The sequence below is a fragment of the Trematomus bernacchii genome, unplaced genomic scaffold (assembly GCF_902827165.1).
Source record: "Trematomus bernacchii unplaced genomic scaffold, fTreBer1.1, whole genome shotgun sequence".
Classification (NCBI taxonomy): domain Eukaryota; kingdom Metazoa; phylum Chordata; class Actinopteri; order Perciformes; family Nototheniidae; genus Trematomus; species Trematomus bernacchii.
The window spans coordinates 6,858,086-7,002,264 of NW_022988097.1; the positions used below are offsets into that span (position 1 = coordinate 6,858,086).

The following is a 144,179-nucleotide window of genomic DNA, read 5'->3' on the forward strand; positions in this document are numbered from 1 at the left end:
CGGAGCATATACTGCGTTAGCTTAGCCAATCTCCATTTAGAAAACACGCATTTTAAAAGGTTTTTCGCCTGCCGTCTGTCTGCAGACTTGTCAAAGCATTAATTCATGGTTTTTACTAACCGGTATCAGTATGTTGTTACTTCGGCATCATTTTGAAACGTGTATTACAATTAAATCACGGTCAAATATGTCCATCTTGTTGTAGTTGTAGCCCCCTTGCCAGCGATTCTCTCTCTAGTTTAGCATACTCAGCCCGACTCAGCCTCGTTGTCTCTGGCCCTAGACCCACGATTTTATGAGGCCAGAAAAACTGTGAATTAGGACCCGCCGGCCGGTACTAGGCCAAGTGGAAACGCAACCAAAAACGGGCCGCTGACGTCACAGCCCTCTTAAACCGTGCTCCGCGCTGTAGTGGAAATGCGCCAAAAGTGTTTTTTTAAAGATGGTATCATTAATGTTCACAGTTACTGTTTATGTGTTTTTGCTGTTAAATAACCTTTATTCATTTCTCTCTTCATACAGTGAAGGTTACATTGCATTCTAACAATGAGTGCATAGCTTTTTTTGCCTTCAGTGTTTATGGCCGGGTCACCACCCCGGAGACTGATGCTGGGTTATATAGTTAAGTGTTGCTCTGCTGGAGGTACTTGCCTGTAGCAATAAAAGGTCAACATCAATGATTAATGAGAGGGAAATGTCATAAGGGAGAGGGGTGAGCAGAAAGTGGTGTAAGATAATGTGGAAAGACTCCTTTATCCTAAAAATGTCGTCTTCTTTTTTTCTTGAACTTTACATTCATGCAAACCTTATATCTTTGATGTACATTTTGAATGTAGGTCCTTTTTGGCGTGAAAATCTTCATTATTTACACTCAATGTTCAGCACAGCTGGGTTGCTTTTAAATCAGACAGACGAATCGATTGCAGATCAGCTTGGGCACAGTTTCCTCTTGATGATTATCCCTTTAATTGTGAGACATTTAGGTCAATACATTGAAATTTGTTATGAGCTTCCCACAGAGGCGGGTCCACTGACAACTTCAGAGTTCAGACGAAAGCTCTTTACCTCTAATGAGAACCCATGGCAATTCTAATGGATGCCCTTATAAAATAATATTTAATGACCTGGTGTCAGCGGGAGACCATCCGCTGATGTCTGATACATCTCATTAAGTCCTGAATGTACAAGTGTGCGTCTGTATGTGTCATTGATTGAACCAATAACAGGAGCATTCCTGATTGAACTTCACCTAAAAAATGAACTGTTGTGCTTCTAATTCTTCTCTAATATCTTCACCCCAGGACAATGTTATCACACAGAGGCAACCTTTTTAGAATTGTCTTTATTGTAAACACTATTCATTCTGATGCACAATGATTAGCGACATAAAGCTCTCTCTCACAAAAAGAGTACAGAAAACAAACACTTTCTCCACATACAAAAATCTGCTTTTTCCAAAGAGTATACTCATACAATGATTGCACATGAGTGCAAAATACATTTACGGATGTTAACATGTACTTCCAATATACCATGATAAAGATGTTTTGCAGCATACCAGTCGTTAAACATTTTACTACTCCCACAGTGGGTTGTTCAGTTAATTCAAGAAACCTGTAATTTACAATGTTTAATATACCAAAGAGTATACTGAAATATATATATAAATATACTGTGTATTGAATTCACATTATCATCATTAACAGAAGCGTTATTTACAGCCACCAAAGTCATTTCACCCTAATTATTCTTCCATTATATATTATATACTTTTTTTAAATTCCAAACACAGAAGAAAGACAATATTAATATTTATCATATATACTGAAGATACTGCTCCACTTGTACTCCACTCTTGTATTGCACGTCTTACCTTTGAATAATTACATTAACACTGTTGACAGAATACAATGAATTGATAGTGCAGTGAGCAGCAGTACTTAAACTGAGATCTGTAGATGAAGAAGCTGCTGTCTGAGGACCATATCGGTGTTATTTTTCCCCCTCTTTGTTTTGGTTCTCCCACGGCACTGGATCATTTTCCTCCGCATTAGATCCAGTCTCCCTCATGTGCCAGAACTGCTCCAGATCAGGCAAGACGATCCCATCTTTGAGACTCTCTGTGTCTACTTCTCTCTCTCCTCCTTGCTCTGGCTGGGGCTCAGCCTCTCTGCTGGGACCCTGGCTGGAGGTTGATCGATTGTTCTTCTCCCCCCGCAGCTGGAACGAAGTCTCCGGTCTGGGGCGAGGAGACTGGAGACAAGTAGGGTTGTGAGGTCCGGGTTTGTTCTTGGTAGGACGATGTTTGCGCAGGGTGAGGCGCCTCCAGAGCCCCCTGTAGCCCTCTCTGAACTCCTCGGAGAGGGAGAGGACGATTAGAGGGTTCACCAGGGACAGGGAGAAGGTGAGCAGCTGAGCAGAAAGGGTCAGAAGAGGGGGAAGAGAGGAGACGAGAGGCTTAGCTCCTGCAATTTCCTTTTCTGCTATATGACGCTCCCAAACCCACTCCACCCACTGTGGAAGCCAGAGAATAGCCATGGCCATGGTCAGGCTGAACAGCATCAAGGTAAGCTTCCTGGACCTTATCTGTGTGCGCAGGTTCTGAGACTTACTGGAGCGCCGCTGGCACTGGCTGTAAGCCCTCCAGAAATACATCAGGGCAAAGCTGAGGGGTGCACAGTAGACTCCCAGGGGGTAAGCTTTGACGTACACAGCCATGAAGTCCCGGGCTTCAGGAGGAACCACCATCACACACACCAGTCCACGAGCTTCTCTCTGGAGCGTGGCAAACAGCCAGTGAGGGATGGTGACGGAGCAAGCGGACAGCCAGATGAAGAAGAACACCACCAGGATGGAGCCCAGGTGGATGCTCACCTGCTTGTTGGGGTTGGAGACGTAGCGGTAGCAGGCTTTGGCCATGATGGCAACCGTGAAGCTCTTGGCTGCCATGCAGGACTGGAGGAACCAGTCGGCCGTCTTGCAGACAACCCAGCCCAGAGTCCAGGAGGCTTTGGAGTAGACCGCAGCCCTGAAAGGCACCGCGAACAGCAGCACCAGCCCGTCGGCAAACATCAAGTTGAAGACCAGGGAGTTGATGAGAGATAGTTTGCCCCTGTGAGCGCTGGAGAACAAGATGACCATCGCAGTGAGGTTACAAGCCGCACCCAAGAAACAGATGACTCCTAGAATGGCCGGCATCAGGACCCTCAGCTCCCCGGGGTCCAGGTGTGGGTACAAGCCACGCTCATTGAAGGACCACTTGTCTATAGAGCTGTTCACAAGTGTTGCATTGTTCCCACTCAACTTATCCATCTTTCCCAAAAAGATGGGGAGATGATGTAAGAAGAAACACTAGGAAAAGTTCAAGCCTGCCAGGAGAAGAAGAAAAAAGGTTCTGGGAAGAAGGAGAAAATGCTAAAAAGAATGATTTAATATGTTAAGCAATGGTACCACTCTAAATCTAAACCTGATTGAATAACTGCATCAGAGAGAACTATCGATTGCCGATCAATAATCACAGTGGAGCTCCTGTCTGTCCCAGGGTTTATCCTGAGACGCAATGATGCAGCTTCTGCCGCTGGTTATAAAGATGCAGTTTGATTGACAGCTGCTGTCCCCAGCTGACGAAATGTGCGTCGACTACTGCCTCACGGGGCCAATTAGAAAAACTCTGCATAATGTGCACAGTAGGACACAGGAATGTATGGGATAGCTAATTTACAGTTTTCTTATACTAATGCTTGACTGCTGATGTTTTTGATATAGCCCAATGGCCTTTAAAAATGTGTTCATGGTCTATAACATCTGAAGCATCCACCAGCAATCTAGATGGATTCGGTCAATTGTGTATGTTACATGTTGGATTTCTGCTCCTATAATGGTAAATGACATAATATGAATAATCTAAACATTTAAGAAAATTGTCAATTTGGCTCTTGATTTGAAATGAACCACCGACTGTGTCCAGTGGAGGAAAATCATGTTTCATCCAGACTGCTTTTATATGTCTAACTCCATCCACACGAGGGCCCTCTTGCACCACAAGCAGCAATGAATCATTTGAAGTACATTCAGCATTATAAACAGAGGAGGTCCAGGGCTTTCATCTTGCACATCTTCATTCTTTTTTTTATTCAAAGAAAGTCCATTAAGCATAAAGACTGCATGGTAATTAATTGCATTTCATTACATTCTGAGCTATAAAAGTTTTTTCAATTAGAAGTGTCACAAAGGAGGTTGTTTAGAAGACATTACTGTTTAAAGGAATCACACTTAATAATTCCCTGATTTCACAGAGTTCATTTAGACCTTTGACTGCTTTTCTTTATGGGAGTTGGCTCTTAAAAACTAATCTGAGACAAATGAAGATCTCCCGACTGATCAGAGCTTAGTGCTGAAAAACAAACCTGCTACTGTTCCACGTTACCAATCTTTAACAAGAGGAGGAACGTGGACAGACAAATATTTTACTTGCATTGTGCTTCAGATGATCTGTAGATGTTCAAAATATCTATGTGCAGGCTGTCGGGTCCATCAGATTAAGATCCAACGCATGCAAAAAGAGCTACGCTAGCATTATGTTACCCAATGAACTTTAATAAATCATCATAAAAAATGGACAGTTCTACAATCCACAGATCATTTTCAGTACAATCCAAATAAGTTAAAAACGGGGCGAGGTGGTTTTTTTCAAACAGGGCATTTGCAAAACAATTATTTGTTGTGTCTTTGTCATGTCTTTTGCAAACGGCTGACATCAGACTGACTGCAATGTGATAAGAGCAACAATAACTTTGTACATATCACAGCGTCCTCCCCTGAAGAACAAGCATGTAGCCGGTGCTATGATGTCATCGCTTCTAGCTCTTTTTTCCATTTGGAAAACTCCGAAGAGCTATTTTGTTTTGTTCTTGATGGAGAAAGACAGAAATAAAAATCCTAAATTAACATTTCATTTGAAACATTCACACTCCTGCCTTGTACTCAATCCCCACCACCCTCCCGCCCCTACTACATCAACCCCCCCACATACCAAAAGAAGGCACCACAGCTTCTAAACAGACTCATTGACCGAGCGAAGGACTCAATAAAACAACAGCATTAAATAAAACCATTGACACACCCTGGAAGGGCTTCATTCACATTACAGACTACAGCAGTCTCACCAGGGAGACACAGAATTGGTACTAGAAGGACTGACCATGTTGTGTCCAAAGCAGAGAGAACTCTCGGTATCTGGGGTCAGAGATTTACAACCTCGCTCTCTTTTGTAAGAATTGTGCAGCAGGTTGCACTGTCCGCCACAGTTAGAGGCCGCAGGGTTGTTCACATGCACTGCAGCATGAGCAGAATGAAAGAGAGGGGGCACTGTTGCTACATGACAATGAGCCACCATCATGTAAGCTAGGTTTCTGTCTGTGTGCTCTTCTTAAAGTTCAGTGTAACCCCTTCCTCCAGGGTTCCTCCGGAGGGCTGCTACATCACGTAATTCATGCAGCAATCCTCTTGTTGCACGGGATTCACTTCTCCAGGTGTCCGCATGGCTAAATAAATTAAATAAGAAGTCCATTTGAAGAATGAAAGTCCATTCTCAAATTCGACAAATCTTTTTTTTTTTTCTAACGCTGTATCCAGATTGTATCAAATTCCCAAAATAAAACAGCGTCCATATTTCAGTCCCTGGATACTGATCGCTGCACATCTTCAGCAAAATTCAAGACTGGCAGCAACAAGTCATAGGGAGAAGAGGGGAAGGATGCAGATTAGGGCTCCATCTTTCTCTTCCTCCAACCCTAGCTCTCCCTGCAGCCCCCTCATGTGAAGGGGTGAGGGGTCAGCAGAGGCAGATCGCCCCTTTAGTTGACCTTGTCTTGGAAGATGTACAGGTTGTTGGTGGCCGCTACAGCGATGATGTTCTCATGGGGGTGCCACGTAGTGTGGAGGATCTTCTTGCTGAAGTCAAGGCTGTCTACACTGATCTCATCCTTACGCCGCTTCCCACCCACACACACCTGGAGGACAACAGTAGAGATGAAGAGGCGTTAATATTCGATTGTGCATACATTAACATATTTCAGTGATGTTAAAGCTGCATTGTTAATATCACCTTATAGAGTAGATATAGTTATTTCATTAGCAGTTGTCTATTTGCACACCCTGGAGACATGTAGCAAAATAACCATTCATTTAGAGTCATGTGTCCAACCCAAAATGAACCACCATATTAACTTTTAGCTCTGTTATAGTCTCTAACCCCTGATGCTAAATGTTTTGTCTTTAGATGCTAAATTCTACACCAAGTTATTTAGCTATAGTTGCTAACTTTGTCTGTATGCTGTTTTTTGCTAGCAGAAACTACGTATATACAACACATATGGTAATCGTCATGAATCACAACACAATCACGACACTTTCTCCACTGTCTTCTACTTTAAAAAAAAGTTTTCCAGCTGCCTCTGGATATCAGTTAACCTGTATTCATGATTTGTGCTTTACCTTGCGAGGCTTGAGAATGGCTCTGGGTTTGCTGTTCTCCCTGGACGCCTCCAGTGTGACGTCACGTTTAGTGTTCCGGTCGAACATTCGGAAGAAGTTGTTGTAGGAGCCGGTCATAATGACACTGAAGAGGAGAAGAGAGATTGTGCATTTATTATTGAGATAAACTAATGGATGGATGGATGGATGGATAAGAAGTGAATCGTACCTGTCTGATCCATTCCAGACGCACTCAAACTTGTCGAAGATGCAGTCATTCTCATACAGAGAGCAAAGTTTGCCACGTAAGTAGTCGTGAACCTGAAAAATAAAAATAAAAACATGAACATCTGAAGATCTTAGATCCACCAACGACCTAAGTTCCTCACATCGCCATAAACGGCTCTACCATATGCTCTACTTTCAATAATCCCTTTCAGACCTGGTGACCCTTGCTAAGACCCTAGCTAGCAGGTGGAGGCGCTGCTGGAATTGAATGGGGAATCCCTTGAGCCCGGCTGATGGCGTTATCAATCATGACCTGCCCTAAGATGGCTTCCCATGATCAGACAGTGTGGATCTGACCCCAGTGACCACACAGTGGGAGGTTATGCCCTTCAGGTTGCATCAGCAGCGGCACTATCTGTCTTTTTACCGACAGTCAGCTCAATAAGCCCGCCTGGGGTAATCGCTGAAGATGACAGTTACAGATTGGCAGGGGGACAGTGAAACAGGATTATGTTGAGCGATTAGTCTGAAATCAATACGTTTTGATTTGATCTTGACATTATTTAGGATTTTTCTCGCCGCCTTCGAACTAACAGGCTCATAAAAGCAAGATGAAAGCTTACCTGGTACGTCTCTAGTGGTTTGTTCTCCATTTGAAGGTCCCACACTTTGACAGTGAGGTAGTCCCTTGTCATCAGGTAGCGGCCGTTATGGCTGAACTTCACGTCAGAAATGGACGAGATGATTTCAGAGAAAAAGGAGCGAGTGGAGGGATCCTCAGGCTCCTCAAAGTCTTGGAGAGAAAAACAAAAAGCAGTTATCTTCTGACGGAGAAAAACACATTTTACACCATGGGAGGTCGCTGCCTAAAAAGGATGTTCTTCCTCCTGCAGGTCTTTTAATCATTCGCATTGAGAGAAAAAAAACAAGGCAGATTTAGTTTGGGTGGTGGGGGCCGTCATTAGCAAACGATAACAGCCACAACAATGCTTTGGTGCGGGGTTTGCCGCAGCAGCTGCATCTCTTCATGGTATTATTTCTGTGTGTGTTTAGGGAGAGAGTGGTGGGTCAGCATGCTGGGTAAATATTGGTTATGATTCATATTGATTCTGGCAGCTGCTGATCTGTGTGCAGGCCAACACGCTGGGGATAAGAGCCAGGCATTCCATCGTTAGCTGTCAAGTTATTGTTCCTCCTCCTCCTTTCCTCCCACCCTTCCTCCCCTCTCTACTCTCCATCTCTCCAAAAAATGCCCCCTCTCCTCCTCCTCAGCTGAGGCCCGGAGAATAGCTCTGTGATGTGTCAATGGGGAGTCTAACAAGGGATGCGGCACGAGAGATGAAAAATGGGGGGGATGAGGAAGGGATAAGGAAAACAAATCAATGTCAAAGTGCTGGGCCCATTTTGGCCCCACTGGATTTGTGTGTGTGTCAGTGAAGGAGCTTAGGGTGTGTGCAATATGTGCATGTATATATGCATGTATATGTGCGTCCCTGCCCTTCCTCCCTTTCCCACTGCAGGGGTGTATAATAGGGTCCCTGGGGAGTGGGCATGGGGGCTGCTGGGTCTCCCTCTCTGTGTCCTGGGGCTCTGCGCTTTGGCAATCCTCCCCTATACATCTAACCATCCTCAATCTGACAGACACCAGCAGCAGGTATGGGAGGGGATACAGTATGATTGTGTTTTTTTATGTACAAGGTTAAGGAAGTATTGTGCATGTGAGTGTGTGTCAAGGGACAGAATGTGTGTGTGTGCATGCGTGGGAGGGAAATATCGCTCCGAGCCATACACTGTTCATGCAGGGAGACAGTATGACCTGTCCCAAGGCTAAAGAGAGCACCTGCCTGCTCTGTGAGTGTGTGTGTGTGTGTGAGCAATGCGTCTGTCAAGTGATCACACGTATATTTCAATATGAAACAGCACTAAATGCCACAACTTAAAATGTACACTTAAATGCAAACCTTTTGGGCATATATTATACCTATTCCGCCCCAAAATAAATGATCATGTTGAATTCTACAGGCCATGTTAGCGCATGAATGAACACATCAATATGTCTGAGGAAATGACTGGCATTATCGAACAACAAGGTGTGTCCATGAGGGACTAATGCGATTGCTCTTAAGCTATTGATTTTGCATCGAAAATGTCAATGTATTCATTATTCATTTGGCCCACGCGAATGCATGAGATGTTAGGCTTTAGAGAAGGCCGTTCATTGTTTGAAACACACAATGAGAATTATTGATGGGTTATCAACCCCTTCATATGAAGCAGAGGGAACACCACACAAAGGCAGAGCTGAAGCGAATACATTCAATGTGAATTTGTGAAAATGGTCTCTTGGTTTCCCACCTCTGTCTTTTGTGTTTTGATCATGTATTTAAAAACAACACACGTTCTTTTTCTGACCTTCCATTCTGCTTGAAGCTATAACATATTAATAATAATAAACACCATTTTCTTTGTGATATTGAGGTCCATTTCTTGTGTCGTTTATATGAATTTAAAGATTGTGATATCCAAGAAAAGGAAAATGACATTCTACAATAAACCTCAAATTACACAAACTGGGTTCCTAATGTCTTTAGACTGAATAATGACATTTGACTGTTTAAAGGGGGAAAGTCAGTTATAGTCATTAAAGGGAGTCATTGATTCAGTTTAATTCAATACAATACGACCAGTTATTCAAGCAAGGGGAATTGTATGCAGAAGGAGGAATAAAGAAATGATAAAGAACAAATAAAAGAATCACCCAATGCCTCTCGTTTTACGGCCTTCTTTTGGTGGCTAATGAGGCACCATGGAACATAAACAATGCATGATGCTTGGCATAAAAACTGGAATATTTTCACTTGAAAGAAAATCTATAAAGAGATGAGTTGGCTCTTTGTCGTTACCCTGCTTGTACTCACATTTGCAATGTTTGTCACAGAGCGCGGCCTCTCTCATGTCACAGAGGCGTATCGAGCCCTTGCTGCTGCTGTAGGCGAAGGTGTGACACTGCTGGGGATGAAACTCTGCAGAGGTGATCACCTCCGTCAGCTCCTCCATGTTGGCTGGCTTTATGTCAACAATGTCTGAGAGACAGGCGTTAAGGAACAACTAAAACATTCAGACAGCTTCCTCTAGCATTCAGACAAGACTGTGAAGGCTACACTCTGACTAATGCTATACTGTTTTGAATTCAAGCCCTGAAAAAATGACACATTTCCTGTACCAACAGAGTGAAATAACAGGGTCACCCCTTTTTTCTCCCACATTTTAGTCCCTAAGAAGACGTGAAGAAGAGGATACTGAAGCTGCGGTCGGTGATCTCCAGGTTCCACAGGTTCACCCTGAGGTCGTCGGTGGAGATGTACGTCTGATAGTCGGAGTTGACAGAGATGGAGTTGATGTGGTACATGTGAGCGTTGCTGAATACTCGCCTGGCCGTAGCTTCCACCATCAAGTCCATGGGCTGCAGCACCGGCACCTATGGGTGAAGACAGGTCAGTTTAAAACTGGAAAACTGGAAAAAATGACAGAAATTACTCGGAAATCTGTGATTGGTTTCATTCCTCAAAGCTGTTTTAGATAGGTATATATGGGGGGATGTAGATGCACTTGGTTGCTTGTGTGTGTGTGTGTGTGTGTGTGTGTGTGTGTGTGTGTGTGTGTGTGTGTGTGTGTGTGTGTGTGTGTGTGTGTGTGTGTGTGTGTGTGTGTGTGTGTGTGTGTGTGTGTGTGTGTGTACGATCCATAACTAGATGACTCCAGGGATTCATATGACATTTACTCCACAAATCTTAATGAAACAGAGACAGTGACTGAGGGGCTCAGGGGCTGTTTGATATCAGCTTTCTACACGGCTACTCTGAGATTACTCACGCACCCCCCCTCCCCCCCCTCCTCCTCTCCTCTCTCATGTTAGTGATGAAGAAATCACTTCTGTGTTGCTGTTTGTGCGTGAGGAAAGGCGAAAAAAGAGGGAAAGCGAAAGAGGTAAAAAGAGAGATGGCCCGAGGGCATCGCTAGACCCTGCTGAGGAATGATAACTGAACTCTGCAGAATTAAGACGAGATACACACACACACACACACACACACACACACACACACACACACACACACACACACACACACACACACACACACACACACACACACACACACACACACACACACACACACACACACACACACACACACACACACACACACACATACGCAGTGCTGCTCGGTCTTCAAAGACAGCCAGCACCGGTCTGCATGCAGCCCCCCGTTGGCCAGATAAAACCCAGACAAAGAGAGTAGGGAGGGGAGCAAGAGAGGAGAACAAATCGACTGCTTCTTCCCTTTTCCTCCCGTCTGTTTCTGGCACTGACAGAGAGACATGGCAGCCCAGCAGGCCGCTGTATCTCCATGGGTGTCACTTCATTTCCATGTCTTTCACCGGCCGTCCAGAGAGACACAGACCGTATTAACCCATAACCCCCAACACTGACAGTTACACGCTTCAGCTTGCTCTCGCACCTTCATAATGACCAAATACATTCTCTTCCTTATAGTATATAAAACAGAAGAATTAAAAATAAGATAATTCTGCTTTAAAAAGGCACAAATACTCTTAGAAGTCTATTTACAACATCATTTTTAGTCAGTTTCCTAGTTTAAAGCAGTTAAAATGTGTTTTACAAATACGGAAGCATAGACTTTGCATGATACAATAAAGAGCATTTATCCTCAGAATTAAGGCTACATTTCGGAATGATTTTTGGAAATTCATCATTTCCCCCACTTCTTTCTACCCCCCCCCCCCCCCCCCCCCCCAATGAGCAGATTTCACACCCTCTAAACAGGATTGCCACAGGCCCCGGCCTGTCCTCCAGGTTGCTATGATCCCCTGGCCAGCCAGACAAAGAAGGACAGACACGCTGAACACAGCACTAATCTACTATGGCAGACACACACACACACACACATTTCACGTACACGCACACTGTCCTATGTGCCTGCCTGCTTTGTGACGAAATGAAAGAGGTAGTGGAGTGATAAGAATGAGAGGGAGAGTGGAGTGAGGTGGAGACAGAGAGGATGATCCCTTCACGGTTTTCACCTCAGTGCTCATATCGATCACTCATTCTCACTTTCTACTACCACTCCAAGTTTAAAAAGGTCCAACGATTGTGTTTGCTGGTGGTATAAATCAGCCGAACGCTATCATGCTTTACTGGAAAAACTGTGTCAACTTTGACGAATAAAGTACAGACATAGTATGCATTTCTATCAAGTAGCATTAAAGGCTATCATAGCATAATGAGTGAAGGTTACGTTATCAGTTATTCTGTGCTGTACACATTCAGACTTTAGACGTGCAAACTGAGGATAGACTTTGGTCAGAGACAACATTTAAGCAGAAACAGACAGTTGTTTTGGAAACGGCTAGCCTGGCTTTCTCCAAATGTAACACCCCTACCAGCTCCTCCGTGGTTCACTAATTAGTACATTACATGCAAGTTGTCTTTCAAGCCTGTCACATGTTTATTTGTGAGCTTCAAAGGAGCTGTTAGGTTGAAGTTGTTACATTTATTGTAACAACAACCTAACCTAACCTAACCTTGGCTCTAGCTTTGTACTTAACTAAATTACTGTATAAACATTAAAGAGGTAACAATTTCTCATCAAGAAGGCATACAAGCACATTTTCCCAATGTTAAAAATCACCATATGATTGGTTTTGAGGATAGTACAATTACAAAGGTATGGCCTTGCTACATGTAGAAGACAAAAGATAGGTTAGATAATAATAAAATATTGTGGTGCAATATGATACGTTTATTTTCCTCTGCTTAGTAATATTCTTAAATTAAGCGTGTTGTCTGATCTGAGGTCGAAGTTGATATTGTGGTGCATTTTGGGGATTTAAATGGTCAACTTGCATTAGGTATTCAGAAAGTTGGCATATTTACTTAAAGGAAATGTAAATGCAGTCGTATGAGACTGTAGCTCGAAATGTTTTGTTTGGAATTCTCTGGAATTGTCCCTGTCTTAAGATCATATTTGACTCTGAGCCAAATTGAAAGTTTTACACACCAGCAAGACAAGACCCAGGGCTGTTAACCTGACTCCATGTGACATTCAGGTGTTTGGGGTGATAGTTTCCTGTGACACTCTTACCCGTAGCGAGGTGATGGTCGACGGGTCTCTGATCCGACCGTCGTCATCCTTCAGGTTGTAGCCCTCCGGACGCTTGTCTCTCTCGCTGATCTTCCACAGCTTCACCGTCTTGTCTGGGATGGATACATCACACAAACACCAACAGGGAGACACACAGAAACACAAAATACAGTCATATCACAGCTCACTACAGTGAATCTCAAATACAAGATGGATGCGGGGGGTGGGGCGTCCAATCTGGCGTGTAGCTGGGCAGCAGCCAGCGGGAATGATGAATTGCTCCTCCTGTTTACATTTTGATGTCACAGATATCAATCTACATGTGGACTACATTTCCCTTCAGCAGTGTACACTCCCCATGAAAAAGCCATCTGGGCACTTTTCATTTCAGTCTCACACAGACACCAGTTACATCCCATCTTCTCGGCTAGTGAGGGGGATGGTGGCAGCAGTCAGGTTGTTGCCACTTCTTTTTTTAATTTCCGCTGTGAGTATTGGTGTCGGAGCAGCGAGGCCATCGCCACAGGATCCTCCACCATCTGCTCCAGCCACCTCTAGCGCTTCTGTAGCAGCCATGCATGAAGCCCACAATCTGCAAGACGTCTCTCTGCTGATGTGTGTGAGCTAGCGTGCATGTATGGTGGAACATGCTTTGATATGTGTGTATGTGTGTGTGTGTGGGTGTGTTCCTGGTGTGGCAGCCATGCATGAAGTTCTCAATCTGAAACGCTTCTGCTGGTGGCACTTGCTCAGCCAAGCGGAAAACCAATACATTCGCACAGACAGTCAAAAAGACATTTTGATGTGATATTAATAACGTCTCCTCATAAATCAAGTGTATATCTGACCATTCAGCAGAGTGAGGAATGAATCATGGCTTTACTCGACACCATTATTGAGTAACAATAACACTCTGGCCACATTTAAACACACTCTCATCATGACTGATGAATGGTCTATTTAACCACTTTGCCATGCTGCTACAGTAGAGGGGCCGCCTCAGCTAACTGACTGACCGTTGGTGGAGAGCAGGAAGTAGGCGGCGTTCTGCTGTGGAAGCCATTTGATCTTGTTGATCTTCTCCTCAATCTCCAAGCTCTTCAGGTAGTCAAACTCCGGCTCGTGGCTCTGGAATGTGCTGTAAACATTGTACTCCCCTCGACGCTGGGGCTGGCTCTTACTCTGCAAGAAGAGAAACATAGTGAGAGGACGGTTCATTGGCTGTTAACTGCAGATGATTCAATATTGATATTGGTGTAAATGTTCATTGTATTCCATTAAATCTCCCCTAAAGTATCTTCAATGTGAGATGTTCTATTTTTAGCCATGCTAGTGGCTGTAAATTGGTCCTATGACTTCTCATCTTGAGCCATTATTTGGTCATATTTGGCTAATGATTACTTGTTTATGATCACATGACCTGCACAACTGATGACCTTTTTCTTAGCCTCTGTTTCAATTTGTGTTTAGTTTTAACTAGCACATTTTGGCATTGTCAACATTGTACATGCTAACCATCAGCCTGTTAGCTGTTAGCATTGTTTTACTATTAGTTATTTGTTTTAGCACTCCATAGCAGCTACACTGTGGATTACATCAGTCTATTTCAATATCTATATTTGTATGGCTTCTCCTTGACATGAAACTTGTAGAGGTACTTTGCACCATCTGCTATTTCTTTGTAATTCAGAATAAATGTAGTCGATATCATTGGTGACCTTGGCATCTTACCTCTGAATCAGAATTAATCTTAGTGGTTTTAAAAAATGTTTCTCCATTTAACATAAGTTTATAATAATGGCCCCACCTAAGCTTCTTAGCGATCACAGCCATTTTTGTTGTTCATGGTTTTAAGATATTCTGAACTTTCCAGCTAGCAATATTTTTTCAAATACACCTTTTTTTCCCCAGCTAGTTATTTAAAAGCTAACAATACAAGTTTAATATTCCAATGCTGTCAAATCCTCTCAGCGGAAGGGCGGGATAATTAGTGTTGCATTGTTGGCATTTCCTACCTCCTGCTCCCTCTGGAAGACAACCACTCTGCCTCCTTTATCCCCGGTGGCCAACAGCTCCCCCGATGAGTTAAACTCAACCGTTGAGATAATGTCAGCTGCAACACAGGAAGCAAAGCAGAGAGGGGGAGAAAATGTCAGTATGGACGGCATGCACAAAGCTGTCAAGGTATCAGTCGGACAGAAACAAAGAGCTTTCAGATAGATCTGGTAGAGTGACTTCTAGAAAAAAGGGAAATCTCTTGACAAACCCACAGAGGACTCTTCGGCACAGATACCCTGGTTTGGTGAAATATGGGTTAGGAGAAGCCATTGATTGAGTCACTGCATGATATCAACTAATTCAGCCCCTTGTCTGACTGAAGTGAGCCAATCTGTGTCATTTAATTGTACTCCTGCTTTTTTTAAGGGCACTAATAACGCCATTCACTCTCTCCTCCCGGTTGCAAGACCCCGTGCTGCTCAGGGACTCTCCTGCTCCTTCATTAAAAAACCTCAGTCATACACCTTTAAAACATGACCTTTTAGCACTTAATATATGTCCATGCATGTGTAGCACACTGTTTTAATGTTCAATCTATGCAGTGCATCAACAGGGTGACAAAAACACACAAGAGCAGTAAGATACATTTGCTTCATCGCCAACATCTCTCAGTGTCTCTTTGCATAGCTACAGTTCCAACACAAGTAAATAACAGACACCTACCCTTAAGGTAGCTCTCATATATCTGCCTTGATTTCGGAGAGGCTAATGGTGACTGTAATTATTATACAGCCCTGGGCTAAAAAGTAATATGCATAATATGTCTGTCACACACACACACAAAGACACACACCACAGCAGAGGCTAGTCCTCTGTTTAACAGTGACAATAATATTAGACAGAAAGAGAAAGAGAAAGAGAAGCTTGTTGTTTTGTGCCCCCCCCCCCCCCCTACGCCCTCTGTGGACCTGCTACTGGCGGAGCGCTGAACAGGAGAGGCGAACGTTGCTATGGAGACCGTTTCCATCTCTAGCGGCAGTCGGAGGGGTGTGTGTGTGTGTGTGTGTGTGTGTGTGTGTGTGTGTGTGTGTGTGTGTGTGTGTGTGTGTGTGTGTGTGTGTGTGTGTGTGTGTGTGCCAATAGCTCTCATACTTAGTTGCTGATGCTAGCTGTAATTCAGCAGACAGAGAGAGTGCTGCAATAGAGTGAAAAGCTGCTACTGCATCTGGGGGAGTGAGTGCCGTTTCAATGCAGCACACAACTTCAGACAATGGAGTCCCTGTAGACGGGCTCATCCCTGCACATAGAGCTGCTGTGCATTGTGGGAATGACTAAGCGCCATGTCTTCCACTGCATGTGTGCGTGTCCTCCTCTGGTTTCATTTAATTGTTGACGACACCGGAGGGATTCTTATGCCCATGTGTTGATAATGACATGAGGTGGGGGCACCGATCCTAATCATATTCGAATCAGAAAACTAATTAACGTTTCGCAGACAAGACCCACTCTGACCTAATTACAGCCTGGGAGTACCCCACCGACACGAAATATCGTCGAAGCATAGACCCTCGCAAGTGCAAAAAAACAGCCCTGTTTCTGAATCTGCATGCACAGAGATGTGAATTGCAACCCCCCAGCACTCACACACTCACACACTCCCACACACACAACTGTGTATTCCCAAACACCATCAGGCCAAGGCCGCCGGTGTGAATCGAATTGAATCGGCTTAGCAGTCAGCATTCTTGAATCAAAGCTTTTCTCTCTCCCTGGTTTTGTCCTCCCTGTACTTTTTCCACTCTTTCTCCTCTCTTCTCCCCTCATCATTAACCCATTAAGTCACTGAGGAGTAACAGTAATTGATGGGTGCCATTTTAACGAGTTTACACACGGATACATCCTTCAATCATCTCACTGAATGGAGAACCGTGGCGAGGCAGTGAAGCGGAAACTCCGAGTAACGTGATGGAATGCTTCCCGAAATGAGTTTTTCCTCATGCAAATGAATTCAAACACGAAACAACTGCAATTTATTCAACCTCAGCTACTGATGAAACCGTGTTACAACGGCAACATACAGTGTGTTCAAACAAACTTTCATTACAGAGAACAAACTGCTTTGCAGCGGAGTCGCAGGTGGGCGGGGTCTCTGTCACGATTTCCGCGTGCACCAGATCAACATCAGCAGGTTCAAGGTGGACTTGAATTAGCATTAGGCTGATCAAATGTGTACTTACACACACTGCCTCATACACACACAGCTTCATCAGCAGACCCTAACCAGATGAAGCCCATAAATCCTGTGGCCAGCCAGGTCTGACGCAGACAGGTCAGCGCTTCTTGATGCTTCGGAGGGATGCTCGAGATAACACACATCCATCACCGGTAATAACACAGACAAGCCTGCTGGCCTGCTGCTGTGATGTGTGAGTATAACTGTGTACGTAAGGCTGACAAAACACAGGCCGTTATCTGTTTCTATTCACCGATCTGAACCTCAATAACCTCCCTTCAGCATGCAATATAGAATTGGGACGTTCCAATTGGATGGAAACATAGATATGCATTGATTCTGGAATGAAAAGCGTGCACGAGGTACCAGAAACTCAGGGCGGGGAACGGGGATATTGGATGTATTTATAGACGCCTGGCAAGCACCATCCATCCCGCATAACAGAAAGGGCCGCTAAAAGAAAAAGAGGGGGGGAGTCTGGCAAGTAAGTAGGTCAATAAAAGATCGTACAGTGAGACTCGTCGGCGCAGACTACAGCAAAGACAAAAATAGGAGTACCCTGGCTAACATCTAGACAACATGTAATCTTTTCAGGAGTGGAAAAAAAGTAAAGCAAACAAACTGAGTTGATCCTGTGGTATTGGACGGCTGTGCAAGACAAACAGACCCAAAATGATACATTGGAAAGCTAGTTGCGTAAGTGACGTGCAATAATTCCAGGTAGAGGGAGGGACGTGAGCAACATGGTGTCGTGTAAATGCTTTGTTAGCCATTGATGTGGAGAGGAGAGGATTACAGCACTTGTGCTGAGCTGCTTGCGTCAATGGATCAGGACGGGGGATAATTCACGTCCCTTCTCGTACTCTCTTTCACACGACACTCTTGTTTTTTCAAATCAACAATACGTATCAATCTTCACTTTTCGATCCGGGAACCACATACCCGCATGTTTCATACATTTGAATAGGCAGCTGATAACGGCTTCACTTCACACAAGCAACAATGGAGATCAATCGAAATGTTGAATAAACCCTGCTACCTGCTGGTCCGGTGCCCAGCCGTTTAATTAAGGCTTTATTAGGCTTTATTAACAGCACACAAAGAGACAGAGCACAATGCAGCTCTCTTCATCTGAAGAGCATGATTCTTTGTAAGATCTGGAGTGAACAAGCTAATTAACCTGGTTTCTCCAGGATCAGCCTCTTGAGAATCAGACATAATGTGTGTGTGGGTGTGTGTGGGTGTGTTTTCTTTCTCCCTTTTGTACTTGTACGTATGCTATCTTTTCTGTATCCCCCTGTCCGGGTAGTAGAGGGTGAAATGGGCGAGACGTGTTACTGCTTCATTTTTCACACTTCATTAACACTTTGCCGTGACTACAGACACGACCCCGGACAGCGTGCAACGAGAAGAAGAAGTGGTGAAAAGCAGTGAAAACAGCGATCGATTCCTGCATGCTCCAACATGAACACCAAGAGGGATCATTTAAGATGCTTGTTATTTGGTATTCTCTCAGAAATTCAAGATGCAGGAGGGGGGGATGGTGGGGAAGCAGGGGTGCATGGAATTATAATCCACCAAAACAAAAGCTGCCTCTCTATCCGTCTGTGTTGCTCCAGTGCAATCCCTTTCATCTTCTTGTTTTCAACACATCAAACATTCGACGGTTGCTGTACACACTAAAATCCTGTGTATACAGTAACCTTATCACCGAAACATGAAATATTCTGAGGGACGATGCTTCCTGGACAGGACACAGGAATTAGCTATCAAAACTTACAAATGTATCCCATTATAAAGTCCAGAAAGGTCAAACACTGCTTACCCTTCAGGCTAGCAGTACTCTGGAAGACTCACCTACACTACATGTATCACCGTGACGCCTCAAATGAACTGGAAGCCAGTTGAGGAAAAAGGATATTTTTTGTAATCGTCTTACAGTAGCAACGCCATGGGTATTCTTTAATAAATTCTCATTAAATTTTCATGGAGCTGCAGACTTAATAAGAAGCTAATCAGGGGATGAAAGCAGCTGCTGAATAAGGAGTGTGACTCGCCCCAACTTCACAGCTTGCCATTAAGCGCCCGCCACCCCCACACCAGCCCCCATACACACACACGTAGACATTATCTTTCTTGCGCTCTACGTGGCGAGGCGGGGTTCTGCGTTTTGAGTGTTTCGTATTGAATAATGTATAGGACCTGGGGGTATGGTGGGCTAAGTCTTTTTTATGCCGGGGTCCTAAAGTGTGGCCCCAGGCCGTTTGCATTGGCACAGGCAACCATAGTCGGTGCTGCTCTCTCATCAGCAGCTGCAATAAAGGCTGTAAGCTGTGTGTTACAGGACTGCATCAGTATTCAGCGGGGCTAGAGGGGTCACATCACACACAAGCTTGTACTCGCATCAGACAGAGGCAAAGCAGAAAGAGAGAAAAATAGGAGACAGAGGGGGCAGGGGAGAGAAGGTGGAAGGGATTACATGTCCTACCAATAGATCTTTAGGTCATTGTTCCGGTAGCTAAATTGTAAAGGACCAGAAATCAATACCAAGGCAGACATTAGGTTAGGTCCTGCCTCACAGCAAGGAAGCTATTTAAATGTTCACACCCTGGGTGGTGTTGGGCTATTTGACAATTTCCTCCATTATAGGAACATCCAAGGTGCATATTATGAAAATTAACTCAGAACCATGTTGTAGGAGCGTCACAGTCCATTGACTCCACACACAGTGATATACACAGCTGCAGTGAGACATGCCATCCATTCTATCACCATTAGCAATGTGTCATCTGCAAGCGAACGGTGAATGCAAATCAGACAGTAATGTCATTTGTAATCTTTCACCTAGACAACAACGATGTCTTAGGGAACTTTGCAATGTATGCACAAAATGTGATTTAGGGTCTCTCCATCAAAACAAACACATCATTTAGTGCTGCTTTCAAGTGGCGCAACATTATCAGAGTTTGTTATTGTAGTCTACTCCTCCCGTTTGCATTAATTTATTGTTCACTCAGGTGTTTTTTACCTGGAGCAGAGTTATCCGAGGATCCGAGGTTGCCCTGTTGGCTTTCCTTTCTATTTAATATCTATTTAGCCTTTTATCTGCACTCTACCTTTGCTGCTGTAATGGCCTAAATGTGCGCGTTGGACGAATAAAGTATTTCAGATTTTTGTTTGTAAATCGGTATTTCTCCGTCACAGTTTGGCGGACATTGGATGGAGTGGTTGCAAGCTAACTGCTAGCCTTGACGTAGTTTATTTCACTGATAATCTAAGATACACACTTCCAATGAATACTTTATTTATGTCAATGTACGAATTCTGGCAGTCAACTTGCTGGTACATTTGGAAAAGCAACCGAATAAAAGAGATTGTTACCTCCTTAGGTTTGGATATTGTTACATTTGGTATAATGGAGGTACACAACTCAAAATTATATGTAACATGGTTCTGGTCTAGTGATTTTAGACATTTGAATGCGGAACTGTTATATTATATCTTTATGCTTGAGAATAATTTAAATGAACAAGTATGAACGACCAGTACAGCTTTACTCACAGCGTGTACACGTTATGTAGTCGACACAGCGGGTCAATGTATCCGCCCACAGACCCACTGAGGCGTGGGATTGGTGCAAACCAAAGGTCAGCGCGGGTGACATCATTAAAATGTGACATCATTTTAGTGTCCTGCTGCTGTGGGCAAGCGCGGCCTGAGGGGAATCCCTACCAGCTCGCCGACACTCATCAGAGACCTGCCTATGTATGTGTGAGTGTGTGTGTCCATCTGTGTGTGTGTGTGTGTGTGTGTGTGTGTGTGTGTGTGTGTGTGTGTGTGTGTGTGTGTGTGTGTGTGTGTGTGTGTGTGTGTGTGTGTGTGTGTGTGGTCTGAATGGGCCAAACCTGAAGGAACATGTGCAGTTTTGTGAATTTATGAGGACGGGCAATAGACCCAGACACCGGCCCTATGATCTTTGGCTTCAGACTGACTTCATACCACTTAGGAGACAAGAAACGAGCGAGTGAATGGGCACGCGCACACACACACACACACACACTCATTCATGGTATATGAGGTGTGACCATCAGTGATAAATTACACCAATAAAATATAACAAAAGTAGACGTTTGTTGTTTGAAAAGCGCAGATGGGCCACAGACCAGACAGTGCTTTGCTTTCAGAGACAGGTTTTACACCCTGGGTAACTCGTGCACGTTCCCCTGATCAAATGAATGAAACAGATCGAGACAGGAAGAAGCTGCAAGAGGAAGATCCCCTACTGTTTTTCATCTCAGCACACACATCAAACAAAGATATCCATCACACCCACACTCCCACCCCACTCCACTTCTTCTCGCTGTAAACCAGTGACTGTGTGTTTAGCATTGACAGGGAATCATCTGTAGGAGCAGGAGAGTAAATGATGATGATCAGCCATGTTGAAATGAAGGGGGGAAAAACACATTGAGGAAAGCAGCAGGAGAAACGGTGAGAAGGAGACTCTCTGCTTTATGGGCTTTGACTTTGTCTCTCCTCCAACCTGCAGTGGCATCTGTAACCTGACCTGGTGGCAAATGGAAGACGCTCTTGTGGCTCGGACCCTCCCTGCAGCTACACACACCCTCCACCATCCCATATACAGCCCCAATACCCCTTTATGACATTCTATCAAATTCTGAAGATAAGTTGTGCGATTTGCTATTTGGTTGTTAAATACCGGGATGCTCCTTTAAATAAATAAAAATATATATATTTTATAGAGGTTCTATTTTACACCTTGGTGTAAATGGGTATTGCAATGAATATAGTACTGCAGGCAGGGACTATCTTTGAACTGACTTCAACCTGAAATATAAATACCACTCAATGCACTAATATATAATATATTATAAATAATATAGAAATATCTATACAATGCCTTGTTATCAATTATTTGTTAAATAACTGCATTATTAAAGAGAATAAAATAGACATCCTCATGGAAGTAAATGTATACTTTGAGTTATTATGTGTTAAAAATAAGTATTGATGTGTAATGTGATACATTTAGAGTCAATGTACATTACAGCATTGCAGGATGACATTAAAGATGTTCAGTTTGCAATTAAAGCTTACTGATATTACCACAGCAGTTAACTTTCATAACCGATATGAATAATAAAATGAAGTGAATGTGGAACAAGGTGGTAATAAGATTAATGAAAGCGTTTCCACTTTAAATCAATGGTTAATGTTGATCAATGATCTAAGCAGATGGGGGAGAGGTGGAGCTGATTGGTGGAACATAAGGGAACTACTTCCCATCAATTAGATAACAGGCTGATCATTGAAGGGCTGATTGGTGGTCAATGAGAAGGAAACACACACACACGTGCAGAAGCAGCATTTAGGCTGAAGACTACAAAAGCTATTGTTTGCAGATCCAATTATGATCATGTACAGTAGAACTGCTTTGCATGTGTGTTTAAAAGAGACATCCACATTTCAATACACTGCCTCTAAAAATGAGGGCCCCTTCTCTGTGCAATTATTTCAATAAGTGAACATTGAATGAAAAAAAAACAACCATCAATTCAATCATTTTAAACTGCATTACATGTTTACTTCATACACTCCAGACTAAAGCTTTGCAGGAGGCTTTATCCCATTGCTTCCCATGGTCCAAACAGATTACAGCCCTGATTCCCCATGGTCAGGATGATCATCTTAAAATAGCAGGCATGATGGGAAGCCACCTCATCATCTCATGCTCAGCTACAAGCTCCATGTTTATGACAAATGACTGGAATATTCCTTTAATTCCCCTATAGTTTATAGGGTGTTGGGGTTATTAAATGCTCTTTAAATCGCATTTACACACGTTGTGGGCCAAACAGCATCACTATAGCCTGATATGATATATTTATTTGATCACTTAGGCTATTTATATTTTTTAACAGATATTTTTCGGATTTCTTTAAGATTCCCATGCAGTGACTTTGGTTTGATGTGATATTTGCACCCCTCTAGCAACAGCCTCAGGTTATTTCCTATGCAGGTAAAGCAGTTTAAATTAAATAATGTTTCCTTTCATCGGTTTAAATACCTTCGGTTGCATAGTTGTGCTCGCGAAGGAAGCTGTTGTTGATTTTCCGGGTGTCACTCTCTTCCTCCATTGATAAATCGGCTGTTTCGGGATCCTGAACGCGGCAGACCTGCTCCCATCATGCCCGGTACCGTCAGCAGGCGGGCTGTGGGACCAGCGGGGGGGCTGTCATGGCTCCAGATCTCCGGTGTAATCAACACAATCACGATCAAATCCCTGTGATGATGGTGGTGGTCGTGATGGTGGTGACGATGTACGGGCAGGTCCTGTCCACACCTCAGGGCGCATCCAACCGCGACGCAGTGACAGTGCCGATTCCAACACTGGATTAATTACCTTAATTATATTAGCTCGTTATCCTCCGCTTGAGACACGTAGGCCTATGTCTCTCCAGGAATACAATAAAATAGCCTATGATCAAATTCACCACAGATCGCCTGTGGAGCTGGTTAAAAAAAAGATATGAAATGTCTTGTTGAAGGTGCAGCAGCGCACTCCGTAAACCTCTTGTGGAGGATTTGAGTTTAGGCAGGCGAGATTTGCCCCCTCCCAGTGCCAGCGGGGCGGGCGGGATTATGCGTCAACAAGCTTGCTCCGATCACTTCTCCGTTTCCATGTCAGGCTCTCAGCTTCCAGAGTTGCACCTTTCGCCTTTCCGTATCCTAAAAATCCTGCAGGGTCTCCTCTCTCATTCATTCACCGGCCCCTCAGCTGACTCACTGTGCGGGATAGCACAGAGCACTGCCGTGCTGTATTACCCACCGAGGAGGGCCCCTCCCATCTTTAAAAACCACAAGCAGCAAATGTAACGCTCACAGGAAACACCAACAGAGGAAGAGATCATATTCTGATGACCACCTACAATGTGTGTGCATGTAAATCAGACAGTTTGATTATTGTTTCAACACCCTGCACTGCATCGCCATCTATCCCTCCATCTTCATCCTGCTTGCCTGCTGCAGAGGCATCTATCACAGCAGATTGAGCATACTTTATGTGCTTCCCTTAGTGCAGCTATTCACCAAGAGAGCACAACAGATGCTTTATGAGATGAGTTAAATGCTATAGGAAGTGCATGACAGGGCACATTTGGTCCGAACACTTGAGAAATGGGCGTGAAGTTCAGATTCAGAGAAATCGGTGCTGAGAAGGACACAAAAGGAGCGCGACGGAGAGAGAGGGATGAGTCGAGGAAGAGAGAAGACCGGAGAGCCACAGAGAGGGCAGAAGAAAATGAAAAATCCCAGACGCTGATTAATTAGATTAGTAGGGCCGCCGTCTGCGCCTCTTTCTGGAAAGCTCTCATTTCCATGCTGAGTTTTAATAACAGAACAAGACCTTCTACTGGTCAAACCGTAAGCTTTGATGAGTGTGTGTGTGTGTCTCAGATGTGTGGCTGCAGTGCATCGCTGCCCTTATCTACTCACTTTACCCTAAATCTCTCAAGCTCCACAAAGGGACTGGGTATCTCCCCGGCACGAGCCTCAACACACACACACACACACACACACACACACACACACACACACACACACACACACACACACACACACACACACACACACACACACACACACACACACACACACACACACACACACACACACACACACACACACACACACACACACTCACACACTCACAGCAGCGGCAATAAAGAGATTGTGGAGCCCCCTCTCCTAAATGCATTAACTCTCTAATCCATGGGACCATTTGCACATCCAATCCTCTGCTCCTGTACTAATGGGTATCTGGCTGTGAGGGTGGCAGGCTGCTCGTGGCAGGAAAACAGGGCCTTCCTACACATGCTATTTAACACCCCATCACCCTCCAACCTCCATCTCCCCATCAGAATACATTACAGGACGCTATCCATGCGGGGGGATAATGAAGGTTGCCGGAGCGTCTGCGAGGGCCCGTGGTTCACATGCTTTAGTATTTACAGTCCTCTGCTCCCTTAATGAAATCTGCAGAGGAACTCTGTCATCCTTGACCCTCTCAGATCTGACTGAGTGGTCAGCGATGCTTCCCATCTCTATCAATATTTAAACAGGCTCCACGAGCACAAAAGACACACACATTGTTCCTCTTCCACAAAAGACTAGGCTAAGTTACAGCCGAGCAGCAAGACGGGATGAAATTGAAATGCTATCGATGAAACAATGGGTTTAGCAGAATGAAGCCGCATGGATGAGAGGTTCAGGTTTGTCAGATTGTGTTGGGAGGCTAAGGTGGTGGGGGTGGGGGGTTATGAGGAGGAGAGACAGACAGATGAAGGGCAGGGTTGGCAGTTAAAGGCACCGAGATATTTGACTGTATAATGAGTGGTGAATGCTGCTCGGAGCCAGAGCCTGGGATCAATGCTGCCGCTCTAATAACATTCACCATCTCGCTCCTTGCCTCTCCCATTCCTGGTGCATATATGCCAATCTTCTCCCCCCTTAACCCCCCCCTATCAAGTCTGAATGTGACCACACTGGCTCCTGTGCAGATGGAAAGCAACAACCCTGACTGGAAACCAGTACGACTCTTAAATTGCTGCTGTCATGTAACCTTCAAGTGATCCCAGGATCGATTTTAGTCTGAGATCCTTTACTCGAAATGCCTCAAGTTTGTGCACCCAATGGCTCATGTATTGCTCCCTTCCTCTACCTCCAACTACTTGTTCTCCTCTGCTGGCGCACTTCTCTCGCTCATTACATCCCATCTCTCACTCCACTGGGTAGGAGACCGGTGACGGCGCGTCTACGGCCCAGCTGCTGCGTGTCAGACTTGCAGGAAATGCTCGGGGGGCCACCAGGATTGGAGAGCGTGTCCTCAATTCTCCTCTGTCGTATGGACAAAGTGGGTTAAATTAGGCTACAGCAGCCCGAACATAGGGACACGATCACATGGCAATGATATTTTAGTCAAGCCCGATTGCTTTCCTTGATGTGTGGTAATTGCTTGACCTGGGGATGCCGTTGTTGGTTGGGCTACAGGCGGCAACAACGCTGCCTGCATACCAAGCCGTATATACATTCACACAGTATAGATATTTGACCACACAGCAGAGTTATACTTCACCTGCAAATCCCTCAAAGCTCTCGATACTGTAGTCGATGGTATATTGACCACTGCATAAGGTCTGGTTTAAATAGGGTATAATATTGATTACTTTCATCCAGTTAATCCAACAAATATGAGATTAAGATAGATCAATACAAAATATATTAGAGAGCCATATTGTTAATAATATATAGGAAAAATATCTTAAAACGAGAGGTGGAAAATGTATCATTGTGCAGTTAATCTAATTGACCGGTAGACAGTGATTCAATTGTGTACTGATTTCCCTCAAAACAGTCAAATAATTACATCTGCAATGCCTTGAAGATAAATGAGTGAAATCTTGTGCAAATCAATCCAAAATCGGTATTAAATACTTTCAAACACAAGATATGCCACTAAGATTGCCCAAAGATATTTAAAAAACATGTTTCTTCGGTGTGTAACTGATGGGTTCCTCTGAATGCATGCTTGATTTTCAATAGCGGGTCACAAAGCCGTACAGTATGTCTTCTGCAGTACGTTTCACAGAGTCTTCAGAATGGAGTCGGGTTGCAATATCGATATAGGGTTTATTTAAGTATAACGTTTCATATTTTTGTTCCTGTTTATGGATGGATTATGGATTAAATAAGAACAGGAATATTTGGTTTTGGCTAATCCAGTTTAATCCAATGAAATGCCTGACATTTTCTTTTCCAACATCACATTGATGGAAAAATCATATTGCAAGACTATCTGCGAGTTACAGCCAGTCTAGCCGCTCTGTAGGCTGTACTGGCTACACTTTGACAAAGCCATGCTATGATAAAGATGCTGACGCTAGCACTGCAAAATGCTCAAAAAAGACAATGCTAGCATACTGATGTTCAGAAGGTAACCTGTTAACAGTTTTCACCATCTAAGCATGTTATAAAGCTAACATTTATTGATTTCGGATGGTTATTTGTTTAGCTGTTATTTGGTCGTAAAGTATTGGACAGACCAACAGTTTGACCTAACGATAGCTGTCAAGGGTTTAGCAAAGTTATTACCATTTATACAAAAGAGCAAATGGATGTGTTTACCAAATTATATGGGAATCCATTCAATAGTTGTCCAGACATTTAAAAAAAACATCAACCCAAAGAAAGTGCAAGAAAAAAAACTAAAGGGTAATTAAAGTTAAAAAGATGAACATCTTTATAAACAATTATATGCCAATGCATACAATAGTTGTCTAGATATTTCAGTCAGGACATTCTTTCCACCCAAAGAGCTGCTAGCATGGCTTAATAATCTATATTGCCATAAAGCATGGCTGCTAATTGATTTATATATGCAGCCCACAATGGTTAAATACAAATCTCTGAGAGTCAACACATCCATATTATTGCATGACATATACAGTCATAATGCATGATGCAATTGTGGATGAGTGTGAGTAAAGAACACAGGAACAGAAGGGTGAAAGTCAGTATTAAGATTCAACCTGAGGCTGACCTTTGCCCCATTTATTTACAGCTTTATTGTAGGGGCACTAAATGTCTCATTCAGACATGATACATTATTATCTCCAGGACAGGACAGGGTACTCTGTGATACTCACAAATATGAGTCCAGAAGGTTGGTAGCAGTGATGACACTTTTTAAAAGTCACTTTGCTGGACAAGGGTGGATGAAATCCCTGATGTGAAATATATACAGCAAAGCCTATTTAGTGGCTGAGCTGATTAATATGACATCGCTCAGTGAGACGAGCTGTGTCAGAGTGCACTAACTGAGCTACAAAGTCGACATGGTTATCATTTTCACTGCCGTTTCACTAGTTTTAGATCCCCTCAAAGTTATTAAACAAATAGGGATGATTCAGTAACATAAGATTTTTGTTTCCCTCCAAACATTCATTGGCTTCCATTAGCCATGCATCCCACCCTGGCATTAAGAGGAGCTAAACACATGGAGGGTAATAGGATTGCCCTGGCCGTCCATCTGTCAGGGGACTGAGCAGCAGAAACCCCCGGGACGCAGCACCCTGGCCTGATACACCTGCTTAGTCTGCCCTTTCTTTACGCTTTCTTCTCTGGAGATATTTATTCAGTAATAAAGCGCAACCTCTGTGAGAGTAAAACACAGCCATTCAAGTGTGTAAAGTAAAAGGCTGGAAACACACGCTCCGAGGGAGTTTATAACCGCCTGGGTTGAAATATTATAAAATGCAGCTACTGTTCTGTTTAATGGAGTACAGATGGAGATGCATGGCAGTAGCTGGTGAACGGAGAAAGCGCGAGACAGGGTGGGGGAGGAACACGGAGGAGAACGGAGGGCCTGGGAGAGGGAAGGAGAGAAAGATAAAAAGATGGATGTATAGTTTTGGTAGAGGGCATTAAATCAAGCCTAGAGGCTGTCCCTAAATCAGCGGGCTTTACTCTTGGTGTCATTCCAATTACATCAGGATGAGACTAATGCTCCATTGCTCCGAGACTTCAGACCAGCTCGATTGGATTTTCTGTTCCCCCCCCTGACTCTCCTTTCCCCTCCCCCCAGCCTTCCCCCCCCTCTCTGTAGCTCCCTTGATAATGAATTAATTGAAAAGAATGCATGTACAATGATTAGCTCAGGACGGTGCATTTTGGATGAACATTAATCAACTGAAATCATTTTGTTTGCAGCGACACAGCTTTTTCATATGCTGTGACACACCTCATGGGAATACGGATGCACACATGACCAATATGGATGTCCACATTAGCAGGTACCCTTACACAAAACACGAACGAACATTTAAATGTATTAAAATGGTATAAGCAGTAACGCAAAAGTGGCCTTAAGGTAAGGAAGCATTCACACATTGCGCATTTATATTTGTTTTGTGAACATACAGTGTAGTCTCGCTGAGAGGAAATGGTGCCACTTAACAGAAAATCATTGCATTGTACCATTCCGGTTGCTAGGAAACTGCAATTGAACTGGCATTGCAATGCAGCACAACAGCTGTCTACATAATTGGACAATTAAGATCTTAAAATGTCATTATTTTGGTCATATTCATCTCAATGAAGGTTCAAGCGCGTCCCAACACGTTTTCTACCAGTTGGGTTAATGGGCTGAACATGAGGAGTTCATGTTGGGAGCAACGCTGGTTTTCATTAGGGAAATGATCAGTGGTGCATTAAGGGTAAGGAACTAAGGATACAGAAATACAACAAAGCACGGAACCATCCGTGCTGCCCGGAAAAGCTTGGACGAACACTGTGTACGTTGTTAAGTATTCTATATATATCCTACAGCACTTTCCTCTCTGCGGGCAGATGAAAGACCGGCAAGTAGAAAGTAGGTTAAGCAGGTTAGTGAATGAGGCACCTCCCATACAGGACCAGGATGAGGATCCATGCAGAGATTATGTTTAGGACCGCAGACGGCTATTCAAAGAGCAGGCGCTGAGGCTAACAGAAATGGGTTGATGGGAAAATCCACATAAAATACTTAATTCATGTGTGATATTGTATCATATAGCACAGCTCGGGGGATACATGTTTTGATGACATCATCTAGGGACCAATACTGGAGCTGATTCATAGACGTACGAACGATTCAATAAAATAATGGAAAACTCCTATAATACTATAACAGCGCCCATTATAATTGTCCTGCGATTTAAGAGATTTTCCAATTAGCTGTAAGCACTACATTTAAATAAAACCAATTTAGTTGTGACATCTCAGACAGAAACTCATTAAATGTCACTTTCAGTGTCAATGGACCCATTCCACCAGTAACGATATCAATTCAAATTTGATGCCTGAAGAGACTTGACATTGTCTTTGATTGTAGATATTGGTTAGGACTGTCATCATAATGAATGATCATCATAAAATCAACATGAAATCATCATAATAGCAAAGCTGAAACGTTAAGATTGTATCCATTATTTTTTATATACCGTAGCCTATACTTCATTATCCGACATAGCATCAATTTAAAATAACTTAAAAAAGCAACAACCCGAAGAGTCGCCAGACATCCTCGTAGCTTTATAGGGATGTACTTAGACATAGAAGTGCTTTGAGCTAAATGCTAACGTTAACAAGCTAACATGCTCACAATCAAATGCTAACAAGCTGATATTTAACAGACATAATTTTCACAACTTTAATTTAATATGTTAGCATGCTAACATTTGGCAGCACAGCTGAGGCTGATGGGAATGCCATTAGTTCTGCTATTGTTTCGGTCATCAACCAAAGTATGATCAAATGTGTTTTGACCCTATGATAGCGCTAGAGGAAAAACGTGTATGAAGATACCAAATGTCATGGCATTCCAAAAATCACAAACTGGTCCCTTTTACCAAAATGTTAAGGTAATCCATCAAATGTATTTTTTAATATTTCAGTCTGGACTAAAATAGACCTTCTAAAAATCAACCTTTCCAGCGAGGCCAACAGAAGAGCAAATCTTTTTTTGTGATCCAGCCTCTTAAATGGGAATACTAGCTGGTTTGGTTTCTTAGTCTTCAATGATAATACGTTTAACTAATTTGATGACTGCTGACATTAAATAAACTGAGATATTTGAAGATGTTGCCCTGGTCTCAGGTAAAATGTAATGGGCCTTTCTCACTATTTTCACGTTTCAAAACGACTTTTAATTTATTCAAAAATGTACCAGCGATATGGGGGGGAGGAGTTTCATTAATAGGGATGAGAATACAATAGAGTGTTACCTACAACTGCCAAAAGACTGCTTAAAAGAGCATCTAGGTTCTAGGTGGTACGGGATGTGTCCCTGGATAAATGACAATGGCTGTGGTAATCTCAAACGTGAAAAGGACCTGTCACTTACAATTGACGAAAAAACAAGGGAGGAAATTATATCTAACTCTGAAAAATACATAAGGGAAGCTAGAGGCAAATTCATTCAAAGATATTATTATACTCCGTCAAGACTACACAGAATGGGCCTGATTAAGGATGATTTATGTTGGAAATGTGGGGAAGAACGTGGCACGTATATGCATGCATTTTGGGAATGTTCGAAGGTTTGTCCCTTGTGGAGGAGTGTTCTGGACTCTATGGGAAAATGGTTGAAATGTGATATTCCCACTTCGCCAAGACTGTGTCTCCTTGGAGACAGGACGGTGACCCTGCATCTGAATAAATGTGCATTTAGAGTGTTAAAGACTGGCCTAATAACGTGTGCGCGGATAATTTTAAGATGTTGGAAGGATCCCCAAACTCCTACACTGAATATGTGGAGGGTTCAAATGATGGAGACTGCTGCATGTGAAAAGATGCTGGGAAGGTTGAATGTTGAAGTGGCATGGCTAAACAATGGGATAGTTTCAGTAGATACATGTCTGGGGAAGGTGGAACCGTGTGAAGACACTAATAAGTGGATGTGGGACACTCACAATATCATGCACTAATGTGCGCTGCTATGACTGGATGTTTTAATTTGATGTATGGATACTTGTCAATGCCTGTTTTTACCTGCCTGTTTTTATAAAAAAAAATGTTTTAATTATTTCTTTGGTACGGTTTGTTTTTTCTCTGAGTCTGTATATTATGTTGGATGTTTGTGCTTAAAATCCAATACAATTTTGAATTATGAAAAAAAGAATGTACCAGCGGATTAATAATTGTTAGTTGCCAGGTAATAACGTCCACTGCACAAAGCAAACACAGCAATATTTTCCAATACAATCTGATACAAAACTTTGATACAAAAGTCAAATCATGCTCACTGTTTACAGCTTGCCAGAGAGAGTTCATGTGCCAACCAGTTTCATGGGACAACAGAACATGCTCTCTGTGCACCTTGTCTCCACACACACACACACACACACACACACACACACACACACACACACACACACACACACACACACCACACACACACACACACACACACACACACACACACACACACACACACACACACACACACACACACTTAAACACTCAAAGAAACACACAGCTTTATCACAATAGTCCTCACACGCACTCAGTCAACAACAAAGACAAACACATGCAAGCGTGTCGCACTTAAAGGCCGTAATCTCCAGGAAAATCCCATTTGGCAGAGCAGCTGCCAGCGTGGATCACAGAGAGACTGGAGTTGTGGTGCCCACAGGGTGGCAAGCTGTCCGTCCACGCTATTCAACGGCACACACACACACACACACACACACACACACACACACACACACACACACACACACACACACACACACACACACACACACACACACACACACACACACACACACACACACACACACACACACACACACACACACACACACACACTTGAAGAGGAGCTTAAGGTGGGATCAGGCTCCACCACCGCGATGATAAATTCATGCCACTTGTTTTAATGGAACATGTCGATTGGCTCACCCGGCCAGTTTCCCATTTGAAAAGGGCTTAATTTGTATTGCTCAATGTATTGATCTGGCATCTCTGGTGCAGAGTAGCCTCAGGAACTCGCCATTTCTGATATAGCCGAGCGTGGGGAGGCTTGCTGGCAAAAATGGTCTGTCCATCTGTCTGTTAATGGTGCTGGCTGTCTGTCAAAAGCACTTTGAGATGATACACAGGTAATAGGAAACAATAGAAGAATAAGCATTTTAAAGGCTTACTATTTAATGAGATTTAAAGACTTCTCATGCTTTTTAAGTTATTAAATTGTGTAGTATAAAGTAAATCTATTTATCTAGCTGTGCTTTATATAGTATTATGCAGCAACATGCATATATGAAATTGATCTTAGCAACCTCCCACCTGCATTAGTAGAGCTGATCCTAGAGCACCACCATCTGGCGAAAGCCGATATTACATGTTTTAACCTGAGTAATTCAATCAACCCACTATTTAAGATGCATGAAGCAAATGCATTAACCTGAGCCTTTGCATAATATCCAAGAGCTAGTTATCAGCCAGTCACATGACACACTGAGAAATGCAGCTACTTCGACAAGATTAGATTTACAATTAGATTTAACGGTAAACCGTGCATTGGTAAGAGTATACTCCAGGGAATAAATCAATCAAATCAAAGGCGATGCAAATCACTGGACTTCTGAGGTGGACCCCATTTCAGAGTGTAGAAGAGCTGATAGAAATACAGTATTATATGGCATTGTGGCACAAAACAAGGATCTCTTGTTGGGAATTTGATCAATAAACTGTGTTTTCAGAGATGACTGTACCTCGAGTGCCCTTGGGAAATAATAAAAGGTTCACATTTTCACATGGCCATTCACATGTACATAAAAGAGGTGTTTTCTCCTGTTCATGCTGGCTGTAAATAGATATCTAACTAATCCAATTGCAATTGTAAGTGATTAGGGACACAGTCCTCCCTCTGTATGCTTACCGCTGAAGGTAATATGAGGCATAAGCAGTCTGAGTTGGAAAATACATCTTACAAGTCACACTTTTTTAGGTGTTGTCACTCCTTATGTTGCCAAAGCCTGCTGAGCCTCTTCTGTAGCTGTTGAAGTACAAACAGGGACTTTTTTCAATTACTACTAATACTAACTTTTTAAAACTGTAAAATCATCATATTTGCTTTTGGAGTGCATTTTTGCACTAAATGGAATATTTTACACCATCACATACATTATATTTGCCTTAGGAATAGAAAATGTCCAATATGAACACCAGGAACAATAATTGCTTGTGCATGTTTTTCCCCTTTTCCTTCCCCGCCTTCATTTCCTGTCATCTCTCTTCTGTTGACTCACTAATATGGGCACAAAATGCCTCAAAGCCAATAAATAATTCACACACACAAATACATAGAAATACGTTTAGTTTAAATTAAGAAATGGGAGGGTTAATGTCAATAAAATAAATGCAGTCTATAAAACATTTAAATGATGCAATTCCTTTGTAAATATCCCCCAGACATGTACAAAAGTAAAACATGTATCTGTGATAAACTAACATCAACTGCAAGACTATGATCTGCTCTGCTTTTTCTACTTCTCCTTAGATAAACTATCCTTGGTTCTCCCTTTCAATCAATGCAGAACATGCATTGTTTTGCATCCCAGGACCATCTTCAGCCATGTTATTATACACAAAGGATCACCAGAGGATGCTGACAATGTTTTATGTATGAATGTGAGAACAAGTGTTGTTGCATGACATTATAGATGTTATTTCCTTGCATCAATACAGGATCCATATGTTGTACACCCATGGCCTAAGACACCTTACAGAACTAATTACCCTGGCAACACAGAGCTGCAACCTGCCGGCTCGTGGGCCTGCAGGAGGAGCTCAACAATCTGTGGGGGGTGGAGAAGGGGGAGCTGCTGCCCCGTGACTCAAACATTCAACACCTATGTTGAGGTCATAAATGCAGGCAACAGATAAACACTTATATGCGTTTCTGAGGGGAGTGGTGCTAAGGAGGCACCTATCTCCTCAGATGAGCCAGTGAAGCAGGCAGAAGAACGAGGAGGGAGTCGGGCTGGGAGTTGTGCTTTACTGACATGCTTCAGTAGTCATACAGCGAGCGAGCAGACAGAGGCGATGTTTCTTCATGAAACATCCATTTCCACCTTGCCAAGCCTCTCCCCTGGTGCAAATCCAGCTCCTGGAACCACATCACCAGAGCTTTTTCAACAGACAGTTCACAAATGACTGACTTTTGTATATATATATATGTTGCTACAACTCCTTGTTATCACTATCTTAATGTCAAACAGACACTGTTAGACAGACTGAATTGTGAAGTCAAACACACAGATGTCCCACATCGGATCATTTAAGTTTGGGGAAACCAGTAAACAGCCCCAGTGCCAGGACAGCTTGGCCTAGCTGCACACCGTCAATACTAATGACATCAGGATACAAAGTATCGCTATGGAAACCTGGAGGCTCCCCCACACCCCTCTGTACTACCGGAAGGCTGGGTGGAAAAAAAGAAAACAGGCCAGAGAAAAAGAGAGTGAAGGTAAGACAAATTGAGAAGAGCCAGAGGAAGGAGGTAGTGAACGAGAGTCAGAAAGATAAAGAGGGGGAAGAGAGGGGTGAGCCAAAACGTCAGGGGGAGAAAGAGAGTGTGCGGGTGGGTTTGTGTGCTCTTCAGAGGCATTGGTGAGTTGAGCCTGGTTAGGAGCCAGAGCCGAGTGTCGGTATGAAAACAGGCAGAGCAGTGTGCCGCATGCCAAGCCTGAGATTCAACTCAGCCGGAAAATAGCTTCTTTCCCCCCCAAATCTGCACTCTCATCTTCTCCCCTCCCCCTGCCTCCATTAGCCCATCCATCACCCTCTCTATTGCACCGGCTGACCGCCTCTCTAGACTCAGCAACACTTTCAAACAGGCCAGATGGGCTCAATGAAATACATCTAACAGCCGCTTAAATCTTCATAATGCTGCCGCCCTCCAGAGCTGCTTCATTTCCAAGTACAGTTTTGCCAAAGTGTGTACTACAAAAGCAGCCGAGCACAATGTCACAATGTGTAGGTCATTACAAACCACAGAAGAAAAAGAGCTCTTAGGATAGATGGCCTTGTTGTGTCGGGTCATGACCCTCAAAAAACATTTACTGTAAATCATTTCCAAGCGTTAAATTGGCTGCTTGTGAGAAACCTAATTTAGGCCCAATGTTGTACTTTGTCACACACACATACATTTTATGCTAGGTGGGTCACAGAGCCATTAGGTCAGATCAATGGGAGCTTATCACAGAGCGCCAGGGTTGAGAACAGGCTGAACAAAACTCATTTTGTATAACAGATTGGGAACAAATGTATCGACTGATTTGTAAATTAAAAAGAGACTGTGGCTGTTAAACAGGAATATAAGGTTTATTTAAAGTTTAATGCCGCTGAGTAACCATTCTTTATCAAACTTTATTATCCAATTCTAATTAAGCGTGATATAATCTGCCATCCTAAATTCCCTCTTATGCAGTGACTTTATTTTGTAATGTTTATGGATGTCGTGGATGTTAAATGTTGATGGACTATGATCTGGATTATATTTAAGATGTTTTAGAGGTTTGCAGTGAATTACTCGTGTCTCCGTATGTAGGCTGCTTTGACAAGATGTGCCCAGACTAAGATCTTCACAAATGTTGCCCTCAAGTTTTTATTAGATTTCATTTGTGATGGAAAGTGACACAAATCAGCTCTTTTTTTTCTTTGGGAGTCCTCCTCGGCCTCTGACTGAAATCAGCCCGGGGGTCCCGGTCTCTGGAGCCTGCTGTGAATATGTCGAGCAAATGAGATAACAAGTGCAGATCCCACAGAGTCCCCTTCAGTCACGTCTGCGTAATCCCACTGGAGGGTAGGGAGATGTGGATCCAGAGTACGGTGTCAGTGGGGGGATTTAAAACCTGGTTAAATTCCAGTGAGACAAAGCTGGTCAACAGGGCGCTTTGCCAAATCCATTTATGTGAGTAGCTGTCAGCTGCTATCTTAGAAGTCCTCTGTTATGTTATAGTTTACATTTACATTGACCCTGTGGTCATACTTAAGGGTTTAATATTTCATATGTGTGTGTGAGCCAGACATCTAATGTGTTTCACCTTCACAGCTTGTAAAATGCAATACACTGCGTATACAAATTAAGGCTAGAAGCATTAGCCTCAAATCTTAACTAATAGGAACACACATTGGATAATATGAAAAGAAAATATTAAGCTTCTAGATGTTTAGTATCTGAGCCAGTTATTAAAAAAACAATGTTCCCTTACAAAAGGAGTTAAATGGTTATGGTATAAAAATACAGTATATGTATCATTTCTAGAAAGTTACATTAGTAGTTTAAAATGGCATGATAAAGAAAAACAATAAAATAAACAATGCAAGACCAAGAGACTACTAGCATCTTGATGATGCTATACAGTGTTGCTTCGAGTTCATTGCTAACATCAGCATGCTAACATGCCCAATGTGATAATACTTACATGATGTTTTGAACCGGTATGTTAACTTAGTTCATCATCCTAGTTTAGCATGTTAGCATCTTAACAATATACTAATTAGCAACACGTGGTACAGCTAAAGATGATTGGAATATCATTAGCTTAATGGGCCTAAACATTAGTACGGGACCCAATGCAATTCTGATGTGAGGATAAATGACATAGAGGAAGTCAGTGGGCTCATCAAATGTATAACAATTCATCTTGAGGGCACCATGAATGTCTGTCTGAACCATATTTCAAGGTAATCCATCAGATAGTCGTTGAGAAATGTAAGCTGGTTGAATGATTTCTTATCTCTGTTTAAGAGACTGCACTACTCACGCATACAGTATGTAGGATATGCACGATTCAATGGACTTTGAGTATAGGAATTCATCATTAAAAAACACGATATTGAGAAGTTAATGGCAATTGAGCACAGAGAACATCCACGAAGGCTGTTTCCATTCGAAAAAAACTGTGTATCCGCCCCTTGATTTGTTCTTAGCAGGACCAGCTACACTCTTCAACTTAATTTAATGGAGGGTTAAGTTACTGGGAAATCGTCCCAGTAACAATGAACACACAAACAAAAAAGCAGGCTGAAGACATTACCTCTTTGACAGAGGTAATTCAACTCTAGTTCAAAGGTTACAGGCAGATACAACCGATTGGATAAAGAAAGATGTTGAGTAATGAGTATATGTGGTGTGGTGATATGACTAAAGTAACCACTTCCTGAATCTCACGGCTAGTTCGAGTACTATAATTTGTTGATGACTAATACGGTTCCCACAGGGGAGGAAACACCACCAGCTTCCTTGCACAACAATACACCAGCTATAAATAAGGTGTGGCTCGGAGTGAGAATCAGTGGAAATGTGCTGAATCTAGATGCTGCTCATCATCATTTGTGGCCATAAAAAGTCCAAAACAAGACATAAACAAAAATATAAAAAGACCGAGGCAGACGGAGACAGGGGGAGAATTGGTTTGCTGAAATATGACTCATCATGTGACTTCATGCACCATCCATTCAGAGTGTTTTGTACATTGTGTGTGTATGTGTGTGTAGTGGCTGTGGGGTGTTAGACACAGACTGGTACTTCATGTACTGCTGCTGTCGGCTGCCTCGTACAGTAGCATAGGATGCATTATTTATCCAGTGTCATGGCTTGCCATTGAGACAGAACAGTAAAAGCCTTCACTACCGTATGGCTGGAGGAGTATCTCTATCGTTTCACACTGTACTCTATCCATGGTGCTGACAGACACAACAAACGCCTTATGAACAGCCCTCTATCTATTTCTTCTATCTATAGCCATCTGCTGCAGGCTGTGTTTTGGTCTGATCCCTGCTCCATATCGACCGACTTTCTCAGGTTATTCTACTCAAACGGGGCTGTGATGACTCTGTCACAACAGACGGCTATTTTCAGAGGGATATTGAAAAACTATGCTGGGAAACTATAAAAAGGAACCTAAAGCCAGACCTAATTGGATCCCATCCATTCCCCCTGTGGGTATGGCTGGGTAAGAAAACCCCCAGAAAATCTGTTTCTCCACTCTCCTGAAAGCTGATGACATTGTTGTCGCTAATTTCTTCCTGCTACCAATGAGTTCCTGGAGCATTTTGGTTAGGTATGTGGATGTTAGTTGTATTATGCGTGTGCCCTTTGACTTTCCTATAGGGCCATAAAGGGGCACGACACCAGCAAAAACACATTTAATCCAGAACTTGAATCAGGACAGTCCTTGCTACTCGTCTCAGGGCTTCTGGAGAACCTGGACAATGACCCCCCTCCTCCCCAGGGAACAGTCATGTCAGCCAGATCAGAGAGCTGACATCTGGGGCCTCAAAGCCTTTTGCTTTTATCTTTGTAATCTTATTAAGTTACATTCAGCCAAAGAAAGTCAAATGAATGTTCTTGATCAGTAACATCCTGCATCATGTTAACAACAGCAGTTCTACATCTAGGACCAGAGCACAGTACAACCACAAGTTACTTATTCATACTCACATTCAAAACGTGTTATGGGACTATTTCCTCAATGCCACGTCTCCCTTTAGTTTTGACTCTCCATAGAATATTAACTTTTATTGTAAAGCATTGGGTCTTAACTTTTTTTTCGTTTGAGGAACCCCGGAATTAGATCCAGGATCTGGTTTATTGTCAAGGGGGTTTCACATGCAAGGGATCTGCGTTGGTGAATTGGAGCATAACAGTGACAATATTAGAAGTAAATAGAAATAAAACCCAGTTAAATTAAGTATAAGAAAAAAAAAAATACTTTATGAAAATGTACAAGCTATGTTCTAAAGTGAAAGAGTTCAACAGTTTCAGAAGTAGTTCAGTTGTCACTAACTTTGTCTGCCATTTATAGTAGGTCTTTGTAGTTGGCCATTCATAGCTATCTTATTGTTTATAAGTAATTAAGGATCATCTTAATGCAAACGTGGAATTCCGTTGTCTAATGTCTAATCACCAACAAAGGCCAAAGTTGTACTACTCCTGATAACAAATGTCAACTGCAGATGTACCCCTGGTTTAAAATCACTGCAATGTTGACCCTTGTTCTCCCAGTAAACCTGGAAATCTAAATACAGTTGCAATACACACAGTACATCTGCCTAAAGCTTAGAATCCGTTTTTCTTTCTTTCTATTGCATTATTTCAACTATGTATAGTTGCTGTAACACTTGTTTTATCTCCGGCACCATTTGTTCTTCGTATCCACTGTAAATCCTCTCCTCCGCTGCACAACCTCATTAAAGTTTCATCTAAGCTAGTCTATTCTTCAAAATGCACACAAGTTAAAAGGGAAATACAAACAAGGAAAGCTCTTTATCCGTGTGTGACACCTGGATGTGCTGAGCACGTGTTATTCCTACATCTGAGTTATGCGCTTAGGTTTCATAAGAAAGCAATAAGAACAGGGATTAACACAAAGGTGAAGAGAGAACATGAAACATTGTTGCCTCTAAGCTATTAACAATATATCTCATTAATATAATATTCTGTAAGTTGCTGTACATTTCCTTTTTACAGTACTTTTAAAAGGGGTTGAATACAAGATGCACTTCAGGATTTAATAAAAGGGTTTTATTGCAGCGGTGCAGACCTGTCTCAGTCAACCCATCAGGATGCTCTAAAACCACAGAGACAGATGGGTGGAGGGGGAGAGGGAGAAAGAGAGGAAGCCCATCCTGATGTTCTATATATATACACCCATCCCAATAGCAGTCTCTGTCTGAGCTGCAGCCTGCCAGCCGGAGCAAAGGCCCAGCGGTCCGGCTCAATAAGGAGCCTCTTTGTCTGGCTCTAAAGCTCCCAACAGGAGCACATTCGATTCCATATAACACAAAAGCCTGAAACACCAAGGCTTACCATCCAGTTACAGGCCACAGGTGAACCATTTGCACTACATATTGTGAAACAGTGATAAAGAAAAGACAGGGTAAGACCTGCGTCACTGTGTTTGCTGTAATGATACGCTGCCTCCTGCAAAGCTGGAGGAGCGAAGGGAGTCTCGGTGATACTTTAGCTGCTCGCCCCTCTCCTTGTTTTCATGTGGACTTGCCGTAGAGACCTAGCAGGAAGTGTTTGTGGTAAAGTGAGACTGCGGATGAGTGCTGTGTGAGAAAAGGGCTGGTATGTGATGGTGTTTTCGTCTCACTGTGTAAGAGAACACCATGTTTCTATCTGATTCGTACCATCCTGAGATCCAGGGAGGTTAAAAGGACGAATATTAGCTTACTAACTATTGTTTTGTTCATTTTCACATGGTAATGGAGCTGAATTATGGGGAGTAAATGTTTTTCTCCTATGTCATTAGTTTGGCATGAACCATAACAAACCCCAGTGTTGTGCAAGTTTACATTTCACGAGAGCAAGATCTAGTTACTTCATCTGCTGTTAAACCAATGCCACTTTGGTATCATTTTCTCCCTTTTGCTCCAATGTTGACTGGACACATCTCATGTCACTGCTAACTCCTGCTCTTAGCCTCAGGTGGATACACACTGTATTGCAAATGTTTGAAGCAACCGCTGCTTATCACATGGCAGTAAGGAGCTTCACCACAAGGTCCCATCACACAGACATTACTACAGCAATGAATACATTACAAGGCACAAAGAGTCATGTGTGCCTACCTGCATTTTAAGAAAACATCTATAATGTTGACATGATGTGTCAAATAGGTCTGTTAAATGTCGATTATTGGATTAGTGCATATTTTATTTTGATACAAACATAAATGGGTTACCGCCAAATCAATTTGGTTCATTACTCCTTACAAAAAACGGAATCAAAAGTCTTATTTTTAAAGTCCTTATCTTCTGAAGGGGATTTTTGTATTTTTCTTCCAGTTACACCACAAGTAACGCCGCACATGAGAACCTAAAGCAAGAAGGCATAAGAGTGTATTGCTCCTGGGCTTTTAAGCAGAGCAGATGTTTGTTGATGTGTTCTCCATTTTAGAGAGGCACTCCACCAATCTTACCATTGAGTTCCCTCTCTGTGAGTATGAGTGTTATTCAGTCTGTGAAAACATTTGCATGATGTCTTCTGTGGCTAGAAGATACATCAAGCAGTGATGGGATCTCAGTTTAGGCATCATACATGGTAACATATCCACTAAAAGTATACCTTTATTTAACTGAAATAATGTAAAGTAACATATAATAAACATTTTAAACATGTTAACCAAATATGTCACCAATGCTATAAAGGTAGCTGGTGAACAATTTACTTCAATAACAATACAACTTCTCAGTTTGTCACGGTCAGCCATGGCCTTTGTTAATTTCTACCGTAGAGTACCTGGAATACTAGGGGGTCAGAAGTTTTCTGAAACGTCCCATATTAAAAGTCGCTAACATTTAGAGTTTGGGAAATTGTAGGATTCAGTGTTTTTAGGAGCTTGAGCTATTCTAGATAGTAAATTCAGAGTTTCTGTGCCTCTTCTTATTGGTTTATCAATCGCTCTCCTCAACTTTGTGAGAGTGTAAAGTGTGTAAAGCTTTCTGGATATTCTCCTTTCTCAACATGCTTCTTAGCTTGTCAGGGTGGTAAAGCGACATCTCTTCTCCATCTTTATCTGGTATTCTTTTTAGCACCCTTTTGTTTCCTGTTCTCCCATCTTTCTACCCTCTGCAAAACAAAAAGGCTGACTAAACTGAAACAGAACAGCCACGTGTACGCGCTTTCGGATGCCTTATGTGTGTGTTTGTGTGTCTATGTAGGGTGTTTGTCCCCAGCGGCACGTAAGGACGGGGCGACTAAAGGAGTGTGTTCTGAGCTGTGAAGTGGGTGTCTGTCAGGATAACAACACAGCGGGTTGTATGATAAAGGCGCAAGCACACACGCTAGCATACGCTGTGTTCTTCACCCACAAAACTCAAGTCAATGTCATGCTTTGACAAAATGCCGACAGAAGTCCCCCTCAGGCGCTGCCATGACGAGCTCACTGCTCTTCCTATAAATAAAACAGCCTGTATGAATGCAAAATGCCCAAATATGAATACACACACCACAAGACAATTGCCAACTAGAGTTCTTAATAACAAAGACTTTCCCATCCCGGATCTAATCGTAAATATTCATCCAGCTTTTTTTTCTTTCACTCAAACCAATAATGTATGTTGCCCCAAAACACTACAGGAACAGGAAGGAGGAAGCTGAGGAAGCTGGCTGTGTTGATTGATGGCAGCGTGAGATGTGGTGAGGTGTCAGTTTGGGACGCTCATTTTTTTCCCCTGACAAGGCAGCACAAGGGAGACCCACATACAAACGCACACCCATCAGAAACCTTTAAGACTTAATCCATCACAGTAGAACTGACAGATTGATGTAAATGGGGGAAAAAAGAAAATACCAGGGGACAAAATACAGAAAAAACACACTGGGACTCTCACACAGAGGGCCTAAACACACACACACACATGTTTCAGAAGATATTGTATCTGGCTGTATATCCTTCAGAGACTGGACCCAGGTGAATTTGAGCGATGCTGTTCCCCACTATGGCCCAGAAAAACAAAGAGAAACCACACTTTTAATATGATCCAGTAAAGCTTATATAATGTATTTTCCACTAACATGGTAACCGCACACTCATCTTCCCTGGGGTGAACTCGGCTCAGCTGGGCTGGACATGAATCCTGGGAGATGTTTGAAGAGAGGAGGGGGGGGGGGGTGGCTTGAGAGGAAAACAAGGACTTTAGCAGTGCACCGCCAAGCCTCCTCAAGACCAGGAGGTCAATACAACATAACAAGGTCACAACAGGAAGTGCGAACAGAAGCGTAAACAAACACTGAGGGACTTCAATGAAAACATGTGTATGCAATGATTGGATTCTACTTTTTCTTATTTTTCATTTCAAATCTTTATTTATCCAGGTTGTATCCCATTGAGATCATTGATCTATTTTTCAAGGGAGACCTGCTCAAGTAGGTTCCACATGAAACATTAAAAACATAAACATAATGACTTATACACACAGTATGTAGCGTGCAGATGAGATGGCCTCAGTAATTTGTACACGTCACATTTCCAAGGTCGTCTGCTGTGTCATCAGAACCCCGCTGGCCTCAGCACATGACATTCAACGTCTTTCACTCGCTTTAGAAATGTTTCATATTTCTCCACAAAGAGAGCAACGCTGGATCATGTATCATATCACTGTGGCTGAGTGTTGCAGCTACCATGCGTACTGATCTATCACTTTCTCTATTATACCACTCCCTTATCTCAGGCATCAGAAAGATTAAGAGTCAGAGAGAGAGCCAAGAGAGGGGAGAGAAGGACTTTGTTGGCCCCATCGCTTTTAAGTTTAGGAGCTTAGTCGATCATATCTCTGCATTTCATATATAAAAATAAGCATAGAATGGTGTATAATTGTTGAAATTTCCCATTTTAAATAATGCAGAAGCAGCTGATAAATTGGAAAGAGCAGAGGTTTAAATATGATCATGTTTGAGCGATAAAGTTCTCGATCTTAGAAACTGTACTGTCCAACAAAAATCTTTAAATGTAGCTACTCTTACTCAAGCAATAGATCTTTCACCTACATCTAACTATTATTTTTCTCGCTGGACAGAGTTTGCTCAGTTGTAATATAATGCTAGTCTGCTTTTGTTATGATGATTACACCATGTCATAATGACACTTGGTCACATGTTACTGTAAGACAAAGACTAGTTTCTTTGAAATGTTCCACTTTTACGTCATAAAATGACAAAAGAATTATCATTTTGAGTTCATTGTCAATGTAAACACATTGTTAGCTACATTTCAAAAAGCCTTTGCCTTACCTTTCGGAAAGCCAATGTCTCTTGCCCTGTTTTTGCCAAATATCCACTGCAACAAGGCCTTATAATTGTCTAGATACACACAATTATATAGAAACCTCAATCAATTATTTATATTTAAAATTGATGGTGTTTTTAAGAATGTATTCTCTCTTTGTTTATTCATTATCTAGCTCCGGGTTTAGCATTGAACTCGTGATATATTTTGTATACTGTATTCAATATTTCAATAAATAAACCTTCTAATCAAACCATACCCTACAAATTCAGAGCAATGTCATATTTTAAATCAATAATCAATGTTGAATTACTCAGAACCATTGAGGGAGGGAGATAACTTGTGGTAAAACTTTGAAAAAGGGAATGGATCAGAAGAATACATGAGTAAGTGACTGAATGAATGAGTGAGTGCTTAAATGCTTTTCATGTCTTCATATATGCAGTATTTAGGTCAGCTCTACATGCTGTAAAGGGCCCTGGCTATGACCAGCACATACTCTACTGTAGCACACTATCTTCCTCCCCGGGCCAGAGGGCTGAGGGCAGAGTGTGCACAGGAAGGAGGGCAACCATGCAAAGCTAAATAATGCAGTGGCTCAGTCTCCACATTATGACCTAGTAAATGGCTGGTTATACAAACACTCAGACCCTCTTGGGCTGCCCAGTCTAACAGCACAATCATAAGCATGAATGGACCATGCTCTTTTCAACTAATGTAGGCCCATAGCTATTCACTCAAATCATCATGTATGGTCTGTTCATCTCTAGGACAATAACTTTGTACACCTTGTGTATTACATGGAAGAAGTTTCGGTATGTCCAGGAATTTCCACCATCAAAACTAAGCTAATTACAATTCAATCTGATATTCTAAGAAAAAGGCCTGCATTGGTTTAAGTGTCTTTAATTATGAGATAAAGGTCAATGGAATTACTTGTCATGCAACTCCACAAACTGAGTGTATCTTGGCATGCTGTAGGCCTGTGTGTTGACAGCTCTAAGGAAAGCAAAACGAGTGAAAAAAGGTGTGCTACTCTTTGCACCATACAGACATCATAAACAATCTCTCTCTTTTTTTCTCATACATACATTTGAGTATCTCTAACAACTTCAGGCACTGTGACATATCTGCAGTGGGTTAGTAACCATACAACTATCTAACTTCTGACATCACACATGTTTAGCCTACTGTATGTGTCACACAGACATTCATATCACACGCTCAAAGTAAGCAACTCGCAGCCTGTGACAGCCCCCCCGGCGTCCCACCCTACCTTCGGTGTGGCAAGTGGAGGACAGGATGGTGCTCGGAGGGCGGAAGAGGTACGGGAGATAACGGGAAAAACATTTCATCTTCTTCTTCTCCGATGCTTGCTGACGGGTGAAGAGCGCTGCGTTGCGGGCTCCACATCCGCACTGCCGCCGCGACAGCAGCCAGAGAGGAACCTGGGGGAGCGGGAGGGGAAGAGGCTCTCCGTCCGCGGCGCAGGGGGCTATGACAGCATCACTTTTCGCAGGCAGACAGCGCAGGCAGGCAGGCAGCAGGCTCCGGTAAAACTGCGCGCCGCCCGGGGAACAAACAGCCGCACAATGTCAGCGCACCTCCGCTTCCGTGTTGGTAGTTCAGTCCGAGTTGTTTGAGTGATAGCCGGACAGGGGATCGTGTCTGTCCTCACAGCTGGGAGGTCAATGTAGCCTATGTGTGGTCTGCCGGTGTAAACATCCCCACCCCCTCGTGTTAGTCAGCTTATTGGAGGAACACAAGTAATTACAGGGATGGTCCGGATGGTCATGTTGTTCCCACGATGTTACTATATGATTCATGGAGGCTACTAAGTTAAATCTAAGCCCCCAAACATTTATGGTGTCACTATGATAGACGTTATATTTGTGTTGTATCCCAGTATCAGGGTTGATTTTAAGTAGTGGGGGATTAAAACAGCACAGTGTGTGATAATGACCATTGGCTCAAACTTGATGAATCATGTGCAAAACTTCCAACTGCTGACCAGGTTATTGATCAATTGGGTTTGGCGCCATCTTGTGGCACTATTTAATATTGACAGCAAATGAGAGTTACAGTCGTGTTACAGTCTTTATACAGTCTATGGTTACAGTACAATAATGAACATATAATAAAACCAGTAAAGGGGATTTGGAATTTATTTTGCCAAAATAATATTAATAAACAGTAGCTCCTTTATTGTCCAATAATGCAGGATTATGAAAATCCTAAAAGTCTAATAAAAATACAGCTTTAATTTTAAAGCTGTAAGAACTACACATAACAGTTATAATAATATTATAATGTTCTGTCGATTTATAATTTGATAACTGTGGCAGTTTTTCACATGTTTTTTCCCCATATCTATGAACTCTCGCGAGACTTGAGTGTGAACTAATGCCAGCGGAAGTACTGTGCGAGTCTCTTTTCCGCCGGCCATAGAGGAGCAAACGGCAGGGTAAGATTTCCTTGCAGATACTTTCAATAGTAATCACTATCCATCCTGCCTTTATTCTCCTTGTGTGTCCCTATAAACGTCTAAACACAATTTTAACATTGTCCAAATCAAAATAATGCCAATATTGAACCCAGATTGATTATTTATTGTTAGTAAAAAACCTCTCAGGTTTTGGTGTCCCTGCTAGGTCCCTCAGTATCCGCATGTCGGCTACAGCTAGTGAAGGTGGTTGATTTCTGGTACTTGCGATGACTATTCCGCCTCCTTTACAGTTAACCGCTTTTCATTTAGTCTGTAAAACACTCGGTAATATAACTTTGTTACTGTTGGCACAGAAATACGCTTGCTCCACTCTGTTTAATGTTATGCTAACCTAGTAGCTTTATAGCTTAGCATACGGCTCTGAAGGCAGATTGTAGCCTAGCCTGCTATCTAGCTGTTTTAAAACCGTAAAGGTATTACGTGTTTCTGCTAACCTTTTTTGTAACGTTAATTTTATTGTTAAATGGTCGATGTTGTCTAGAGAAAATAGCTTCTCGTAGTACTCGAGTTGGAAACAAGCAATTATATCAGTACATGCTTACAGGAGTCATGCTTTCATCAGTTCTGACATTTTAAACTGGATAATAACCTTTTTCATGTCGTTTGCTTACAGCATCATGAAGCTCAATCCATTTGTAACCTCCTCCCGCCGCAAGAACCGCAAGAGGCATTTCAATGCCCCCTCACACATCAGGAGGAAGATTATGTCTTCCCCACTGTCCAAGGAGCTCCGCCAGAAGTACAACGTGAGGTCCATGCCCATCCGCAAAGATGATGAAGTCCAGGTATTGTAGTTACAATTGCTTAATGTTTTCATCATTGCCATAGAAAGTGTAAGGCTTTTGCTTGACAGTTGTTATGTTTACAGGTTGTCCGTGGACACTACAAAGGCCAGCAGATTGGCAAAGTAGTGCAGGTCTACAGGAAAAAGTATGTAATCTACATCGAGCGTGTGCAGAGAGAGAAGGCCAACGGAACCACAGTCCATGTCGGTATCCACCCGAGCAAGGTGAGAAAGTCCACCATATCCTCAAATTGTTTTGCTGCCTTCAGTTGCAAAAAAGAAAGTGTAATTGGCATTGTTCAAAGTTGTAACCTACACCTGTAGTTAGTGAGACTAAAACTGTTCATTAGCTGGGTGTTGACACTGAATTTGTGTTCCTTTCCCCCTTTTTTGTGTGAAATTAAGTGCCACACAAACTGTTCAAGAACATTTCCTTGTTGAGAAAAACTTTTGTTGTGTTCCCGAAGTACAAGACAAATGTCCTTTTTATCAGTAATTGTACGAGTATCCTGGCAAGCACTCTAAAAAATAGGTAGATCTACAGAGAAGCACTTGACTGTGTTTGATGACACACTGTTGTGTTCTATGTTAGAATGAAAGGGCTGGACAACAGTTGATTTGATTGTTTTACTCAAAAAAGGTAAACCGGCTTAAAACTGTCAAAGAAACGTTGATCCGATTAAATTCTGTAATCATTGACAATGTAGGAAGTGGCGTGGCTGGATTGGATGACATTTTATTATTTCTGTTTATCAACCACAGTTTACATTTATCACTGTTATTTCGGGGCTTTAAAGTTCAAAGTTAAGCTTGAAAGAAAATACATCATAGAGGGCTATACTTCAAAGTTACATTTCTTTTATTGTAACTGGAAAGAATATTGTTCCTAATATTTAGATAGGTTTCATACATCTTAACAAGATGACAATGACATTTGACCGTGTTGGAAAGTAGGCAATATGAAACAAACACTTTTCTACCAACATTCAAATTCACTGTAGTTTCAGTGACTGAAAAGTTGCACAACATCTTGCATTGTATTGAAAAAAAATGTTAGTGCTACAAAGATGATACTGCCGCTGTATGGTACATTAAAGCAATAGTAATGTTGTATGCCTCGCTCCTTAGCTTTTAAGGCTTTTCTGAATAGTTTTGCTCATTTATTCAAATGCAATTATCACAGCAGTTTTAGGGTCCTGGTATTTTACATGTTGGCTCACTGTCAAACAGCTATGGCTTACACAGACCCTTAAACAGGCATCAGACCTGCCATTGCTCATTTGTCCTTTTCTTTTTTACTGGGCTACAGTTGCCTTTTCGTTTTCACGAATGTATTAGTTCATCCCCATACTGGCAAAATGCTGTGTTGGCCATATAGATGTGATGGATAAACTCTACACAGCAATTTGTTGTGCTCTCACAGGTACATGTGAGCTGGCCAAAGCAAGCTGCAGTTCCAATACATCTAGTGTAGCAAATTCTTAAACATGTTGACATGTCTATAGCAAAAAAAAGGACAAATTCAAGGAATGACAACAGAGGATTTCAGTTAAAATAAAAGTCATCTAGTAAGCCATACTGTTTAACAAGCATGCAAAACTTATAGAGTGCTTGAATTCAAAAGAAGTTAAATGCACTCATAATTACACTTAAACTGTTATCTTGTGCTCGCTTACAATAGAGAAAAATGTATCTGGGTGTAAGAGATCTTCACAGTGGGCCTTTACTTTGAAGCACTATGTACTGTGACTTATAAATACAGACATATGCTATTTGATGCACATCATGTTTGGCTTTATAAGAAATGTGGTGCCGGTCATGTTTTATCCATGTGTCTGTTGTACACTAGTAAATAGTATTTTCATTAAAACGGTTTTGGACATGCTTTAATTCCGTAAGTAGTTGTGACACCAGATTATTTTCAGACATGCCCTCCTATGATTGGTATCACTCGCTTATTCCATGATTGTTTACCAACCCGTTTTTATTTTTCCTTTACAGGTGGTCATCACCAGGCTAAAGCTGGACAAGGACCGCAAGAAGATCCTGGAGCGCAAGGCCAAGTCTCGCGCCGATGGAAAGGAGAAGGGCAAATACAAGGAGGAGACCATTGAGAAAATGCAGGAGTAAAAAATACTTTTTGCTTTCAATAAAAAAATGTATAAATGGACCATATTTTGTCTGTCGTGTGTTGTTTGATTATGTAGGCGAGTTGTTTTTGTCTTTTCAAGGCATTAAATGTATTGTCTACATTAGGGAATCTTTGTCACATATGAGCTGCCTTATTTGAGGTACACAATTGTTGTGCATCACTTTTCAGAAGATAATTTGGTAATTGTCATGTCTGTACAGATCCCACCAAACTCTTGAATATTCATTTTGTATCCACTAAAAGTGAGTCTTTCAGCATCTAGAAATCCAATGTCATTAAGAATTAGTGCTGACAGATGTTTGCTATCTGGAATTTTCATTTTGAATACAGATCAATTTTTTTCTTTTGAGTAATGCACATAAGAATAAAATAGATATTTATGGGCTCTGTCTTATTTTGATTTATTATCCTTGACGGATATAAAGACGTCTACCCATTTGATTGGATTTGTTTTAATTGGATTAAGTATTTTAGAACCTGGCAATTATGCAAATTATAAGTGGAATGTTGCTGGAAGTTTCATAAATTGTCTTGTGGAGATTACATTTCTCAATGTTTAGGGTCAGACTCTAAAATGAACATTACATGAGTAACCTGAAAAGTATTTATTTAGCCTAAGCACCACACATGTATCTCTGGGTAGCAATAAATGTAGAACATTCTCTTTTCCAAAAGATTCAAACATGAATTGAACAGTTTAAAAAAAAAAAGAACTGTCTTGATTTTATAAATTAATTTACCAATCTCTAAACTGCAATAATTAAAGGAGTGAACTGATTTTTAAAAAAAATGCCAAATTGGTCATCGTTTCTCCAGATGTAAAGATATATATTTGTACTCATTGTTTCATACAAGGCGAAGACTCACGTACTTCTCTGGTCAGTGGTCATGCTCTTTATTTTAAAACATGTCATACCAATAGCACACATTAAATACAAATAATCAAGGGCCAGTTAACTATCATTTATATAATATGAATTGCTGATCAGTCTAGATAACACTTCACAGAAATCAGTTTTGAAAATAGTACTATGAAGGCTGACCTAAATACGGTGCTTTTCTACAGATTACCTTACCACTGCACTGGTAAAACTAGGCCGATTAATAAAATGTGAAGTGCTTTGTAACTTTGACCCGCTTGACTGAATACACAAAAAACAATGAAGAAAGACTTATCTCTGGGCCGCTTCGCTGCCCGCTGCTCCCCACTGGACTCGAAAGTGGCGTAGCCTACAGGCTACAGTAAAGGTACGTCTTCAACATCAATGCATACGAATGGGCTCGATATATGCTGTATTGAACCAATAAACACAAACTAACTGTATCACTATAACATGATGATGATGGTGATAAAGAATGCATCTAACGTTCCGCTGTTCATTATAATACAAAAACATCATGCTCTTACTTTGAAAACCATGCGGAAATGTCGTCATCAGCCGGCCATCACCTGTTTTCCGAAAATAACCGAGTGACACGAGTAGATTTTAGCCGAGACCGGCGGAAAGTTTGTCTCAAAACTCCGTGTGTGTAAAAAGACGATCCACAAGCAGAGATTTGAGATCCACAAGCAGAAATGTGAGATCCACAAGCGCATTTTTGGTCGACAAATACAAAATGGATTCACAAATGCCTGATCGAAAGTTGTAAATGTTAAAGAGATATTCAAAGATCTTTTTTTTATTTGTAAACATATTTTGCGTATTTGCAGATCCGTTTTACATTTGCAAATTTATTTGTGAGTTTGCAAATCTTTTAAATGCATTTGTGGATGGTGTTTTACATTTACAAATCACATATTTACACACAAATAATTGTTATGTTCACACAAATAATTATGAGACATATCTATTGCCTCATCTTCTCAGGAGGTTCAGACGTGCACATTTAATTATGTACACATTAATGTTTCATACACTAAATGGTAGACTGTTCCCTCCCTCTTGTTGGTGGTCATGTGATACGTGCTGCCTGTGGATCCTGTCTGCCAGCTGCACAGCACTGAAGTTGTCAAAAGTTTGTACAACTGAGATATCCTTGGTTTTTCAAGGAACCCCACCATGGCAGAAATGGGTTTTGTGATCGCCATGTCCGTGATGACTCTGTTTTGGGGCATTATCGGAGGAGTAGTGCCATGGTTCATCCCCAAAGGACCAAACAGAGGGTGAGTTTGTTAGCTTACCTTTAGCTTCCTACTGGCTACACAGAGCTAGCTAAGGGAAGTGTTACTTTATGTTATCCCGTGACTCTCATTTGTTACAAGTGCACTGTATAATATGTAGCGACACTTTAAAAAAGTTTCTCAAAGTTACTTGAACAGCTAAAAAATGTAAACCCTGTGGGGAAACTTTGTTTGCCAAAGTAAAAGTTAGTGTTAGCTAACTTAAGCTCTTCCTGTGTTAGTCAGTGCTTTCCACTTTTTTTTTTAATATTGGTGTTATTGACATATCGCTGGAATACATTTCAATTGTGTATTTTTATATATTTAAAGAACGAACTCGAGGGTAATGTACTTCATCTCTGGAAAATATGCCTGATTGAACTTCCTCTATTTGCCTGTTTGTCACTCGCATCACGAGATCACGCTATGTTAAAAGTATGTGATGTTTATTAAAACATTAATGCAGTATTAGATGCTAACCTCTTACATATTTTCTCAAATTTCCACAGAGTGATAGTCACAATGCTGGTGTTAACTGCTGTTTGCTGCTACCTGTTGTAAGTATTATCATCATTAAAGAAATGTACAAATACATTAAAATGTTGTTTTCTGTGCTTTAAAACCAGTCTATGTTAAGACCATGTCATGCATTCATGAACCAATAGCACAAATTGAATCAAAAAGTAAACGGTCAGTAATAATCACGTATAAAGCAAACATATTGTTATTATCAGTTGACTTGAATAATTCATGTAATTTTTTGATTAAAATAGCTTATTCAATATATTCCTCATACTCCTTAAATGTAATAATATGCACCTTTTCGTTGTCTGATGTCTTATTGAATTGCTATGGATTTTGGACTGTTGAAGATTTTTCCTTTGCCTCTATGTGTAATAAGCAGTTTCATTATTTGTTCACGTCACTATTTTGTGGGTTTTAAAAATGTACATTATAAATAATAGATCAGAGTGCCACTGTTCTACCAGTGGATGTTTATTTGTATAGTATAGTATTACTATCTTGTGATATATTATTTATATTCACAATGAGTTGAAGTGTGCTCATGTTACATGTAAAATATGCAAAACAACTCCTTAGAGACAGGTGAAGTTAATTTATGAAAGCCCTCAATTTGATAATCCTTAAAACTGAATCTTTTGTAGTGAAAATTATTGGCCTGAATTCAGAATTACCTTTTGTAACACAATAGGAAACACAATAACTGAGCTTTCAAGAATGTGTTTTTTTTTTATTTGTCTTTAAGTAGTTTTGTATTGACACATTTGATTTTAATACCCTTTTTTTCTCATCAGCTGGTTGATAGCAATTCTGGCCCAGCTGAACCCACTTTTTGGGCCGTCTCTGTCCACTGACGTCATCTGGTACCTGAACTATCACTGGGCTTAATTTATTCTTAAAGGATTCCCGAATCATGCAGGTACACTTCCTCCTCTGAAAAAAGTAAATTATTGAACCTACATTTTATTGTGTACCTTTTTATGCAGCTCATACTGTATTTATATAGTAGCCTATAACTCATTTATATTATTGCCATGCTTGTTTTTTTAACTGTTCTTTTTCATTTTGCCAGCAGGGGAGGACCTGATACTGCTGCATACCAATGGACGTTTGCTTCTCACCTCATGCTGAGATCATTCCTTCTAAACTCAGACCCCTGTGTGATGTACAGAGTGATGCCCACACTTGCGCCTTGTGTAAAAATTATTCCCAAAGGACTTCTGAGAGATCTCACTGAATGTGCTTTACTTTAAATTAAAACAACCTTCTCTTGTTGTCTGGTTTATATATTATGTGTATCGTGTTTATTGTTGATATGAATGACCTGTCTTTAAATAGTGAAGTGGAGTATTTGATGTGTGTTCGATTGCTTTTGTCTGATAATATTAGTGATGGATGTAATCCATACGATAGTTGTTAATAAACAAAAAAATACACCATTGCTCTGTCACTTTGTATTTTGTTTTGACTCATTTATTACTTTCTAGCCTAAAGTGTTGATATTTCTGACACATGTTTTTGTCAATGTCATTCTAGATTCTCCTTGTTATGTTGACACATCGTGATACATTTTAGTGACATTACTGTAGAACGTTCTATTTGTTTATTTCAGTGAATTTTGTATTTGCAGACCATATATATCAGTAATGTAAATACTTTACATATAGTATAACACCATCTTTGTATTGTATACATTCTGTTTTTTAATATCGTACGAGGTCTGTTCTGTTCATTTGAATGGGCGACCTTCGCCCATCAAAACAGACTTCCGGGTTTTCCGTAGCTGCAGCCGGCTGGTTGGCAACATGGCGTCCTCAGATGTCCACGTCCGAATTTGTGAACAAGAAATACTCAAATATGACCTCGAAATCAAAGCTCTCATCCAGGTGCGAGTATTTATTTGATAAGATTACATAGCGCTATGTGAAGACACGGTGGTTTTGAAGCTTGTCATGTAAGGGAACCGTGTGATAGCAGAATGCTAAATGAAGTGTTTCCAGCTGCAGACAGCCGGTGTACTGACAGCTCGAGACAAGCTGCAGCTACCGGTGGATTACACATGATTTTACCTTTCTCTTTAATGCGTCATATTTACTTGTATGTAAGGGTATTATATGAAATGTGAAAACGCGACTATCAATAACTTATATTGGCTATAGTCAAAGGTAACGTTAGCTTATTCTGTCAGATATAAATGATTCATGTTGAAGCTGATTTACAGGATGCACCTGCTTTACAAAAAGACCAATATTAACTGAGTTGGGGTTAGCTTTCTCTCACACATTTGAGTAGACCTATATTTGTAATTTAGTTTCCACTGATTGCTTTTTTAAATGTGTAAAGGAAACCCATTCAAATAGTTAGATAATGAATTGTTGAAGTCACTTACCATATGCACAAATATTCATGTGTCACTATTTTCACGCATAGGAATAATTGACAGACCAATAGATAAAGAAAATAGTCATTGCAGGCCTAAAGTTTTATTTATTTATTTTGTATTTATATTCCCACCTAACAGAATGATGCATCATGCAACTCTTAATAACAGACAGTCTAAGATCATCTTTAGAAAACCACTCAAACAGCCGTGATTCTCCAGCAGTGTTTAGAGTGCTTTTACAGTCAAATGAGAGTTTATACTAGTAAACCCATGCATGTTATTCTCATCCTTGTTTTGATACCTCACCAGGACCTCAATGAGTGCACAGGCCCTGAAAGTAAGCTGACAGTACTGAACGCAGACGTGAAAAAGAGTTTCCACAATCTCAGGTTGCGGATTCAGGTAAGAAACTATTTGCAGCTGCACATCAACCACTTGCACTTGGTAGTATCATAATAGAGGGCTTTTTTTGTTTCTTTGACAGGATTTTGAGGAGATGGCCATGGAGCAGGACAAAGAGTCGGAGAAGCAGGCTTTGATCAGTCAGGTGGAGGGACACAGAAAACAGATGCTGAGGTAATGCTGTACTGAATTTGTGTCCTCTTGGTTATTTGTGTCATTTTGGATTAAAGCATCAGCTAAATGTAATGTAATGTCTATATATTTAAAAAATCTAACATTCCCTGGATTGTATTATTGTGAACTGCTGTGTTTCTTGTCACATTTGTGTGTTGATAATGCAGCTAACCTGGTGGAAAACAGCCATGTGATTATTATATTGTCTAATTACACTTGTGGTAATTAACACTTAATTAACACTTGTGGTAACTTATTATTACCACAAGTGTAATTAGACAATATAATAATCACATGGCTGTTTTGTGGCTATGTTCACAGTAACCAGACAGGTTGGAGGAAAGCCAACTTGGCCAGCAAACTGTCTATAGACAAAATGGAGAAGCAGGCACTTCTTTATGGAGCAGATAGTGCTGTGAGGGAGAGGTGAGCTGACAGTGTGTAATAGTTCTTAAAGAGACGACTGACAATCAGCTTTATGTCTATTTTTGTAGAAGATACACAATTCTCTCAGTCTTGTAATAAAAAAAAAAGCATTCTTATCTTTGTAGTCCTTTTTGAGTATACATTCAAATAATGTTTTTATTCTATTTCTCAGGAAGATGACCAAAGAAGGCTTGGCCCATACAACCAGCGACATCACAGAGAATCTCATGAGCATCAGCCGGATGATGGCGCAGCAGGTCCAGCAGAGCGAGGAGACCATAACCTCGCTGGGTTAGTGAAGAAAAACACAATACAATTATAATTTTTATTCCAAGGGCATCTACCAGTTACTTAAAATGTGATTGTTTTGTTGAACTTGTTTAAATCATACTTTGAAGGCTTTAAAGGGGAGCAGCTGCCACCACTGTGTTGCATATATACATTACCCTTGGGTAAAAAACGTTACTATATCATTTTGAAAGACTTAAAAGGAAGTTGAATCTTTATAGCAATTTGAGTCTTTATCTTGAGTAATATTCATAACATTTCAAAATTGTAACCATTTAAATGCCAGTCTGTTATTTTTGTATAACAACCAAACCTCCTCTAAACCTTTGTTATTTTATTTGTATTAAATGCTAGGGGAACTTTATTTTCCACAGGCTGGGTTATGTCAATGATAAGCAACATCATTGAGTTTGATGCATGGCATTAAATCAGAATCAGAATCAGAATACCTTTATTCGTCCCACAGAGGGGAAATGTACATTTGTTCCAGCAGAAAAAGAGCCAAAGACAACTTAATGTTGACAAGAAGTATGCAGAAAAAAACAGAAAAAAAATATATTAGAGATTTTTAAAAAAAGAAAAAAAAGAATTACACAATTTACAAAATACAAAAATACACAGCCTGTAACAGTTCTGAAGATGAGCAGCCATATTGCACAGTTATTCACGGAATATATATATATTGCACATATTGCATAGTGCTCCATGATACAGCAGCAATAAACCTAGTGGAAACCAGAAAAATAGCTTGTATTTGCCCCATGGGTTACTGGTGGTAGCAAAAACTATAATTTTGAAGTTGGAACCGAAAGCCTAATCTAATAGAATGAATGTGCTCTAATGGCTATTGGAACTAAAATAAGGTTTTCAATGGGGAACGTGTTATCCTTAAAAGCCTGTCTGTATTTTGGCTTTACCTTTTTTTAATACACTTTTTATGGAGCTAAGGTTTAACTTAAAAAAACACACATTAGCAAAAATGTATGCCATATGCATTATCAAAGCCAAAATCATGAAAAATGTCTAATTTAACTAAACATTTATGCTAATGGTGTATCTTATCTTTGAAGCGACCTCCTCCAGGACAGTGGCAGAGACCAACGGTGAGTTCAGGAGCATGACGGGGACCATCCAGCTCGGGAGGAAGCTCATCACCAAGTACAACCGCAGAGAGCTCACCGACAAGCTGCTCATCTTCCTGGCGCTCGCCCTCTTCCTCTCCACCATTCTCTACATCCTTAAGAAGAGACTGTTCCCCTTCCTGTAGACCAGGTACCTTTTTTTTCAGAGGAGCTCTTCCATTACTACATACAGCACTTTCCACGGTCAGCGCAAATGATTTAAACAACCCTGACTGCTGCGTGTCGTGTTACACACACATTACACACGAGTGTCTGCTCCGAGGAATGTGCCCCGCTCATTCTGCGGAAGCGGGCGCTGCTGAGGGGGAATACTGTTCTCAAAGAGCGAAGAGAAACCCACACACCTATGGTTCCATGATGTGTTTTAATTATTTATTGGTCCGAATTGTGTCAGACGTCCATCTTTGGTCAGTGTGACAGTAATGCTGTGCATTGCTTTTAAATGAAATAAATTGAGAGAGAAGATGCACAAACCATAATAATCTTTTCTTTTGTACATTCCTATGGACAATATCCATTTCGGTTTTTGTTCCATGTATAAGTATATTGCATATCAAAGACGTACAGTTTATCCGTATTTATATGCCTATATTTATATATACACACCCAGACTCTTAATGTACAGAAAGTCATTCTCAGACCCCTAAGATACTCTTTCAGTTTGCCTCCTTTGTTTCTGTGGCTAAAGGTAAAATGCTGACGGTGGTAATGACAAACAATGGTTCCATAGAGATTTTAAAAAAGGCTGAGGAAAATAATGTAAACCCTGGTAATATCTAATAATCACAAAAAAGTTCCACCATTCATTTCAGTTCAACAAGCTTTGATTGGCATACATGTCATTTAAGAGTGTTTATAATAGTGTGCAATACTTTCAAATACTATAAATCTAGCATTACATATCACAATGTCAAGGATTTATATTGTCTGGTATTGAATATAAGTATGAACAAAAAAGTGACAAATTCACATATCCTCACTGATGTTTCAATCAAACTTGTTCAGATTATTCAGATACTTTGCAAATGATGGCAACATTCACTGTTATTGTTAATTATTATGTACTGTATACTTAAGTGAGTTTTAATTCATCACAGCACAACAATGACTGAGTTCTATATTTAGTAAGTGTAGTATTGAAATGGCTTTTAGCTTCGCTGTCCATCAGTTCTCTAATCAGAATGGCACTTGTATAAATGCTCTTCGAATTGTCTATATGCTTTCTTCAAATAGCGTAAAAACAAAAAATAATATATAATTTTTAAAGAGTGGGCACCCTCCCCCCATCTCCGCCCGGTTGAGCCCCGCTCTGCTCTGCAGCGCAGCAGAATGGCTCAGGCCGTGGCAGTGATCACCCTGGCAGAGATAGAGCAGCATGCATCCCTGCCTTTCTTCAGATAAGACCCGGAAAAGCAGATTATTCCGACCCGTTTCCCTTTCCAGTGTGGGTGGAGGGTGAGGGGGGATATTTTTAGCTTTGTGTGGTGCTGTTATCTGACTTTGCCTTTTCAACACCTCGGAGGAGAAGGTGGCCAGAGGAGCTACATGACCTTGCTACCCTGTCTGCTATCGCCTGGCATTGCCTTTTCTGTTTAATATATGTTAATGTGGTCAGTGTTAATCATCAATAAACAAAAAGTCTTCTGACTTGATGTTTGACATGTTTCTCAAACGTGTGTTTGTGAGGGTTCATAATGAGAGGGAAGACAACAGAGTGTGTGTGGAGAGAGCTGAGAGAGGCCTAAGCGTCTCTTACTCGTGTAAAGTGGCAGCGGGGCAGAGCCGGCCTGTTCCTATAACTGCACACTTAGACAAGGACTCTGGCTCTCTGTCAAGCAAATTGGATTATTCTTACATTTAGCACCGTGATAGTGTCAATCAAGTGTTTGGGTTTGTATCTGGACAAGTGGACGGGGGTCTCAGAGGAGCGTACATGGCACCACACTGATGGCGTAAACACAGGAACCAGACAGTCTCTTCTGAATTCATGAAGTCCTTTTTACGGCTAAAGGGAGCTTTCTGTGTAATTTATCGGACTGTTGCATACATTAATTGTCATATTTCAGTCTGAGACCTTTAATTTTCAAATAGGGCTAGGCAATAGCAGTCTTTCATCGATAACATGATACAAGTCTTAGCTTTTGGATATCAAAAGTGTAACATAAGTATTGTCGTTACTGATTTTAAAGGCTACATTTCATAAGTGATGTAATTTTCTGAACTCACCACACTGTACCTGATTTCCAACTTTGTTATTATACTGATGATTATTACAAATCTCATTATGTAAATATTTTGTCAAAGCACCATAATTCAACATTATATTATCGAAAACATGGTTTAAGATATAGTATGTTTGACTTTCTTCATACAGTCCAGCTCTATATAAATAAACAGTAATGACTAAGCCAAATAATTTCAAAAAGGAAGTCTTTAATAATTAAGTAAACTGTCCAAAAATAGATAAATATCTTGGATCAGGTAACATCTTGAATTTGTCATATGTACAAGTACAGAGAAAAAAGGTCGCTGACTTTCAGAATGGCATTTTGAGAAAGTGTATAGAAAAGTCTTGTACACACAATATAATAAAAGAAAAATCTAAAAGTTTGCATATCCACAGAATTAAAAACAGCATTTCCTCAGCAGAACTTGATGTAAAAACATTTAGTACCGCTCAAGGTCATGGCTGACAGCCATCTCTGTAGCAGTGACTTAAAACATGTGTGTAGGTGGCTGACAGGGAGCATTAAAAAGTGTCAACTCTGAACAACCTTTTAACCTTGTTTAAGAACATTGAAGGAAGCTTCCTAATGGCCACTTGAACATTTTAACCAGACACAAACCATATGAAGGTTGTAAAAACGTTAGGATCCTGCTGGTTAACCAGTTCAACCATTATGTGAACCACAGACATAGTTCACTACATATTATATACTTTATCATGTATTTTATATAGAGCCAAATTAGAGCAAATTATTGCAATTACATTTTCATAATTAAATAGCTTATTTCAAGCAATATAAAAGACAATAATAGTAATTAAATGTACAATAATAGCCTTATATAATTAATAGATTAAGCCCTAATTTACAAGTGGTTGTATATTTTTTATTCTCGCCCACTGAATCTGATTTTTATAGGTACAAATATTGAATAATACAATTGGAGTCAATACAAATAATAAAATAAAAGGAAGGGAAAGGAAATTGTTGTTCTAAAATCAAATTTAAAGAACTTTGCTTGCATCTTTTTTTGGCTCAGATTTCACATCTGTGCGCTCAGTCAGATCTTGAAATTTGATTTACAGGGCATGAAAATAAATACAAATGTAAGCTATTCAGTGCTTAAAACACAAACAAAAAACTATCAGAAATAAGTAATTTAATATAATAAAAGTTAGACGACACTCTGAAAGTCTTTACACATTTAAAAATGCATGCAATCGTAAAACAACCCAGTTAAACTGAAACAGAAACACAGATCTGTGTTTACCACGTCCTAATGCCATGTAACGAAGACACCCCATTACTGGAGGAGAATGTGTTCTGCACGTTATTCAGGTCCCCCACCCCGAAGTTCATGTAGTTCCCGTTGTTGGAGGACCCTTGCATAGTTTGCATCGTGGCTGCAGGATAGTTACAGGCATAGTTTGTGTTGCAGCCGGGGCTGGTGTAGTTACTGAAAGCCGGGTAGTTGTTATACGTGAAATGGTTGATGTGCCCCATGCTGTAGGACGGGTTGTAGGAGCCTGTGTCTGCGGCCAGGCAGGGCTTCCCGTCCCGCACCAGCACCGGCACCGACACCCTCCTGGGCGGCGGCAGCGACACCATCTCCAGGCTCTGGTCCTGCCTCTGCCGCTTGCACTTGTACCTCCTGTTCTGGAACCAGATCTTCACCTGGGTCGGGGTGAGTTTGAGCCCCCCGGCCAGGTGGTCTCTCTCCGGGGCGGACAGGTACCTCTGCTGCTTGAAGCGCCGCTCCAGCTCGTACACCTGCGCCTGGGAGAAGAGCACGCGTGGCTTCCTGCGTCTCCGGGACTTGGTTCGGTTCGGATCCTCGGGTTTTGTGTCTTCCACAGGAGGGCTGAACTCCTCTGAACACACCAGACATAAAGAAAAGGATGAACACAAATCAATCACATTCAGAATTCCTGTATTAATCCCATATCTGGGATAGTGTTACAGCTAGAGTCACATAAAAAAGAAAAGCACACATTAGTAATAACAAAAATAAAAATAAAAACAGAAATACACAACCATGGCTAAAAATGAATAGAACAGTGAGAGTTGGATATCTATTTACCCATTTGGGCCTAGAGCTATTTTTACTACAGCATCTTAGGTTACTTAAATAATAATCATAATATTGTCCTTTTTTGGTAATGAGCTTGTGCAATAGTACGAAATTCAGTTATTTTAGCTGACCATGATGCATTCAGTGTGTGATTTGGATGTATAGATGTGGAACACATATATGGGACACTTAGATAAATAACTTGTATTTTCCAGTGCAACTTTTGGTAGTCATTTAAAAAAAAGGAGATCTTTTTGGATTATATAACTCCTAAATAAATCTAGCAGGCCACAAGAAAAAGCTCATTCCAACTCGACTTGTTACGGCCTGTGTCCCCAGTGAAGGAGTTTGTCCTGTATTACTGTTTTTTTCTTTCTTTAGTGAACTTTTTCTTTAATTTTTGGTGCGTTGTGCACAAATCAAACAACACGATTCATTAGGCCTATGTTTGCACAGGACTGCACAATAAAATATTCCTGCTTTCCTCATCTCACCTTTTCTACGTTTCCCCTCAAACGCGTCTGATTTCCCATCCTTAACCAAATCCATCTCCATGAGGGATTTCCCATAAAAGGTAGTAGCGAAGTTGAGTGCATTTCCTCTGCCGGCTCTGGGCTCCTGCAAGTCTTCTCCAAACATCGAGATGGCGGACGACATCTCCCGGAGAGGCTCCTGCTTCAGGCGGGCCAGCATGCAGGAGGAGGAAGAGGAAGAGGAGGAGGAGGAGGTCGGCACGCTGCAGCAGTCCATACGAGAAGAAACGTCCAGAGGAGACACCATAACGTCATGACTCTGCTCCAGGTTTAATATATCCTTTACAGAGAAGGGAGTGGACGTGCTGCTGGGGCAGGGAAACATTGCCAAGAACTGAAAAAAGAAACTATTAACCTGTCATGTGGAAGTAACAAAAAAAACGTCAACAAAGTCCCTCTCCTTCCTGGTAATATTTACTGGATTCAAGTATTAGTTTGGTGAAGCAGACTGATCTTGAGTGAAGTGGGCATTTTGAATGTCAACTCTGTCTCCAAACTTTTTTCTTGGCCTTCTTCTCCTCACTGACGCAGGGGGGAGGAGGGAGGGGGGAGCCACTGGGACCCTCTGTTTGGAGACATGGTACTCCCATTTCATGACGCAAAGTGATGTCTGGTGCATGTTCCTTATAGGCTACATGTGTCCAATCACTGCACATATACAACACCAACCCAACTGTTCTCCCTACAAAGCATATTCGTTATAAATGTTTCCCTAAATCAAAGATAGCTTTGGGGAAAACCTTCATACATTTCTATATTTTTACATCATGTGAAATTCAATAACTGTCTCGTTCAATGCATAACCTATTTTCAGTGTTGTAGTCTTTACACACGATTCCCAGTCAGCTTTTAGACGGATGTTTACACACATCTTCAAGTACCAAGAGAAATGATTTATCTAACTGCGTCTACATCAAACGTGTATAAAGACTGACTGAGGAATCATGTAGGTTCCATGATGGAGGAATTATAACAAGTGAGGTTGTCTGATCGTGCGCGTGCATGTGTTTGGGGGTGTCGGCACGGTCCCTCATCCAAGGGGAAACGGAGCAGACAACAGGTTGGGTCCCTGAGGAACCCGAGACCAGCAGCGACACACTCTGCTGTCTGCCTCCGAGAGATTCTGGAGCCACTGTCTGCGCTATCAGGACGTGATAACAGATGACAACAAACCTACACACACACACACACACACACACACACACACACACACACACACACACACACACACACACACACACACACACACACATTCCCACCCACGCTGCAGGCCAGGTTATCCTAAATATGTGTCATATATGACACCCATGTTGTTACAAAAAAAGATACCCGTTGTTTAAACTTTTATTTTTAGCCAAATCGATATTTGTTTGATCAATTCCAGCTTTAAATCCCAATATGCTATTCTGTAAGAAAATAGGGACAAACAACTTCTATATTTGACTACACATGGTGTGTGTCGTTTATTTACACATCTTAAAAATCAACATGTTGGAAAACACTTCGTGTCTCCATATACTGACACTGTGCAACTGTTACTGTGCAGGTTAACATCACAGAAAATGATTTCTAGTGTTAAACCAAAGACAATCGATAATTGTGCCTTTAGAATCTGCTACAATAATGTCGAATACATACATGTAAGGTTTAACAACAACAAATTACAAATCATTTAGCCAGACAGCAGTAAAATGGAGTGCGTAATGACGCATTAGCTCCATGTGTCCCCCCCTGCACAATTGGCACTAAACCTGCTATTAATGCCTGTGGAGACGGTCACAGGAGACAGACAGTATTATCGTTTGTTTTATCTTCAGCGTTTAGCACAGCCACGGGGTAAATGGGTCCCCCTGTCTCCGACCCAGCGATGGTGTTTATAGTTTTAAAGACTATTTGTGCGCCTCGAGAGCTGATGAATGGCCGTAAAATCTCTCTCAGGCGCAGTGAGAGTCAACACTGGCCCGGCTCTTGCTGTAATAATTGGCGAAATAAAGTAAACGCACGGGGGAGGGAGGATGGGGCACGAGACACAAGGGAACATGTTTTCTTGATGATTGATTTCCGCTGGCTTTGTGCGGTTTTGGACGTAAAGTCTCACAGTTTTCTTTCTTTAATTGCAAAAAGACATGACTTTAAAACGATTAATCCCGTGGGATAGGCCCGTATCATCCACCACAGAACCTTCAGTTGTAACTAAACCATCCAGTCAACTGTAAATTGAACATGACAGGTCTGGCATGTGTTTCATATCCCTAATGCTTCGTCCCGGCCCGCAGCTCCCCTTTGACCCGTCTTTCTGCAGCACATCTCCAACTCAGATAAAGCTTTAGATAAGGTTGCTTAAAAACTTCCGCTGCACGAACGTGTGGGTATTTTGAGGGCTGTGTGTCGAAGTGAGGACCCCCCCCTGTATGTGCGCGTGTGTGCGACCCAAATTAAAATGTCTGTCTCTTGCCTAAACGTTCCTGGTGCCGCTGTACAATGGCCTCTCTCTGTCCTGGAGGCCTTTTGGTGATTAGATCCATTAACTGTTCACTGATTAGACTAATTAGGATGCAACAGGCTCATTAGGATATAATCCGGTTAGGAATGACATCGCAAACATTTTACACTTTCTCCACCAAAACTGGCTGGCGTCTCTAACCTGTTCACAATGCCAGCGGTTTGAATGGACTTCCAAAAAAGTTGTGGTTCCTAAAAATGGCTTTATGTTGAATTAGGGATGCATTATAATTGTTTCATCTAAACTTTAGTAATGTCTCCTTTAGTTTTTGATTGTAACTAAGTATCCCCTAAAGTACAGCAATAACTGCTACTTGTACTCGACTTGAATAGTGTACTTTCACTCTACATTTTGGACGCAAATATAATTCTCTTTAATTAAATATTTATATAAGTTACTACATTTTTAGCAGATTCCAAATACTAATACAAAATACAAATTATATAAAAAATTGTGATATATTGGTTAAACTGATAAACTGCAACAAAATGAACACATTACTGCATTAATAATTATATTTTGGCCTTATATAATGAAAACCAAGTTGTGAAATAGAACTTCTCATAATGGGTACTTTTTCCTTTTGTAGGTTAAGTATATGTTAAAGCTCCTGTCCTTTTAGTCAAGTTCATTTTAAATGCATGACCTTTTCTTGTAGCAGAGTGTTTATACTCCTCAGTTTTGCTATATTTGACTTAGTTTAAAGAGCCGAATACTTCTTTCACCACTGCTCATTGTTGATAAGCTTTAATTTAAAAAAAAAACTACTAATAGTAACTAATGACAAATAATTTAGCTCTAAAATATAAAATGTAGATCATTTGAAAAGAAGCCAGAAATATATTGTTTGTGTTTATACATAAACACATACATTAATTCCCTAATTAGTTGTGCAGTGCATACACAAAAGATAAACATTCCATGTGCATATAATGAAATATTTACAAATGTATACTCATCCGTGTTTTTAGTATTTAACTGCATATGCACATAACATCAATGAAAACACACACACATACAGAAGCAAAAATGTCTCAATGCAATTGCCAAAACAATATGCTATACAACATAAGAATAAAGTGAAATCAAATCAACCTTATTTTACAAATGAAGAAAAAGAAAGTGATTTGAAGAAGTGAAGGCATGCTGTGAGCTTCTTTGACCAAACAGGCTCTTCCAAAGCCGAGGCTGGAAAAGAAAAAGCCCTCTTTTAATCTGACCGGGACAGCCAGAAAGGCACCCCGGTTCCTACCGTGTTAGTTCGGTGATGTGGGAATCTGTAAAAACCCTAAACGTAATAGAAACCACTTTCGTTTGGCATACATCACACATCTGACTGTGCCTTCTGATGAGGATATCATCTGAGAAAATCCCACTGACACTGTGGAAGTAACAAAGGCTGCACATTTTTAAGACACATTTGTTTCAACCAGTATTACACTCCATTTGAAAAGTAACTTTAGCCTGATGTGTGATATATTTAACTTATTCAAAATGTTTCACCAAATCATAAAAAACTACAAACATACAACACCAATTTTATAACATCATCAAACTTTTATCAGGAGAATCAAACAGTTCAATAAAACATTCCAGCATTTTATTTTGAAATTCAGAAATACTTAAAATAATTCACCATACAATTTAAATTCATTCAATATTTAGATTTGTTTGACCTTTGAATAAAGTGTCTGACCTGACAATGATACATTTCAATGGGTGGATCTGGTAAATGCCTGGACAACTTTAATAATTTCTCAGCACAGCTGTCTGTCATTAAACTTTCAAATTAGTACTTTCCTTTGCAAAAATGCAGACTACTGTATTAATAATACAAATTCCAATTTAATTCAACATTAATACTGAGTAGCCCTAGATTAAATGTATCCTAAATTAAACGTAAACCTTTAAACTGATTCACATTGTGGTCACATCATAACATCAGACAGCTGTAGGTCCAAGGTCAGGCTTTGGCAACTCACTCTCACACTGTGTCTCTCCATCTTGGCGCACCTTGTGTATTTCACACAGTAACAGTGGTGGAGATATCATGAGCTGACTCCGATGTACACATGACTGTTGTGGTTAACTGCAGGCGATGAGTTAAATCTTTGGTCTGATGGACCTTCATCCTCTCCACTCCCTTGTGAGAAACACCACCACCATGTGGACATACATAGAACACATCCAAACTCTGGCTTAAATAAATACTTCACGAAAAATAGCATTTAGCTTGATTTTTTTTTTAAATTGCCTCCACGGTTTACCTAAAATAAAAAAACAGACACAATTCTGGATGAATTGAAGAAGGTGTTGTGTTTAACAAAAACAACTCTTATTCAAATCATCTTTTCACAACTTGTGCAGTAAAATCAAGTATCATTTATCCAGTTGTATACTCACTTCTTCTAATTTAACCAAAAAATGTACGTGTTCTGAACAAGGTGTGTGAGGGTTTGTAAACAGATTATTTGAAACAGTTGTTCTGTTGTTAAACGCTGCCCCCTTTCTATGAGAGATTTTGGATTCTTCCTTCAACGTGAGAGAAAATGTGAGAAACAAAGTAATTTGGTACACAGATGATCATTTTGGGGTTAGGGTGTTATTTTAATACATTGTCCTATTTCTATATTTCCTATGATGTTAAGTGGATTTCTATTGTATGAATGATTGTGGGTTACAGTCTTGAACCCGCTGTGTCACTTGTTGCGTGACCTAAGCACTTGCTGATCTGGAGCCAGATTGTTGTAACTGGAAACTGAAGTGAATATGGCAGCTGTGTCAAGTGCCATCTGTCCGTGCATCGTTTGTCTTGTCTGTGATGCAGGGAGCAGCATCCCCTTCATCTCTGCTCCATCCTCTGCCTCCCCACCCCTGACACGCACTCCCCAGGTCATGTTCCTGGGCTTGGCATGGCTTCACTCAGTTCTCTGCTGAGTTCAAGGTGAGGTTAGAGCCCCCCGGGGGACATGAGAGGATGGTTTTTACTCCGTGGCTGCTTTAGTTTTGTCTACAGCTGATGTTTGAGGGTCGATGGTGGGATATCTGCTGTGTTGTAGCTCATGAGCTGTGAATGGATTTTTAGGGGACAGGTTGTGCCCTGCTGACATATTCATAAAGATATAAAACCAGGATTTAAAGGGGTACTCCACATCAAAATGAAAGCAGAAGAAGCAGAGATACCCTGAACTTAAATACTTTGTATGAATAAAGCTTCCAAAGGGCTTTATAACTCAACTCAATAGAATGTTTTATCCAAAGAGTTCAAGTAATTGGACCACCAAATCCTATCCGTATATAATATATTTCCTCAAAATATTTGTTCTATCCTTGCTCAAGCATCTTCTCTAAAACGTGACCTTTTACACATTGATTTACATCCTAGAAGTGAAGAGACATGTGGGAACGTAGAGTGGGTCGACCATTAATTTCTCAGGGTGGGTGATCTGACTCCAGGCTCCTCATGTCTAAGTACCCTTGTCCATTCCATTTGATTCCAAATTAGGCCTCATTCTGAACGCAACATTTTCAGATTAAGACGTGTGGGATATAGCCATATTATTTGGGTTTAAGAAGCCTTCTTTGGACATACTGTTTTCTGGATATCCTTCCCTGTTAAGTTTTTAGCACATTGTTTGACAAATGGCCTCTTGCTTTTTTACTGTCATCTCTGTGCGTTGTACACAACACACCTAGTAAACAGTTTCCAAGGCCGAGGTAGAGTTACATGCTCATATAGGAAAAGCTTGCATTTCTGTCCTTAAGGAGAAAGACTGTGGGATCAACAGGTTTTTGGATAAACCCTAATATCTGGATGTAGGCTTCATCATTGGGGCGTTTTGAGTTAGATTCATGAGGCATGTGAAAAGCTCAGTAGGAATATTGTCTTCGGCATAAGGGCAAACACTGTATATTTTGCACATGTTATCATGGTCACTGTGTGAATGAGAGGCAAAAAAAACACTTTGCTTGAAAATGAAGTGCCTTATAAGTGCACTCCAATCATTTAAATAAGACCAACCCACTGGAGTCTAAAGCCAACCCCCAGATCAACCCGCTGACATGACCTGAGGGATTTTCTCAGACAACAGAAGGCTCCCTGTTAGCCACAGAAGACATTACATTGTTGAGCTGTATGTCTTATATCATATTTACGGTTGCACAGGCTGCTTCAAGTTCTGCTTAACATGTTTGCCAGATTATTTCTGAATGTGTATTCTGCTGTACATACCTGAAGCTACTGTAGGAGTGTAGCTTGTCATTGTTGCTCCTTCTTCTTTTTGGTCATGCTGTCATTTTTTGGGATCTTCTCCACTTGGTGAAGTCTCCACTTTTCTTTACTTATCTTATCAAGTGCACTCCTTTTCTCGTTATCTTCTCTTTGCATTTGAAGAGTGCATGTTAATTAACATTTTAACTAATGTCAATGTACTCGAGTTAGCTGAAAGGCTAGTTTTCATCAGCTTGCAGTAATAGTTCAAAACATATTGTTGTAAAAACATACACCATACAGTTTAAACAAAATTCTAATTTCAGATGATACTAGTACATTGATTATGTTAAAAGTGGGTAAAAGCTGCCTCAATGTTGGCTTTGTTGGTTCTCAATAAGCAGTTTCTTAACACACTTTAATGAATAATATGATGTGATTTCTCTTATTGCATGGTAATGACTTGAGTAATGACACTTCTTTGTCTGCATATGGCGTGGTTAGTACATAAAGTAGCCAGAGGAGGGCAGCAGCACACAGTAGTTCACTTACTCTCCCACAATATTACCCCAAACTCACCCTGTTATTTTAGATTAAAGTACTTTTTCACATCACTACATATTCCGATAGAAAACAGACATTTCCCCCGTTTGTAACTCCTGATTGAGATGGAAAATTCCTGCATTGCTACTCCTGCATTCACAGAAGGTGAGAAACAAAATCAGAAATCCTTTATATGTAATACTTTAGACCAATATAATTGATAATAGATAGTTTGATAGATAGTTTCTTGATCGGTGCTTATCCAATCTGTTAATTTGGACTTTCATTTTCATTTCTTTCATTTTAATCGTTTATTTGGCAGGGACATTGCACACTTAAAACAATAAATGTGCCAAGCGTAAATATGCCGGATTTAGCTTTGAGCTACTTTCCGTCCGCAGTCCCTCACATAAAACATTTAAGAAAATGACATTTACAAACAAACATAGCATAAACAAATACATGATATGCAAAAAGTGCAAAAGAGCAAGAGCAGCATACACAAGTATATACACAAGTTTCCAACACTATATTATACTAGTCTGGTGTTTGAGGAGTTGTGTCATTCCCTAATGCTCTTTGTGCATTTGTAAATATACAGTATAGCTCTGCGTACTTCTTTGTCCCCTCTTTAAATATTAGTTTTCACGATCATGAGATCATCATACCAGAGTTCTCCAGTGACCCATGACCGTCTACATGCTCTGAGGTTTACAGCGTCTCACCGCCAGCCTGCATGTGCTGTATCAGCTGCCGTCGCTTTATGGCCCTTAGCTCACCCAACCTCCCCTGAACCCATTTAACATGCTGACTGCTCTGTTTTCCATGCAACTGGAGTTGACCAAGGAATGAGGTAAGAGTATTGCTAATGGGTTAAATGACCAACTTTGTAATAAGGCTTTGCTCGAGCAGCTTGATTACCACACTCAACCTGATGCGGAGACAAAGGTGGCGTGGAAAGAGCACTGGCCTCTCCGCACGTCTCTGGTCGAGGATGAGCCCTGTGCCACGTATCAGGTCTGGATACACACACACACCCAAGAACGCACACACAGTCAGCTGTGACGTACAAGTATCACTAAGAGTTCCATCAAGTTGTTCCCATCATGCTCCTTTGCAAACACTCTGGGGATGCTCACACTTCATTCTGAATAAAATGTTTTCACCTCTCTTTGAGTGGAAAGTTCTGCAGGACTTAAAGCAGGGGTGGCCACTGGCCAAACAACAGTAAATGCGTAGTTTTCAACCAATTATATTGCCATAGAAAATTGTGATTCTAAATCACAATACCCAATGTGCCATGGAAAATGATTTTCTATCAAAATAAATTTGCAACACGATTTAAAGATTAGATTAGATTAGATAGAACTTTATTAATCCCGAAGGAAATTCTTTTTTCCAGGTTGCTCCAAAATTACAATACAGATAATACAGATACATCTTAATAAAAGTATGCAATATACAATAGCTCAATATACAATATACAAAGTTTGAAAGTAACGTATTACAGTGCCCCAGTAGAGAATAGGTAGCAGCCTGTGACAGTGACAAGTCATTTGGTGACAATTCATATTGCACATTCAAGTAAAATACTAAATATCAAATACTAAAAACAACTAATACTAATTGCTAATTTCTCATCGTACTAAATAAAATTAGGTTAAATATGAAATATTAAAACTGCAGATGTTATGAGATTATGAGATTAACCTAATATTGCACATGGTGTTATAGTTTAATTATCCTTCCTGCAGAAGGAGGAGGAATTATAAAGTTTGATGGCCACAGGAAGAAAAGACCTCCTGTGGCGTTCTGTGGTGCTCCTCGGTGTTCGCAGTCTAAAGGTGCTCTGATAGGCCTCCAGAGTGGCATGCATGGGATGAGAGTTATTGTCCAGGATGCTGAGCAGTTTCCTCAGCATCCTCCTCTCTGACACCTCTAGCAAAGGCTCAAGCTCTACTCCCAGGACCGAACCAGCTTTCCTGATGAGCGTATTGAGTCTATTGGCGTCAGTTGCCTTCAGCCTGCTGCCCCAGCACACGACCGCGTACAATATGACGCTTGCTACCACCGAGTCATAGAACATCCGCAGCATGGTTCTGCAGACATTGAAAGATCTGAGTCTCCTTAGGAAATACAAACAACTCTGACCTTTCTTGTACACTGCGTCTGTGTTTTTAGTCCAGTCCAACTTATTGTCTATAGACGCCCAGGTACTTGTAGTGATCCACAATTTCTACCTCTGTTCCATTGATGGTGACGGGGGTCGGGAGGGTCTTCTGTTTCCTAAAATCCACCACCAACTCCTTGGTTTTTGTGACGTTGAGTTGCAGGTGGTTTAGTCCACACCACTCCACAAACCTGTCCACCACATACCTGTACTCAGCCTCCTGATCCCTCTTGATGCAGCCCACGATAGTAGAGTCGTCTGAAAACTTCTGCGGGTGACAGGACTGTGATAGGGATCTGAAGTCAGAGGTGTATATTGTGAACAGGAAGGGAGACAGGACCGTCCCCTGTGGTGCCCCCGTACTGCACACTATGGTGTCCGAAACTATGTCCAGTAGCCTGACATACTGTGGGCGACATGTGAGGTAGTTGTTAATCCAGGCCACTAGTGAGGCATCTACCTGCATGTCCAGAAGCTTTTCGCAGAGCAGGGCAGGGCATATAGTGTTGAAAGCACTGGAGAAGTCAAAAAGCATGACTCTCACTGTGCTGCCTGCCTCTTCCAGGTGTGTATAGGCTCTGTGCAGAAGGAAGATGATAGCGTCTTCCACTCCAATATGGGGCTGATAGGCGAACTGCAGGGGGTCCAATAGTGTCTCAACGACTATCCGGAGGTGCGTCAGGACGAACCTCTCCAGTGACTTCATGACGTGCGAAGTCAGAGCCACTGGTCTATAGTCACTGTGTGTTTTGGGATGCTTATTCTTGGGCACAGGAACCAAACATGAGGTTAAAGCAGGGATGTCCACACTTTTTTCACCGAGGGCCACATACAGAAAAATATACGAAGGGCTGGGCCACTCACTAGAGGTTTATTGCCTCATAAGTTCAGTTATAAGTTAGCAAAATCAATCAAATGTAGGTAAATTATGCTTGTGAGAGTTGGCAGCTCATCCCTTAAAACAGAAGCCTCAGATTGATTATAATAAGGAGAAATAGGAAGGGTGTATTTCAAGTTTGTTATTTAAATAACACATTTTATTTGTGGAGGTGTGTGGTGCAGTGGGTTGTGCGTTGGTTTTCAGATTAGAGGGTCACAGGTTCAAACCCCACTGCAGTCAGCATGTCGTTGTGTCCCTGGGCAAGACACTTCACCCCAAGTTGCTGCTGTGGGGATTGCCCACAGTATTGAGTATGGAAGTTGCTTTGGGTGAAAGCGTCTAACAAGTGACATGTAATGTAATGTAATAAGTCATTGGGCTTTTTTCTTATCAACTAAGATTATGTTAGAAAATGTTTTCAACTTTAATTGACTGAATTTATTTGTAAAGTGGCCTTATTAACACATGAATACTACTGTTTAATATATGTTTACATTTATATTTAAGAAGTACAATATAAGACAAGCACAAGTTTCATTTGTGGGCCATACTTCATTATACTTTTTGAATTTGCTGAGGGCCGATTCAAAATGGTCCGCCAGCCGCATTTGGCCCCCGGGCCGTAGTTTGGACACCCCTGACTTAAAGAGTCCCTATTATGATCATTTCAGGTTCACATTTGTACTGTGTGCCTCTACTGTGACATGTTTACATGCATTAATGTTCAACAAGCTCTTTATTGTTATCATACTGCATGTGCTGCTCTTTTCACCCTCTGTCTGAAACCAGAGCCCAGCCTGCTCTGATTTGTTAAAATGCTGGCTGGCTCTGTTGTGATTGGTCAACTGCTTAGAGACGCCCCTTAGCCTATCACTTGCAATGTGTCGGAGTTCTAGCCAATAGGAGCGCAAATGTTATATAGTGATGTCACTGTGTTCTGGAAGTAAAAAAAGGAGTCCAATGGAGGGCAGGGGGGGAGTGTGTGGGAGAGAAACTCCCTCTGGAGGGAACTCTGGGATTTTAGCCTTTGTAGACCATTTACATGCACACAAACCTATATAGCACACTACAGGAAAGGGACAACCCCTCTAACATTAAACATTTGACATTCAAGTATTTTATTAGTGTGCCCACATGTGACCATTTTTTGGATTTACTGCTCTTACACAACTTTTACATTAATATAAACACCTGTAAACTCTGATACAGTGCCATAGTGACTAATTAAAACGTTAGTATGTGTGTAAATAAGTAAGGTTAAAAACTGCAGACCTAATGCTGATCTGTGTTCATGGCCTAGCCTGTGCGCCCACTGAATATTGGCATAGATTACTGTGAACATTTTTGATGTAGATCTGCAAGCCTAATATTGAGATGCAACAAGTAAAACAATGCTGAATATATACTAAAGATAGTCCACATCCAGTGTTTTATATAGGATATGCAATCTACATAGTTTATAAAAAATATCTTGAAGCCATATCGAAGTTTATATTTGAAAATTTGCTGCGGGCCATTTATGAAGGGGGATGTTTGACCCCTCCAGATTTAGAGCATCGACCATTATGTCGTCATCTTGGCATCTGAACAGCTTGTGCATTGCTTCATCCAGCTCCAGCCCATTATTCTGAGACACCAACATGATGTCCATGTTCTGTGCTCTCACTGAGAAGTCTGTGGAGCAGGTTCAAACACAGCTGAGGAAAATGATAATTATGTCTAGCCACCAAGTAACCTTAAGTTAGCGAAGGGCTGTGTGTGTGTGTGTGTGTGTGTGTGTGTGTGTGTGTGTGTGTGTGTGTGTGTGTGTGTGTGTGTGTGTGTGTGTGTGTGTGTGTGTGTGTGTGTGTGTGTGTGTGTGTGTGTGTGTGTGTGTGTGTGTGTGTGTGTGTGTGTGTGTGTGTGTGTGTGTGTTTGCGTGCGTGCGCGTGCGTGCGTGTGTGAGAGCGAGAGACAGTGTGTCAATGTGTGTCCTCCTCTTCCTGTCTTTCCTCACTGCCTGTCTCTCTAATGGGGACAGTATGAGAAGAGAGCTTGTGCTCCGTCTGGACCTTTCTAATTGCCCCTGCCACAGAGGCCTGGTACAGCAAGACCCTGTGTTCCCAGCAGGTCAGGCGTGTGTGTGTGTGTGTGTGTGTGTCCCTGTGTGTGTGTGTCCGTGTGTTTGTGTGTGTGTTAAACTTAGAGAGAGACTCAGGCAGACAGAATCATCACTCAGGTGGTGCTCCCTTGGCTCCACCACACACATTCAGGCCCCACATAGAGAACACCATTCATTATAAATATCAGCGCTACAGGAGCAGAACAGGAGTGGTGGGAAGAGATATGAGGGGGGGGGGAGAGGGTGAAGGAGGAGCAGGCAGGACAAGGAGATGAGCAGAGGAGATGTAACATTCTTGCTCAGTAAATTAATCATTTATGTGTCTTAAACTGAGGTCAAACCCACTTTAATTCATAGGAGCTGCAATAATTAGTCAACAAAACAATATAAAATATATCAATGCTCTTAATAATCCAAAAGTTATTAAGTCATTTTTAAATAGGAAACTAAAGTTAATTCACTTTTGGACTTACAAAACAAGCCACTTTAAGACATTACCTTGGATTTTCTTGTCTAGTTAGTTAGTTTTCAGCCACACAGACACAGACACACACATGCACACGCACACACACACACGTAGGCAGCTCCATCTTATGCAAGCCCATAATCTTTGCTACACTGCCAGGCCAGGTTACAAAATCCTCTCTGTGGCATCTGCCAGGGAGGGCAGCTCTGTGTTGACAGATGGGCACAGCATTCCTGGGCCCCGGGGCCTGGCAGCTCTCGGCCAGGAGCTGGACTGATGGAGCCATGCAGAGGCTGACTGGCATTTCTTTGCACCTATGTGCTTAATTTCTGCGGCAACCTCGAGGCACGTACAACATGCGTTACATTCCCTGAATGCTGCTCCTTCAAACTGACACTTAGGGGCTGTGACGGCTGCTACTGCGGAATGAATAGGGCAGTGATGGGTGTGGGTTCATGCATGTGTCTGTTTTAATTAAAACGGCACTAAAATGGTATGGTAGCTATGATAGTCATCTTCTATTTTCTGTGATGAATGAAGCCACAGAACAAGAGATTTGTTGTTGTTGTGTGAGCTACCGTACCTCTGATCTAAAGTTTTTCCTTGTGGTTTTCCTCCATAGCTCAAGTAGTCCCATGCTGGCCCAGTTATGTGATCCACAGTATGTCCAGGCAGGGAAGTAAAGTTCGACCCCTTCCCCCAGACCTCATGCTGCTTCCACAGGGATAGTGTTTTACATGCTCAAGGTGAGTGAAATGCCAGGGCAGCTCCTGTTAGCCCTCAGCTTAACTCGCTCAGGGTTGCCCATCACCCCAACCCATCTACCGCTGACCACCTGCTCCAACACTGTCCCCTAGCCAGGTCACACTTATGAAATCTGCATGGGACCACTTAGCAGCTACTCTGACTGTACACACAACAGAACTTGGATGATTATGAGGGCAATATGTAGCTCTTCTGGAAGTTGTTTTCTTTGCAAAGTGAAGCAATTTCTTGTGTTTTCATGTGTGCAGTACATTATAAATCAGCCGAACATTTGGAACACAAATATAGCTTTGGCATGGCTGAACTTAATAGGCTGGCATTCTGCGAAACCATGCCACATTCTCTGCAATCACCACTCTTTAACATCTAGCACTGCGTGGACACAATGTTCCTAGTCGCAGTGCACAGAGGGGGCCCTGCCAACTCCTCAGACAGTGAGAGATTACGGTGATTATTCCTAAAGCCATCTCACTATCGACTGATGTATGCAGGGGGGCAGAGAAGGGGGTACGCCTGGGGGGTGCAGGAACATTGGCAACTTTTTTCCAACCCAGAAACAAAAAAGACCTGCAAACGTGAGCGAGTCGTTGACCTAGAAATAAGACACGGTGTCCCCGTTTGGTAATTATCCTCCTCCACAGATGAGGTCAGGCCGAAAACACTGCTGAAAACAAAGTGGGGTGATGATGATGGCAGCGGTGACGATGGGAGAATGAAAAGGAGAGGGGAAGAGCACATGACACGGTGAAAATTAGAGAGTGGTGGAACTCACTGCTCAGTGTGAGTGAGCATGGGAAATGCGTGGGACCGTCACTGGCTCTGAGGGCATCTGTTTGGTGCCTGACGCACACACACCCACATGGATGTACACATATGCATGGGTACACACATACACAAATAAGTGTAGATCTGTTCATTCACTTACTTAGCAACCCTCAATTGAATGCACGGATGCAGCAGACGGTCATCCTGGCCACTTACCTACATTTCCTTGCTAAATGTTTTGACAAAATCTCCAAATTTAAGCTACAAAAGGTCAACAAAAGTTTTCATGTGGAGCATATTTATAAATTGAATCAGTGAAAAAACATCTTTCATCTGCTGTGTGCAGCTGTGAGGGATGCTTTCACTGTGGAGGAGTGAAGGGAAACAACAGTGCTGTCTTAGTTGGACCACCAGAGGGCAAAATCTGGTCAGAAACTATAATGGAGATTCTCTCAAGCATCACGTGAATGAACACACATACACACACACTCATACACATAGGCATTTTCATGTATCTACAGGCACAGATGCACACTCCCTGCTATTTGACACACATACAATCCTTATGTCAGCGTTTACATTCTTCCACTTGCGGTAACATATAGTATATACAAGTCCCGGCGTTAACAGTTTATATTACACATTTCTGTTGAGTGTATGGATCTGGATGTATAGCAGTCTTGCTGAGCAAGGAGTAACCTAATATATATATGCAATGGTTGACCCTTAAAGGCACAGTTTGCCATACAATTGCTAAGATACATATTTTTCTTCTTAATTGTAGTGCTTTGAATTAATTTGGATGGTATTGGTGCAGAGTATTGTGTGAATGTTTCATCTGTGAAATAGGAAACAACAATGGCATCTTACTTCTCGAATTGTAGCTAAAACTAGCTGTATAAATGCACGCTTCCTTCTGCGTGGTGATGCGGTTTGCGGGTGTAGTTTGTTATAAAAAAAATATAGTTCCTAAGTGAATCTGGTCACAACAAGATCTGTGGATTATCTTGATTTACCGGTTCATGATTTATGGAAACAGATAATGCTGTGGAGTTCTTCAAAAGTATTTGTTTTACTTTTAACACGACAAGCCAAGTGCCTACTAGATCCATTATATTTGAGGGGAGGCAAACATCTTTACAGCCAATATCTCGATTGATAAATAGCACTTCAGGGAAGAGAAAAATATGTTTTTGATCATACTAAGATGATGTCAGGTTTTGGGAGGTACATGTGTGTATTGGGCCTATAATTCATTTGAATGCCCACTAAGATCAAACAGACAGCACAGGTAGCTGTCAGCTTGGAGCCGGGAGGTCTTGAAACTGACTACCCTGTGAGCTCACCTCACGGTAGATTATGGGTCTAGATTTAAGCCAAACGCTGGCAGGATCCAGCATGATGCGGTCTTTTCTCATGCCTAGGTTATTTTTATAGCTGAGGTGGTGGTGGAGCCATTGGGAGGTCTGATTACTCTCTGGAATAGGCCAATACAATCAAATCTCCCTGCCGTGTATCTGTGAATCCAGCCTTGACGAAGCAAGACTGCAAAGGGTGATTGTGAGCAGCAGCAGGAAGTTATTACGCTGCATTTAGTGTATGCTGCACATTCAGCTCCATCCAAGCTCGCCGTGCAGCTTTTTTATTTCACATTGTTATGTTTCATATACGTCTGTGCAGAGAAGCCATAGATGGTTTAGGTCAGCTGTTGTGAAGCCCATGCTGAAGGCGGAGGGAAACAGCCGCTGAGGGCCATGACGTGTGCTGTTACTGCATGCGTGTGCACTTTTATACAGCTTTAATTACAGACTGCAAACACAGACAGACTTGTTTATTCTGCTGCATAGTATACACTGAGGCCTGGTTGGCACCACACACACACACACACACACACACACACACACACACACACACACACACACACACACACACACACACACACACACACACACACACACACACACACACACACACACACACACACACACACACACATTTCTTTGTAGTAGTAAAATTATCTGTCCTGGACAGTGGAGCAGGTTGTACCTGCCAGTTGACTGACTCACCTTTTTATGTTCATGAACATAGTCATTTATGGATATCTAAGTGCAGAACATCATCACAAACAAGCAAGGACCTCTTACATTTAGAAGTTTTCTTTTCGTCTTTTATTTTGTATGCATTAAACAATTCAACGTTCTCCAGATTTAAGCTATCGCCATCCGAGAGTGGCAGTCTCCCTCAGCTTAAACAAATAGGCTATTTAAAGGGCATCAGCCTAACATAGGCTGCTTTATTTTGAGTAGACGAAGTAGGTATAAATAGACTTTCAGGAGTGCAACAAGCGAACGCTTCATATGAAATGGCTGGCGTTACATCATTGCCTGTGAGAGTGAAGTGCTGGAGAAGCGCTGGGCTCTCTGGGCCAGCCATTATGGTTTGTACTAATGTTCTGGTTTCACAGTCCAAACATTCTAAGAGCTGTTATTTGCTCTCTTTTTCCCTTTTACTCAGTAATTCTGCTTGTTTTTTTCAGCCGAGCAAAGCTGTCAACAGAGAGGAGAAGCAGCTTAAAGTGGGAGACAGAAAAGGGATGGAGGAGGAAGAAGAGAGAGACAGGAAGAAGAGAAAAAGTAAAACAACAAAAACATAATCGACTTACAAGTTTGTAAACTTGTGTCTCCTGTGGGGTGAAGTTATAACATGCCACGTGTCCTTATACGTTTTTACTTACGTGCTTCAAGGAGCAATGGGTGTACGTTTGTCGATGCGTGTGCGGTAAGAAAAGTAGGTTGGTTTGATTAAAGGATGAAAATGGCCGATGCTTTTTTTCCCCGGATTTTTGGCACTCTTCTGTATTCTCAACCACTCAAACAGCAAGGTGTATCTCAGTGCAGACAGTCTGAGGTCTGAGGAGGCAGCGTCCACCGTGTGGTTAGCATACTGCAACTCATCATTACCGTTGGCTTTGGCTGACGCTACTGAGCGGACTTGTATAAGTGAATCAGTGCCGCTGTGAGAAGTTCCAACTGGTAGCTAAATCACTGGACAAACCAACGTTCCCCCATCATGCATCTCTCCCGCATTTATCCTCTGTCTGTAATGGGGCCTGCTCTCTTTCAAACACAGTGTGATGAAGAATCGCTGAATCGGCACATTCTGACACCAGACTTCAAGTTGTCTCTTAGTTGGCTCTTACATCTGTCATTCTGTACCAAAGAGAGAGAAAACGTTTAAGAGATAATGATGGAGACATTTATGATGGCGGGGCTGGGATTTGTCGAAGTTGCAAGCGACTGTATTGGCCATTCGTTTTTTTTCTGTATGACTGCATAAAAGATCACGAGATAAATGCAGCTATGAAATGTATGAATGTGGTCTTAGACAGTACCATTGGACACCATTGTCCCATAATGCAATGCTCAATTGAAATGGTTCTAGTCTGTCCAAATGTTCCCAAATCGGCCTGCCTAAGCCGCAAAGCTCACTTTACACCTCTATCTCATTTGTTTTATACATACAAAAGGTCCTGTGTCGCTGCACCAGGCCAAGCAATAGTCCTGCACAAAAGGACACTTTTAAAACCCCAGCCTGCTGCTTTTACATTTTTACACCATTTCTTTGTATGTTTTTTCATATGAACTCAACATCTGATGAATCATGTCTGCATATCCAGTTAGATATTTTTGTTGACATTTTCGTCCAAATAACCCATCTTCTTCACCCTTGGAATTGTTTTCTTCAAAATTACACCTGACGCAAAAGAAGCGCCATCAAAGCGGCCACATGCACGCTGCGAATCCTTTGCACATTGATCGGATCCATTCACAGATCGGCTTGTTGGACATGAAACAGACTTGATACTTGGGCGATGGTGAGGTTAAGCTTGTTTGATGGCCGGTCCGAATGATTTGGATATTTGCGTTCATACATACAGCTCCTCTGGGTAATGTCTAGATACTTTCAGGGTTGTGGATGGATGTGTAAAAGGGTCCTTGGACAGAGCAAGCTGGTTGCCCCTGTTTTCAGTAAATACTGGTATTCCCATACAGAGCTCAAAAGCAAGTTATAGACTGTTATAGTATGTCAGTAAAAGACTTACTGACCAAATGTGCTTTCAGTAGTTAATTGCTTGCAGCTTGCAGTCCTTTAGACATAAATCAAATACTATTGGTCAAGCTGACTGGCGGTCCCACACTCAGTGATTGTACCTAAAGGCCTTACAGAGGAATGAGAAATGTGATATTTTGACTAATAGTGTGCGAGCTGAAGGAAAGTCAAATTGCCTCTTGTCCATTGACAAAATTATTGGAACACAATTTGTTTAACGTCCTCATCTCAAAGGGAAAAATGAACGCAGTGTACCCGCTCTGTTCTTTTCAAGCTGGCATGCTGTTATACCTAACAATGGGTCTTTCACCAGGTGTTGGGTTGCTGAAGGCGTATTTGTCAATGGGCTGCCATTATTTCATTGACACAAGTCATGTTTTCTTAATCTATAATAACTCTGCAATTGCAAACCAGCTGTAAAATCACAAGGATGGCTGTTCTCAACATGCTATTGGTCTGAGCTGCTAAACTGTCCCAGCGTTTTCCTTTTTTTTTTACATTCATAATTAAATTCAAACGGCTGGATAGCATTCTTTGGGCAGATCCACAGGATACTCCTGCAATAATGAATAAAGGGCCTTGCATCCAACATTATATAACATTCCTCCTGGAATCTACACCTAAACAGATATCCTGCTCAAACACAAAGAATAAACTGTCTCAAAAGAAAATAGTAAAACTTTGGCCAAGAATGGATGGCGAACTCTTCTAGACGCTTGATTGCAGTTCCAGTGAAAACTGATCCTAGGTAATTGTCCTGCCATCTCAATAACGCCGCACTGATTCCTTTACGAAAAAGAGTTGAAAGAAGGACAGCAAAGAGCTAAGTCTGGACAAAAGCAGGTTAATAAAACTGTTTATGCACATACATGGATTTAAAAGTGGATGGCTTTGTGTTTCTGTTATCATTATTCAAGCGAGACACTATAGCCTAGCACATCCAGAAGAGGGTGCATGCTGCAAGAGGCACAGAGGGAGTGCCTGGCATGGTTGGCATGGTGCTGTGGCCTGGTGCATGCCACTCATTTCTGTGTGAAGCTGAAGCTGTCGCCACATGGACAGCTGATTGTGAGCTGCAGAGCTCTGAGAGAGCACAAACCGCCACATCCTTTTACACCATCAATAAGTCGGTGCATAATACGCACAGATCTGCATCGTTTTACCCTCTCTAAATCACTAGCAAATAAATGTGTCTGGAGACCATGAAAGTGACCTTAGACAAGTGCCTGGAAACAAAATGACACCCTCCGGCGTTCCACAGCAGTGCAACAGGACCCTGTCCCGAGTTAGATGAGCCTGCTTTCAATCAGCACACATCAGGCTGTATATCAGCTCTAATTAGTGCATGTGGGCCTGCAGCACAGAGCTTGGTGTGAGACATGAGCTTTCCGTGCGCTGCGAGCTCTCCCCCGCACGGCACAGCCAGACCTCGGGCCTATACGACTTGCTTTGCGTGGGATGTGACGCACAACTTTTATAGGCTCGCTATTCCTCATCTTAGCAGCACATGTGTCACAGTCTGAACAAGATTCCACAACAATTGGATCAAAAACATGAAACACAGACATCCATTTCCGTGCCGCTCTCGCACACAATCTCTGCAGCGATCATTGATGCCAAACCTCTTACAAGTGTTACAAGAGCGGATTTAGAGTTAGGCCTTAAAGCTATGATTGGTTATGTACTTCAGAAGTGTTTTTGTTATTTTTGATTTAATCATCTTTATATCCTAACAGCAATCAATAAATAAAATGAAGATAATAAGATACAGTATGTGTGGCTGTTCCAGGACTGTTAAAAGTTCATCCATCATTTCATTAAAGGTCAATAGCTGTCGTGTCTACCTGCCTGCCTAACTGCACACATTCTTTTGTGCTCTCATTGAGCGCCCTGGATTCTTCCATAAGCTGCTAGCTTGACAACTGCGGGTGCTAACAATAGCCATGTAAGTTGTTTTTTTGAACAATCCAGCCTTCTCTTGCCGGCTTCTCTTTTGTTACTTACCGAAGGGTGCATTGTGGAAAAGAAAGAATGATTCTCGCAGTGAAAGGCCCACAGAGGAATATCACCTGATTCGGCAGATTATTGTGTTTAAAGTGTGTAGTTTTTATTGGACCCCAACGTAACTGTTTTGATTAGCTCTCAATGCTCTCATCAACCCATGTTTTCTCAGCAAGTAGATGTTTTCACTGAAAATACCTTAAAAAAACACTGTAAAGTTCCTGCGCAGCTCCAGAGGTTGACAGACAAAGTGATTAACAGATGAAGAAATATAGTGGAGCATTTTGTGGCTAAAAAGTCAAACATACTTTGTGTATCCCTACCGTGTTTGATTGTGTTCCAAAATCTATAAATGTTTTTGCTCCAAATTGAAATGAGATGAAGCTGTTTTTCCGTTATCCTGCTGACAGACAAACAAACCAAAAACAAACTAAGAAATACACCCTTTGGAGGAAGTAATACAAATGTCCGTGTCATTGTGATGCCCCTTACCTTCAGAAAACATTAATTAATGTTCCGACTTAAGGCCTCTACATATTGAATCCATTTCCTTCCTCATATAATATTTCCAAAACCAATTTGTTAATGTCTAGAGACTTTTAGTGTTGATATCAGATCATGATGTTCTTCTTCTCTTTTTTCGCCATGATGGGGGCGGGCTGTTTGTTTGAGCAAGCTGCCCTTCAGAACGTTGTGTACGTCCCTGGCTAGATGCTGGCCGGGGGGAGGACATTGGCTGAGCTGTGTGACTTTATTGGGAAAATAAGGGTAAGTGGTGCGGTGGGGAGCATATGGGCAGAGGGGCGAAGGGGCTTTTGGAGCAGGAGGGGGGGGTTTACTGACAGGGGAATTTACTTACTAGTCCACCGGAGACATTCCTCTCTTACGCTGTGGCTGTTGAAAAACTAATCCTCGCAGTAAATCATGACATTATACATCCACACAGCTAAAATTATCCGGTGAAGGTCATGCAGAAATTGTGACCAGGGTTTGGCTGCATTCTGACAAAGTGCTAGAAATCCAGACGTAGACAAACATCCAGATAAACATAGTTCTATCACTCTGGCAGCTTTGCACAGCTCCCTGACAATGTCCAAACATTGCAATTTCAATTTGCACGCCCTGAATCATTACACAAAATGCAGGTATTTTAGGTAGGCCGAAATTGTTTTATTATTTTTAACACAGTAATTGCAAGGCAAATGGTCTTAATTGTAACCCCAGCCTCTGAAATAAACAAGACTGAAAAACGAAAGTGGTAATTATGGTTTCCCTGGGCCTGATGTGGGATTTGTGAAGCTGCTGCCAACTGCGTTTTCATGTCACTGTTTCAAAGTCCTGCTCAATATAGAAGCATTGAATCACTCATCAGATGCTTTAATGGAGGACAGTTCGAAGACTCTGTCCAGCACAGGAGTGATACTGAGTCTACTCCCCCCCCCCCCCTCATCATTCACCCCTCAGTGGAATGTTCCATAGGCTGTAACCTCCACAATTACCCCTGCAGCCGTGATGAATGGTGGAAAACTGGATCTGACAAATAATATCTATCAGTGTCTCATTTTCCCAGAAAAGACATTTAAATTGTGGTGCAGCCATAATAAATGTTAAATGTCATTATAACATACAGGAAGGATTTCTATGCTTCAATTTGAATAATGCTTAATGTCTGCAATATGATTTGATATCTGTGCCAGTGCTCACAGAGAGGCCAAAACCAGCAGCCAGGGTCTCTGCTTCTCCTAATTTAGTTGTCTTTAGCAGATACTTCTATCACCGCATGTTTTTTTCTTGACAGATTAGATGACAGTGGATGATACACGCCTGACTCTGGCCTCATTTTATATTAGTGGTACCTTGATAAATGCAGCAATGTGCTAACGGCTACTAGACACATTTGTAAGTCTGTAAGCCTGTGTTTTTGCATTTTGTCTTGTAGGGCAGAGGTGAGGGTGTGACCTTTTTTTTCTTTGCATAGATTCTTGCTGCCTCAGCTTGGCGTTCTCTTCTCAGATGCTGCTGCCAGGCGCTCGCTATGGCCATTTCACTTCTATGCCAGTGTTGTGCTTGGCCAGATGTAAGAAGAACTAACGTATTGGCAGCACCTTCAAACACACACACACACACACACACACACACACACACACACACACACACACACACACACACACACACACACACACACACACACACACACACACACACACACACACACACACACACACACACACACACACACACACCTTTCCAATTAAGCATACTTTATAAAGAGTTGATATGTTTAGAATAAAAAACATTTAAAAAAAACTTTTTCAGAACTATGCTTATTCACTTTCTCTTGAGATTCAGATCAGCAGAAAGATCTCACATCTGAGCGCTAAATATGTAGCTGGAGCCCGGAGACAGTTGAGCTTAACATAAGGTCCAGTACTGATGGGAAAAGCAGTTTCTTAATATATACCGTATCACTCTAATCTATTAATTTAAAAGTGTATTTAAAAGATTTGTTAACCATATTGCTCAGTGCTTAACCGAGGCTCCGACTGCACGTATAGTCACACTCACTGAAACTGTTGGATAGAGATATTGTTTGCAAACTGAAAAAGTCCCACCCCATTCTCTACAGCACATATATTTTTTTTGACACATATTATGATATAAATATTTGCTCCTGCTTCCTACATAAAGACTTCAGAGAGCTGGAGAGGCACAGGCTTGAGCGATTGTGTCAGAGAATTAATCATTTAACTAAAGTTTAGCCCGGTGACCAGTGAGCAGGGAACGGTTGCTTGTAAAGGATAAGCCAGTCAGATAATAACGTTCTTGGATAAAGATTCTCGTATTTTCGTCATAGACAACAAGTCTCTTGCCATTGCTTGAACCTATGTGACGTTTTCAGCGTCGGCCCTCAGTGACGAAAGGACTGAATTGAACTATCACATACTGCTCCTCTAATGTAATGTCTAGATAACCTAAGGGTTGCAGTGCATGTGTGAAAGGGGAGAATATCAGCCGCACCAACCTTCCAAATTCAACATTCCTCCAATGTATAATGAAAATGCCAACTCTGAATAGCCAGTGGCATCTTAAATGCAATAACAAGAGCTACCTTGAGTAACCCTCGTCTCAGCTTCTCTCTCTCTCTATCGTTGCTTTCCCATTCAGTGTGTGTGTTTCTCTCACTCTTATACATACATTCTCATAAACGTACAGCTGCAAAAACACAAATTGTTTAGCTAATAGGAAGCTGGCATTGAGCCTTTAAAGTGATTGTAGTAGCTCCTCAAGCTGAGTCGAAGTTCAACCCCATGGAGATATTACATGAGGGAACACAGATCTTTATAAGCTTGTAAGCAGGAGGGCATTAGACGTTACCTCAGTTCATCCCTCATGCTTCCTCTTATTTCTCCACCCATGTTTCTTCCTTTCTCTCCATCAATGTTTTTCAAAGCTTCTTGGCTGATGTTTGAGGGTTGGTGAGTTGTTCTGGTCCTCTTTGCTATTACTTCCCCTTACTCTTCCTCTCTATCCTTAACCTGAATTCTACCCTTTATCCTTTCAGAGCTGCAGCAATGCGGGGGAAAGAGAAACACAGACCAGGCTTCTCTTCGTTCCAAACGCAATCTCTGAGACATCTCTCTTGGTGAGTTTAAATTGGGAAAAATGTAAACTGTATCATATGCTTCTGTTTGAATTGGAAAGTGTGTGAATTCTCACTGTGAGGAGCGTACTTCTGGAGTGTGCCATGCAGAGACTGTAGCTAACATAAAGACAGCTGTCAGCTGTTACAGGAATAACTCGCAATTGGCTCCTTAATAGTAGTCACTAAGTGTGTAAAAAGTCATGACAACAAAGAACATTTAGGCTGGCAGTGGATCTACCTTCAGTCAGAATCAACGGCTAGCTAAAACAAAAGATGCTAGCCAAATGTTGATGTTGAAGACAAGTTTGTGGACTCCAAAATAAATCGATTAAACAGGCACAGATTATCTGTCACTTTACAAAGTTGACCCTGCTGGCTGCTTTATATTAGCACTTCATATAGCTAAGTTCATTGGTATGCCCCCCGCCCACTGCCATCCAGCCAGGAAAGAAGGAGAGTGATGATGTGACCCTAATACTCGACCGAGCATAATGATGTGTAAATACCTCCTAACAGTAGGCGGCCTGCTTGTTAAACTGTAATTTTTCAGGCGTGTTAGGGTGATAGCCCTGATGTTGTTGTACAACAAGGCTAGCTAGGCTAGCTTGAAGGCTAAAAACAGTGGGAAACAGCTGGCTTTGTTAAACAAATCCATCCACCTGCACCTCTAAAGCTGACTCATTTTCAGACGTGTACATGTTGCTTTGCGAGCTCTTCTAAAAGTTGCAATCTTGACCGAACTAATGTCTGTCTTTAATGCAAAGCTAAGCCAACCATTTCCTAGCTGTAGTTGAGAACTGTAATACTCTTCTTGTTTAACTCCCAGGTAGAAAACAAACAAGTAAATTCATCAAAGTACAAGGGACCCTGCAACTTAAACACACCTGTTTGCAATCCTGGCTCCAAAATGGTGGAAGGAGCTCCCCATTGAGGGCAGCAGAAAGTATTCACATCTTCCATTGAAAAATGACAAACCACCTGGTTTGACTGTATAGCTTGAAAAGAAAAATCCCGTCTGTATGAAGCAGAAAGGTTTGGCTTAGTTAAAGCCAATGCAGAACCACATTTTCCACTCTACATGGATGAATGCATTGTAAGTAGCTTAAGAGTCAGTTTAATCAAATGTAATTCACCAAACTATTCCTTTAATATCTTAAGAAATCTACATTTGTTTCAAGAACCAGAGCTAACTGTCTGTCTGCTGTTGGTTTCCATTGACCAACAGTAATAGGAGAGCTGAACAAAAGAAAGGCAACAGAAAGAGACAAAGGAAGCTCTCAGTACTATCTGATGTGACCTGAAAGCTCACATTCAGGTATGAAGCGGTGAATGGAGTGAGGTAATCTTGGACCTCTGTGAGTAACAGATAGAAAAGGAGCAAGTCCATTCAAGGACTGTCCCCCGACTGAACTTTAGCTGATCAATTAACTCCATTATGTTAATCTGGGATGCACTCCATGTTCCCTGTGGCTCTCAATCAACCCAGGAACCCAGGGATGAGCCAAGACAGAGAGGACGGGTACACCAGTTCATTTCCCGCCGACCAATGAGGTCATCCAATGAGGAGGCCGGGTGGCATCCGTCCTCCTACGAGGTCACCTCAGGGTCTGTCACGGCCTTCAGCACATGTCTTATAAGTGACCACTTTGATGTCTTCAAGGAAAACAAGATCAGATGAAGATTTATCAGAGACAATCCAGTCTCTTTTTATTTGTGTTTTTATTTGCCAAAGTTTTAATGGGGCCCAGATTCTTTTGTGCAAGATACCATTTAAACCTGATGAACTGAGGGGCAAACATGCATGCACTCTTACATCTAAAGTGCGTTGGGTTACACCCAAACCCAAGAGCTAAGAATAAAACACAGATGCATTTTCCACCACATCCAGGTGCAGCTTTAACGATGAACAAAGCAAAACAACGCATTTCTTTGTCTCTGACAGAGACGCTGTGGTTCTGCTAAAGCATGCATCCCGAAGGCGATTCATGACAGTTGAGCACCCAGGGTCCATTGCCTTGAGCTGACGCACCAAATCAAGACCACTTCAATGACCCAGAGAGGCAGCCGTGACTAAAAATAAAGAGGCAGAAAGGCCAAGAATAGCCTCGGCATGAGGGGAAGGAGTGAATTACTGCCGCGATAAGCCATGATTCCTACACATGCAGTGGGATCATGATGTGGCGGGGGCATGCAAATTGGTACCAGCTGTGTGGCCTTGGAGTATGCTGTTGCGGACAGGAGACAGGGTCCAACTATGCGGATTAATCATTTACTCATATAACACGGCCACGTTGGAAACCTCAGGCACTCACTGCATTTATCTCCATTCATGTGTGGTGGCTCTCAAGCTTGGCCTTGTGTCATGGGACTCAGGAAACAATGGTGGCCTCAGAGAAGCACCACATAGTTCATTAAGGTTGACGAGGGAGCTTACAGGATCAATCATCTCATCACCCCGGATCATGAGCAACATGACCGTTATAAGACACCCTCCTGCTCCTCCTTCCCCTGGGCACCTCACCATCCCATACCCCACTATAATTCTTTCTATTGATAGTCCCAAAAGTGTTGCTGTCAATCTATCTCCAAGATTGGCTTTCGTGGAAACCATTTGGCCCACATTTGGGTTATAGATGCATTCTTGCGATTTAGCACCCAGTTTTCTAGGAACGACATATTCTGGGAACTGGAATTTATTATTTAAGAAAGTGTGATTTTGAAAGTGGAGCCAGCTTTCACTTGTTGCAGCCAACAAATAACATTTATTACCATGAGAAACTTAGACCTTCAAGGAAAGATGTCAGTGCCGAGATGTTAGTAAAGTCATCGCTGACACAACGCTAAGGAGTCTACATCCACAACTACTGACAGTTCTTATAAACCTCTGAATTCACATACATGGAATTGCACACCTAATTTTACAGATGGGGGGTTAAACACTCAGAATCACAATGACAGAATTCTAACGGCTGCATATACATACACAAAAATCATTGCCTCTTTGGGTTGTTGGTTTACTGGACAAGACCCCCATGTGTTACTCAGTCAAGCCTCTGTTTATGGTGCTGTTTTTACAGGTCTATAAAATATTAGTCTGAACCACTCTGCTCTTGTGTGTATGGAAAAGCCACATCTGAAGCCTGCTGGTTTGTCAGGAGTGGCTGTGGGGAATAAGAGCTAATGCCGTGGCTTGGGACCCTTCCTATAACAACACAGACTCCTTCAAGGGTCCCACCATGACAGCCAAGACCACTGCTCGGGGCCTCGACTGCTGAATGTACTTCAAACATTGAACACGCTGCAGGGGACCCGTGCTGTGTTTACTGACCGACCTGTCTGGCTTATTGCCAAGAGCAGCTCTCAGACAGAAGTTGTGACATCACTGCACATCTCAGCCTGTGTTGGGACGGTATGCAGACCTGAATGCAGCTATATGAATCTAGGGCCGTAACCAAATCAGATTGGTTTTATCCAATATAATAACGACTAAGACCTGTTCTAGGGAGCGTGCCGTGTTCGCGGTGTCTTCTCTGAGGGTCTACTCTCAGAGAGGAACAACCTCCAGAGAGAGAAGCTTGGCCTCATGTCTTTCATCACTTTCAGCTTGTCCTTGTCTTGTGTCCCTAATGTCTCTCTTATGCATGATTTTCTTTTGCATCATGACAGTTTTACAGGCTTTTTTTTATCTCTTGGTATCATATTATCTTATATTAGTTGATGGATTTAATAATCCTCCAAATCACGCGATACCACTCTTTCTTTATCAGAGAGAAAGAGACAAAAAGCGACAAACAGAAAGTAAAGAACACAAACTTTTAATCATTTTCTACCAGCTATGGAGACCAAACAGAAAACTTTCTCGACATATTTCCATTAACAAAGCCAAGAGCTCGGCTAAAATCTTGGAGAGGAACACAGCTCACACTGTGACAGGTTACGTTTAAAGACCATCGGTGAAAATGACAAACAAAAGATATGCTGTCGTTTTATTAGAAATGCATTCACCCCCTCCTAACATGCTCCTAATTCTTTGCACATCATTACAAGGAAAATGTTTGGAATCTAACATACACACAACACATAAACAGACCGAGTAACATTTGTATATTCAAGAAATAACTTTGTCTCTGAAAAATGTAAATAATTCAAAAAGACAAACTCAATCTGTAGATGAGATATAAACTTTGAGAAATCAGAAAGAGAGAGACAGAGAGAGCTAGAGTAATATGGACAATAAGGTATTATGACGGAAGATGGCCTGAGGCATAGAGTCTGGTGTACACATCATATGCACCCCTTTGTGTACTGCATGCATTTACCAGATACACACCCACAAACACACTCACACAAAGTGAATCCCATCCACCAACCCAGCAAGAGGAATGCGGGTCCAGTAAATATCTAAAAGGGGAGAGTTGACAGATGGCAGTCCTGAACACAATAATTACCACATACTTCCCGCCACTGTGCATGTCTGCTACATCCTCAGCTCCTCAGGCCAACTCCCTCGAACCCAAACCAACGGCGCAAAGAACCCACACAGCAGCTTTATCCAGCTTAGGGCTCACAAAGAAGCCTGGCTTTGGGTTAGCAGCTACATGTTAACCACAACACATACTGTATAGGTTGGCTAGCTGTTAACCAAACGCATTAGCCTACAGACATATACTGTAGGTTTAAGCTAACTAGAATCATGTGATACCGCAGCGTAGATCAGCTCAGACCACAGAAGCTTATAACCACGGAAGAGCCATTGTCTGCCTCCCTCACCAAACCTACCATGACAGACTCCACTGAGACCGTGTTTAGACCCCGGGGCTGCTTCTCACACCATAAACGCTCAACTTCAATTCACTAGCTGTCTGCAGCTCCCATCCAACCCACAGGTATGGCTACGCAAGCTGGGATGGCCAAGACAGAGTAATCAGCAGATTGGGGGTTGGGATCCGCAGCCATGAAGATGAGTGGCGCCCACCATCAGAATGTCCTGAAAACTAAGCTGCACCTCGCTGCGCTGAGGCTCCCCGGACCTGAAACATTTCTCGCTCTGCCATGTGGTCTCCCTTGATAGAGAGTTCAGAGCCAAACACACTGGAGGAAGACATCAACATTGCAACAAGTACTTACGGGTTCCAGTTTATTTCAACTTGTTTCACAAGAGCAGCAGAGTTTCAAATGTTTACACCAGAGTTCTGAACCTTGGGGACGAGATGCTATTTGTGTTGTTTAATATACAAACAGGGTCACAGGAGATTTGTCAGTCTTTGAATGTCTGACATATTTGTATTTCGATGAGGATCTTTAAATATATCAGTATGGGATCTATTTGGTGCTCAAAACATGTACATGACTTGTCAATCTGTGTCAAAAATGTTAAGAAATCGTGGTTCAGTAAATAACTTACATTTTTGCCTTGGAATCCAACCAACCACACAGAGAACAGATTTATCAAACAACTCAATAAAATGTGTCTAAAGGCAATGGATAAGTAAGGGGTTTAGGGGATAGATCATGGATCGTGAGCTAGAAAAAAGTGTGTTTTATGTGTGCACAAACAACCCTGCTCCCTCTCTCTCACCATGATCTTTCCGCACAAGGTATGATGAAGGATGAACTGGCCTTCCAGGGTTCACTGAGTTGGTCTACAAGTACTCCACTGACCCCCCTCTGTGCACTCAGCTCTGATGCTTGGCCATGCAAGGAATGTTCACACATACAGATACAAACACAAACACTCAGGCATGGCCTGAAAACTGGTAGCAGGCTATCTAACATTCCTGACCTGGAAGACATTGTCTAAATTTGGAGACTGGTCCTCCTTCCAGTTGTTTGCTCAAATGCCTCAAATGACCTATGTTTGTGATTTTCTGAGAAGGACCTCGTGTGGCCATGCGAATTATGACTGTTGTCTGTCAGAAGCAAAGGTGGAAGCAGCGTGATGTTGTTAAAGTACCGCAAAAGCTCTTAGGGAAGGTTGGAACGGATGGTTGGGTGACACCAGCATCTGCTGTTTGCGTCTCCATTTACTACAAACGTTGTTTTTACCATGACTATCATCCTCTCCTAAACTTAACCACATAGATGTTGATTTTAAACCTACACCACAATGTGTTTCCAACCTTAACCAAGGTTTTAGCCTTGCTAGTGGCTCTACAGATGGATAAGTCATTTAGTTGGTACACCACTTTGGTCCAGAATTAAACATCTCAACAAACAGGATGGATTGTCAATAAATATTGTACAGACACTCATCGCCCGCACAGGATTAAACCCTTTGACTGGTGATAATTTCCCTCTTACTTAAGGCACTGCTACGCTCACTCTCCCAGAGCTGATAGCATAGCTTTAGACGCTTAGCCCCCTTTTAACCCTGATACACGATATTCCACGATCTGCAGTTTTTTTTCTGGTAGGTAGTGACAAAGATGCCAATGGGGAGAAGGATCAGAAAACACCCACTGTTTTTGGAATTGTATAACACATGAATAAAGTCAGCCAACACCTCTGATGCAGATTAATATAGCATTGGCTAACAATGATTAGTAACCCCCTTAGAGCTTTTATATGAGTTTCATGGTGTTTATCCAACTGCTTCTGTGTGTTTTTGATCCAGCATCACTAGATTTTTATTTTCCCCTTTCTCTTTCCTCTGATTCTTACCCTGTCTGTTTCTTTCTCTTAGTTGAAGGGCGGTGGAGAGGGGAGGGAAAGTGAGCAAGCCGTCTGACCCCATAAGACTGGACTCCGTCAGCCATGCATCGACCACAAGCATTGGTAACCACACTCTCAACTGCTCATGTCAGATGTTATAAAGTGCCCATGTGGGCCTCATGAAGGACCCCTGTGTGCCATCACTAATAAAGGGCCTCTATTTCCCCACGACGACTCACACCGTGGTCTGGCCTTGGGCTCAATCCTAAAAATATAGAAACATACATATGCAATTTAGTAATTGGTATATTTGTTTCATAGATAATTCATGCACATTCACTGAAGCTCAGTCAAGAGATTTTTTAGAGGAGAAATAAAAAAAGGGGGGGAAAAGACTGCACTTGACAGGTTTTAATTAAAACGATTCATTACAGTTTTACAGTCTGACAGCAGCACTAAAATAGGCAGTCTTCTAACCCATTTTTTTTCAGACGGCATTGGGATGAGGTTGGGAACATGTTGGTCAGCAATGTTGTTTACGGAACTGCCAAGCACATAAATTCATCTTCACTCCCTGTGAGTTGACATATTGTCAAAATAGTAGCACTTAATCAGTGAGATTTCCCAAAGGGACAAAATGTACAGAGCAAACAGCAACACTCGAGCTCGGTTCATACCTCCCACGACTTACAACAGAGGATTTGTGTCCAAAAGCACTTCTGGCACATGAAATGAAGGAGCTGTATGGAAAGCCAGGCTGACAGTGCAGCTAACCAGCCCATACTGCTTTGTGTGGAGGGGAAAGGTGGGAGCAATAGGCTTTATAACTAGACGCTTTTTAAGGAATCAAACAACTACCATTATGAATCCAGCACTTTTATTTTAAAGGGGACATATTATGCTCTTGTTCAAATGTGTCTCTACTGTGACATGTTTACACGCTTTAATGTTCTAAAAGTGCTTTATTTTTCTCATACTGCCTGTGCTGCAGCACCTCTTTTCACCCTCTGTCAGAAACCAGAGCCCAGTCTGCAATGATTGGTTGGCTGGCCTGCTCTGTTGTGATTGGTCAACCGCTTAAAGATGTGTCAGAAATGTCCTGTGCCTTAGCCTATCGCGTATGTTCTGGAGTGCTAGCCAATTGATGCGTTTGTGTAGTGATGTCACTATGTTACGGATTTAAACAAAGGAGTGTTGTTAATGCTTTCTGTTTTTTTTTACTTTCACTTCTATATTTTTAACATCTTCTATCTTTTTATTTTATTTTTGCCTTAAATGCCTGGCTTTTACGTATTCCTTGTAAAGCACTTTAAGGTAAAAAAATGTGCATAAAAAGATTAATATTACTTAATTATAATTGTTTGAACTATTATTATTACTATTATGTGTAATAGGGTTTGCTCATAGTGATAACCCTAAAGAGAAATATCACCTGCGAAGCCTCTGCCTCATCAGAGTATTTTAGCCTCTTTCAGTTCATTGTTTTGGTTTATGACCCAAACTCATATCTCTCCACTCAAGCCTAAAAAGTAACTGAGCAAAGAAGCTCTAAAAACAGACTGTACACTGATAGACAGCCTGCCGGACGGTAGCTGGTTAACATAGTGCAGTGTTTCTCAAAGTGGGGGGCACGTCCCCCCTGGGGGGCACAGAGGCATGACAGGGGGGCGCAAGAGACCAGGAGGAAAAATTGTTATGACAAAAAAAAAAAAAAAATTCATAATTTGAAAAATTATTGATTCGAAAATAATATGCTACAGTACAAATACGTCTGGGTCTCTGTGTTTCATTCAAGCTCGGCTCTGTGTGTGTGTGGAACGAGCCATTTTGTGTGCGTGCGCGAGCGAGAGAGAGCGCACCAGTACCGGAGATCGTTGTTGTTAGCTTCTGGTGCTAGCGAGCTACGCTAACAGGTATCAGGAGCTTTTTCAACAACACGGTGGAGGAGAGTCCAACTTTAGTCTAGGTTATCTCAGTGGGTCTCAAACGGTTTGGTCACGATTAATGTAAACAATTATTTCCAAGGCACACGTTTATATGATCATTATAGGTATAAAAAAATAAGAGAATAAATGAAAAACAGGTATGATTGAGTGATTTGTAAAATATCCATAAAGAAAAAGAAAATCTGCTTACAGTTCTGTTTGATATGGGTGTTGAGAGGTGTATCCATAGATCTCTTCATTTTGCTCTCAAAATGCACCAGATTGATGCATTTAACTTCAATATTTAAAAAAAATCTTCCCGGGGGACCATGTCCCCGGACCCCCCTAGAGGATGTTAGGTCCACACACCACCTATAAAAATAGCACTTTACCCCTGCTTACACCTATATGCCGTGAGCTGATTATCGAGCCTTCATTGTAACAGTCGCGGGTACAATGTGTATTTGTGTGGGGAGTGTTGCAGTAGAAAATTAAACTGTAGCGACCGGTACATTAATGGGAAACCCTACATGTTTGAGCACCCTCTATGAAACGTCAAGCTACCCCACAGCACCCCCAAAAGAAAATCTCTGGCGCCGCCACTGAGCCTGCAACCCCGTTCCAACAGGCTCATTGCAGCCACTAACGCTGTGATAAGACACACTTTTTTGCCAAATATCAGCATTTTCTTTCTTTTCATTTTTTTGCACAGATTGCAAAGTGCCACGTTCATATTGATGTATTTTAATAAATGTTAACTTGGCCCATTACGTGACTATTTGTGTTGTGGGGGCCCAACTTTTTGTTTTCTCCAAAAGGGGGGCCTGACAGAAAAAGTTTGAGAACCACTGACATAGTGGAACATTTAGCAGCTAATGAGCCAGATTTTCCCCTTAAGAGTTTGTAGAGGCCAGAAAAGCTAAAAGGAGACTGGATACTTGCCCTTATGGTGACCAGAAACACAACTCCAAATGATTGAGTATATTTCTTTATATCCGCTAGATGTGCACATAGTCAACTCTTTGCTAACAAGTCCTCCCTATCAAGTTAAAAATTGATAATTATTCAGTGTTGTGTTTAGAGCTTGTTTCTGCTGCCCCCAAATGGCCAAACTTTTCAGTTATTGCCAAATTCAACTGTGCAGTTTGTTACAAATCCTTCCAAAACAAGCTGCCAAGGAAACCTATCTGTATTTCGCAGTATGCCAGAGTTGTGGTGTCTGGTGTCTCGGTTGACTTTTGGCGCATCTTTCCCCTGTCCAAGGTGTAAAACCGTCAAATAATAATGAGTCGCTTTAGTTTTAAAAAGACCAAGCTGAATGGGGCTTGCCATACCACTGAAGTACCTTCAAAGACAGAAAAGGAAATGCCAATGACTTAACAGTCACTCAAAGCCAGCTCTTCCTCCTTGTTTTCCATCTCTTATCTTCCTCTTTATGCTCTGAGGCTCCTCAACCATTTCCCCGTCACTTTCCGTCTCTTATCTGATGATGCTCAAAGAAGGGAATTGGAATGTGTGCACGTGTAAGTGCGTGTGTTTGCATGCGTGTGCGTGTGTTCACGCAGTTGTGTGTGTGATTGGTGAAAGGGGGGTTATTGTTGGGCCTCTGCTACACGGATGTCATAATTAGGAAATGGAATTCTGGGAATTCCTGGTAAGGTTAGACGGTCCTAGAACTCTTTATCTGCTGGAGCCGAGCTCCCCTCTCCTTACGGAAAATTACAACATGTTCCAGCACACACCATCAGAGCAATCAATTACCCCCTCACCGTAGAACACACATCGTAAACAACAAATATCCCAAAACATCCTACAATTGTAACCTCATGGCACTGAGGTTCACAAGCATCAGTGACATGTTGGTTTGATGTGGACCCAACCACTAATTCATGGGCTGGCTAATTAACCTCAACTATTCTAAATATATCAAGTGCTTTATTTATACCACTATCAGAAAATAGTTATTTCCAGGAAAGGGAAATAAACTACTGAATGCACTCCTCACAAGTACAATAAAATGCTTTATTCTTTAAAACAGGTAATTTTAGATAAGGCTGTAACATTATCACTATACCAGTCCAATGTTGTTTTTCGTGTAGACACAGGCGCCAGTATAGAAACAATGCTCTCCAATCAAGACATGTCAAATAACACTTTTCTAATGAGCTAGCTAAAAGGTTTATTATTGCTTACTAATGCATAGTTTTGCAGGGTCCAACATGTCTCTGAGGAGGACTGGAAAATAACAGACACAAATAAGACTTTGGATCGTCCTACTTCTTAGGAACTCTTAACAACAACCACATGAAGCCAAGAGGATGAATTGATGAATTGTAAATGAAGTACCCGTACTTCTAGGTCTCAGCATTAAGCACAGCAGTTTGTTAGCCTTTTTGTGCCATTTCTAGCAGCCGGTTCACAATTTAAAAGTGCATGATGCAACCAAAAACAGGAGTTTCAATAGGCTGAAATCACCAAAACCTTTCCTCCATCACCATGTCACTACAGGTCCACTACAAGTGGTCAACAACGTCTTGTTACTGGTAGCATTTTACCACATTCAGTTATTTTAGGTTGTGTTTTGGGGTTCATTAAGTTGTATACTTCTTGTTTTGTGAGTCATCCGCTCCCAAATTGACTCACAAAGTCTTGTGCGGACTCCTTTAAACAAACAAACCTGGATTTACATCGCATAGCCGAGACCTCACAGTGCCTTTTGCGACAGAGCACTGCCAAATTAAATTTAGTTTGGCAGCCTTAGTGATGTTGCCACCTTTGAGTTTTTCACAGGTTGGTCTAGCATTAGCTTTTATTGGTTGTGTTTGGGCCAGTGTTGCTTTGTGGAGATAATCACGTAATAAACACATCAAATAGCATAAGCCGATTTGCGAAAACATATTCATAATTTCATTAAAGCAAGGCAACGGCCAGCCAATGATCAGTAGGGGGCTTACTTCGGGGGTGATGACAGTAATTGCCACTGTGATAAGTAAGGTGGTGGCATAGATTTTGTGTGTGTGTGCCTGTGTGTGGGTGTGTGTGTTTGTTAGGGAGGTAGTCAGACACTTTTCATGGTAGTAGCGCAGCCAGAAGAAGTGGAGCACTCACTTGCAAAGGTGAACTGGGTGGCGCTGAAGAGACAAAACTGCTTCAGAGGCTAGATAAGTTAAATAAGCTCACTTCAAAAACATATACATTACAAAGTCAGTTTATTTATTTATTTTCCATATTACCAACGAGTGAATAAATAGATAAACGATCCTGCCATATGCCCTCTCAATCGCAAACGCAAACGGACCAAATTCGTTATCAAAAAAGTCTTCCGTTCACACGCATTCGGCTCATTTAACGTGTCCGTTCACACAAAATACACCAAAAGCAGCAAAGAAGACCCCCGAGCATGGTTGCCATGGTTGCCCTTCTGTTTATGCCCCGCGGTAGATTTAGCAACATGTAGTTCATGTAATTCTCCATGTCCACTTGTTGCTGATGGTTGTGGTAGAGGAGCTGTAGATGTTGCACTAACATCTGTAGCATGGTCAGTAGCAGTAGCAGTAGCAGTAGCTACTGACAGTAGCTACTGACCATGCTACAGCAGTGAGCAGCAAAGGTGGAGCTATGGCTTCATCGTTATCAGGAAATGATCATATAGGGCGTACACACTGAGCCGTTTGGCCCCCCAGAGCGTTCCGTTTGCAGATCTATCCACCTTGGGACCCGTTATCGTTTGCGGGGTCCGTTTCCGCGGTTCCGTTACTGCCTCGTGTAAACGAACGGGCTATACGAGAGAGAAAAGTAGCAGATACAACCCGTTTTCGTGTAAACACCGCCTTACACACCAGAGCCCACGGTTTGGGCTTACAGTGGAGCGGGGTATTGTTGCACTGCAGGAATACTGTGAGCCAGCTTGTCTTCTAACACAGTCTAATGAGGCAGGAACATGACTATCCACTCTAACACTCTTTCTCTACGTGCACTTCCCTGAATATTGTCAATTATCCCCCATGTCTTGGCTGACCTGACTCTGAATGTGGGTCACGGGCTACACAATCACCTGGTAATTACCACAGAGTAAACATGCCAAGCCAGGGGAGAAGTTTTAATGATTGTCAGGCTGCCACAAAGGACCCTTCATTTCTAATGAGGGGTAAGTGTGTCATATTATGTTTGCACAATTGTTGGACCTGAACACCATTATAAATATAGCATCCCTGGATCCAATATTATGGGATGAGGGAAATGTTGGGGGGATCAGTGTGATCAAATGGAAGTGTAACCCAGAAAGGTCTCGCTTTGCCTCGATGAAGCTGTCTAAAGTGATGTTACATAAAAAGCCCTTTGCCCAGTTCTTGAATCAGATGATTAATTGCTCACCGGTCTTTTCAGCAGCTATGACACTATGTGCCACCCACGGAGTCCGCTCTGGCCTCATGTCTCACTCTCATTAAATGGGGCCTTTGTGTCCCAGCTGCTCTCTTTTGTCCCAGCGTGCCCACCTATCAGAGGGGTCGACCCCTGAGTCTGTAGCCACGATGACATCAGCTCTGTCCTCATCATGGCTAGAGCAGCCAAGGTGTGGGCTCTCATAGGCAGCTACGGGCCATCTCTTTCCCCTTATCACTCAATCACTCCTTTGTGCTGGCCGGGCCTGCAGGCTTATATGGACAGTAATGAGACGAAGCACTTTGTAATCCGCCAGCGCTCTAGCAATATAACCCATACAGAGCAAACTCTATAATAGCACATTGTTTGAGGCAAGTTAAGTGAGGGTCTGAGATGTGGCGCTTTCTGGATGGTTGGAATCAGAGCCCAGAGTTTGCCTGCTGAGCTGGGCCAGTAAAACCTCTCTTTTCACGAGTCAGGTGAGTTAAAGAGTGCATTAATGGGATAGGGAGAGAGAGGGAGAAAGATTTTGCAGACCTATGTTGCGAAACTGCGTGTTTTTATGTTGCGGTACGCAGTGCAAAACATCAAGTTTACATGCTCTTTAATGAGATGAGACAGTTTTTCAACTCTCTGGACTCATAAAACATTATAAAAGATGTACTTCCATCGTGTTAAAACAAGCATATTTTTCTTAAATGCAGCTCCCATAAGTCAACATTTACACGATAGGACGTATTCACTGGACACCATCAATACGCACACACACACACACACACGCACACACACACACACACACACACACACACACACACACACACACACACACACACACACACACACACACACACACACACACACACACGCGCACACACACACACACATACACACACACACACACACACACGCACACACACACACACACACACACACACACACACACACACACACACACACACACACACACACACCAACAAATACACACCAACAAATACACAGTCATAAACTGAGCCACATTTAGAAACTAAGATATCATCTTCAGTTTCCTCGAAGACTTGAGTGTTGGATATTTCACAGCTTCTCCTTACAGAGGAACACTGCTCCCTACTCGTGCTTTTTCTCCTCTGAGGGGTTTTATAAGTTTTGTTTACACTACAAGACTCTATGCTCAGCTTTGATTAACTGATCTGAGTCTTTTCATACTATGTTTTTGTAGCCATGTCCTGAATGGATCTGAACTGACCTTAAAAATTATCATTTTAAATGAATAATTCAAGATATTGGGAAATATGTGAATTCGTTTTTTTTGCTGAGAGACATTGGTCCAGTGTTTGGGGATTTTTTGGCAGAAATGGAATGTATCGTTTTCATAAATATGTTTTCATTAGTGTACAATCACCTCAAAGTTAGTTGCTGCTTTTTTCCGTCAGATTGGAATTCCCTCTTCATATTTTTCAGGTCTTCTTCCACAGAGCAAGCCACATTGCATCGCCACAACACAAGCAAGCCAAAACCCCAGCTCTAGAAAAGTCATTTCATGTTTTAACTTACCAAAAGGCCACTGTAGTTCTCCTACACGCTTAGAAAGGGAAGGGTGAGCAGATTTATAATATTAAATTGGTTGCAATCTGCAACCTCACCAGTAGATGACACTAAATCCTACACACTGGTCCTTTAAATTAGAAGATTATTACCTCATTTATCTCATGTCGATGCGATAAATCTGAAGCTACAGCTAACATGCAGTTAGACTGGTAAATCCACCACCTCTCTGTTTGACCCTTTTTGTAAAAATGTATATTTGTGCTAACACCTCTAACTTTAGAGGTGTTAGGTGGATTATGTAATTTCTAGACAGAGAGCCAGGCTTGCGGTATCTTCCTGTTTTCAGACTTTGTGCTAACTAAGCTAATCAGCTTGGATAAACATGAGAGTAGAATCAATCTTCTAATCTAACTCAACAAGAATGGAAATAAGAATATGCCACCTCTTAGTTGTTTAATCACTTAATTGGTCGTTTTTGTCTGTCTACTAACATTTCTTTGGTAGATTGGTCAATTTGTAATGCTTTCTATAAAAAGTTCAGCAATATGCTGGCTCCTATTTTGTTGAGGATGTACAGGAAAGCGTATGAGACTGGTATGCTGCCACCAACACTAAACGAGGCAACTATAACAGTGATTCCAAAAAAAGGGAAAGATTCAGAACAAGTGGGATCATATAGACCAGTCTCCCTTTTAAATACAGACCAGAAAATTCTTGCTAAGACCTTATCGAGGAGACTCAGCCTCTATATGGCTAAACTGGTACACCCTGACCAAACTGGGTTAATCCCAAACAGACATTCATTTCATAACCTCAGACGCCTCTTCAATATTATGTACTCTACCAGACAACCTGAAGGGGATTTGTTTATCCTAATTTTGGATGTGGAAAAGGCCTTTGACTGTGTGGAATGGTCCTACTTATATAAAGTTCTTGACATTTTTTAATTTGGAACAGGATTCATCTCGTGAGTTAAGTTGCTTTACACCAATCCAAATGCTAGAATCCTCACTAACCAGACTATCTCAGAACCATTTAACCTGCACAGGGGAACAAGGCAGGGATGTGCGCTTAGTCCTCTACTGTTTGCTCTTGCATTAGAGCCCTTGGCCGAAACAATCCGAGCCAACACAGAGATTCATGGCTACAATACAGACTACACTACAAATAAAATCTCACTATACGCGGACGATATTTTGATGTTTATAACGGAATCACAGTCTTCGGTTCCTATTTTATTAGAGACCATAGAAATGTTTAGCTCTTTTTCTGGATACAAAATCAATTGGACCAAAAGCGAAGTGATGCCAGTACACTGTAAAGACAAGCGTGCTGAGCATTCCATTCAAATTGGCTTCAGAAAAATTCACCTATCTAGGAATAGAGATCACAAACAAATTTGACTTGCTATTTGACGCAAACTTTGTGGCCATTCTAGATAAATTTAAGACAAAAATAGAGTTTTGGAAAACACTGCCAATCTCCTTACTAGGTAGGATCAACGCAGTGAAGATGATCTTTCTCCCTCAGCTGTTATACCTTTTTCAGAACTTACCTTTATATATCACTAAAGCCTTTTTCACAAAACTAGATTCGATAATTCTCCCCTTTATTTGGAACTATAAGTCCCATAGGATTAAGAAAGGTCACTTGTGCAAGACTAAGACGAAAGGGGGGCTAGCTCTGCCAGACTTTATGCGCTCTAATATTCGTTGTGTCTCCTACTGGCTAGACGAGACAGTTGTACTCGCAGACTGGCTTGACTTGGAACGAGAAGACTGCCTACCCTCCTCTCTTGGTGCCATAGTTATGTCTCCCGTGCGTCTTAAAAAGTCATACTATAATAATAACCCGATTATTCATAATACCATTCAGATTTGGAGACAAATTACAAAACAACTTAAACTTAGGGCCCTGTCCTTCAATGTTCCCCTATCATCAAACCCATCGTTTACCCCTTCAATTATGGATGGAACCTTTGACAGATGGAGAGAGTTAGGAATGGGTAGCGTCGGCGATTTATACATCCGTGGTACATTTGCATCATTCCAGCAGCTTCAGGAAAAGTATGGGCTGGCTAGGGCGGATTTCTTTAAATACCTCCAGATTAGGCATTTTGTGAGGACCCACCTACATGACTTTGAGACTGCAACACCTGACAAGCTTGACCACTCTCTGAGAGACTGTTTAGCAGAGAGACATGCAGTGTCATTTATATATGACGTACTACAAGACTATGGACAAGTTGATACAAACTGTATAAAAAAAGACTGGGAAAAAGAGTTTAGTGAGGAAATAGCAGAGGACACCTGGGACAAGGCCTTGAAATATGTGAGTATCTGTTCCCTTAACGCCAGGCACTGCCTCATACAGTTCAAAATGTTACATAGGTTGCACTACTCTAAAGTAAAACTCCATAGAATCTTTCCCGAATTGTCACCAACCTGTGAGAAATGTGAACAATCAGAGGCAGATTTACTTCATAGCTATGTGCTATGCCCTAAACTACAGAACTTTTGGGTCGCAATATTCTCATTCTTTTCAAAGGCATTTAAAGTCCAACTACAACCAGATCCAGTGTTAGTGATACTGGGCACATCTGAACAGTGTAACACACTTCAAAATGCACAACTTCATCTCCTGTCCTATGGCCTCCTGTGTGCAAAGAAACTTATTCTCCTGTTATGGAAATCAAAGGATGTGCCCAGTTTTAAAGCTTGGATTACGGCATTGACTGATACTCTGCATTTAGAAAGAATTCGATATATCCTAAAAGATAGACTGGGGAATTCGAAAGGATGTGGGGTCCAATGGTTTCATTTATAAGAGGGACGGTCGGCTGAAATGCATTGCACAAACATCGTTTTTAATGGCTTGGTGGCACTGCTCGGGAAGGGAAGGGGGGGGGGGGGGGGGGGGGGGGGGGGGGGGTAATTTGGGCTCATCTGCACCACTCTGTGTTTTTTTTTTCTCTAGTTTTTTTTTTTAAATGTTTTTTTTTTTTTCATTAGATAAACTTTTTGTATGTTCTTTCCCACTATGATTAGGTATGGCATTATTCCTGTCATGCTATGTTTTTTCTTCCTTATTATTTCTTGTTGGCTGTTATGTTTGTCTTCTATGTTGGAAAAAGGGAAGCATGATTTCCACCCCAAAGAACATGTACTACTACTTACACTTGTATGCCTCTTCTCAATAAAAATATTTGAATAATAATTTGTAATGCTTATGCATGCTGAATTACTTTCAAAGTAGCTCATGAGCACATCGCTGGAAACATTTAAAGTGTAAAAGTAGCATTATTCCTTTTGGAGAAACATAGTTGTTATCAGGCGTGTTTATCAACTAGTCCATTAGTCCACAAAATGGTATGTTATAATTGTTATACGACTAAGATCTTCTATGGTCAAGCACAGTCTTGTGTATTTCCCAGAACATCAAATCAATGTATATATAATGTACCTTGTATTGTTTTTTCATCGCCTTTTACACCAGTGCGTTGGAGCTGTTTTTGAGTGTTTGTTTATGTTTGTTTGTTTTTCTTTTTGGCAGTGAGACAAAATTCCAAATTCCATTCAAAAAACAATTATTCAGTGATACATCATTGATGCTATCATTGTTTTTCAAATACTAGTACAGAATCAAGAGAGATATTGCACTGGATTCATGCCCAAGTCACAATTTAATATAGAATAAATATATGATCAAGGACAGCAATCAGAGAATGTAATGACATTTAAAATATGTATTTTCTTCTGTTCACACTGAACTAATTTGAGGGGGAACAAATTCAGATTGGAGACACTTTTACCTGAAGTGTAAACGCAGCGATACTGTCCCTCATTTACAACACACGCGGTTTGAGAGTTAAAGGAGAAGATGTTATACGTTTTTTTATTGAAGTCTCTTTGGGGTCACTCAGTCAGGAGTAATGGTCCAGCGGCTTTCCACGGCTGAGTCTGAACTTTTAGCCGTATTGCACCCACATGCTTCCCGTAAAGTACTATAAGCAGTCTGTAAACTCGTAATATTAATTGCTGTTACAGAAGCCTCCCTCCAAGTGAAGTGACCCCCCATTCACACAAACAAATACACACGCTCACACACACACCCCAGCCGGGCCTCTCTGTTGTGGTTTCATTCAATGGTTGATCACTTGCCAGGGCCGCAGGGGTCCCAACTCAGAACACATGTCTGCTTTCTGTATGTTTACAGTACAGCAGTCAAAGTGAATGAGCATTACTCCTGTCAAAGCATACTCCTCATTTTCTGGACAGTGTCACAAAAAGGAGACAATGCCTCCTTCACGCAACATAAATATGAAACAGATTCTTAATACCTCTGAAACAAGACAGATTAAATAGGCTATCAAAAAAAACATATCACCATAGCTTTCACGCCACCATCTGTGGATCAGACTGAGACAGTCCTCACACTTATTCAAGTGAGCGTGACAGATGCAGTCAAGTTGTGAACAAGGTCTTCATACAAAGTGCAACAAACCCTGACACACGTACAAAACACGCAATCATATCATATAAACTCAATTTTGTAATCAACATGGATGACATGTCGCTTCATCTGCTATGACAACCGTGCAAAATTATTGAAAGCTCCAGGGTAGCCACTAAATTGAGCTTTAGGTGCAATTGTTTAGTCAAACTTAAACATACTTTTTATTCAAATTGAAAAAACTATACGTTTCAAAGTATACAGTTGGTCGCTGCTTGCTCACTCTTTGCGAGATTATTTTAACCTTGTGAATAAAGTTTTAAATCATGATGTTCATTTGGTTAGTCAAACCACTGAATGTTCTTGTTTCTTTGTTTGGCATTTTGTGTTGCTTTGATATGAAGTAAACACGAGTGGTGCCAGTAGCTCCAACCCTTAAAGGTGTCCTGTGGCGTTGCCATGACAAAAACAAAAGATTTGTTCAGTTCAGTGTTATTGACTAAAACAAATTGTGTGTGTGTCCTCGTAAGACATTTGCAAAGCCCTTTTTTTTTTAAAGCTTGAATCCTTCATGGTTTACTTCCATGTTTGTATTGGCATGTCTTTGTTAGCACATTGCTGCATTTCCATATCACTACCAATGGTCCAAACCGTCATCACACCAAAACGAGTCCGTCTTTAGCCTAACAGTGGTGATGCCCAGCCATGCAATTGTGATGTAGTTCGTTTTAGCCTAGCATTAGCTTTTTACCTGTGGCGCTTCGAAAATCACAAATTGTCGTTAATATGTGGAGATTATCCTGCCGAACATTATGTCTTAGTATCATGAATGGGTGTTTGCCATTGAGCTTATTTTCTGCAATACAGAAAAAACAATCTTTTGTGAAACATGCTAACTGTTTAGCATGACTGTACATTATCGATACTTGAAACAGTATCTTTACAAACAAAAAAAACCAGGGTTCACTTACCAGCTGTTTCTCAGCAGATTGCTCTGTTGTCATGGAGATATATTGAAAGATATCCATGTTGAGTTGTGTCCATCCACAGAGGAAGACTGTGAAATGCAAATGTGGTTCTAGTGTAAATTGTCCTTGAGATTTTGTTTTGTTTTGTAATATACCAGCTGACGTTTAAGACGAAAAAAGGATATATTTCATGATTGGTATTTGGTCTGTTGGTGAGTCCAGCGGTTGACAAAGTCTTCAGATATGATCTTAAAGTGGACCTATCATGCTATATTTAAAGGGGACCTATCATGCAAAATGCACTTTTGTACGTCTTTTATACATGAATATGTGTCCCCGGTGTTCCAGGGAACTCGCCAAGTGTCAGAAAACACAACCCTCTCTATTTTCCTCCATACCCAAATCTCTAAAAAAGGGGCTGCAACGGATCTGATAAAAACTGATCCAGATTTGAACACTTTCCTGACGTCAGGACAGTGGCGCTACGGCTATTGGGCCAACTCCACCAATCAGGAGGAGACAACCACGTTCGAAAGCGCTGGAGACGTTGTAGTACATATGCCAGGCCTCTAGATGGTGCTGTTGCTCACAGAATCAACCCTTGCTAAAACAGATCTAAAAAATGTCAAATTGAGCAAAATGAGGCATGATCTGTTTGGTATTTTGAAAAAAAAAAAGTATAAATATGCCTTATATAGGTATGGTCCTACACTATATTATTCAAATATAGCATGATAGGTCCACTTTAAATGATATATTGTAGGGCCATACCTATATAAGATATATTTATACGTTTCTGTTTTCAAAATACCAAACAGATCATGCATTTTAGCCATGCCTCATTTCGCTCTATGTGCTGTTTGCTGTCTACGGGTCTGATTCTGCTGACCACGCCCCCCTGCAGGAGAGGGTAGCCGTGCTCTGATCAGCTGCTGGGCTGTCAGAAGAGGGGGAGAAAAAGAGATCTCCGTCCTCCGTGTTTTATTATATAGAGTCGTTATTCATTTGTTTTAAAGCTCAATAAATAACAAAGAAGACCTTTGACCGGCACTTTTCTAATTTTGTCCGGAAGATTTAAACTTTAACGGACATCTTGACCGGCGAAAGAAACTGAAACTGAAACTCTGCCGCACGGTCCCCTTGTTCCTTGGAAGAGGCGGAGAGGTGGGTGTTTGTCATCTGCTGGTGGACTAACCGGAGAGAATTACAGTGCTTGCCTCGACGGGGAGGGATTGCATTGAATTAAAGCAGCGGGAGCAAACGCTTGCCTCAGGGAGGGAGAAAAAAAGCCACAGCGGAGAATAAACAGAAGGGTAACCATGGTAACTATGGGCGGGAAGTCTTCTTCGCTGCTTTTGTGGCAGACTACAGCGCCACTTACAGGCCTGGCATATGTACTACAGCGTCTCCAGCGCTTTCGAGCGGCAATGGCCGGCCGTGGCCCAACCCCACATTCCCCTGATAGGTGGAGAGTTGGCCCAATAGCCGTAGCGCCACTTCTGTGACGACATAGAAGTGTTCAAATCTGGATCAGTCTGTATCAGATCCGTTGCAGCCCCTTTTTTAGAGATTTGGGTATGGAGGAAAATAGAGAGGCTTGTGTTTTCTGACACTTGGTGAGTTCCCTGGAACACCGGGGACACATATTCATGTATAAAAGACGTACAAAAGTGCATTTTGCATGATAGGTCCCCTTTAAGTAAAAGTAGCAAAACCACAGTCCTACTTTGTTTGTTCGAAAAACATCAGAGTATACCTGAAATACCAAAAGTGTAAAAACGTTTTCTGGCGCTTTCTACAGAATTCACAATGATATAATATAATTGTGTTATATTTATCGATGCACTCATGTGTTTATCACTCTAAGGTTGTGGTTGGTTTACCATATGCTGATTAGTTTATGGATTTCACCAAAGGATCTATAAAGATTTTCCTAACTTGAAAAATAAATAATTTGTTGATTTTTCGCAATAAAAAACTTAACCACAGTTATATTATAGTCTCTAAATAACTATAATACTTGAATGCCTCCAGGTCGTTAGTCTTGGTTGAGCAGTTTTTCCCATATGGCTTGGATGCAGCACCAGCAGGCATCGGTGACGCACTCCATTTAGAGATGGGTGAGTCCTGATTCATCCGGATCATTAACCCGGATCCTAGTAATGAGCTCATTACAAGCCTGTGGTCCACTGCAGCGCCCTGATTGGGCCAAACCGAGGGTGTGTTCACAGCGTGGGCAGCTTTTAGCAGACGTGAATTGAGCAGGAGATTCCAGTTTGTGGTATAGGCACAACTGGAAACGCTCCAAGCCCATCTCCAGACGCGCGCCTCGGCCGCTGCACCCTCCTGTGTGTGAGCCGGCTGCAAATCCAGTGGACTTTGAAAAATAATGCTGCATTGCAATTTCCGTTCTGTGCTCTTCAAGCTTAAGCCAATTTGTGGCAAACAGACTGGAACAACTTTTTATTGAGGAATGCAAAGTTTATAACGATGCTATATTGAATTTAGATTATACCATACTAATACCAAAACGAATCTTTGAATTAGAGTAATAGTATGAGGATAGGAGACAAAACTGAGACAAGATCATTATACATCAACAGCAGACAGCAGAGTCTACCACATCCAGCATAAGAATATAATGGGAATATTGAAATGTTGAGGTTTTCCACGCTCCACCATCTCCTGGCCAGAATACCTCCCATTTCTCAGCTGTGGTGACTTCTCTGAAATTCATTCCACTGACTAAAAACCTAAATTAAACCGATAGATACTGCAGTCTGTAGATAATAATTATCTATATTTAGAGCTATAAGTGATCATCATTTTGGTTAGGCTTGAGTGGGAGTCCAATTCCTGCTCTAGGCTAATTTCATTGATGGTCTAAATATAGCCATGGGTTTAAAGTTTTTCCACCAGACAGAGCCAGAGCTTCCCATGAAAAGGATTTTATGAAAATAAATGAAATTGTTACGATAAACACATTTCAAAGTCACAGATCTATGAAATTAGGCAGGCCACAATCAGATGCCTGTTTGTCTGTCTTTTCCTCTGTCTGTCTTTCACACACACTCGCACCACGGCCAATTGTTTCCCCATGTTCCTGTATGGGAGGTCTGAGCAGTGGCGTAGCACATTTGTCCCAGGGTTTGAGTTTCAGTATGGTCCCCACACCCACCCGATCACACGCTAGATCACAACTAAGGCCACGTTTACACGGAGACGCAAACGAAAACGAACCTTAGTCGATATCAAAAAAGTCTTCCGTCCACACGGAATCGGCTCAAGAAACGTGTCCGTCCACCCGGGACCGCTCGACCCGCTGGAGACACTGTAGTACATATGCCGGGCCTGTAAGTGGCGCTGTACTTCTGCCACAAAATACACCAAAAGCAGCGAAGAAGACCCCCCGAGCATGGTTGCCATGGTTGCCCTTCTGTTTATTCTCCGCGGTGGATTTAGCAACATGCAGTTCATGTAGTTCTCCATGTCCACTTGTTGCTGATGGTTGTGGTAGAGGAGCTGTATATGTTTGCACTAACATCTGTAGCATGGTCAGTAGTGTCTGGAGCACGAAAACAACCCTGTGATCCGCCATTGTTGTTGTTGTTGGCGAAACACATCAGCAATGACGCGGGTGACGTGGGGGTGAGCAGCAGAGGTGGGGAGAGGCGGGGCTATGGCGTCATCGTTATCAGGAAATGATCGTATAGGACGACGTACACGGAGCCGTTTGGCCCCCCAGAGCGTTTCGTCCGCAGATCTATCCACCTTGGGAGCCGTTATCGTTTGAGGGCTCCGTTTCCGCGGTTCCGTTACGGCCTCGTGTGGACGAACCGTCCTTACGATAGAGAACTGTAGCAGATACAACCCGTTTCGTCCTAAAACACATCATCATTCCTCATTATTACTGTCAGGATGGAAGTTTAAGTTTGTGTCGAACCAGAAAGTATGTTTTTTTTTAGTGTGGGTCATTACTTCGTCTCCCTGAGTTTACTCCCAACATTTTAAAATATGCAGATGAGTTGAACAAAAAAATCTTGCTTGAAAACAAATTGTATTTGTGTTTATGCGTATTGTTTGCCTGTATGGAAGCTTATTATAATGAGGTTGCTCTGGTGCAAAGTTAAAATTGCAAAAAGGAATAAACAATTAGTATCACTGGGCCCCCTAGAGGCTTTGGAAATAAGTGCAGTTGCCCCCCCTGCACCCTGATAGTCATTTCCTGCCATCAATACTATTTCCTGTCCCCTTGTGGTCCTATGGCATGACAAGTGACACACGCAGGGACATCCTGTTCTGCATCGCACCACTGTCTCCTATGGAGGCCTTTACCTGAAAGAGTTCCACCATTAGGTAACTGGAAACATTTCAAAGAAAATAGACTTTCTGTTCTCACTGCAGGCTCAGTCTGCTCACAGTTATTCCACATGACATCCTTGAGTGTTGCTCTTGAAAAAGATTCCTCTAAGGTCTCCAAATGTGCGACCCTGCCAACCTTGGTCATCTATTCTTAGACCACTCCCCGTAGTAGTGGTTAGCAGATCTCATTGTCATGGACTAAACCAGGCATTAGACCCCTTCATATTTCCATCCCCATAAACACAGAGTTATTAAGGCTTCTATTTGTAGGATCCTTTGAATGGAAAAATCCAGTAATTATAGCATTATCACCAAATCAATATGACATCCTGTTGTTTGAGTAAAGGTATTGATTTTACTGCATCGATTCCAAGATTACAAATTTAATTTATTTTCATGGGGTGCTGACTTTTCACCTTTATTTTAAAGCAGTGACAACATAATGAAGCTGCCGTAAATTTAATTACTAAATTGAATTAATGACCCACAGGCTAAGCTATTTTATGTAGACTATTTTATGTAGACTACTTTGACTTCATAGCTACAATTTTCTCCAGTCTGTTGGCAAGCTTGGTCCTCTCGCTGCTCTCATATAGCCTAAATAAGTGTTTTTATGGCAAAACCGACTTTCTATTGACTTTTCAACGAAAAACAGGAACTGTGAGTTATCTTGCAATATGCACATGAAATAAGCTGTTGAAAGTATCACAGTTCCTATTGGAGATCAGCGTTTTATATTGGAGCGTTTTATGATTGACAGATTTGGTTTGTGAGAAACTGCTTTTCGAAAGCTGTCACAGTCAACTTACTCATGAATATTTCTTTATAGCACCAGTTTTATTGCAAAAAGGGACTTTCAAAAGACTTTCACTGGACACTCCCCTAAAACCTTGGACGTGGATGTCTGCGTCTCTGATTGGTTGTGAAGCCCCAACCGACAACACCTGCTTAACTCCTTCATCCAAATTGACACCCGGGGCTCTGAGAAATATAGGCAGCATCCCTTCCAGCTCATGCATTCAGTCCCACAGCTGCCCCATAAGACACCGAGCCGCAGCTGAGCTGATCACTGATCCAAGGTGAACCCCTCACACACACAAACAAACAAACACACACACACACGCACGCACACACACGCACGCACACACACACACCCACACACACACACACACACACACACACACACACACACACACACACTGCAGGATCTTTGCTGGGAATCGTAGCACGGGGGACGCAATGTTGGTCAAACTGGCCGTGGCGCTGCTGGTTTTGTCAGTGCTGGAGCAAGTGGTGGGATCGGATAATATAGATATCCACGACAGCCTCCCGGAGAAGCCTGCGAGCCAGAAAGGACGCCTCTCCCTGCAGAATACAGGTAAGAACTACAAGTGTCAGTGGAGATAAGGAATGGGAAGATTCGGTGATGCAACTGCGCGCACATCTCCGTGGGGTTTGTCCGTACACGTGTTTCAGTGGCTGAAAATTAAACCATGCCGGGGACCCCTCCGGGCGATTTGATCAATCCGCAGCTTTTAAATTAAATCCAGGCGCCGTGGTGCACACTAGTGACCCTTTTTCGATTATTCAGAAAGACGATATTTTGTAAATACTCTCAGACAGAAACTCAATATGTTAGTAAACTATTAATAGATCGGCACAAGGTAATAGGTAATGTATACGGCAGCGCATCTAGGTGTGCTTGCGTGCTGGTGTACGTGTGCGCGTCATAGGTGACAGTATCAGTGTTTTCTGGAAAAGATCTGCATGTGTTGTGTCTCCAATGAATGCTGTGTGATGTGTTGAAGCAGGTTAGTGGAGCAGTCATGATTGTAGTAGTGTGGCTAAAGAAGAGCAGGAGTTTATTTCTTGACCCAATCTTCTGGGGGAAATATAGCGTAGAAACCATCCAAAGACACGCGTCTAACACACAGCACTAACCACATTGGACTACTGCCTTTTCGTTCAAACTGCTGGTTTATATTGGCTGATTGGTCGTCGTCGCCCCCCCTTATTGACAGCATGACTTGCGCCACACCACGTGAACCGGTGTCAAAATATTACAGCATCATTGTAATCTTGCCTCCGCATTGGAATAAAAACTATAAGGACAAACTCCAATGCAGGTCTCACAGCAGAGACCCTGGTAACACCACTGTGTAATTCAATGCACGTTGCGGCCAGGCTCGTACGATCCAAGCACATTCCCGTGATGCCAAAACAAGCACTGCTGACAGCGGCTCAGTCACTTTTCCTGCGCACTAAAGTTCAACTCAGTGCCTACAAACTCTGCCCCTTCCCCCTACCACCCCCAACAGAGGCTCTTTGTTGACAAGCGTGATTCTTAATAAATCCCATTTAATCCTGTATTTGCTTCACCTTTACGCGCCTGATGCGCACTTCCGACTGAAGGAAAACATTTTCTTACGCCCTTCAGTTATCAGCTTCGAGGCAGATCACGCGTGTAATTATGTTTTCACTCGAGTCAACACTCAGGGTTTTCGGAGCCAAACTGTGTAAGGCTGGTTTTGCTGCCAACCTAACGTGCAATTTGCCAGATTAATTTAAGAGTAATGTCACATAGGGTAAGCAGTAGTTTCTGTGACAGGTTCCCTTCTGGTAGATGGCTCATAATGCATGCTCTTACACAGCAATTTAGGGTTAAAAGAGACCTTAACTTTCACATGGTAATTTCTGTCCTCAGACATCTGTTTTATTCCTGTCTTTTGTGGCCACTGTAAAGAGAAAATGTCATTTTGGAGCCAGCCAGTGGTGTGCAGAAGCTCATATTATGTGTTCACATGACATATACTTAGATATTTTGCAAGTTGTTTTGCCTGCATGGCGGCTGTTTTACCCCTTCATGTAGCTAATGATGCACATTTTTTATACTGTCGATTTAGTGTGCAGTTCATCGTTGAATGCAAAAATTGGGAGACTTGTTGATGCACATTTATAGAAACGACTGCATTTGTGTTTTCATCCACTCCGTAGCAGTCAAGGCTATATCTGCAATGCACCATCCCATCTCAATGCTAGGCAATGCAGATGGACTGTGGTGCAGAATGACACAGTAATATCTGTCACCAGTCACAGTGTTCCTCTGCAGGAACCCCTCAGCCTGGGAAATTAGACTTCTCTCCCTTCCCTCCACCCTCCACCCGCCCTGCATCCCTTTTCTCTCTCTGACTCTAGGTCATGAACACACGAGCGAGCGCCTGTGTCTGTGGTAATAGTCGTACGCCACATCAGCTTTGTGATTTTGTGCAGCAATATGAAGCGGAGTTGTGTCTTCCAGCAGTAAAACTGTAACAATGTGCTGCCGTCTTTGCTGTGAACAGACGATAAGGTCCCTCCCCTAACCTGTTCTCTCTTTCCAGCTGAGATCCAGCACTGCCTGGTGAGTGCAGGGGATGTCGGCTGTGGTGTGTTTGAGTGCTTTGAGAATAACTCCTGCGAGATACGAGGGCTGCAGGAAATCTGCATGACGTTCCTGCACAACGCTGGCAAATTTGACTCTCAGGTACTAAACTAGTCTGTCTGTGTGTTTGCAAAAATGGTATAACCAGAGGCAACATTCCTCTTCACCGCTCCACACTTGTCATCTATGCACAGATGTGTTTACTTGTGCTTTTTGTATTATATATACATACCCACATTTCCTAGAAGTACGATCATGAATGTACGGTTCCCCTAATCTCTTTTCCTCTCTTGGGAGGTTCCCTTCCCTCTCATTGGATTGGTGCATGTACAGTTGGGATCAGGGGTCATGAGCCAATTGGCCGTACGCCTAGCGGACGCCGAAGACCTGCCAAGCCAGGCCTGACAGGGGTCTTAACATGTCTATAGGATCACATTCTGGGAATCTTTGGCAGTCAAATCATGCACAATTTACTGCTATTCACACAGAATTTCTCCACCCCATGCAGTTACACATTCAAAACAAGTTTGCTTTAATACAACTGCACATATTCACAAAATCTGCCTAAATGGGTGAAGTTCTCGAAAGTAGCAACATTATATTTTAATATGTTAAAGAAATACCTGTTGTAATTTATTGTCGTTTATTGTGTTTTGTAGTAATGTGTTTTTATTACATGTACAGCACTTTGGCTCGACCAAAAATCGCTTTTAAATGTGCTTTATAAATAAAACCTGATTTGATTTGATTTTGATTTGATACCTGAAGGTTTTTCTTTGGCCGACATGATCCAACAACTTCAGCTTGTCTTGAGAGTTTGCTCACAGTTTTATCTCTGCTGTGTTTTATAGGGGAAATCATTCATCAAGGATGCTCTGAAATGTATGGCACATGGGCTACGGCACAAGTTCAGCTGCATCAGCAGGAAGTGTGTGTCCATTAAAGAGATGGTGTTCCAGCTCCAGAGAGAGTGCTACATCAAACATAACCTGTGCTCTGCGGCTAAGGACAATGTGGCCGTCATGGTGGAGATGATCCATTTTCAAGATCTCTTTCCTAAAGGGTGAGTGGCTGCTCCGGACTGCATGTTTGGATAGATTTCTTTGGCCTGTCCCTTCTTCTTATCAAATCTCTGCTTGTGTACCTTCCCTACCTCCCTGTTCTGTTATTTCATGTATAGTAATAGTGCCATCCCATTTATTCCTGTTGTTTCCTAGACATTGGTCTTTATTGTGCTTCCAAATCACAAGCTTCATGTGAGTTATCTGCCTCTCTCTGCCCAGCCCATACGTGGAGCTGGTGAATATTCTCCTGAGTTGCGGAGAGGAGGTGAAGGAGGCGTTGACACGGAGCGTGCGGCTACAGTGCGAGCAGAACTGGGGGGCTTTGTGCGACAGCCTGAGCCTCTGCTCCTCCCTCGCCCCTTCTCCATCCGGCTCTGCCGTCGAACACCACCGCCAGCCCTTGACCTCCCACCCTGAGTCGGAGCACCCTCGCCCTCTGCGGCAAGGCGAAAAGGACAAACCGGCTAAAGCGGCTTTCAATGCTCACCCACGCAATCGCAGTCAGGGACCCCGCCGCCAGAGCCCAGAGGCTGGACTCGTGGCTGAGCAGGAAGACCCTGAGGCCACCGACATCCGGAGGTGAAAGCGCAGGAGACTGTCCCGACCTTTGATCCCATACAACGTTTAAAAACCACACTTGCAGACTTATGCACACAAACACAAATGAACACACCCTCACACACAAAAACACACTCTCGCACACTTCTTCAAACACACACACACAAATTCCCAGACAGACTGAGCAGAAGGAAACAAGCCCCGACCTTTTCCTGTCCTTATTCCGCCCTCTCCAGTCATTCCAGCAGTCCCACATGGTAAACTTGCAGGGTAATTGTGGTGTAGCTTGTATTGTTATGCCAGACTGTAGGCCACTATTTTTTTAGAAATTGAATAATAATTGTAATTATCATAATTATTTCATCTGTTAGGACTATTTAGGCTCTAATATAGCATTTCTCAAATCATACTTACTGTAAGATTTGATTATATTTGTATTATTTATTTTATTCTGTATGCAATGTTGAAGTATCAAAATGTACATAGAAATATACCTATCTATATTTATATAAACATGCATAAATATAGTTACAATATGCAATACTGATATACTATAGATGACATAGTATATGGCGTGCTGTCTGTCGTTCTCTTCACAGTATTGCACCCATCACACATTGGTCTGTAGATATGTAACATACACCATTTGTTGTTTCAAAAGTGGGAATGTGTATTATAATTATAGATACTTGATGATTAAATACAAAATTGTACAGGTTTCAAGTCCAGTTCTGGCACATATGAATTGTAGTGCATGATGGCCACGAAGCCAACAAACTTGTGCAAGTGAAAATCCACTCTAAAGAGGATGCACATGTAATACTATGAATATGGACATTTCACACTTGTATGTATTGATAAGTCTCTCACAAAGCTAATAATAAGAGAGCCGAGACTAATCTCTGATGTCATCCAGCACTGCTGTCTGGACAGCAATGAATGGGAGACATGGACTCTTTGTTATTTTTATCAAAAAGTGTCACGGCGCTCCCATTCATTGTTAATGGAGCTTCAGAAACTCTGCCCTGGTGACATCACAGATTCATTTCATGTGTATTCTTTCAGGAGACATTATTGTTCTTTTCCACAAACAAGAATTTAACTGTCAAACCTTATACATTGGTTTTCCATCTAGCTATTGGTGAACTGCAGCAAAGAGAGGATGTTCAATCAAGTCCTTTTCAAATGTAAAATCACACACATCAAGGTGCCTAAACTTGTTATTGTCCACAGTGACCGCCTCTCTGTGATTTAAGTGAATGGATGATACTGTGTCATGGGGAGATTTCATGTTGAAGCTATTTAACGATGATGTTGAGCCACAGAAGTCTTAGATTTTGCACTTTGGATGATTGTTAGTCCGTGTTGGACTGCTGCAGGTTAAGAAATAAGACCAGGTTTCAAGAGCAGTCGCCCTCTAATCAGAGCTAACTGTACAAGATATTTAATTTGATCAAACCTGGTTTCCTTATCAACTAAAGCACCAAGCCTCTATCCCAGCATGCCCCTTAGGACCAGATTGAGCCCCTTCTTCAGAAGATTGAGGTGTCCCAATGGGCAGGAAAGAGGCTTTAAAGAAACCCTCCAGATCTCTAAATTATCCCTTATCCCTCTCTGGTCCCTTACCTAGTTCAGGAGAGACATGAAGGCCTGTTATTCTACCCGTTAGAGCCGCAGGCAACGCAGCAAGGAACCAGGAACTGGGTTAAGTCCACACACGGGGGCTCTGGCGCTGTTATTCTAAATGTTATATTTACCGAGGCCACCAGAGAATTCCTCTGGGCCACAGCCAAGAGCGAGCAACTCGGAGAGGCAAAGAGGAGTGCAGAAAAAAAGGAGACTTATTTTTTATGTGATGATTCACTCCATCTTGACTTCTCCTAGTACTCTTCTCTCCCTGCTTTAATTCACAGACACTTATTTTGACCATTTCAGGCCAGTCTTACTCTTTAAGCTGTGGAAGTGCAGCTTGTGAGCACATTACACCACATGCCGGGGAGCGATTTGTGCAAAAAAAAGAAGCTAAAACCTGCGCAGACTTTGTGGCTCAGTTTTTTTTCTACTTTATTTTCCTGATGTACTTACATTAAGGTTATTTCCTCCCAATCCTTTAGAGAGTATTATAAGCTCTGTGGATTTGAATCATCAGTGAGGCTTTCAGGCTTTTCTTTTTTTATTGGAAGTTGGGATTCCTGTGACATCCCAGCATGAGACATAAGCTAATCCTATTGAGAATGTACTGTATGTGTGTGTAAAGTAACAATCTGTTCAGCTCTGTCATTAGGTTTGATATGGCTTTTTGTGATAATGTAGTGGCTTGAATGGCTTTTTCTTTATGTGTTCAGAGGAAATAAAACTAATCACGTTTCCGGTATTGTTAGTGCTCCATCACGACGTGTTTTCCTCCGTTAAGCACAAGGACTCTTCTTCCACCGCTGAAAATACAGAACATGGTCTAGAAGTTTGTAACTCACCTAAGACATTGGGCATTTGATCCTACAAATATCTTTGGACTCATGAAGTCAAATGTATCTTGTTATCATTAAAATATTTTTGTCTGTATTTTGTACATGTGTCTATCACTATAGTATTTATTTAACCCTCCGGTTTTTCCCTTGCTTTGGTGTTCGTGGTCAAATTTGACCTGTCTGTTTTATGCTCTTACAACCATTAATCATCACCACATTTTATCTAACACCCTTTTAAGCTGTAAACAATGTATCAGACTACTGGTTTACATAAATAACTGCATTAAATATACAAAGAATAGACACTGGTAATGTATTACAAAATGAATATTTAGTCGATTTTGGTGTGTGCTTTCTGATGGAAGAACCTTATCTAGGGTTTCCTATTCATTTCCTATGGCGGTCATTTGACCAGGTACATCATAGGTGTTAAAAAGTTGATGAGGCCACTCAAAATTAAATACAAATAAATCAGCAATTTGATATGTTCAAATGCCTACTGTAGAGGATATCATAAGGCCTTCAAATGTAAAACAGAACATTTATGATTGATGAAAGTAGTAAATCTGACCCGAACAGAACAGAAGGATTTCATTGAAGTATGGCATAAACACCATGACAAACACATTCTTGTGGCACAGTATCAGATAAGAAGGTTGTCTCAGGTATACACACAAGTTAAAAGACACCCCATCTGCCTCCGTCTAACTTGACGCCTCTGACAGTGAAATACAGACTGTGTTTAAAGTTTCAAGGACTGGAAATATCCTCCCTTTTGAAAGGCCTAAACACTGATGTCAGCTGCTCTGGATTGTAGGCTATGCTTGGGCTTGGTTCAGGGTGTCAGTTTTTATGAGTTGTCCCCACAGTGTACATTGCCTCACTAAACATTTAGACAGTGCTCTGATTTGAATGGTGGACTTCCAACTGTCCTTCTGCAGCTTTAAGTCATTCTAGGGTCAAGTTAAGTGTGCTGAGGCCTTTTGCCCATACATGGGAATGTGAGACACAAAACCTTTGGTTCGTTTTTTTTTTATGTGTCTACGGTGTGGCAGGAAAGATAAAAAGCAACATGCCACATAACGTATCTTACAACCTAAGTAAGTGGTATCAGCACCTCTGCAGTTCATTGTGAATCTGCCACAATGCCACAGTTAGCCAGCCTTCTCTGAGTGTGTAGTGAAAGTTAATGACCACTGGGTGGTGACATTTCTCTTTGTATTGACTTAAAGGCATATAGTGGGAGCATGAGAACATATTTAATTCAATATGGGTTGTTTTACTTCATGGAAGCTGCAAATGTTTTTAAAGCTGAAAATGTATAGTTATTAACCCTCTAAGGTGTAATCCCTTTTTTCATATTTTGGTTCACCTGGTCTTTTTGTGTAGAAATCCTTGTATAACCTCAACCCTGAAAGGCATAATCAAGTAGTATACATATTTATTTTCAGGACAAACTAAGCTATCACCATATGTTGGATACAAGGATGTCACATTAAGGAAGCATTGGTTGTCTCTTATAATTAGTTTTAAAAAGTGAATCCGAAGTGTCTAAGCTTCCTGTTATGCTCTGTTATCTTTGATTACAGGAAGTACATTAAAATAGTATGTCTCTAAACTACCTATTCAGGAACAACCAATGCATTTGTATTATGTTTTACATTAATGGAGGACTTGATTAAGTTGAGTTGAGTCATCACGAGGGCTCAGCCTGTTGAAACACTATAATGTCTTCTGTGGCTCTTGAGGCGCTTTCTAATGTTCCAAACTTCCCTGATGACGTTATAAGGGTTATCAGAGTTTAGGTGACAATACTATTAATTTGTGTTATGAGAAGTCTAGCATTGTTGGACTTTGACGCAGATAAGAGTCTAAGAATCAGGATATCACATCCTCTACTGCTTCAGTTTCACCCTGGTATCACCAAATGACATGCGAGTAACAGGTCAATTTCTTAAGTATTCTTAAGCATGTTATCACTGCTCGTCCTTTTGCTTAACTTTCACTTTCATAATTTTACTCCATGACAAAGTCAGGTAAGGTAGTATAAAAGAAATTAAAACTGTATTAACTTATTTATGATGAAAGATCAGGACTGTTTGTGTGTTATTGACTTATTGACATTGACTAATTAACTTACATAGGAAACTTAAAGCTTCAGAAGGTAACATTGTAGAAGCCAACATAAGCAAACAAGCCTTTTTTAATATATCCATCTTAAAAACCCAGCCCGATGTTGCCAACACTTTTACAATGAAAGTAGCTAGCAGCACTAGCTCCAAAGATTGCTACATCTAGCAAGAAAGACGCCATTTTGGCAACACTGAAAGCCCGTCCCTTCAAGCCTCCATCCAAGGTCACTCCCCAGTAATTATCATTATGAATGTAATAATATCTTAATGAACATAAAAGACTAACAGGGCTTAGTTTTAACAGCTGTCAGGCTAACAGCTTGTTGTAGACTCCAGTGACATGCAATGAGTGCATGGGCAGGCAAGTAGACTTATAAAAGTCCTGCAACATCGACATTTACCAGATTCTTGTTTTTGACAAAGCATTAGGTTTATTCATTGCCGTCAGGATGTGAAGAGTGTTTCAACAAATACGCACCCATCCTGGCTTTAATTCAACATACTTATTTTAACCCGAACTGTGGTGTTTTTCTGTTTTTTCAAGTAGGTTTTTTTGCTTCAACATACTCCTCAAACACCCATTAGATCCTATTGACAGTTGCTTCTTTTTCAATTCTGTACCCTGTGAGTCCACAATCTTTACGTAACCCCTTGATGAAATAACACACTTGATACGTGGCATAAAATCTCCAATTTTAGTTTTAAACTACAACTTTTCTTGTTTACAAAAACATTGCAGGAATGACTGCACCATATTACTTTTGTGTTTATCCTAATATTACTAACTCATTTCCAAATACATTGGCACCGTCCTAACGGAAATGTGAGCTACAGTATATGCAAACACTCAAATTAATGCTGACATAGCAAACTGTGTGTTACGCTACAGTCAGGGAGCTGATATAAAGGCCACAGAGTGTAGTGGGATACATTGTGTAAGAGAAATTATGCTGTGTCACAATGTTGTAACAATGCATTGCGTCTGAGACCGATGACCTCCTGGCCATTGGCTGCCGGCTGGACTAGACATCTCCCAGTTTGCATGGTTGGTATGACAACCAAGCTCTATCAATATGGAGGCAGTAGATCACATCTGAGAGGAGGCTGAGCAGCAGAGAGAGAAGCAGAGAAACCTGAGACAGTCGGCCTTGTCTGCTTTGTGAACATCTACCCTGTGTTCCAGTGAGAACTAATGAATTAATGACTGGGTGCCTAAGTTCCATGGATGAATCATTAAAGAACCTTTAGGGGTGAATGGGTGCACCCCACTTCTGTCTATACTGTTGGGTCTCAGAGAGAAGAATGTCCTATGGTACAACACACATTTTATAAACTGCGTGTTGAATAATCATGTGTAATTTGTCTGCATTAAATGAGTGGAACCTCAGCAGCAAGGCTCAGTTTCACTGGGGAATACAGAGCGTGGTGCTCTTAGGGAAGAAAACGCTGACACAACTCACTGTGCTCAAATTACTGTCGCCCTCAAAAGACCAGGCAGCAGCATATATAAGATGGTGGATCCCAGCACACGTTCTGAGACGCTTAACCTTGCACACACTATACTGGCCTGGGAAATATTAAACAAGTAACACCTGGAACAGCAGTCTGTTATTTTAAAAAGAAACCAGAAGCTCAAGACACGCCGCTGTGTGTGTTGTTAAACCACCCCAACAGGCCCTGCTGCACACAGGAGTGGGGTGGGGTGATGTGTGCTGTTACTACAGGATACAAATGAAGGGTGGGTCCGCCTTGGGGAACACTGTGTTAACAAGAATAAGCTCTTTCAGGGAGATGTTTCATGGCACAGTTATGAAGATAGTCTTTTTGAGCTTGCTTTGAAACTCGCTTCCTTAAAAAGGCACATTTGCTAATGCTTTCAGAGACAAAATGGCCAACAGTTATTGGCATAGTACTAAACTACACAGCATTTTTTGATCAAGTATTCATGTTAATATGAGACAGGACCCCACACATGCCCTTAAATAGTGTCCACAATTAAATATGACGTTTACTAGGACTTTATAAATGAGTATTTTTTGCTTGAGCTTTAACACAAGTAATGTTACGCCTCACTTGAGTAATGTATACTGTAGGTCTTGCAAGACTAATTCTATTGAACAGGATACTCTTTCCTCTCCTGGTGAGGGATTATTAAGAGTTTAATGAATTGGCTTCAGCAAGGAGAGACCATAACTAAGTGAGGTACTGGCTATGTGTGAAAATATGTGTTATGTATTAACTTGCTGATATTGTGGTATGATCAATGTACAGCACGCATCTGACTAAAGTCAAATTGATCAAGCTTTCAAACTTGATTGTGTGCTGAATATAATATATACTTTTCCATAGACTGCCTCCAGTGTACAGAATCAAACAAAAATATCTATATATCTATCTTATCCATTGCTTTTTTCAGGACCTTACTGATACACAACACACCAATCAACTGCTGTAGGCGTATGTAATAGAGACAAATATTTGCTTAGCCAAATCAACACAACTGCATTTAAAATAAATGCAAATACCAATCCTAAACCTTGCATTTTAACCCTTTCCACTGGCCTTAAGTAATCACATTTGTGTCTTGGTTGATATAAATTAGCTTGGATCTTTAATGTATTTGCTTTGCATTACAACGAAACTCCTCCCATTGATTGCAAGGCATCCTTATTTGGGAGGAGAACGTCTTGAGGGCATGTGCCATTCATTGAGAATGACTGATGTGGGCGTGGCCAAATGGCAAACATCCTATCAAATGTCAGATTTCAGTAGAATGGACGGGGCTTGTGAGGGAAATCCTGACCCACACAGTGGCTGGTGGCTGATGGTGTGGGCGGGGCTTGTAGACGGAAGTGTCTCCCGACTGGTCCAGCTGTCATCGAGAAGAGAGAAGAGACCATTTACACCGGCTGCCTAGGAAATGCAGAAAAAGGGAAAACGCTAAAATATGTTAACATCTAAACAATAAGGTCATGACGCCGAACTGAAGGTAACTATGCCCGACATATCACTAAATGCACATGTTTGTCGATACGTTGGAACAACCGTCGACGTTGCGTTGTGTTATTTCGAGATGTAAAAATGATGACAAGGTTTGGTAGGCTGTGTGTGACATTGAACATACAGGACACGAAACAGACGAGGTCGTTTAAAGAGATTTACACCATTTCTAACCACTCATGTCATGTAATACTCTGCCGTGCTGTCGTTGGTAACGCTGTCGTGTAGGTTACTGACATTTAAAGGGACGTTGTAGCCGTGTAATTCGTTTATGGCTTCCCAGCTGCTTTGCAAATATGCTACAGCGTCTCTGCGGTATCGGCTATTATCCTAGCCTAGCGGCTCGGTGAAGGGAGCTACCCTAGATTCAGAACAGACAGGAGACGTCATCAACATTTTCCTGTATTTAAATGGTCGCGTATGAGGAGGTCATTGCTGAAAAGGGAAGATTATTCGGTAAGTGTCCATGCTGTAAGCCACCACAGCGCTTATGCGTTCACGGATGCACAGTAATGCATAATCGTACTTTAAATTTGACTGCTGGGATCTGCATGATTAAAAGGGCACATGGAAGGTGGCGGAGCAGCTGTTAGCTTGCTGCTAGCTGCGTAACGACCTTTAGAGACGTATAAGCTTCACCAGGCTGTTAGCTGCCTGCGCTGGTTAGGCTGGGTGTTTTCCGTGGTTAACTGCCTGCTACCCCGGTGTTATATTTCATTCAGGCCTCCAATGGCCTAAAGACTCAATGATTTAATCTCATTGATTGCATCACAAGACCAGACAGGGTGCAGCCCAAGCACATTCACTGGTTAAAGCGAGGCTTGTTTTTCTAAATTTTGTTTTAGATGCCAGATCAACTTGAGGTCTAACAGCCTTATGCTTATTGTCACCCATTCCTCCTCCCTTCCCTGCCCCTCCTCAACCCACACATTAGAATAAAGAAGACGGTGAAAGCCAGAAGTGAATTGAAGATTTACTGGCTGTCCTAAATGGGGGACTACGGGTTCGGAGTTCTGGTGAAGAACAGCAGTGGTAACAAATCTGCTTTCCCTGTAAGGATCCCTCCTCACCTTCAACCCCAGCACCCTCACCACCCTTCCAACCCCCCCAGCCCCCCTTCCTTCGTAAACAACACCTGCTCCACCAATGGGGGCAGTGCTTGGCTGTTCCCTGCTGTAGCCCAACACAGTAACATGCAAGATGAGATTCTGGAGTCAGACAAGTCCAAGGCCTTGGACCTCCAGGACATGCAGGATAAGTCTCAGGTCCAGTCCCAGCCTCAGGCCCTGTCCCCGGGCCAGCAGGAGGCTGGGGGAGGCCTAGGAGAGCTCGAGGGAGGTCTTCCCGAAGACGGCCCATTAGAGAAGGGTTCTTTGGAGAGCAGTGGTGGAAAGGAGAAGCTGAGGATGGAATCCCCTGTGCTGAGTGGGTTTGATTACCAGGACAGCCTGGGTATGGGTACAAGCTGTGCACAATCCACCTCCTCATCCTCCCTGACCAGCTTTAACAACTGGTCCCCCGGTGTCCCATCCACCCAGTCTCCAGTGGTCGGAGAAGACGTGGGAGGGTTCTTTGGGCCCACTGGCTCCAACGCCAACGGACCTCCCCTGCTGTTCCAGAACTTCTCTCACCACGCTGGGCCTGGCTTTGGAGCAGGAGGTAGTTTCTCCCCGCAGATTGGACCGGTCTCCCAGCACCACCCACCCACACCTCACCCCCAGCACTACCACCCACACGGTCAGGGGGTCCCGCAGCAGCACCGGCGCTCCCCAGCTAGCCCTCATCCACCCCAGCCCTCCTTCCCTCCGCATCCCCACCGCTCCGGACCGTTCACCCAGCTGCCCCACCTCACTCCTGCCCAGAGCAAACCCCCTTCACCTTGGGGAAGCTACCAGAGCCCCTCCACTCCCACCTCCACCTCCTGGAGCCCCGGTGGTTATGGCGGCTGGGGAGGCACGCAGGGGGTCCGAGAGTACAGGCGTGGGGTAGGTGGAGGCATGACGGGTCTTAACTCCATTTCTCCGCTGAAGAAGTCCTTCCCCAACAATCAGGTAGATTTCATGACTCATCTCAAACATAATATATTCGCATATTTGTTATAATAGCACACGATGCATATGTTTCGTAAACATGTTTGAAACTCATCCAACTGTCTTCACAGGTTCCCTCTCAGAAGTTCCCCAGGAATAGCTCTGGTTTCAATCACAAAGGCTGGGTAGAGGACAGCATGAGCCGCAGTGACAGTGTCTACCCTTTCCAGGTGAGCATATCGCATGTCATATTGTAGGATCCAATTCGCAGTAAGCACAAAATTGTTAAAGGAAAGATATTTATCAAAATGAATTAAGAATTACGGAGCTGCAGAGATGTCCCTGCCTGCAAACCAGAGGAGAGAAATATTTGCTTGGTTAAAATGTCTAAAAAATGAGAATTATATCATTTCCATATCATGGATCATATCACAATAAGATCTTCTTTTTTTTCACATCATGCGCCAATAATCCCAGGTAATACTCTGGCTTAAGGGAATATCTTGGTGTGATGCCTAAAGGAACAAAGTTTAGTTTTAGTGTGGCCTCCAGGGGCAAATGATGTTAATCCTATTAAACACGCTCATCTGTCTCAAATACAACAAATAGGCCATTGACCAAAGCGGGATGCGTGACAGTTAAGCCAACTAAACGGATGAATTGAAACTTATTGTGTGTGCTTATGTGAGCTCTTATCTAGATCATTGCATTGAAGGAGAGCAGTGTTATCATCTTCCCTCATCACATGGTCTTCCTCTTGTCCTGATTTGAGAAGTCTTGTGCTCGGCTGTAGCTTTGCATGCTCTCAACCCATTTAGATACACTGAAGCACCCTCACTTGTGTTTTGTATTACATATCAAAGCTTTTCAGTGTTGTTTGAATTGATTAAAATGCTAATATATAATTTAACCTTCAGCTATTCAATTAGAATTTGTATTGATCTGAAATTAGCCAAGTGGAAGGATGATATTTTGTAGCCCCTTAACTAGCATATATTCTTATATCTTATGCTATTGGATACAGGAAGAAGATCTTATCATATTGCAGAGATATGCAGGTGATTTTGTGTTGCATACTGGGCTCCATTTTCTGTTTACAGTGCTATCCGATGAAGTCTCTACGGGGATCATCTATGCAGCTTTTTATTAGCTTTTAGCATCATGGCAAACTATGTCAGCGCTCTTGCAGCTTTAGATGGTGATGTGGGAAATGAGGAGGCTAATTGTTGTCTTCCTTTTTCAGCAGGAGCGAACACGGTCCTTTGATGGTTTCAGTATGCACTCTCTGGAGAACTCTCTGATTGACATTATGAGGGCTGAGCAGGATTCCTTGAAAGGTTGGTTCCCACACTACCAAAAGGGAGGAAAGGATACTTCTCCTCAGCAATAGCTCTCCATAAATACAGCAATGTGTTGTATGTATTTGACAGCAAGTGGAAATTGGGAATTATTTTCACCTTGCTAATTGTGTTGAAGGCAGTTTGAACGTGCATTGTGCAGTTCTACACGTATCATAATTAAGATTTTCAGTAACTCATGAAAATAATTACCTTCAGCCTTTTTGCAGACTCTTCATCTTCACTTACTCCCATTAATAAAACAATTCGGATGATTTTTGTTCCAGTCAATCTTATAAAGCTCAATTTCCATCACAGCCATTTGATACTAATCTGTGCAAGCGGATTCTTGTGCTTTCTTTTTTACAGCAACAAATCTATTTTCGAATAAATATTGTATTTCCTAGAATGTGTTGATTTGCAAACATGCACTTTTGTACATGTAAGAATAAGCTGAACTACATTTGAGGCACTATTGGATTTTTCTACTGATATCTTCATTCTTATCCCAATTGTGTGCTATTATGATCTTTTTCTTTAGACACAGAAAAGAATGCATTAAGATGAAAAGAACATTATGTGAAAGGTGAAGGAGTTAAATGTCATGAAATGGTGTTCTGAGGCCTCTCCTGTTTCTGTCATGTAGGACGCTACAACTTCTCTCACCAGGGAGGAGACGGGCCTCTACCTATGAATGGTATGTAAATGACATGCACACAAATATGCAGTGCTGAAGCAGAAGTCAGGGCTTGGAACTAATGTCTGCCAAATGCAGGAAGCAAGATCATAGACTAGGTCTTACTACCATTTAAACGTTGATAAGTTTGATAAGCTGACATAAAATAGAAAACAAAAGAGAAACCTATGGATATCACATGACCACATCTGAGATAAATCAAATGGCAAAATCATAAAATGGCTCGAGTCATGTTACTTGTTGTATACCTCTCTGAACTGCTGTGGTAGTTACAGTGACACACGACCAAAATGGCTGACTAAAAGGAAACCAGACCAGACCGGCTTCTTGGAGTAGGAAAATAATACTGCTGTCAGGGAGGTTCAGAGACGGGAGGGAGCAAATTCATTTCATCTCAAGTATGCTGTCAGAGACAGATGCTGTATGTTGTATTTATTTTGGTAGTGATATTGGAAATCCAGGCATCACTTTTCGGATGCAAAATTATAAGAATTATATTTATAAAATCAATGATTCAGTGTTTCTCAAGTAATGTGGTATTACTGAAAGTTTAGCACTAGAAACCATAGTAATAATGCAGGTATGCTTTATTTTGGTTTAATTGCATTAGTGATTAATTAGGCATTTAATTACTGTGGTGTACGATTACATGCCGTGCTGTCTTTCAGAAATATGTATTTATTCCAATTTCAGTGGGAATGTATCTCTCCTAAAGTTTTGAATGGATAGGTACATGTGATGAAAAGCATATTTGGCTTAGTGGATATTCAGTCTCTGTAAATATCAAATACACTCTCACACACTGAACTGTTGATCCTACAAATTAATTTCAAGCCCTGGCAATGTTTTACTTGCTGTCTCTTATTTTGTGCCAATTAAAAAAAAGAAGCCTTTTCAAGAGTGTTTTGTGTTGTTTTACATGCAGCGAGAAGTTATGGCAGAAGACGAGGTAAAGCTTGTGAATATGTCTTGATTCCTTCATTCATTTTGAATTTAGTAATCAGTAATGACTCCTGATGATGACCTTGTGGTTCTATCTTTTTGTTTGTCTGCTTGGCTGTTCAGTGTCAGTGATTTGACTTTAAATATTGTCAGGTTAAATCACATTCTTCTGTAGGGCGTGAAAGCCTTCCAATGTTGCCTGCTAAGACCTAGTAGTATTGTCTGTGTCATCAAAACTAGCAATCACGGCTGCTTCTATATGCATTTCTTGACATAATTTATTTACATCAAATTCCCCTCTAATTGTAATATTAATATTATTTCAAATAAGTAAGATTTGTTGTATAACCATGCTGGGGGTGAAACAATATGTATAATCCAGATTGTTATCTCCTCTAGGTCACTCGTCTCTGTTCCCCATGGAGGATGAGCGCTCTTTTGGAGAGGATGAGTCTGGGGACCAGGGTCTGGCTGGCCTGGGTTCAGCCCACTGCTTCCCCCACCTCAATGGTGAACGCGTGGAGCGATATTCTCGCAAAGTGTTTGTTGGAGGGCTCCCCCCAGACATAGATGAAGGTATGTAACTGGCTACAGAGGGTGGTTCTATTCTACACTGTTGTTAATCAAAAGCTGTACCAAACTTAAATATTGAACTTCTTTTGATGGTACCTGTAATTCTTGTGAGAGATTTTAATATCATTACCAATAATTTATTGTAATGTAAATGTAGTCATATCACAAATATTGTTAATTCAACTTTAGTTCCTCTCTTCAGCTTTCCTTTTCATGAAACTAAAAACATAATTTAGTTTTGACGATTTGGTTTACACAAGGGCCACAATTGCTGATGTCAATACTTTTTCATATTAAAGTGGCTTATGTGCTTTTATGTAAGGGTGGGCAGTTTAAATAAGTCAGGGTATGCATTTATTGTTTATTTACTACATGTTGTGCACTCTTTGGTGAATTACAAATGTAGAAGAAAAAAATATACTATTATAAGTAAGTAAAACTTTATTTATATATATAGAATCTATATTCCCCAAAAAATGTAGGTCTTTAGTATCTAAACATATTGGTATTGATCTGCCCACCCATAATCTTGAAGGCAGCTCTAATTACCATTACTGATTGTCTTGAGTTTCCTTTTCCAGATGAAATTACTGCCAGTTTCCGCCGATTTGGTCACTTGTTTGTTGACTGGCCTCACAAGGCAGAGAGCAAGTCCTATTTTCCACCAAAAGGTGAGTCAAACCAGTTGAACATTATATTTCTGCCAGCATGTTGACTCAACAGCAGTGTGATGATGAATATTTGCTCGTTATGCACACTCATTATTCTGTTTGTCCAACCTTTCCAGGATATGCATTCCTGCTGTTTCAAGACGAGAGCTCTGTGCAGGCCCTGATTGATGCATGCATTCAGGAGGATGGCAAGCTTTACCTGTGTGTCTCCAGTCCCACCATCAAAGACAAGCCTGTGAGTCAGTTATACTGTTTAATATTTTATGCTAGTTATCTGTCCTGCTCAGCAAAAGCAGACTCGCACAAATGGTGTAGTATAGTGTGGCTGGTCATTGTATCTCAGAAAGGATCTCTTTGTTTTGTTTAGCCCAAATGAGGACTTCACAGTGGTAATCCATCTGATACATAGTTTAAGTGTACTGCTCATTTTTAGTGCAACATATGATTGAAAAATAGATTGGTACACATGTGAAGGATCAAGTAATTGTGAGCATTGGAAGTACTTTTAACTGTAACGTTCATTTATATTTCTTCAGTGTACTTTTATGTAGATGTTTCAGTATTCTGCTAACAGCACAAAAGGAGAGAAAAGCGAAACGTAGTGACCTCACAAGTTGGTGCATTTACTGTATCATCATTCTAGAAGCTTCCTTTAAGTATCCTCCGCAACAACAACATCCTGCAAAAGCAGTGAAATAGAACCAAAGGAAGGTTTCAATACATATTGCATGAGCTGCAACCCACTTTCCTTTTTTACAATCCAAAATGGATGACTAGAGCTCAACTGAGGAAGATTGTTTTCTTGGTCTTGATTTTTGCAGGTCCAGATCCGGCCCTGGAACCTGAATGACAGTGACTTTGTAATGGACGGCTCTCAGCCATTGGACCCGAGGAAAACTATCTTTGTAGGAGGTGTCCCCCGTCCCCTACGTGCAGGTACGGGTGTGCCGTGACCCCTAAATGTTGTGCAGTTTCGCAGTTGTTCTGATCCCTATAACACACGTTTTGTATTGCTCTTCCAGTGGAGCTCGCCATGATCATGGACCGTCTGTATGGGGGAGTGTGTTACGCTGGGATAGACACAGACCCTGAACTTAAGTATCCAAAAGGGGCGGGCCGAGTAGCCTTCTCCAATCAGCAAAGCTACATTGCAGCCATTAGTGCCCGATTTGTTCAACTGCAGCACGGGGAGATTGATAAACGGGTGAGTCCATCTCCTATTCAGGTCTGTAAAAATGTGGAAGTTCATTAAATATTTATCTAAACCTATCTGACATGCTGCTGTGCATGCATTCAGACTTTTCTCAACCTCCATTTTAACACGGCTTTTCTGTCCTCCATTTCATCTCTGTTTCTCAGGTGGAAGTGAAGCCATATGTCCTGGACGACCAGCTGTGTGATGAGTGCCAGGGCACCCGCTGCGGGGGGAAGTTTGCTCCTTTCTTCTGCGCCAACGTGACCTGTCTGCAGTACTACTGTGAGTACTGCTGGGCAGCCATCCATTCCCGGGCCGGCCGCGAGTTCCACAAGCCGCTGGTGAAGGAGGGAGGCGACCGGCCGAGACACATCTCCTTCCGCTGGAACTGAGGCGAGAGGGCAAGGGAAGGAGAAGATGCAGGATCGGAGAGGGATTGAGAGAAAGGGGTAGTAAGGGAAGGGGTACGGGCTATGATATGAAAAATGAATGCACTTTTCTTTTAAGTTAACAAAAAAAAAAACATAATTTATTTTTTATTTTATTTTAATTGGGCCTTCTAAAAGAAGTAACTGCTAAGAAGAGAGTGAAATCCCATTTATGTTTTGACTTTAAGTGTGCATGAGCATATGGATGCATTAGATTTGGATTTAGATGTTTTCTGACTTGACTGTACTTTCTTTTCGTGTTAGCTGGCAAAGCTGCTTACATTTGTTGTCAAGAGTAACATAAAATTTTAGTGAGGTTCATCATACCTAAATCAGTATACTAACTATGGAAGTTGAGTTTAAGAAGGGTGCATTTTCTTACTTTTCGCTTGCAGGATTAGAAAACAACTGTACCATTTACCAAAGGTTGAGTGCAAATGGTTGGGTTGAAGAGAGGAGGAAAGCCGTTTCACACGGTCGTACGATTGAGTTTTCCAAGAAGCTCAGTGTATAGCATCTGGCCATGTCACAAAACAAAATCTCCCCTCAGTCTGGCACACGTGTTTCGATTGCTGGCATGAGTTTTTAGGTTTAGGTTTAAAAGTCGACACTTTGTAACCAGAAAGGGCAAACCAAAGATTGGCCTAAAACGCATCATCAAAAGCAGATATTGATCTGAGGGTTTTTCAGGATAATGTTGTGTCCTCTTGTCACTCGGCGGAGGAAAGGCTGGCGTTGTCTGGAGTTTCGGTTTGTGAGTGTCGGCTAATAAAGACACAGCCCTCAGGGCTCAGGTATTGGCAGTAGTATTTGCTCACTTTATATTGTCAGGGATATTAGCACTGGAAGCTAACATGCTAATGTAGTACAAACTAATGGGAATGCACAGTCCAGTCTCCCTGAGCTGTCCTCATGGTGTACCACTGCACGCTCTACCATGACTGGAGCTTCTATCACAAGTGTTGTGGTTGGATATGGTAGTAGCTAGAATTTGCTGTCACAGAGATAAAGATATTATTTTATACATGGCCTGCTGATTTTTGTACAGTGTTTTATAGCTGATTATTTTGTCATGAACATATATACATTTATTATGCACTACTTTTCTAAATATTTTTTTCAATAGTCATTTTAGGCACATTTTTCACAGATGGGAGAACTCCTTTTGCAATACCTCATTTTTTTCACTTGGTGAAAAATAATTTTGTACCTTTGTTACTAAGAGATCTGCATTTATGGTAAACTTAATTTAAAAAAGAAAATGAATGATATTAATATAATTTTCAATTAGCTTTTATATATTTAAGTGCTGGTAAATCTGAAAATTGTCTGGTGCATCGGTGTGATTCTGTAGATAAAAAAAAAGAAAAAAAGGCTATCTGTAGCCAGTCATATATGGATTCTCCTCTGTCCTTATAAACATAATTACAGGATCCTAAGGCATGACAAGACCTTTCTAAACTGATTTTGATAGTCTTGAAAATATATTCTGATATTTCTCTCCTAGGTGTATTCAATAAGATTATAAATAGGGTAAATGTTTTGGCTTTGGTCAATGTGAAATCTTCCCTTCTATCACCGGAGTGGATATCATCTGTTTGAATATTTAGATCCTCTTTCTGGGACTGCCTGTAAGTTCTACTTATTCTTGGCATGCATAATGTAATACAGAAATAACATGGCTAGTGTTAATGCAGGACCTAATGTAATGCACTAGATCTCCTTTTTAACTTTTTTTTTTCCTTATCTCTTTGAGATCACCTCTCTTGTAGCCTCTCTTTACATGATGGAGTCTGCCTTCCTTACACAGACATGATGTTTATGCAATCTACACAGTGACAACACTTTGGATGCGTTTTGTAATGTAGAGGACACTCAGTAGGACATAGGTATGGAGACTTGATCACTTGACCCCCTTTGTGATGTGGCATGCTTTGGGACATAACCTGAATGTGATTTAATGTTGCAAGTTAACTTTGAGCCATTATGTGCAATACTTATTCTTTCCAGAAACAAGTCTCCGCAGTGTAAGTCATTTAATCCATATAAATCATGCAGTCATTTACACATTATTTGTTTCCTATTGTTCATGCTGATGTCTGCAAGAAAAAAAAAAACTAATTTATACCTGAATTTATTTTTAAACATTAGTTTTGTGCTTATTTACTTATTTTGCTACTACCATGCTACTGTGATTGAAAACATTGTATATACTAGGTCGATAATGTATTTAGCATTTGCTATATTTTCAATTGAAATGTATAACTATCATTTTGATCAGATTTTTGTTATATTTTTGGGGTGATGTGTTAAACTCGTTGATGTGTCTAGTTTTTCTAATTGCTGTATTGTGCTCCACATTTTCAGATGAAAAGAATATTGATTATGTCTGTTAGTATTACTTGATTGCAAAATTTCAATAGTTTTTAATTGTATGCTGGGAAGGTTATATTTATTAACTTTTTTTTACCTGATATCATTTTGATTTTTATTAAGTCATTTCACATTTATACGTAAGTTCCAATTTTTATATTTTCTTCCTGATTAATTTACGCTACAATACAGACGTCAGTTTTTATAGTTGGTTTGTAGTATTGAAGTAAAACAAAAATCTAATGTCATATATTCATTTGCTGCCAACTGTTTGTAACTGTATGCATACATTTGAAGTATTTGTAATGTGAGTTGTTGAACGAATAAAACAGCTGTGAGGAAGAATTACACGCCTAGAGTTGATTCACAAAAAAAAGGTACTCTTTTCATTTCAGTATATTCAGAAAGGCTCTTTAAATTGATTTTTGCAGGGGATGTTTTATAGTAAATGGGAATCTAACACCTGATGCCATTGTTGTGTGACAGCCATTTTGGGGCACATCTGGTGGGTTGTGTTTAATTAGGTTAGTGGTATTTATAGGCTGAGGGTTATTTTAGGCCATGTTGAGCGCTTAGTTACCCTAAGCCCTCTGTCTTCTGTACCAACAAACATTTTCCAGTCTAATAAAAGGAAGTATTTTCAATACAATAAAAGTATACCCATACATGACAAAAGGTCATGAGATTTTATAACCCTTATACACATAAATATAATTCAACTTAATATCGAAAATGGATACAAAGTTTTCTATTAAAGGCATTTTAAATCAAGATTTTTTGTTAGCTGTATGGGGACTGGGAACCACAGTGCATTCTGGGGCATTGCAGCCATTTTAGGAGGATAGCGTCTATAGCAATGATGGCAGTCGTTAATACCCAACAGCAGTCACCTGTCATTTGTCAGCGGCATTTCATCCAAAATGAATAAAGTATACCCAACATCTGCTTATCATGCATAAATAAATGACCAGTATATGTATGCAAACTGCGGCATTTGATGTTTAATATCGAATCCCTGGTGAGGTGGTATGTGTTACTGTATTTGAGCTTTTCTCAACACTTTTAGTAAACTGGCTGTTACAGCTAGCAACATAACGGTGCCTACTGACTGAGACTGATGTTTAAAAGGTTTAAAGTGAAAAGTAACGCTACTTTGCTCGGCATACAGGTTAAGTGAATAGGTTGCTGGTATCCTCCCAAGATGGATGACTCGCCGTTGATGACGTCACATTCCCATGACCTATTAAGATGCATAAATTGATTAACTATGACATGTGATGCACTACAGTTGCATATAAAAATGTAAGAGTAGCAGCACCCTTTCCAACGTTAATGCATCAGAACTATAATAGTATAATTTTTCTGGAGGCTAGTTTTGCTGTAATACTTGACATACATAATAGTAATTAAAGACTGCTAAGATATTTGTCCTAAAGGTAAGCCTATGTGAGTTCTTCCTTAACTACTGCTTCTTCGGAAAGCTGATTATATTTCTCAGGTTGTAAACGTACCTTAGGCCTTTCATATCAGTTTATGGGTACTATAGGTGGAAGAAGTATTCAGATTATATACATGCATTACTACAGTATACAAATACCTAGTAAAAGTTCTGCATTCAAAAGTGTACTTAATTAAGTAAAATAAAAAAAAGTATTGTCAAAATATACTTCAAGTACCAAAAGTAACAATACTCATTATGGACAATGGCCATTTTAAATACCAAATACATCAAATAAGTGTATTTAACTAATATTTAAAGATACTTAAATGTAGTTGTTCATTACTTGCATTTGGTAAACGTTTGGTTAATATGAGATACTCTATTTACTGTACTAATGAATACAGTATTAGTTGATTTATATTTTGCATTAATAACCACAATCATCAATGTAACTACTCTCAGATAAATGTAATGAAGTAAAAGGTACATTATTTGCCTGCAAAATGTAATGGAGTAAAAGTGTAAGTAGCATAATGTGAACATACTCAAGTAAAGTTCCGTACCTCTAAGTAAATGTACTTAGTTACAACTTAGTTACATTCCACCCAGGGGCGCAGGTGAGATTTTTGAAATGGGGGGGACGAAACTGAGAGAAATTATTTTCACAATATTTACTTACTATTTGTTTTACTATATGTTTTACAATCATAAGTAACATTAACCGTAAGCTCAAATATGAACTGTTTCAAGATAGAATACAATACAATGTAAGTATGGATTAACAAATGAATTGGTATTTACCTTTAAGTGCAAGAAAGATAATTTATTAAGGTGTTTGAGGAAATAACAATTAATAATAAGTAAAAGTAGTCTATATATTACACATACGTATATGCATATTACAACGATCATGTGAACAAATATAAAAAACATCTAAATATATATATTTTTAATATAGGCCTAAATATATATATATATATATATTTTTTTTTAATGTGGGGGACGGATCAGTGTCCCTATGAAATTGGTTGGGACGTATCCCCCCCACGCCCACTATCTGCGCCCCTGTTACCACTGATGGGTTCAATTTACATGCGTAGCAATTTGACTCACATAAATGTGTCTTTAGTACCCGGATACTGTCACCTGCTGGCTGACAGCGCGACAGGCAAATAAATAAATCCTGACAGTTGGTCAAGCTCATAGACTGTCAAGCTGATACCTTCCATCAAACTTTAAAGTAGAGTTTAGAGGGGAAAACATGTTACCTGTTAGGTCAATATATGTGCCCCAGTTTGGCTCACAGCTGGGCTCCAGCCAAAAAGATGAAACACAACCGGACCAGACCCCGGGCCGGACCCCGGTCCGGACTGAGCTCCCCTCTCGGATCAAGCGCGGGAACAAGAGGGGCAACGGCAACGATGAAAAAACTCGGCTATTTTTAAAAGTTAAATTCCAAAGAGTCAATAATAGCACTTTGTCCAACACAAGGCCAGAGAAGAACAAAAAGAAACAAAGGATGAAAGAGGACGCCACAAATAAAACCCAGAGCACCGTGAGCAGAGGAGGTAATGTTGCTTAAACATGGTTAGCTCAAGTTAGCAAGGTTAGCCGTAACGCTAGCTAGCTAGTTAGCAGCATCTGTGTTGTTTGTGAACCAGGAAGCATAATACAGTGTCAAGTTCTAAGAATCTGAGAGGTTATCAGTGGTGAAATGCAACTAAGTACATTTACTCAAGTCATATTCCAAGACTTAAATAAGACTTTAGTTACACCTGGATTATTCCACAGGTGGAACTAAAATGAGTTCCACCTTTACCAGCTTTGATAACACTCTGTCTAGTATGCATCAATAACTCTGTCTAGTATGCATCAATAATTATAATATAGTATGCATCAATAATTATAATAAAAAACATGTAATATATATTATTCTGAAATCTGCATAGTGAGTACTTTTACTTAGGGTACTTTAGGTATATTTAGATGCCAATACTGTTGTACATTTACTTAAGTACAATTAAATTCAGGACTTTTAATTATTACGGGGTATTCCTACATTTTGGTATTTCTACTTTTACAAGATCGGAGTACTTATGGTAATCTATGGCCATTGTACCTGCACAAATTAAAAAAACAAAACAAAAACTATATTGTTAAAACATTTTTTTGTTTTACTGCTGGCCACATTTGTTGGCCACTGAATCAGCCAGGTAAGACAAACTGAGAGGAGAGGCAACACTTTGGTTAGACAATTATATCTAATGTTTACACAAAGGCTGTGACCTGTAGTGTTGGGGGTCAGAATTGTAAAATGTCACACACTGAAAAAGGCTGAGGACCATTGCAGTTCAGTACAGTTGCCTAAATCTGCAACAAACTACTTTGTAAATAATAATATATTATAACATTTGGTTTAAATGTTGTACCGCTGGTGCTGAACAGGCCCTGCTTCAATTGTTTTCATCAGTTATTGTGTGAAGCCTGAGAGTTAATTCTGTTTCACCTTAAACCACAGTGAAGCAGGGCTGTTATTTTTATTATCACTAAAACCTTTTCAGATGGCCTTCTAAAGGTCAAAGTCTTAAAACTGGATGACTGTGGTTTAAATGATCTCAAGCAAAAGCGTGTATAGCTAGAAAAAAATAATCAAACACAGACCTGCTTCGTCTAAATTGTCAAAGCTAAGCCTAAATAAGCTAAGAGATGGTTTATTGTGGGTAGTAAGCAGAAGCCTCATTTTAACATTTACTTTGTTTTTCAGGCGCTGGAACTAATTCTGACTCGGTTGTTAGAGATGTTTTCTTCTTCTCCCAAAGACCCACCAGCAGAGAATTAAACGAGAAGGAAAAGGTAGGCTCTTTAAAAACTATACATAATGTGCATAGGAGAAGACATTCAATACAAAATAAATAAATACACTAAAAACCTTTTATAGTTAAATTGTGTTGAACTCATATTGAATTTTGGTTCAACTGAACTAAGATTGTAGATAATAAGTGTATTGGTGACGAACATCAACAGGTTAGGAGGTGTGTCCTACTCATAAAGATAAACATGAGTATTATTACGGGCCCTTACCATTTATATAGCTTTGCTGTATATTGCATCTACTTGGAGTCCAACATTAATCTTGTGTGCCGCAATCAATTCATTTTTAATCACCAGTTGTAAACTATCTAGAGGCTAATCATTGTCTTCGATAACCAGCACACACAAGTGTGATATTTGTTTGTGCAAAAATATTCGTAAAGATAACAGTACTATATAACAGTACTGTATAACTGGTACTTTAATACTAGCCAATACAAGTCAAAGTGAGTTTGATTACATCCATAGTCCTTTTTCATAGAAGACATTTCAGAGTAGGAAGTCCACAGGTATGAATAGGAAAAACAACTAGAAAATGCATTTCCTGCAGAAAATGCGTGCGAATGCTGTAAACTGTGAACATTTGTGGCTGAATTTAGCTGAAAATGCAGAAAAAGCTGAATGTTATTAGCTGAATGGTAGCTGCTTTTAGCTACAAAAATGGAGAAAAAGCTTAATATTTAAAAGAAAAGGTTTAAACAAACATGTATAGCCTTGATGTCCTGAAATAGCTGAATAATGTGATAGTTGAATGGTTTCTGCAGCTGAAAATAGGCTGAAGGAGTTAAATATCAGATGTAAGTAGTAGTGAATGAATTTGTATTAAGATGAGAAAAGAAAGTAAAAAGGCTTGGGAAAGCAGCAGAATATTTGAACTACAAACTTTTGAACTAACTTGATGGTGAATTATCTGTCGCCATGGCAACGGCATTTGATGACACCCCATAATACGCTTAGATGTGTTGATGGCTGCATCGTTACCAAACCTGTGAAGTTTTGGGCCATTTCGAGCATTTTCACTGAAGTTATGAGAAAACCGTGTTTCATGGTGAGCATTGTGTTGCCATGGCAACGGCATTTGAAGAAATCTCAAAACTGTCCCGTAGATGTGTTCACGGCTGGACTGTTAGCACACATGTGAAGTTTGAGCACTTTTTGAACATTTTCATAGTAGTTATACATTACATTAGGAGGTTACATTACCCTCTCTCTTCTCTTGATCACCCTCTCAATCTTCTATCGCCCTCTCTCTCTTCTCTTAATTGCCCTCTCTCTCTTCTCTCTCTCTTCTCTTGCTCGCCCTCTCTCTCTCCTCTTGATCGCCCTCTCTCTCTCCTCTTGATCGCCCACTCTCTCTCCTCTTGATCGCCCACTCTCTCTCCTCTTGATCGCCCTCTCTCTCTCCTCTTGATCGCCCTCTCTCTCTCCTCTTGATCGCCCTCTCTCTCTCTCTCTCCTCTTGATCGCCCTCTCTCTTCTCTTGATCACCCTCTCTCTCTTCTCTTGATCGCCCTCTCTCTCCTCTTGATCGCCCTCTCTCTCCTCTTGATCGCCCTCTCTCTCTCCTCTTGATCGCCCACTCTCTCTCCTCTTGATCGCCCTCTCTCTCTCCTCTTGATCGCCCTCGTCTCTCTCCTCTTGATCGCCCCACTTCTCTCTCCTCTTGATCGCCCTCTCTCTCTCCTCTTGAGCGCCCTCTCTCTCTCCTCTTGATCGCCCTCTCTCTCCTCTTGATCGCCCTCTCTCTTCTCTTGATCGCCCTCTCTCTCTCTTCTCTTGATCGCCCTCTCTCTTCTCTTGATCACCCTATCACTCTTCTATCACCCTCTCTCACTTCTCTTGATGTGTCTGTGAGAGAGGGAGAGTGTGTGTGTGTGAGAGAGAGAGAGAGAGAGTGTGTGTCTGTCTGTCTGTCTGTCTGTCTGTCTGTGAGAGAGAGAGAGAGAGAGAGGGTGTGTGAATTGTTACAGCTCAAATGCATTGCAATGACTTCCATGTTAAAAAAGACTTTAAAAAGCTGAATATTTTAAAAAGTATAACATATTTTGAAAAAGTTGAAAGTTTCCCCATCATGTGCTGAAAAGGCTGAATTGTTTGATATTTGAATGGTTCCTGCAGCTGAAATTAGGCTGAAGGAGTTAAATAAAGACATTAAATGTAGTAGTGAATGAATGTTTACAAACACCTGTGTGTGTAAACCCAGAGATGAAAGGTTACCATGGTGACGACTTATGACGATATACCAACTGCAGCACTGAGTGCCATTAAGAATGCATTGAGGATTATATCTGACAATTTTGCCACCTGTTAAAAAACTATGGCTCCTATCAAAAAAATACCAGACCGTGAGCATCAGGGAACCCCAATGAACTGATATATGTTGTTTTTTTTTGGTTTTGTGTGTAAAATGTGGAGATGGGAGCAGTTTGTCTAAAGTGTACTTCTCTCTGTTCTGAAGAAAGTTCCGGAAAGATTTAACATGGGAATCAATTGGGAGCTAGCTGGACTTTTTGTCTCTTCATGCCCTCAAGAGGCATTTTGTTTAATATTTTTTCTTAATTCTTTTTTATTTTCCAACCTAGGAGAGGTTTTCCTACGTTTTTCATGAAAGATTATGTCTGAGGAGTGTAGGGTTTGGGAATTATGGCAAGTTTAAAACATTTTTTGAGGAGAATTTGAAGCACCCCTCCACTCTGTTTTGAGATCAAAGCACTCTAGACTTAACGAGCTGCTCCATCCACACTAATGTTAAAATCTGAAGAAAGCCTCTTTACCAAGCTCCAAACAAAGTTAATTATCTCAAAAAGTGTAAAAGATATCAAAAATAAAAGTCAATTTTGAATAGCTGGAGGTGTTGTGATCATTTGAAAGTTGGAATGAAGTGTCTAGCTGAAAGTATGTGGAAGGAGTAGCATTTGGCGCAAAGTGTAGGAAAAGAGGATTTGAAGGCATCTCCCATTGACTTCAATGTTAAAAAAAAGAGTTTAAAAAGCTGAATATTTCAAAAAGTATAAAATATTTTTTAAAAGTTGAAGGTTTCCCATCGATTCCTGAACAGGCTGAATAGTTTGATATTTGAATGGTTTCTGTAGCTGAAAGTAAGCTGAAGTTATGGAGAGCCAAAGTATTGGCTGAAATAATAATAAGGGGAAGAATAAAGATTTGAAGAACTATAGTGGAATGCTGTAAACAGCATTCACACTAATAATGGCTGCCTGCCATGACTTAGTGAGACTATTGAGAAGAACAGAGTGATTGTTAAATGTAAGCAGTAAACTCCTGTGCTTTTCTTCTTCTTCTTTTCTATCATGATATAAGTCAAATAGTTTGCGTTGAAAAGTCTTGGTAACAACAAGTCAGCTGAATCAGAAACTCCTCATCCACCATACAGTAGAGACACACATTTACATTGTATCCTCAGTATCTGTAAGAGCCATTTAGGCACATTATTTTATGGTAATTAATTATGGTTTGGTGAGCCAATTGAATATTCCTTTAATTGAACTCAAATGAGCTGAATAACTATGAATTATAATTATACTGTTTTTGTAATGTTGTATTTTGCTTATGGACAGCTCTAGTTTTATGTTTTGTTATTATTTATAGAAAGCAGAATGTAGTAGCGTGCTCAGGTATAAATGACGCTGCCAGCGTGACACAGCAGGAAGTCTAGAGAGGAAGTTCTGACCGCACACATCCGTACGACTGTTGGATTTGTTTGTTTATTTGTTTAAATACCGTGCAAAAGTTGCAAGTCGGCAGTGGGCCGCCAGCTGATCCATTGAACCTCCTAATAAAGCACTTGAATGGAACGAGCAAGGTATTTGGATTTCTTGAACATACGCGAGTCAATACTCGAATTCGCCTCCTAGACTAATGGCGCATTTCCACTACAGCGCGGTTTAAGCGTGCCGTGCCGTGCCGTGCCGTGCCTGGCCCGTTTTTGGTTGCGTTTCCACTAGGCGTAGTTCCGGCTAGCGGATACTTTTTCACAGTTTTTCTGGCTCTCCAAAATCGAGGTTCTTTCCGAGCCAACAATCGGGCTGAGTATGCTAAACTAGTGAGAGAATCGCTGGCAACTACAACAAAATGAACATATTTTACAGTGATTTAATTGTAATACATGTTTCAAAATGATGCCGAAGTAACAACATACTGATAACGGTTAGTAAAAACCATGAATTAATGCTTTGACAAGTCTGCAGACAGATGGCAGGCGAAAAACCTTTTAAAATGCGTGTTTTCTAAATGGAGATCGGCTAAGCTAACGCAGTATTTGCTCCGACCGTCCACACTCACAACAACGGCCTATACAGACATAAATAAACCAGCGACTGTATTCGCCATGACACAGACAGTCTGTGGTTTGTACTTGTTTAACTTTTGCCTAGTTTCTGAACAGATATGAGGAGCTGTGAGCTCTAAGGGCTAACAGCTAATGGCTGATGTTGGTTTTGTGTTTCGCATTGAAGATCACGTCACGGCTCCGCCTACACTGCGTTACTATAGTTACTACCCCAGTTCCTAAACTGTAATGGAAACGCAGCATAAAGTGAGCCTGGCCTAACAAGGCCTAACGAGGCCTAGCCATACCGTACTAAGCCGAGCGAGGCCCTGCAGTGGCAATGCGCCATTAAGTGGCCTTTGAACATTACTTTTTGCATAATTGGCCACAACAGTATCCATGAACCAAAGTACCAACATCTTTTTTACCCACACCTTCTTTTCCCTGGAATGCATCACCCTGTCCTGGATAGGCCAAGCTTGCCGTTCTCAGGACCATCTCCAAGATGCTGGAGGAGAACCAGTTGATCAGACAGAGACTGGCCGCTGTCAGACAGGCCAACTGAGGCTGCACGTCCCACAACCAGAGCAGGTCACTTTCCCTATTTGATCTAAAACACATTCACTTTAGTATTCCTCCACATCAAAGTTCTTACCAATGGAAATGTTTAGTTCCTTAAGCATGGAATGTTGAAAACCAATGTTACAACAATATATATTTGTGTTCTCCAGAACATAAAGTAATCTGCATAAGAATGTATTGCCAAAGAGAACAATTTTCTTACAAACTGTTCATATAACATTGTTGTTTTGTTTTATTAAGAGACCATATTTACATCTGTGTGCATACATTTGTATTCAAATTAGTCTGGTATTTTACAGTTCCACTATGTAGGTGTGTCCGGACAGTATAGTATCTCATATGTTTGGTTATACCAAGTTCTAAATCAACATTTAAATGCAGCAAGTCTTTATTTTTCTTGCACGTCTATTCTGTTCTGTTTAAACCTGGTATTGCTGCACTGTGGTAAATACAAATTAGGCTACACTACTACAATTATCATTATATATCTGTAGAATAAGATTCCTTTTTGGGCTGCGTAATAACTCCAGAGGGTTGCTATATCCCAAAGTCTACATTTATTGAAAAAGATAGGTGTTTTCATTTCCAAAAAACACAATATGTTTGTACATGAAATAATCATTTTGTGAGGTTTTGCCTTTCAAAATTAACATTAACCGTCAAACATTTGTTTTCTCTTTGGCCTAAGTTACATTTATAAACAATAAAAAAATAATCTTTATATATATACATTTTTTTGTTTTTAAAATGATTTTGTCAAACAGTGGCAGGTGTAGAACATTTTTTACCAGCCATTGAATCTTTTTATCTGCTAGCGGTACTAGACACTATTAATATAGAATATATATTATATGGCCCTAATTTTTATTTAGGAATTGCTTTTTTCAAAGTAATATTTCTTTATTTAACAAACTCCTGGTGGCAGGTGACCTAAATGTACCTGTGCAGGTGCTTATTTCAATACCTATGTACACATCAACAGTATACTAACACTACAAATGTTCTTCAATATGTCTTAAAGTTGTGATGCATGATTATTTATGGTATTGAGTCCACCAACCCATAGCACAGCTTTGTGCAGGAATGATTTCTCTTTTATTTAGATACAAGTCTCTTAATTATCCACCAGAGGGCACCACCTCCTATAATATCAAAGTCTGCTGTGGTAGTTCAGGTGTTCCTTTTCCTTCGTGGACTTGCTCCTTTTTTAAGATCCACTCAGACTTGTCACTAGTCAATTTCATAGTTACATTAGGAAACTAACACATGTCTGTACTTGTGGGTGGTGGCAAAAAAACAAACAACCTTTCTTACATATTTTATTTTAAAAAGTGGCATGTGTTTTTGTTATACAAGTAAAGAAATATGTTCCTAAGATTATTTTACTGTAGACTGTTCTAAAAGCTGACCTCATTTGGCTGCAATTAACTGTTATACAGGCAACTC

At 41.3% G+C, this 144,179-nt stretch overlaps 8 protein-coding genes across 14 annotated transcripts; 5 read left to right on the plus strand and 3 right to left on the minus strand.

The window, feature by feature from the left end:
* Positions 1-1,992: 1,992 nt before the first annotated feature.
* Positions 1,993-3,312, minus strand: gpr151 (G protein-coupled receptor 151). Its single transcript, XM_034121093.1, has one exon. It carries the CDS (start codon positions 3,310-3,312, stop codon positions 1,993-1,995), a length of 1,320 nt encoding a protein of 439 aa, XP_033976984.1.
* Positions 3,313-4,107: 795 nt separating this feature from the next.
* Positions 4,108-45,808, minus strand: ppp2r2ba (protein phosphatase 2, regulatory subunit B, beta a). 2 transcript variants are annotated; one of them, XM_034121208.1, is made up of 10 exons: positions 45,730-45,808; positions 14,879-14,976; positions 13,880-14,045; positions 12,864-12,976; positions 10,003-10,180; positions 9,621-9,785; positions 7,326-7,495; positions 6,704-6,795; positions 6,496-6,619; positions 4,108-6,011 (listed from the first exon to the last, which is right to left on the minus strand). In XM_034121208.1, the coding sequence occupies exons 1-10, from the start codon at positions 45,806-45,808 to the stop codon at positions 5,856-5,858; spliced, it is 1,341 nt and encodes a 446-aa protein (XP_033977099.1). In that variant the 3' UTR covers positions 4,108-5,855. The 2 variants fall into 2 exon arrangements, with proteins under 2 accessions (XP_033977099.1, XP_033977100.1); XM_034121209.1 differs by lacking the exon at positions 45,730-45,808 and adding an exon at positions 23,183-23,876 and having other exon boundaries at positions 5,856-6,011.
* A 1,017-nt stretch (positions 45,809-46,825) lies between these two features.
* On the plus strand, positions 46,826-49,918 carry rpl26 (ribosomal protein L26). The gene is made up of 4 exons (XM_034121210.1): positions 46,826-46,917; positions 47,573-47,744; positions 47,828-47,968; positions 49,745-49,918. Exons 2-4 carry the CDS (start codon positions 47,577-47,579, stop codon positions 49,871-49,873), a joined length of 438 nt encoding a protein of 145 aa, XP_033977101.1. The 5' UTR covers positions 46,826-46,917; positions 47,573-47,576; the 3' UTR covers positions 49,874-49,918.
* A 1,918-nt stretch (positions 49,919-51,836) lies between these two features.
* Positions 51,837-54,019, plus strand: atp6v0e1 (ATPase H+ transporting V0 subunit e1). 2 transcript variants are annotated; one of them, XM_034121000.1, is made up of 4 exons: positions 51,837-52,059; positions 52,566-52,613; positions 53,373-53,497; positions 53,651-54,019. In XM_034121000.1, the coding sequence occupies exons 1-3, from the start codon at positions 51,956-51,958 to the stop codon at positions 53,464-53,466; spliced, it is 246 nt and encodes an 81-aa protein (XP_033976891.1). In that variant the 5' UTR covers positions 51,837-51,955; the 3' UTR covers positions 53,467-53,497; positions 53,651-54,019. The 2 variants fall into 2 exon arrangements, with proteins under 2 accessions (XP_033976891.1, XP_033976890.1); XM_034120999.1 differs by having other exon boundaries at positions 53,654-54,019.
* A 327-nt stretch (positions 54,020-54,346) lies between these two features.
* LOC117475023 (vesicle transport protein SEC20-like) lies at positions 54,347-57,606 on the plus strand. The gene is made up of 6 exons (XM_034121073.1): positions 54,347-54,464; positions 55,271-55,363; positions 55,446-55,537; positions 55,859-55,963; positions 56,136-56,254; positions 57,322-57,606. The coding sequence occupies exons 1-6, from the start codon at positions 54,384-54,386 to the stop codon at positions 57,516-57,518; spliced, it is 687 nt and encodes a 228-aa protein (XP_033976964.1). The 5' UTR covers positions 54,347-54,383; the 3' UTR covers positions 57,519-57,606.
* Positions 57,607-59,813: 2,207 nt separating this feature from the next.
* On the minus strand, positions 59,814-62,670 carry nkx2.5 (NK2 homeobox 5). Its single transcript, XM_034121389.1, has 2 exons — positions 62,184-62,670; positions 59,814-61,489 (listed from the first exon to the last, which is right to left on the minus strand). The coding sequence occupies exons 1-2, from the start codon at positions 62,545-62,547 to the stop codon at positions 60,885-60,887; spliced, it is 969 nt and encodes a 322-aa protein (XP_033977280.1). The 5' UTR covers positions 62,548-62,670; the 3' UTR covers positions 59,814-60,884.
* A 49,032-nt stretch (positions 62,671-111,702) lies between these two features.
* On the plus strand, positions 111,703-118,264 carry stc2a (stanniocalcin 2a). The gene is made up of 4 exons (XM_034121025.1): positions 111,703-112,043; positions 114,046-114,188; positions 114,938-115,149; positions 115,370-118,264. The coding sequence occupies exons 1-4, from the start codon at positions 111,905-111,907 to the stop codon at positions 115,731-115,733; spliced, it is 858 nt and encodes a 285-aa protein (XP_033976916.1). The 5' UTR covers positions 111,703-111,904; the 3' UTR covers positions 115,734-118,264.
* Positions 118,265-123,148: 4,884 nt separating this feature from the next.
* LOC117475103 (cytoplasmic polyadenylation element-binding protein 4-like) lies at positions 123,149-133,902 on the plus strand. Of its 5 annotated transcripts, none has more exons than XM_034121211.1 (12): positions 123,149-123,297; positions 124,243-125,359; positions 125,470-125,568; positions 126,582-126,675; positions 127,322-127,372; positions 128,298-128,321; positions 128,714-128,890; positions 129,469-129,558; positions 129,675-129,793; positions 130,380-130,494; positions 130,581-130,762; positions 130,918-133,902. In XM_034121211.1, exons 2-12 carry the CDS (start codon positions 124,298-124,300, stop codon positions 131,143-131,145), a joined length of 2,241 nt encoding a protein of 746 aa, XP_033977102.1. In that variant the 5' UTR covers positions 123,149-123,297; positions 124,243-124,297; the 3' UTR covers positions 131,146-133,902. The 5 variants fall into 5 exon arrangements, with proteins under 5 accessions (XP_033977102.1, XP_033977104.1, XP_033977105.1 ...); XM_034121213.1 differs by having other exon boundaries at positions 126,585-126,675; XM_034121212.1 differs by having other exon boundaries at positions 123,154-123,297; positions 124,154-125,359.
* The last annotated feature ends 10,277 nt before the right edge of the window (positions 133,903-144,179 follow it).

Bases quoted from the DNA above. Each gene is read 5' to 3' on its own strand.
- gpr151 (XM_034121093.1), bottom strand. From the start codon at position 3,312: ATGGATAAGTTGAGTGGGAACAATGCAACACTTGTGAACAGCTCTATA.
- ppp2r2ba (XM_034121208.1), bottom strand. From the start codon at position 45,808: ATGAAATGTTTTTCCCGTTATCTCCCGTACCTCTTCCGCCCTCCGAGC. The intron at 10,181-12,863 runs GTAAGAGTGTCA...CTTCACCCATAG, and splicing joins CGACCATCACCTCGCTACGG to GTGCCGGTGCTGCAGCCCAT. The intron at 7,496-9,620 runs GTGAGTACAAGC...TTTCTCTCCAAG, and splicing joins CTGTGACAAACATTGCAAAT to ACTTTGAGGAGCCTGAGGAT.
- rpl26 (XM_034121210.1), top strand. From the start codon at position 47,577: ATGAAGCTCAATCCATTTGTAACCTCCTCCCGCCGCAAGAACCGCAAG. The intron at 47,745-47,827 runs GTATTGTAGTTA...TTATGTTTACAG, and splicing joins GCAAAGATGATGAAGTCCAG to GTTGTCCGTGGACACTACAA. The intron at 47,969-49,744 runs GTGAGAAAGTCC...TTTCCTTTACAG, and splicing joins TCGGTATCCACCCGAGCAAG to GTGGTCATCACCAGGCTAAA.
- atp6v0e1 (XM_034121000.1), top strand. From the start codon at position 51,956: ATGGCAGAAATGGGTTTTGTGATCGCCATGTCCGTGATGACTCTGTTT. The intron at 52,060-52,565 runs GTGAGTTTGTTA...AAATTTCCACAG, and splicing joins CCCAAAGGACCAAACAGAGG to AGTGATAGTCACAATGCTGG. The intron at 52,614-53,372 runs GTAAGTATTATC...TTTTCTCATCAG, and splicing joins GCTGTTTGCTGCTACCTGTT to CTGGTTGATAGCAATTCTGG.
- LOC117475023 (XM_034121073.1), top strand. From the start codon at position 54,384: ATGGCGTCCTCAGATGTCCACGTCCGAATTTGTGAACAAGAAATACTC. The intron at 55,964-56,135 runs GTGAGCTGACAG...TCTATTTCTCAG, and splicing joins GATAGTGCTGTGAGGGAGAG to GAAGATGACCAAAGAAGGCT. The intron at 56,255-57,321 runs GTTAGTGAAGAA...TTATCTTTGAAG, and splicing joins GGAGACCATAACCTCGCTGG to CGACCTCCTCCAGGACAGTG.
- nkx2.5 (XM_034121389.1), bottom strand. From the start codon at position 62,547: ATGTTTCCCTGCCCCAGCAGCACGTCCACTCCCTTCTCTGTAAAGGAT. The intron at 61,490-62,183 runs GTGAGATGAGGA...TGGTGTGTTCAG, and splicing joins TGAGGGGAAACGTAGAAAAG to AGGAGTTCAGCCCTCCTGTG.
- stc2a (XM_034121025.1), top strand. From the start codon at position 111,905: ATGTTGGTCAAACTGGCCGTGGCGCTGCTGGTTTTGTCAGTGCTGGAG. The intron at 112,044-114,045 runs GTAAGAACTACA...CTCTCTTTCCAG, and splicing joins CCTCTCCCTGCAGAATACAG to CTGAGATCCAGCACTGCCTG. The intron at 114,189-114,937 runs GTACTAAACTAG...TGTGTTTTATAG, and splicing joins CTGGCAAATTTGACTCTCAG to GGGAAATCATTCATCAAGGA.
- LOC117475103 (XM_034121211.1), top strand. From the start codon at position 124,298: ATGGGGGACTACGGGTTCGGAGTTCTGGTGAAGAACAGCAGTGGTAAC. The intron at 125,360-125,469 runs GTAGATTTCATG...CTGTCTTCACAG, and splicing joins AGTCCTTCCCCAACAATCAG to GTTCCCTCTCAGAAGTTCCC. The intron at 129,794-130,379 runs GTGAGTCAGTTA...TGATTTTTGCAG, and splicing joins CCACCATCAAAGACAAGCCT to GTCCAGATCCGGCCCTGGAA.